This window comes from Antedon bifida, chromosome 4 (assembly GCF_963402885.1).
Source record: "Antedon bifida chromosome 4, ecAntBifi1.1, whole genome shotgun sequence".
Classification (NCBI taxonomy): Eukaryota; Metazoa; Echinodermata; class Crinoidea; order Comatulida; family Antedonidae; genus Antedon; species Antedon bifida.
The window spans coordinates 33,577,426-33,709,441 of NC_136229.1; the positions used below are offsets into that span (position 1 = coordinate 33,577,426).

At 33.6% G+C, this 132,016-nt stretch overlaps 8 protein-coding genes and 1 long non-coding RNA gene across 11 annotated transcripts; 7 read left to right on the plus strand and 2 right to left on the minus strand.

Moving 5' to 3' along the window:
* Nucleotides 1-3,595: 3,595 nt before the first annotated feature.
* LOC144840492 (uncharacterized) lies at nucleotides 3,596-41,195 on the minus strand. The gene is made up of 3 exons (XR_013611928.1): nucleotides 41,155-41,195; nucleotides 7,118-7,205; nucleotides 3,596-3,705 (listed from the first exon to the last, which is right to left on the minus strand). It is a non-coding gene; the product is annotated as an uncharacterized LOC144840492 (long non-coding RNA).
* Nucleotides 41,196-42,188: 993 nt separating this feature from the next.
* LOC144839375 (E3 ubiquitin-protein ligase rnf213-alpha-like) lies at nucleotides 42,189-68,753 on the plus strand. Its single transcript, XM_078694691.1, has 18 exons — nucleotides 42,189-42,503; nucleotides 42,801-42,970; nucleotides 47,871-48,093; nucleotides 48,186-48,356; nucleotides 48,516-48,688; nucleotides 48,857-48,985; nucleotides 55,836-55,998; nucleotides 61,606-61,718; nucleotides 61,867-61,999; nucleotides 63,678-63,871; nucleotides 64,391-64,549; nucleotides 64,850-64,958; nucleotides 65,158-65,358; nucleotides 66,731-66,867; nucleotides 66,966-67,216; nucleotides 67,420-67,587; nucleotides 67,791-68,192; nucleotides 68,602-68,753. Exons 1-18 carry the CDS (start codon nucleotides 42,189-42,191, stop codon nucleotides 68,751-68,753), a joined length of 3,363 nt encoding a protein of 1,120 aa, XP_078550817.1.
* A 691-nt stretch (nucleotides 68,754-69,444) lies between these two features.
* Nucleotides 69,445-71,637, plus strand: LOC144839376 (E3 ubiquitin-protein ligase RNF213-like). Its single transcript, XM_078694692.1, has 4 exons — nucleotides 69,445-69,537; nucleotides 70,592-70,798; nucleotides 71,070-71,248; nucleotides 71,481-71,637. The coding sequence occupies exons 1-4, from the start codon at nucleotides 69,445-69,447 to the stop codon at nucleotides 71,635-71,637; spliced, it is 636 nt and encodes a 211-aa protein (XP_078550818.1).
* Nucleotides 71,638-72,253: 616 nt separating this feature from the next.
* Nucleotides 72,254-94,829, plus strand: LOC144840487 (E3 ubiquitin-protein ligase rnf213-alpha-like). The gene is made up of 25 exons (XM_078696302.1): nucleotides 72,254-72,349; nucleotides 73,111-73,305; nucleotides 73,497-73,751; nucleotides 73,921-74,029; nucleotides 82,056-82,292; nucleotides 82,471-82,623; nucleotides 83,049-83,165; nucleotides 83,676-83,786; nucleotides 83,905-83,958; nucleotides 84,082-84,276; nucleotides 85,097-85,190; nucleotides 85,543-85,577; nucleotides 85,730-85,836; nucleotides 86,108-86,267; nucleotides 86,379-86,547; nucleotides 86,865-86,965; nucleotides 87,106-87,345; nucleotides 87,780-87,918; nucleotides 88,689-88,772; nucleotides 89,162-89,333; nucleotides 89,486-89,762; nucleotides 90,085-90,282; nucleotides 92,356-92,445; nucleotides 92,654-92,826; nucleotides 93,273-94,829. Exons 1-25 carry the CDS (start codon nucleotides 72,318-72,320, stop codon nucleotides 93,424-93,426), a joined length of 3,651 nt encoding a protein of 1,216 aa, XP_078552428.1. The 5' UTR covers nucleotides 72,254-72,317; the 3' UTR covers nucleotides 93,427-94,829.
* Nucleotides 94,830-98,017: 3,188 nt separating this feature from the next.
* On the plus strand, nucleotides 98,018-102,398 carry LOC144841501 (growth factor receptor-bound protein 2-A-like). Its single transcript, XM_078697857.1, has 5 exons — nucleotides 98,018-98,293; nucleotides 99,387-99,484; nucleotides 100,103-100,222; nucleotides 100,542-100,698; nucleotides 100,871-102,398. Exons 1-4 carry the CDS (start codon nucleotides 98,216-98,218, stop codon nucleotides 100,621-100,623), a joined length of 378 nt encoding a protein of 125 aa, XP_078553983.1. The 5' UTR covers nucleotides 98,018-98,215; the 3' UTR covers nucleotides 100,624-100,698; nucleotides 100,871-102,398.
* A 1,569-nt stretch (nucleotides 102,399-103,967) lies between these two features.
* LOC144841500 (growth factor receptor-bound protein 2-like) lies at nucleotides 103,968-106,805 on the plus strand. Its single transcript, XM_078697856.1, has 5 exons — nucleotides 103,968-104,245; nucleotides 105,047-105,144; nucleotides 105,439-105,561; nucleotides 105,905-106,070; nucleotides 106,224-106,805. Exons 1-5 carry the CDS (start codon nucleotides 104,168-104,170, stop codon nucleotides 106,395-106,397), a joined length of 639 nt encoding a protein of 212 aa, XP_078553982.1. The 5' UTR covers nucleotides 103,968-104,167; the 3' UTR covers nucleotides 106,398-106,805.
* A 93-nt stretch (nucleotides 106,806-106,898) lies between these two features.
* On the plus strand, nucleotides 106,899-115,092 carry LOC144840490 (growth factor receptor-bound protein 2-like). 2 transcript variants are annotated; one of them, XR_013611927.1, is made up of 6 exons: nucleotides 106,899-107,245; nucleotides 108,598-108,695; nucleotides 109,521-109,646; nucleotides 110,038-110,200; nucleotides 110,676-111,479; nucleotides 111,562-115,092. XR_013611927.1 is itself a non-coding variant. In XM_078696307.1 (5 exons), the coding sequence occupies exons 1-5, from the start codon at nucleotides 107,168-107,170 to the stop codon at nucleotides 110,850-110,852; spliced, it is 642 nt and encodes a 213-aa protein (XP_078552433.1). In that variant the 5' UTR covers nucleotides 106,899-107,167; the 3' UTR covers nucleotides 110,853-115,092. The 2 variants fall into 2 exon arrangements, 1 of the variants encoding a protein (XP_078552433.1); XM_078696307.1 differs by having other exon boundaries at nucleotides 110,676-115,092.
* A 1,084-nt stretch (nucleotides 115,093-116,176) lies between these two features.
* Nucleotides 116,177-118,479, plus strand: LOC144840491 (large ribosomal subunit protein eL38). Its single transcript, XM_078696308.1, has 5 exons — nucleotides 116,177-116,219; nucleotides 116,912-116,970; nucleotides 117,158-117,218; nucleotides 117,779-117,901; nucleotides 118,417-118,479. Exons 2-5 carry the CDS (start codon nucleotides 116,968-116,970, stop codon nucleotides 118,440-118,442), a joined length of 213 nt encoding a protein of 70 aa, XP_078552434.1. The 5' UTR covers nucleotides 116,177-116,219; nucleotides 116,912-116,967; the 3' UTR covers nucleotides 118,443-118,479.
* Nucleotides 118,480-118,772: 293 nt separating this feature from the next.
* On the minus strand, nucleotides 118,773-124,339 carry LOC144840489 (leukocyte receptor cluster member 9-like). 2 transcript variants are annotated; one of them, XM_078696305.1, is made up of 3 exons: nucleotides 124,249-124,339; nucleotides 123,732-123,914; nucleotides 118,773-120,614 (listed from the first exon to the last, which is right to left on the minus strand). In XM_078696305.1, the coding sequence occupies exons 2-3, from the start codon at nucleotides 123,910-123,912 to the stop codon at nucleotides 119,131-119,133; spliced, it is 1,665 nt and encodes a 554-aa protein (XP_078552431.1). In that variant the 5' UTR covers nucleotides 123,913-123,914; nucleotides 124,249-124,339; the 3' UTR covers nucleotides 118,773-119,130. The 2 variants fall into 2 exon arrangements, with proteins under 2 accessions (XP_078552431.1, XP_078552432.1); XM_078696306.1 differs by having other exon boundaries at nucleotides 124,245-124,317.
* Between the last annotated feature and the right edge of the window lie 7,677 nt (nucleotides 124,340-132,016).

Below are 132,016 nucleotides of genomic sequence, written 5' to 3' on the forward strand. Positions count from 1 at the left end.
CACGTAAAAGTGAGATGCGCTCTATTTAATGTGATGAGCAATAACGAAAGAGTAAAAAATCCTATATTTTACATTCTTGTGGCCATACGATGACGTCATAACATCCGAGGGGTAAAGATTCTGCATGAATTCATATCTACAACATATCTGCTTACATATTAAATTAAAAAAATGGGGGTCATGGATGATCCTGAGGAGCTATAATAGATTAAAAATAGGCATAATTTTGACAATATTTTGTCACTTTTGCAACTAAAACGCGCGCAAATGGTCTAAATGAACCTGTTATTTTTTATTTGAAATGATGTCAATCTTTTTCAAAATGAATAGGAAAGACTGTAAAATTATAATTCAAGAGAAAAACACATGATTTTCATGCTCCGCGCGCACCTTACGCGTAAATTTTTTCGCGCGCGTGGGAATTTTTGACATGCTTAAAATGTCATGATCAGCGTAAAAAGTTGATTAGAAATTAATTTTGCGCATTTTGAAATTTTAAATGCGCGTGCGCGCGTAACTTCTTGTGAAACATGCCATTTTTAATCCATAGAAAGTTTGCCCTTGATATGACTTAAATTTTCACTAAGGTTCATGAAAGAATATTTGTTGGTTCTACAGTTATGATCAGTTATATAAATTCACAAAATCGCGCGTAACTTACGCAACGCGGCTCTGACATCGTCGAAAAGCTTGGCTGCACATCTACACTTCAATGTCAATCTTTTTACCAAGTTATACAAAGTTAAGTTCACAAGCAATAGGGGATATGCTGTAGACAAAAATCCGGGAAAGAAAGAAGAATAACAAAGAAGATAATGAAGAAAAAGATATTTACAATCACAAGGGTTATCCTGCAACTAAGTTGCGGATAACCAAAAAAGATATTTACAATCACATGGGTTATCCTGCAACTAAGTTGCGGATAACCAAAAAAGATATTTACAATCACATGGGTTATCCTGCAACTAAGTTGCGGATAACCAAAAAAAAAAAGATATTTACAATCACAAGGGTTATCCGCAACTAAGTTGCGGATAACCAACTAGATTTGAACTCGTCACTTTGACGAGTTCGGGTTATCCGCGCAAACGCAACATGCACATACTTTAAACTATATGAACTTCGACAATTATTATGCCATCCTAAGACATGAATTAAGAATGTTTACAGTGCTGAATTGTACCTATTTTGTAGCATACAGCATATTACAGTGTTTACAGAATACACTGTATGTTATATACAGAGTAGCATAGACGGAATTACGAGACCAATCTTTTAAATCCAATTATTAACACGATGACGTCATCAAATTGGCATATAAAGATAACAATTTTAGCAGATAATTATCTAAATAATTACATTAAAACAAATTTGAAGAATTTTGGGCACGTAAAAGTGAGATGCGCTCTATTTAATGTGATGAGCAATAACGAAAGAGTAAAAAATCCTATATTTTACATTCTTGTGGCCATACGATGACGTCATAACATCCGAGGGGTAAAGATTCTGCATGAATTCATATCTACAACATATCTGCTTACATATTAAATTAAAAAAATGGGGGTCATGGATGATCCTGAGGAGCTATAATAGATTAAAAATAGGCATAATTTTGACAATATTTTGTCACTTTTGCAACTAAAACGCGCGCAAATGGTCTAAATGAACCTGTTATTTTTTATTTGAAATGATGTCAATCTTTTTCAAAATGAATAGGAAAGACTGTAAAATTATAATTCAAGAGAAAAACACATGATTTTCATGCTCCGTGCGCACCTTACGCGTAATTTTTTTCGCGCGCGTGGGAATTTTTGACATCCTCAAAATGTCATGATCAGCGTAGAAAGTTGATTAGAAATTAATTTTGCGCATTTTGAAATTTTAAATGCGTGTGCGCGCATAACTTCTTGTGAAACGTGCCATTTTTAATCCATAGAAAGTTTGCCCTCGATATGACTTAAATTTTCACTAAGTTTTATGAAAGAATATTTGTTGGTTCTGCAGTTATGATCCGTTATAGAAAATCGCGCGTAACTTACGCAACGCGGCTCTGACATCGTCTAAAAGCTTGGCTGCACATCTACACTTCAATGTCAATCTTTTTACCAAGTTATACAAAGTTATGTTCACAAGCAATAGAGATATGCTGGTCACAAAAATCCGGGAAAGAAAGAAGAATAACAAAGAAGATGAAAAAAGATATTTACAATCACAAGGGTTATCCTGCAACTAAGTTGCGGATAACCAAAATATTGATCTCATACAATAACAAGGAGTTATCCGCTCTACCAAGCGGATAACTAATAAATGAATATAGGCCTAGGGGCCTAGACTAATTATATGATGAGGATCAAGAAAAATAGGTATAGATGCAAACAACTTTAGTGTAGGCCTAAACCTGTATTGAGGCATATGAATACTAGGCTGGTTATTGGGCAAACCAACACAGGGGACTAGGCCTAGAATAGCTTCTCTACCTAGCCTAGGCCTAGGCCTAGCTACCTAAAGACTGGGGCTAAGCCTATATTTCTATTACAAAGAAATAAGCAGTAAAAAACAAAAAAAACAAACAAACAAATAAATTAATAGGCCTATATTAATTTGTATGGTCAGGAAAAGAAAAATACTGTAGGTCAGATGCTACTAACATTAACGAGTGTTGACAATGTGCGAGGCACCGAGGCATGCGCGGCACGCCAAATATTTGTGCGAGACATCATTTTATCATTTCCAAAAGTGCGAGGCATGTAGTTTACAATTTCAAAAAGGTGCGAGGCATATCTTAACATGCTATTATGCTATATTATAGGCATAATAATCAATTATTTATATTTGTATAATAGGCCTAGCGTAAAATTAAACTTTAGCTAATATGCTTAGCCCTAACCTAGAGGCCTGTGCAGAAAATAATTTAATCAATTTTTATATAATAATAATTGGTGTAATATTTTAATAATGATACACTATTCCTGTTTTAGTAGGCTAGGTATATTACGATTTGTATTTATTGTTGTCCATGTACGTACTAATAAACCTGGCGCTAGTTTCCTTCGGCTTGTATTTGTACTCCAAATTTGATAACTAGCTTTATCGTGTGAATACCACACATTAGAAGTATACCTCATGAGTACTGTTTAATGAAAGAATCACATAAAAAGTAACAAATAAATCCTTAAATTAATGATTTTACAGGCGTGTTCCTCGCACACTGTTCGCGAATATCACGCATGTTCAGTATTTTTGTTTCTACGATAATAGAGGACTAAAACTCAGTGGAATCCGTCAATTTCTCATGCATTTATTGGTGAAAAACATGTTTTATTTCAATATATTTGTTAATCTGTCAATAAAAATACTGTAATAATGTTACTGCTGATAGGCCTACTGTTCTGTTTTCAAAGAATAATAATCGATCCTAAATCAACATTACTACCTAACCTAGACCTAGGACATCCTACTAAGGATATTATGATGAATTGTTCTATTTTATTCTTTAAAAGGTTAACGAAACCGTGTACAGTATCAGTACTGACTGACAAAATCTTCACCAAATAATTCTACAGAGTTTTTAGCCCTCTAATTAATTTTGCTCTTTTGAAGTTTCATAGAAACCAAAATATTGAACATTGAGTGTGCGAAATTCGCGAACAGAAAAACGTCTGTAAAATCACCAATTTAACGGATTTATTCTTCATTAAAGTAGGCCTTAGTCAGGGTCCTCGTGTATTTCCGTAGGATTTTAATGCCCAAAGTGAGATTTTACTTGATTTTACTTTATTATGGTGCTGGGATACCAAAAATGCTAGGTAACAAATTTTCACGATCCCGTAACCATGGTAACAGCCCCAATTTCAAAATGGCGACCAAATGGCCATATCTCCATAACCCTTTGGTCTATTGACAAGATATTGGTATCAAAGTACTTGGAATATATATATTTATATTCGTTGTAATAGAACATTTTTACTAAATGCAACCGGAAATGCTATTTTTCTGTACTATTGACCCTTGACCTTGACTTGTACTGTATCTTAAAAACGGCTGGTCATATAAATTTTAAAATGGTCTCAAATTGCTCAGACCTTATATATTTATATTTATTGTAATTCAATATTTTGTTAAAAAATGTCCGGAAGCAAAGTTATTGACCTTTGACATAAAGAATAGCTTACAAGGATTTTTATTCAGTAGTCTCTGGTCATATCTCCAAAACCCTTTGGTCTATTGACAATATATTGGTATCAAAATACTCGGAATAAATATATTTTTATTCGTTGTAATAGAACATTTTTACTAAATATAACCGGAAATGCCATTTTTCTGCACTATTGACCCTTGACCTTGACTCGCACTGTATCTAAAAAACGGCTGATTATAGAAATTTAAAAATGGTCTCAAATTGCTCAGACCATACATATTTATATTTATTTTAATGCAACATTTTGTTGCACTGTAGTAATTGTCCTCCCATCCACTAAAAGTGCAGGAAGAATAAATTTGACTACGTCATTTTCACTAAAATGACGTAGTCAAATTCATTCTTCCTGCGCTTTTCCTGAAATGTTAATTGCTATACTTTTTACATTTTTCCTGATAAGAAACTGGAGCTCCAAAATTGGATTAAAACATCTTTAATTACATCAATACCATGCATTTATTGTGTCAGCAATCACTCAATGAGTGAGAGTAGTTGATCTTCAACTTTTGTACCTTTAATGCATTTTCATATATGGAGGTTTCTTATAGTATACATTGAACAGCTGCCGGCCATACATTATTACGTAGTTATAGACGTTCCTTGGTTTTCTTCCTAGATGTTTCGAGATATGAGAAGCAATCTTTCAATGCTAACATTGACTGCCATTTTGTGAGTCATATCGCCAAGCCAAGGAATCTATTTAAGGAGTGACATTGTTAGAAGTGACCAAGAGGTTTTTGATGTTTACAGCATTTTATGATTTTATCTCCCTCCTTTAAGCTACTAAATGTTTTCAGGGAGTCCACAACCAGACTTTACTCACAAATTTCAAAAAGCTTCAACTCCTATTTTTTTTATTATCTCTGTTTAAGATATATTTCTTGACTTCTTTTGAAATTAATACTAAGACAATGTTTAAAAAAGTGTTATTATTTGTTATGAATGTATTTTGATGAAATCTTGATGGATTTGAGTTCGATGGGATATCTAGTTCGATTTCCTCATCTTAGGTAGTGCCAACAAGACCACCAACCCATTTTAACTGTTTTCCTTCTGTTCTAGAGCCTGATCCGGGAGAAAGAGCACTATTTAAATACAATTTTTTTTTCTTTACATTCAAATGAATTACAATCTTTTATTCACTGTTATTGGGTCATCTACATCAAGCCAAGCTGTTTCATTTGTGTTAGATGGCAATGTATCAGAGACGAGCATATAAATGAAAACCAGTCATGGGCAAAACAAATCTGCAAGATACCTTCCTAATAATATAGGTTATAATTACCATCAAATCTCATTCTGACATTTACTACTTTTAGCCAAATCAGAAATCTTCAATTGATACGTTTATAGAGGTTCAAAGTGGCAATTGAAAACAATATTTGAAAATGCGAGTTTAGAAAAGAACTGAATAATAATAATAATTATCCTAAGTGAACGCCAGGCTAGTGACCTGGAGGTTGTTGGAGTCCCACATTACTTAAAGATGTATTGTCCCTTTGACTAATTCAAAAAAAATGAAAAATAAAAGATTTCCAAAAAAGGTGGGTCATTTTAAAGTATCATAATAGTTATTAACTATCACCAAATATTTGTCGAAAAAAAAATAATTTAACTGAAATACAGACGTTTTTATGTTAAAAAAATAACTTTGACTTCCAGTCAAAGTTTTCGATCAAAACTTATCCCATAATGAAACGTGCTTGTTTGGCTACTCTGTATGCATGATCATAAAACTTCCTCACGATCTGTGTGAAAATACCTTCTCAACTGTGACGAGTTGTAAACAATCCTAATTAGCATATGCATAATGCGTACTCGTGGTTTGAAATCTTTGTTTACTTTCGCTCGCGACGATTTTCCAGACGAAATGTAATCAAACTAATTTACCTGTTAATTACGTATACTTGTTGTTTTTGGCTCGAATTTTCGACTTAAAGTGAATAACTTTAATATTACTTTGATATGGCCAATTTAAATTTAGAATATTTTGACCTTCATTTTTTTGTGTTTCAAGGGACAATACATCTTTAAGTATTAATTATTATTCTTAGTAAAAGTGAAAATTACGTCAGAGTAGGGCAAAAAAATCTGACCAATATTTATCCATCCTTGTAATGTAAAAGCTATTCTCTATGTCAATGGTGAATAACTTTACTTCTGGTCATTTTCTTACAAAATATTGCATTACAATAAATATAAATATGTATGGTCTGAGCAATTTGAGACCATTTTTAAATTTCCATGACCATCCGTTTTTTAGATACAGTGCGAGTCAAGGTCAAAGGTCACTAGTAAAGAAAAATAGCATTTCCGGTTACATTTAGTCAAAATGGTCTATTAGAACAAATATAAATATATTTATTCCGAGTATTTTGATACCAATATATTGTCAATAGACCAAAGGGTTATGGAGATATGACCAGAGACTACTGAATAAAAATCCTTGTAAGCTATTCTCTATGTCAAAGGTCAATAACTTTGCTTCCGGACATTTTTTAACAAAATATTGCATTACAATAAATATAAATATATATGGTCTGAGCAATTTGAGACCATTTTTAAATTTTTATGACCAGCAGTTTTTAAGATACAGTACAAGTCAAGGGTCAATAGTACAGAAAAACAGCATTTCCAGTTGCATTTAGTAAAAATGTTCTATTACAACGAATATAAATATATATATTCCGAGTATTTTGATACCAATATCTTGTCAATAGACCAAGGGGTTATGGAGATATGGCCATTTGGTCACCATTTTGAAATTGGGGCTGTTACCATGGTTACGGGATCGTGAAAATTTGTTACCTAGCATTTTTGGTATCCTAGCACCATAATAAAGTGAAATCAAGTGAAATCTCACTTTGGGCATTAAAATCCTACGGAACCCCTATTTTCATACATGAGGAACCTGACTACCTACTAATTCTAAGGTGTGGTATTCATGATAAAGCATGGTTAACAAATTTCGAGTTAAAATACAAGGCAGGTGCAAAAGGGAACTAGCCTACTAGCGGGCCTAGGCCTAGGCTACTTCAATTTCGGTGATTTCCTGCCTCGCAATTTTGAGAAATGATAAAATGATGCCTCGAATTTTTTGATGATGGTAAAACGATGCCTCGCATAAATTTGTGACTTGCCTCGCTGCCTCGCACTTTGTTACTACCCAACATTAACAAACCAAACATATGAATCCTACGACCAGTCCTAGGCTGGTTACTGGGCAGACCAACAGGGGGCCTAGCATCTCTACCTAGCCTAGCCCAGGGCTATCTACAAGTAGGCATAGCACTCGCACATACAAAATCGTCAGCACAACCAAGGTACTGAACAGTTAAGGGATCTTTTAAGGGACCTCTGAGACCAAAATAGACCAAGTTAAGGGGAAAATAGACCAAGTTAAGGGGAAAATAGACCAAGTTAAGGGTTTACCTTAACCTTAAACCCTTTGTGAATACCACTTAAGTGAAACCCTTAATATTTTCTTGATTTAAGGGAAATTCTTAGGATTTAAGGGAAATATCTCACTTAAGTGTAATTGGTGAATACGGCCAGGTTTTTTCTCATATCTCCTCTTCCACATCATGTATGGAAATGATTTTGGTGGCAAAGTGTATGTTTTGAGGCTCAAGGAATTTAAATACAGCATTTTGAATTTCACCTAATGGCCGCCCTGGTCACCCTAAAATGGGTGTCTAGAAAACTCAGATCTAGAAAACTCAGATCTCAGATACATCTGAGTTTTCTAGATCTAGAAAACTCAGATATCTGACTTTTCTAGATCTAGAAAACTCAGATATCTGACTTTTTTAGATCTAGAAAACTCAGATATCAAGATCTAAGTTTTCTAGTTCCAGAATGGACCTAGAAAACCAAGATCATAAAATGGATCATTCCATTATTATCAGAGGGTAGCTTGTTTGAAATATTACAGTACAATATTATATTGTACTTGTAGTAGCGGCCAAAGACTTAAATCATAAAGAAATACAGTATACACATTTTAAAATGTAGGCTTAGCATTTAGGCCTAGCCTAGCTAAGCAAACTCAATTCAAGGCTCAACGTGTGGGCGCTATCACGATGTATCGCGAAGAGTAGGCCCTACTAGGCTAGAAGTGGTCAACTCGTACCAAAAATAACTTGTACTTATTCCCAACTTGGCTAATTCGTACCTCAACAAACTCGTACCCACACCAACTCGTACATACCTAATTTTTAAGCCTACATTTTTACGGTAACATGCACTGTATTTTCTTTATGATTTAAGCTGTAGGCCGCTTCTACATTTTTACAATATTAGTAAGAAAACGTACACAGTAATCAGTTTTAATAATACTTTAGTATTTCAAATGACCTACCTTCTGATTAATAATGGAATGATCCAAATGACCTACCAACCAATCATTTGGTGATCTGAGTTTTCTAGTTCCATTCAAGATCTAGAAAACTCAGATATATCTGAGATCTGACCTTTCTAGATCTGAGTTTTCTAGACACCCCCTTAAAATACAGATTTGTGCTCATCTCAGCTTCTACAGCATGCATAGACATTATTTTGGTGGCAAAATGTAGGTTTTGACAGTCAAGGAATCCAAATACAGCATTAATTTTAAGTTCACCCAATGGCCGCCATTTTGAAAATCAAAATGGCTTCCATAAAATTTAGATTTTCCTTGTATCTTATAGCTTCTACATCATATTAACCTGATTTTGGTGGAAAGGCATATTATGTTTAAAAGGTCAAGGAATCCAAATAAAGTATTTTAATGTTCACCTAATGGCCGCCATTTTTTTTTCAAAATGGCTGCCATAAAATGTACAGATTTGTCCTCATACCTCAGCTTCTACATCATGTGTAGAAGTGATTTTGGTGGCAATGTTTATGTTTTGAGGGTCAAGAAATCTAAATACAGCTTTTTGTTCACTCAATAGCCACCATTTTTATTGTCAAATGGCCACCATAATCTAGATGGATATACATTTAGCAATTAAATTGATTTCTGTATTTCAATAAAGCATTAACGTAGAACACAAAGTTTTAATTTTTATTTCAGGGGAGTTTACAGCTTCGAGTTCCACTTGAAACTAGTGAGAAAAGTGATGAGGAGAAGATTTACACGGTACAACAACTGAAAGACCTACAGAGTAAGTTGATGCTTGTCGCTGGCAAAGCCCACAAAACCACTGATGCCAAAGAACAAGTTGATCGCTTTGTAGAGGTAAGGATGTATAGATTTGGTAGGACTAGTCGTTGACAGTCATGAAAGATAAAGATAATTAAAACAGCTTTATTTACCAAAGGAAATTACTCTGGTTGTGTTAGACAAAAAATACAATTTTTAAAATGTGGAATTTTTTTTTTGTTACAAAAAATAGGTACAATATTCTATTTTATAACACACTCGATTGTATTCTTGCAATTTTATTGGTTAATTACAAATCATGTGTCATTCGTCATTAGCCCTACCTAACTGAAAAGTGATATCTAATAGTGATAATTAATATGCTCTAATGCATGTTAAGTTTTTTGTATAAGTTTTGAGATTTTTGCCTCGCAACATGGTTGTTTAAATTGATTACATAATTTGTACTGAAACTTACTTATATAACCACACTTCTATAAACTTTTTAAAATTATTTTTTCTTTGTAGGTATTTGATGGGGCTCAGGAACTGGAAACATACTATCACAAAATGTGTTCTTCAGGAAATGTACTCTTTACCAACCTTAAAATCATTCTAAATTGTGATGAGGAAAGCAGTTCCCCAGTTGAAGTCGACTTCTGTGTCACTGACCAGAAAGCTCTGTTTGGTAATAAGCAGAAGCTTACTGTCATTTTAAGAGAGCTGCTTCTTTTTATGAAAGAAAGTCTGAAGCATTGGTATGATTATATCGATGAAAAAAGAGAAAAGTTCTATCATCTGAATGTTTACACAACTAAACAACTTGTGATTCTGCAACGTGCTCTAGCAAAGTTTGGAAAACAAGATGTCAGTCCACAAATACATGCTCTATTAAGCCTTGTGAGACCAAATTGCACAGTTCAGGATTTGAGAAGAGCAGTTGTAGAGGTCTCTGAAGAAATTGAATCAAGTATTGATGAGGAAATTGTAAGTAAAGATGTCACACCAGAAGTAGATGAAAGCAAGGAAGAACTGATTAAGTTCTGGAATAAGGTGAAAGAAATGTATGAAGATGAACAGCAGACAATGGCATTTATAGAAGACAAAGGATTACTCAATGCTGATGAAGCAGTGGAGTATATTTTAAGTACACCTTATGAAAAAAAAATCTTAGAAGAATTTGTGACGAAATTTGTTGCTAGAGTTGGTTGTAACCTGTCCGATCTTCAATGTAATGATGACGAAGAATTAGAAAACAAAGTAGCTCAAGATGAAAAGATAGAAAAAGAGGTAGTAGGACAAGCCAGTCTTAAAAATCAAGGTTTGGGAACTCATAATGTCAGGAATAACTTATTAAAAGGAATGAAAACAAAGAATGCGTAAGTTCATGGTTGTTGGTTGTATGGTCCGAAGTGATCATTAGTGATTTAGAGTAGCTACATTTTCCAAAGTTTCTAATCATGATCCTTTTTCTCAGAACTCTTGTGAAAAAGCTGAATACTCTATGGAAAAACTATCTAAGTAAAACAAAAGCTGTAGACTTATCTGATTATGCTAGTCTTGAGACACTTGGAAAGCTTCTACAGTATCTGGCTTCATCTGATGGTAAGTTTACAATGGTAATGTTGAGCTGGTAAAAAAAGGTCATGAGGTCAGGTCAGAAAAAATATCTAAACTTGTTTTTTGTATCCAAGTTATAAACTGAAAAATGAAATTTTTATTTTCATGTATATGTATAATCTTTACTTTTTTTGTCTTTTTCATTTTTTAGAAACAACAAGAAGTTTCCCTCAAGAATTTATAAAAGGCCATCCTAATCTCATTGTTTGCCCTGCAAGTAAGTATCTATAATTGCTTTTGATGGAAAATGTAAGGGGTTTTTTTGTGGATAGAAGTGAACATTCTTGATTAATAATGAAATTATTGACTATATAACTTTATGTTAAGGTGCTTCTTCAGTATTTTACTTTCAAATATGTCTTAAATATTTATATAAAATTGTAGATTTTAATAAAAGTAAATTAAACATTTATCATGTCATTTGTAAAACCAAGTTGTGTTATTTACACAAAGTTTTTTTTTATTTCATAGAAAATGTTCTTAACACAGTTCTCTCTGTTTACATGGAAAACAATGGAAATCTACCAAGCTATGATGAAGTACTACTATGTAAATCTACAACCAGTCTAGAAGAGGTAGAGGAAGTAATTGTTACATTATTCCAGTAACAAATATGTATAATTATTTTTTTTCCAAAATAGATCAACATTCACATTCTAATGGTGTAGAATAGAAAGTAGCAACAGAAAGTACCTCACTATGTCAGCACATGACCAGTTTACTACTTATAATCTAAATTATCTGTATAATTGTATATTTAAATGCTTTCTTTTGTTTTTATTATTTTTCAATAATGGCCTTGCATAGCCTTGATGAAAAACACCCTTGGATGAATCAAGTGTATAAATAAAGTATATTATTATATTTATATATTAATTGTCTTTATGCATTATCATAATAATTAATATAATATTTTAAAAAGAAAATTATCCCAAACCTTTATTTACAGGTTGTGTTACTATGGCGACGGGCATTAAATGGCGATGATAAAAAGACATACTGCCTTGTGAATGCAGATGCCTTAAATTACGATGTCAGTGTTGAGGCTGTTAATAAGCTTACTCACTTAATGAAGGAAAAACATGGTAAGTAAACAAACAATGTAGTAGTAGTAGTCGTAGTAGTACCTTCCTGTACACCAAATGACAGTGGAGTCACAGGCAAATTTAGAATGTTTGTATGTAAATAGAATAAAATAGCACTCATAGTAATATCATTACAAATTTATAACATGCATCTGAGCCATGAGTGCTTAAGTTCAAATATAACTCTTTTCATGGAAATGTAGTGGAGTAGTATTATTGTACATAAAATAAAGTTAGGGCTTATGCCAAAATGGCTGTTTATAATGATGTTCTTTAAAATGGTGTTCTGGAAAAACTGTTCTTATTCAATAAATGATATGATTTGTAAGCTGTTGTGTATTAACAGAATTTTTGATTTTTACTATTCTTAAACATGAAAGTGTATTGTTTCATTGTGTTTTAGGTTTCAAACTTGTGATAATTTGTAATCAGGAAAGAGAAGACCAGTCTCACATGGTGGCAGCATTGAACTCTGACCGCATTTCATCAAACAAATTAACTTGCCGAAACCAAGAGGAAATCCAAGATTATCTTTGTAGACAGTTCATTCAACAAGTTAACTTAAACCAAGGATTGATGCCAGCAGCCGATTTAACTAATCAGAGGTTAGCTTGTTTATTGCAACAGTTTTTATATGATACTATACAAATAATGTTTATGAGTGTGGTACAAATAATTAAACGATGTGAAAGATGAAATTGTATTTTCATGAGGCAGAGCCGAGTGCAAATGGAATTTCACCTCATGAAATTATTTGTATCATTACCACGAATACAAAACATTCATTATTTGTTTTATAACACACCTACAATACCTATTATGTCAACAATCAAACATATTCCTAGGCCGAGAGTAAAGCGATATAAAAAACTGAAACTAATCTAGGCCCTAATTCTGTTTTTTTCCCCAACAATTCCACTTCTATAATTGTTCCTATTAATTAATCAAAACCATACAAACGATCTGAAGCAAATTTAAGTGCTTTTTTGTCTAAATAAGTAAATTCGCTCTACAAAAATGATAACTAATCGAGTGCCATTTCTGTAATGTTATTGTTTTTCTGCAATTCGATTTCACATGGAGGGATGTTCACAGTTGCTCTTTTTTTTTTTTTGTATGTGATACAATTTTTTTTTCATAAAACATTTAATCTATCTAGTCTATTAAATGCCATGTGACGTGATCTGTCAACTCTCCCAATACCAGCCAATATGTCTGGTTTTCCGGAAAGTCTGGTATTCAGAATGTGTTTTTAAAGGAATTTGGGACCTTTTGGGCCTCAATAAAAGTCTGGTATTGGGAGAGTTTCTGACTTTCAGAGACTCCGTTTATATAACATTTTAATGTCCAACTTTGTAGAACATGTGTACAGACTGTATCTTCTAAAAGACCTGGTGTTGGAAAATCGCTTCTGGTTCAACGATACAAAGAGAAACTTCAACAGGCTGGCAGGAAGCAAGATTGCTGCATCACTGTCCCATTACAGACACTGACTGTCCAGGAGCATGACATTGCGAAAATATTGATCAGAAATATTCAACAAAATCATTTAAGCTTTCCTCGGATTTTCCATCTCGATATTTCACCAAATGTGAGTATTATTTTATACTTTAATTCAAGTTTCACACATGTTACTGTATGTTTTAATCAGTTTATATGTTCCAAATATACTATTTACTATTGCTATATTATTTTATTTTAGGTGTGTGTAGGTTTGGACCACTTTCTCTTCAACCTTGTTGTTCTAAACACTGTTTGTTGCTCTGATGGCTTCGTCTGGCGAAGACAATTCTACGACCTTTATCTAGTAGAGGTCACTCTTGACCCAAAAGAAACTGAATCTAACGATGATGGGAAGGTTTGTTAACTGTATTTTGTTGTTTTGAAATTAACATCTGTAGATATCTACAGGTTAATGTGCCTAACAATGATATTATTAGTCTACTTCACCAAATTGTTTTTTATTTTATTACATGATTTAGAGTGATCAGAAATTCATCACACAATGTTTCTATGAGAGTCTCCCAACTGTTCTGTGTCGTCCACCAAGAGAGGTACACCAGTTAGAAGAAGACAAATCTCAAAAACTATTAAAAGGCAAGACATACATTAAACATTTATTATACAGACAACCAATTGACATCTAAAACGGTTCATATACCCCAATTTTAATGACCGACTTACTGAAGGCCTGCAACCAGATGGCATTACGTAGCTTTATCCACCACCGAAGACTAAGTCATGTCAATTCATTGTGTACGCATGCGGAGAAGTTGTTCTCAACACAATTTTGATGGCTTCTAGGTCCAGACGACACATCAATTTATGTAACCTCTTGTTCCTAGGTCGTTGGTCATCGCAAATGAAAAGCTCCCTATTATTTCTTTGCAATACATTATACACAAATATTTACTGGGCTGAGGGGCATGGTTAAAAATACTATATCCCAAGGTGATCTGGGGACTATACTATATCCTGAGACGAAGTCTCCAGATCATAGAGGTCTATATTTTCTTAACTGGCTGCTAAACACTACTAAATCCAGCTAAAGTCAGCTCCATCCACATCCAAGTTTAACATTGTAGGTTTAGGCTAGGGATACTACATGCAATCATCGCGTCGCATGTGTGGATCCGATTGTATTGAAGAAAGATAGAGGAAACATACATGCACAGTTTAGCATGTCAATAACTATAGACCAGTGGTGGTGTATAATTCGTCTTAAACAACAAGCTAGCTGAATTTAGATATAATGTCTTTGCAATTGCATCAATTAGGCAGCTATATATATCCCTTAATAATAAAACCATATCAAATTCCTGCAATATAGTAAAATCAAATTACCTGTTAGTAACATCTACCATTTATCTTTTTGCTTTGGATAACTTTAATTATCAGTAATTATACATGTTAATTTTATTTTGTAGAAGATTTTAAGGATCCCCTGATGGATGATCAGCTTTTTAGAAGTTCAAGCTTTCAGCGTCCATATCGTTATTTAAGAGAACTTGATGAGGGTGCTGAATTAGATGAATTTACATTTAAGGGAGATGTGTCTGGAACTCATGCAGAGTGTCTGGTAACACTACTAAGGTAAAAATGTATTAGGCAGTCAGATTTGAGAACACCTTTTTTGTGTTTTTATCTTTTCTTGCAATTTTTTTCTATATTTTCGTATTTTGACCAGACTAATGGTTTATGGTTATTAGATTTATTATATTAGAACAGCTTTTGCAACAAATACAGAAAGACTTGTATATGCTACATGTACTGTAACATCTCAAACATTAGATTTTAACAAGCTACCTAAACTTAAGATGATAGTGACTTAAAAACAATTATATCCAAAATCAAGTCAAATATTTTGTGACGGTTTTGTTTATTTTTATAGACACTGCGGCCTTCCTGATCCATCGTGGTCCGAGTTATGTCACTTTGCTTGTTTTCTTGACAAACAATTAGAAGCTTGTGAAAACTCTAGTTTTTGTGACCCTACCATGTTAGCTGACACAGGACTGGATGGCTTTAAAGCATTTGTTGTCAAGTTCATGTTACAGATGTCAAAGGTTACAATTTTTTTTCATTTCACGCTTGTTATTTCTCTTTTAATTAAAGTCTCTGGTCTTCAAGGCTAGATCAAATGTTTTTAGTAATTCTATAGATGTATTATTTATCTCCACCAATGGTGGTTTTTGGTATAAGAGGGAACTTAGTTGTTGTTTTATATTATCAGGATTTTGCTACTCCATCTCTTCAAATGAGTGATGAGAGTTATCGTGTAGATCTCGGTCAAGAAGCAGATGACAGCCTACAAGCTTTACAGCTTCGCAGACGATGGGAAAGCAGGTAATTATAAACTACCTTTCCCAACTAAAGCTAACCAAAATATAATGTATTTGTACATTTCACACACTAAACTGTACAATTAATCTTTTTTCTAGCCCACATCCATACATTTTCTTCAATCAAGACAATCAGACCATGACATTTATGGGGTTTAGTATTGATCACAATGGGACACTTTTGGATGTGAATAGACAGGTTCTTCAAACCAATGTGATGACAATGAATTTGATGCGAGCACTTCAAAATCAAAGAGTTAATCTTTCAGAAGATTTCAATTCGTTACCAAGGTGATTTTCATCATATTTTAAAACTGTTACCAATAATGTTTGCTTTGTCTTAGATTTTCAGAACTACACTTAAATAGCTTGCATGTTAATTTCTAATTCATATGGCCAGTAGTAACAAAAGAGGACAGTCTTAAAAGGGACTAGATTAGACACATTTTTAATACAAGACACTATTACAGTACAGTACAGTACTACTAATCAAATAAAAAATTCAATAATTTTTTTTCATTCAAAAGAGACGAGAAGTTGAAAAAATTGTGCATGGTAATGGGAATCAGGTTTGTTAGTAACCCTGACGATACATATGAGCTGACAACGGATAATGTTAAGAAGATCTTAGCGATACACATGAGATTCAGGTAAACACTTAAATTTAAATAAGCAAGTACTAAAAATAGTTTTATAGGGTTTATAACTTTTGTTTGGTTTTTTAAAAATAAATCGAGCTCAGGGCTATTTTAAGTTCAGGCATGCCATTTAAGAGTTATGGTTCTTATTTTTCTGTCTTTAAAAGCCTTTTACCTAAACAAACTTTGGAAATACAAAGAACATAGTGTACCATACAGTTATTTTATTATTGGTGTAGTAGCCTGTGATTTCTTTATAGCCTAAACATTTCATTTTAATATTAACCTGGTTGTCAAACATGAAAATAACAAATCATTCATCGTTTTCATATACTGTAGGTGTGGTATCCCTGTGATTGTGATGGGAGAAACAGGTTGTGGCAAGACACGTCTAGTCCGTTTCATGTGTCAATTGCAAGCTGGTGGCGTTGGAGTTGATAAAGAGGTCCAAAACATGATTCTTATAAAGGTAAGAATACATATTTATTATCTAATATTATTTTGTACTGTTGGGGTCCTCATGAGACAAGCTTACCCTTCTAGTGGGGGCCCCAGTTTTAACTGAATGAATGTGAAGCTTTTGTATATGTTTCCTCAACTTTGTTTAATTTTCACGTTTTTAAAAGAATGGCATCTATATATGTGTACTTTTTTTAGCGTAACAGTTCTAAACTTATTTACTGTATTTTACTATGAACAAACAATTAAAAATTAAATTTTATATTATTAAATTATATAGATACAACAAATTCACAATTACAATAATACATAAATAAGACAAACCCTATAATCTTTTTTCTATATTAAGATACATGGAGGCACTTCTTCTAAGTATATTGCTGATCATGTATTCAGAGCTCAAGAACTTGCTAAAGAAAACAAGTCTTGTTATCAAATTGATACGATTCTGTTTTTTGATGAAGCGAATACAACAGAAGTAATTGGAATCATAAAAGAGATCATGTGTGATGGTCGAATGAATGGTCAGAAAATTGACTTTGAAGGCAGTGGTCTTAAGATTATTGCTGCTTGCAATCCTTATAAAAGGTATTTAACAAGACTTCTTTTTTGTTGTTGGAAACTTAGAGCCATTCACAGAAGTTTTTTTGGCAAAACAAAAAAAGTTGAAATGTAATCACAGAACATTGTACAAGCACAGTCTATTTCGTGAGATCCCTACCTGTATAGACTCTACATATGCCATTATTCCCAATATGGACACCCCTCGAAAGGAAAATGGAATAGTCCAGGCGCCGTAGCGGGTCTCTCACGCATGACATCGTCCTCATATTCCTTTCACTTTCCATGGAAAGCGGACGTGTGACCTTGAAACCTTGAAGGAAAACTAATCAAAAGAACAATAACAAAGGACACCTGGCTAGCAATGCATACCTTTGTAGCAGCATTCTTCTGAAGGAAGCTTCTACCAATAGTATCCTTAGTGTTTGTAGCCATGTCTGCTCGTAAAGCCGCAGCCTGTTCAGTGTGTGGCGGGCCCCGCCCGTCCACGAAGCTGGACTGCCATTTGGCGTGCCCGCGCTGCCGCAAATGCAGCCAATCTGCGACCTGCGAGGTATGCATACGCTGGCCTGCGACGAAGTTCATTACCGCCGATGAGTGGACCTTGGCGCACTCTAGCCCCCCTGGTAGAGATAGGTCTGTTAGCTCCGGGGTCGTACTCCATGACCCGCCGCCTGTACCTCAGCTGCTAAGCCCGGATATGCTGAAATTAATATCAGAGCAAGTGAGTAAGACCCTAGAGGAGAGGGAGCGTATTAAAAAAAAACCAATTCTAAAGCATCTGGCAGTGTAAAGCGTCGTGACCGTCACACTTCTCGCTCGCAACGCTGGGCCACTAACCCTTACCAGGTGCCAAGCCAACCGAGGCCTCCACATTCCTCTTCTTCCATCCCACCTCTCATGGGCGGTACTTACTACCCTCGGCTCTTTCGGGTCAGTTCCCACCCGGCCCCACATGCCTCCCGTGGGGGAGGACGGCGTCGGGGTCGTGACATTCCTGGGGATGGGCTCGGTTCTTCTATAACCGAGCGGGTGGGGGGAAGATTAGGGATGTTCGCACAGGTCTGGGAGTCCATGGGAGTAGACTCATGGGTTGTATGTACCCAGTATGCGGGTTACAAGATAGAATTTACCTCACTTCCGCATATGGGTCCACAGAGGCCAACTCAAATTCCTTCCTGCCCAATCAGGGAGAAGGCCTTATTCGATGGGGTCAAAGAATTAATGCAGAAGGGAGCAATCTCACGAGTCCCTCTCATATCCCTTACAAAAGGCTACCTTTCTACACTATTTCTCGCAGCATCTCTGGACTTAAAAGACGCCTATTTCCACATTCCCATTTCCCCAGAAGACCGTCATTGGTTACGGTTTCTTCTGGACGGGGAACTATACCAGTTCAGAGCCCTTCCGTTTGGCCTGTCCACTGCCCCACGGGTCTTCACTCGGGTAGTCAAGGCACTGGGGGCAGTATTCCACTCGATGGGGGTAAGAATCTTCATGTACCTGGACGATTGGCTAATTCTCGCAAATTCCAAACAGGCCCTCTTAAACCATGTCGGCCTTGTATTGAAGATCACAGAAGCCGCAGGTTTCATTATCAATTATCAAAAATCAGTTCTCACCCGGTCTCAGTCCCCACTGTTTCTTGGGGCCCATCTAGATCTGATTCGGTCCCTGGCGTTCCCATCACAAGCTCGCATAGAGACCTGTCGGGCAGCGATAAAACTCCTGTTGTCCCGACCATCATCTCCAGCCCTGATGTGGCTGAAAGTTCTGGGGTACCTTGCGAGTTTCGTAGATTTAGTTCCGGACTGCCGACTTCACATGCGTCCGATGCAACTAAACCTCCTTTATCATTTTTCCCCTTCCTCCAGAAACATTCTGGCCCAGATCCCGCTAAATACATTTGTAGCTTCTCACGTTCAGTGGTGGCTTCAACCAGAAGGGTTGGACGGGGGAAAACCTTTCTCCGATCCTATTCCGTCGGTGCGAGTCACCGTCGACGCCTCCCTCTCTGGGTGGGGCGGTCATGCGCCCTCCGAGGTCAGGTAGCGGGAACCTGGACCATGTTGGAATCAGCCCTCCACATAAATGTCCTAGAACTTCTGGCAGTCTCAAATACTCTACACAGCCTGCTCCACTTATGTCACGGGGAGGCTGTTTTGGTATCTTACATCAACCGTCAGGGCGGGACGCACTTCCCAACCCTGTGTTGTTACACATGGCAGCTCCTAAACTGGTGCCACCAGCAGGGAATCCACCTAAAAGCAATTCACATTCCCGACAAACTCAACACGATTGCCGATGCCCTCTCCCGTCGCAAGAGCTCTGTCCTTACGACCGAGTGGATGTTATCGACAGCCGTCGTCCAACAGATCTTCAACACGTTTGGACGACCTCTCATCGACCTGTTTGCGACGAGCCAGAATGCTCAACTTCCGATTTTTTGCTCCCGGTACCCAGAAGACACGGCCTGGGCCACCGACGCCCTGTCGATTTCATGGAACGGGATGTGGGCGTATGCCTTTCCGCCTATTTCCCTCATCCCTCTGGTCATATCTCATATTCGCCGCCATCAATGCAAAATCCTCCTGGTAGCTCCATGGTGGTCTCGCCAAACTTGGTTTCCCATAATGCTGAGTCTGCTTTATTCGCAGTCCAGGACCCTGCCAATTCGGCCCGATCTCTTAGTTCAATCCCGGGCCCGGCTGGGCCTTCACAACCTGCAATCCCTGACGCTGACTGCCTGGCCCTTGTCAGGAATCACCTCAGAAGTGCAGGTATTCCAGACGGGCCTGTCATGTTGGCAGCCCAGTCTCGACGGGAGTCGACAAGAACACTATACAACAGCCGCCTTAAGCGTTTTTATCAATGGTGTGCCGGTTATGAAATCGATCCTCATTCCGCCTCTCTAGGCGAAGTCTCCCGGTTTCTCCATGACCTATTTGAGTCGGGACTCCAGGTCAGAACCATAGCGGGGTACAGGTCAGCTATTGCAGTAGTATTACCGAGGTTCCCCGACGGATCGTCAGTATTCTTCTCTTTAGAACTATCGATGCTGATAAGAGGAATATTTAATATTCGACCTCCCGTGCGGTCTTTGCTTCCCCGGTGGGACTTAAACTCAGTCCTTGAGGCCCTTACAAAACCACCATACGAACCCCTTGGTTCAGTATCTCTGCTCGATGTTTTTTATTAAGACTGCGTTTCTAGTAGCCGCAGCGTCATGTAAGCGTAAGGGTGAGATTCACGCACTTTCCTTAGACCCTGGCCATATTCGGTTTGAGAACAACAGTGTTCGTCTCACTTTCCGAGCAGGGTTCTTAGCAAAGACCCAAACCCTGAACCACTCTCCACCAACCATTTTTATTCCTCGCACTCCTCTGTGCGAGAAGACAGGCTTTGGTGCCCAGTGCATGAAATACAAATATATGTTAATTGCATGCAACATTTACGAAACGGAACAAAACCCCATGGCCCCGCCTCTAAGGATACGATAGCCCGTTGGGTCGTTTCCGCCATCAAGTCAGCGTATGCATCTTCACGCTTGCCGCCGCCAGCTCATATGCACGAGGTGCGCGGCTCAGTGGCTTCGTGGGCGTTATTTCGGTGTGTGCCCGATTCGGATATTTTAGCGGTGGATTTTTCATCGTGCTACCTTCAGGACGTTATCTCGTCCCAGGCGACCGTAGCGTCGGCAATTTGTCGGCCTTCTAAGTAGGGTAAGTTTGGTTTTAGTCATAAACATGCCCTCCTCCTGATGCCGGTGCTACTCTGGCATATGTAGCAGTGGCGGATCTAGGATCTGACGAGGGGGTGGCCACGAAAGCGGCAAACGAGGTGCGTAGCACCGTGCGGGCTGGGTTTGGAGGCGGTGTTAGAGCAACTGTTTCCATCACATTTAATAACAAATGTTACATAATGTAAATTTAAATAAATCCTTCCTAAATACTGTAGGGATCTTTTCCGACAAACTAATAATAAACTTTGATCGAAAAACACTTCAAACGAAATGAACATTTGGTAATGCGGTACTCCGAAAATGCCTCAATATAGTGCATGTGTTGTGTACTGCACCGCTGTGTTTTGGTGGTCTGTTAACTATGGCACGCCAGGACGGACATAACTATGTCAAGTTGACCTCGCTCGTGTTATGTAGACATCGCTCGTGTTGAGTTTACACATCGCTCGTGTTATGGAGACATCGCTCTAGTTGAGTTTACATATATGCCCTACAGCCGGGTGAATAACTCAATGTAATTTAGTATACAATGATTGTAGTAATCGCCGTGTCTATAACACAAATCAATAAAGCGGCAAATACGCCACACACTTTTTTTCGGCTGTGTACATACAAGGCATTTCATGTTTATTTTATGCCTATGAAATAATAAAAGAACACCATGTTTCTCGTTTATTTCTATCGTTTATACTGCATACCATTATTATTTAAAAAACCTTCATACGCGAGAAAAAAGTTCACGATATTACACTCCACACTGTACAGAGGTGTAAATACTGTATACCACGCTAACGCTTGCACACACGGACCAGGGTGGTAATTAACTGAAATGGAAAGTGGTGTATTTTTGGAGAGTGGTGACGTCAGCATTTGCACGAGGAGCGAGCTAGACAATGTGATACTGGTATGTGCGTGTGTTTTGAAAATAACTCAGTTGTGGGTATTTTCTGAAGATTTTAAATCGCCTTTTCTTTTTAAACTCTTGAATTCATAAATAGTAGTAATTAAACTCTAGCTCTTTCACTATGTAGGCCTATTTACACAACTATAATGCTAGCTCTGGCCTACTCTTCTTAAATAAAAAAAGTCAGGTGCGTCAAATCCACGTCTAGCGACGGTCGCGGGTGGTTGCATCTTTTTTTTTTTTTTTTGAGAAATTATGGGGGTGGCTAGCCACCCTATTCACACCCCCTAGATCCGCCACTGAAATAGACTACACAAACCAACAGTGGTGTTGGTAGTCTATGAGTGAGATACTGTACCTACCTGTATAGCAATCCCTCCCGCCTCCCCTCGACATGATCACGTGGATCTCGGAATATGAGGATGATGTCATGCGTGAGAGACGTTTGTACGGCCCGCTACGACGCCTGGACTATTCCATTTTCCTTTCGAGGGGTGTCCATATTGGGAATAATGGCATATGTAGAGTCTATACAGGTAGGTATCTCACTCATAGACTACCAACACCACTGTTGGTTTGTGTAACTTATCAACACACATTTAGTAATTAGGTGATCATTTAGAATAAAATGATCACCTATTGTTATTGTATAAAATCTTTATTTATTTTTTTTCTTTTTATTCTTTCTGTACACTTTTTGTGTAACAAATATCTCAAAAAGTTTAATGTCAATGATTACCAAAATTTCACAATGTCTTTTAAATACTTTAACTTAGCCATAATAAGCTTTTCAGCGTGATCACTCATCCGTGACGTCATTTATACGCCATTTTGCGAAATCACATTATCAATTATATCTCCATAATTCATCATCACATATTAATGAAATTCACTAAACGTAAACTTCAGGTCAAGGGTAAAAATATTAGCAAATAAATACACACGCGCACGTAGGGTCATGCGCGTGAAATCGCGCGTTAAAAATTTAAAACGCTCAAAATTAAGTTTTGATCAATTTAGAGCATGAATTAGGCCATTTGCGTGTTTCAAAAAATTACTGCGCAAAAACACGTTTTTGCGCGTGCGTACATAGGAAGCGTAAAAAACAAAATTGTTTTGTACAAATTGCATTCTACTCATCTTCCTTAGTACATTCACTAAATTTGAGTCCATTCCGACTTAAAATAACGCTAAACGAGCACGTTAAAAATGACAAAATGCGCACAATAATTGTACAAAAGTGCTAAAAATGGTAAAAAATAAGGCGTTTTTAAATGAATATAACTCTTCAGAATGGAAGATGACCCCCATTTTTTTTAACTTATTATAGAAGTTAATGAGTTGTAGATATAAATGTATATACCCATTAGACGTACAAAATGGTATGACGTCATCATTTGGCCACATGAATTTTTAAAATAGGGTTTTTTCCCATTTTGTCATAGACCACCATATTCAACAGAGCGTAACTCGCTTATCTGTGCTCGATTTTTTTAAAATTTTTAATATATTCTACCTCAACCAATTATGTTACTCATGAGTTGCCAATATTTTCATTTCGATGACATCATCACGTCTTAAAATTTGAATAACGGTGGTTACGTAATTTCACCTACAACGTATAGTTGAATACCTTACAGCTCTTCTGAATTAAAGTTGACCTTGATGTTTATAACTTATTATGAGAGCTGGTGAAATGTAGATATAAATGCATATAAAAATTAAGCCTATCGAATGTTATGAAGTTACCACATGGCCAGTTGAAGTTAAAAAGTAGTTTTATCATCTCTTTCGTCAAAGTTATACACATTTTGAAGAGGGCGCACCGCGCTTCTACGTGCCAAATTTTCTTCTAAGTGTTATATTTTATTGCTCAATTCATTATCTTTCGATATTGGTATCCACAAGTTTATTTTGATAATGTCATCAGTGCAAAAAACTTAGAACATGATGTGTGTCCGTAATTTCACCAATGCTACACTGTATATAGATATACAGTATACTGTACATAATGTGATATGACATATAATAGGCACAACTAAGCACTATAAGCGTATACTGTAATAGGATGGCATACATCAACATTTTCCGATCGTATGTTAACATACGTGCATGTTTAAAAAATATTAATGTCAATAAATTTATAAAAATGATCACCTATAATTCGTCAAAGTGACGAATTAAATTCTAGTTAGGTGATCATTTAGAATAAAATGATCACCTATTGTTATTGTACAAAATCTTTATTATTAGGTGATCATTTAGAATAAAATGATCACCTATTGTTATTGTATGAAATCTTTATTAGGTGATCATTTAGAATAAAATGATCACCTATTGTTATTGTATGAAATCTTAAATACTTAAAAAGCGTAAAAAATGCGAATTTTTTTTACAAATCGCATTCTACTCACCATCCTTAGTACATTCACCAAATTTGAGTGAGTTATGACTTAAAATAACGCTATACGAGCAGGATAAAAATGACAAAATGCGCAAATTAATTGCATCAAAGTGCTGAAAATGGTGAAAAATAATGCATTTTTAAAATGAAAATAATTCTTTAGAATGCAAGATGACCCCCAATTTTTTTAACTTATTCTGGAAGCCATTAAGTTGTAGATATGAATTCATGTACACATTTTACGTACAAAATGTTTTGACGTCATCAAATGGCCACTTGAATTTAAAAATTAGGATTTTTTATCTTTTTGTGTAGAATATCACATTCAACAAAGCGCATCTTGTTTATGTGTGCTCGAATTTCGCACAAATTTCAGTATGTGCTTGCTTAATTAATTATCTTTATCATGAGTTGACACTATTTTCTTTTTGATGACGTCATCATGCGTAAAAACTTGAATAACGTAGGCCGTGTAATTTCACCTTCGCAGTAAATTTGAATATCTTACAGCTCTTCAGAATTGAAGGTTACCTTGATGATTATAATTTGTTATGAAAGCTGATGAAATGTAGATATGAATTCATATAAAAATCAAGCTATATGGCCAGTTGAAGTGAAAAAGTAGTTTTTTCATATTTTTCGTCAAAGTAATACACATTTCAAAGAGCGCGCACAGCGCTTCTACGTGCCAAATTTTTTTCCAAATCTTATATTTTTTTGCTCAATTAATTATCTTTCGAAATTGTCATCTTAAAGTTTTGTTTGATAACGCCATCATTCAAACAAATTAGAACATGATGTGTGTCCCGTAATTTCACCTATGCTACACTGTAGTATATACAGTATATACTGTACATATTGTATATGGCATATAGGCACAACTCAGCACTATAAGCGTATAATAGGATGGCATACATCAACATTTTCCGATCGTATGTTAACGTACGTGCATGTTTAAAAAAAATTTATTTCAGTAAAATTATAAAAATGATCACCTATAATTCGTCAAAGTGACGAATTAAATTCTAGTTTATTAGGTGATCATTTAGAATAAAATGATCACCTATTGTTATTGTATGAAATCTTTATTTATTTTTTTTTTTATTTTTTTTTTTATTCTTTCTGTACACTTTTTGTGTAACAAATATCTCAAAAAGTTAAATGTCAATGATTACCAAAATTTCACAATGTCTTTCAAATACTGTAACTTAGTCATAATAAGCTTTTCAGCGTGATCACTCAACCGTGACGTCATTTATACGCCATTTTGTGAAATCACATTATGAATCATATCTCCATAATTCATTATCACATATTAATGAAATTTACTACACGTAAACTTCAGGTAAAGGTAAAAATATTAGCAAATAAAAACTTGCGCGTTTCAAGGTCATTCGCGTGAAATAGCGCGTTAACAATTTTAAAAGCTTAAAATTACGTTTTGATCAATTTAGAGCATGAATTAGGCCATTTGCGTGTTTTAAAAAATTACTGCGCAAAAACACGTTTTTGGGCGTGCGTACATAGAAAGCGTAAAAAATACCAATTTTTTGTACAAATTGCATTCTACTCATCTTCCTTAGTACATTCACTAAATTTGAGTCCATTCCGACTTAAAATAACGCTATACGAGCACGTTAAAAATGACAAAATATGCAAATTAATTGTACAAAAGTGCTAAAAATGGTAAAAAAATAAGGCCTTTTTAAAATGAATATAACTCTTCAGAATGGAAGATGACCCCCATTTTTTTAAACTTATTATGGAAGTTAATGAGTTGTAGATATAAATGTATATACCCATTAGACGTACAAAATGGTATGACGTCGTCATTTGGCCACATGAATTTTTAAAATAGGGTTTTTTCCCATTTTGTCATAGACCACCATATTCAACAGAGCGTAACTCGCTTATCTGTGCTCGATTTTTTTTTTTTTTTTTAATATATTCTACCTCAACCAATTATGTTACTCATAAGTTGCCAATATTTTCATTTCGATGACGTCATCACGTCTTAAAATTTGAATAACGGTGGTTACGTAATTTCACCTACAACGTATAGTTGAATACCTTACAGCTCTTCTGAATTAAAGTTGACCTTGATGTTTATAACTTATTATGAGAGCTGGTGAAATGTAGATATGAATGCATATACAAATTAAGCCTATCGAATGTTATGAAGTTATCATATGGCCAGTTGAAGTTAAAAAGTACTTTTTTCATCTCTTTCGTCAAAGTTATACACATTTTGAAGAGCGCGCACAGCGCTTCTACGTGCCAAATTTTCTTCCAATTGTTATATTTTATTGCTCAATTCATTATCTTTTGATATTGGTATCCACAAGTTTATTTTGATAATGTCATCAGTGCAAAAAACTTAGAACATGATGTGTGTCCGTAATTTCACCAATGTTACACTGTATATAGATATACAGTATACTGTACATAATGTGATATGACATATAATAGGCACAACTAAGCACTATAAGCGTATAATAGGTTGGCATACATCAACATTTTCCGATCGTATGTTAACATACGTGCATGTTTAAAAAATATTAATGTCAATAAATTTATAAAAATGATCACCTATAATTCGTCAAAGTGACGAATTAAATTCTAGTTTTTTTTTGTTTTTTTTTTCTTTCTGTACACTTTTTGTGTAACAAATATCTCAAAAAGTTGAATGGCAATGATCACAAAAATTACACAATGTCTTTCAAATACTTTAACTTAGACATAATAAGCTTTTCAGCGTGATCACTCATCCGTGACGTCACGTATACGCCATTTTGTGAAATCACATTGTCAATCATATCTCCATAATTCATTATCACATATAAATGAAATTCACTACACGTAAACTTCAGGTCAAGGTAAAAAATATTAGCAAATAAAAAATTACGCGTTTCAAGGTCATGTGCGTGAAATCGCGCGTTAAAATTTTAAAAAGCTCAAAATTAAGTTTTAATCAATTTAGAGCATGAATTAGGCCATTTGCGTGTTTTAAAAAATTACTGCGCAAAAACATGTTTTTGCGCGTGCGTACATAGATAGCGTTAAAAATACAATTTTTTTGTACAAACTGGATTCTACTCATCTTCCTTGGTACATCCACCAAATTTGAGTCCATTTCAACTTAAAATAGTGCTATACGAGCATGTTAAAAATGACAAAATGCGCACATTAATTGTACAAAAGTGCTAAAAATGGTAAAAAATAAGGCCTTTTTAAAATGAATATAACTCTTCAGAATGGCAGGTGACCCCCAATTTTTTTAACTTATTATGGAAGCCAATAAGTTGTAGATATAAATATATATACATATTAGACGTACAAAATGGTATGACGTCATCAAATGGCCACTTGAATTAAAAAATTAGTAATTTTTATCTTTTTGTGTGGATTATCACATTCAATAGAGCGCATCTCCGTTATTTGAGCCCGATTTTCGCACAAATTTTAGTATGTGCTTGCTCAATTAATTATCTTTCTCATGAGTTGTCAACATTTTTATTTTGATGACGTTATCACGCGTAAAAACTTGAATAAACTAGGTCGTGTAATTTCAGCTACACCATACATTTGAATATCTTACAGCTCTTCAGAATTAAAGGTAACCTTGAAGATTATAACTTATTATGAAAGCTGATGAAATGTAGATATGAATTCATATAAAAAATAAGCCTATCGGATGTTGCGAAGTTATCATATGGCCAGTTGAAGTTAAAAAGTAGTTTTTAAATTTCTTTAGTCAAAGTTATACAAATTTCAAAGAGCGCGCCTTGCGCTTCTACGTGCCAAATTCTCTTCCAATTCTTATATTTATTTGCTCAATTCATTATCTTTCGAAATTGTCAACTTCAAGTTTATTTTGATAATTCCATCATATCCAAAAATTTGAACATTGTGTGGTTCCCGTAATTTCACCTATGTTACACTGTATATATAAGATATACTGTACACTGTACTGTATAGAGTATATATTCTATGACACATAATAGGTACAACTCAGCACTATAAGCATATGCATCATGTCGTAGGATGGCGTACATCAACTTTTTACGATCGTATGTTAACGTACATGCATGTTTAAAAAATGTTAATTTCATTAAAATGATAAAAATGATCACCTATAATTCGTCAAAGTGACGAATTAAATTCTAGTTAGGTGATCATTTAGAATAAAATGATCACCTATTGTTATTGTATGAAATCTTTATTTATTTTTTTTTAGTTATCCGCATTCAGCGGATAACTCCTTGTAACTGTCCTGTTTCATCATCTTTTTTTAGTTATCCGCATTCAGCGGATAACTCCTTGTAACTGTCCTGTTTCATCATCTTTTTTTTTTTTTTTCTGTATTCTTCTTTCTTTCTGTCATTTTTGTGCAGAGCGTATCTCTAAAACGTGTTAACATAACATTTCATAACTTTGTCAACATATGAGCGTTCACGTGAAGTTGTGCACCTGCTATTGTAAATGACGTCAGAGTTGCATAACATGACTTACGCGCGTTTTTACGAATTTCGCGTATTTAACGTAGATCAAAAACCATATAACAATTTAAATTGAAACTTAACAAAAGTTTAAGTTATATCTTGCGCTAACTGACTGTGAAAAAAAAATGGCATGTTTCACACGAAGTTACGCGCGCACGCGGGTTTAAAATTTTATAATGCGAAAAATTAATTTCTAATCAACTTTCTACGCGTTTCATGTCATTTTGAGCATGTAAAAAATTCCCAGGTGCGCGCATTTTTTTACGCGCGTGGTGCGCACGTAGCGTTGAAAACAATTTTTTTCATGTGATTTATGTTTTTCCATCCTTTTCTAGTAATTTTACCAACTTTTGAACAATTTCGACTTAAAATTACGTCATACGGGCACTTCGAATTGGATAATTTACGTGCATTTTTGATGAAAAAGTTCAAAAAATCGTCAAAATTTGTCAAAATTATGCCCTTTTTTAAACATTCGTAGTTCCTAAACTAAACGGTGAAAGTTATTTTTATTACACATTCTGGAAGTTGATGAGTTGTAGATTTTGGATCATGCATTAATATGGCTAACCGGACATTGTGACGTCACCGTATTGCCACGCGAATATAAAATATAGGATTTTTGTATCTTTCATCATAGCGCATGACATTTAATAGAGCGCATCTCCAATTATCTGTTTTCCATTTTTACCCCGATTTTTATATTATCTAGGTCAATCAACTATCTTCCGCATGAGTTAAAAATATTTTCATTTTTATGACGTCATCATGCCTAAAAATTTTAATTACGTGGGTCATTAATTTTATCTTTACAGGAAATTTCAATCTGTTATAGCTCGTCAGAATAAAACGTGATAATCATGATCAAAACGTTTTCTGGAAGCTATTGGATTGTAGATACGAATTCATGTAAACATTTTGCCAATCGGACGTTGTGACGTCATCATATGGCCAGTTGAATAAAAAAAGACGTATTTTCATATTTTGCGTAATAGTTCATCACATTTAAAAGGGTGCGCATCTATATTTTACGTATTCAAATTTCTTCTACACGTTAATATGTTGTTCCTGAGATAATTTTCTTCTGAAATTGCTATCTAAGTGTTTCATTTTGATACCGTCGCCATGTTAAAAATTGGAATAAATGGCGGGTCCCGTAATTTCACCTATTCTACACTGTATGTAATATGTATACAGATTATACTGTTTGCATGTATATACTATATGACACAAAATTGACAGAATTCAGCACTAACAGCATATCATATTTTTCAGTTCTTGTCATAATGCCATAATCTTTATCTGTGTGCAATATTCCAACGTATTACGTGCACGTGGCGTTTGTCGTGGTGCGGATAACTAACTCGTCAAAGTGACGAGTTTCATGTCTAGTTTTTTTTTTTTTCTGTATTCTTCTTTCTTTCTGTCATTTTTGTGTCACGCGTAACTCAAAAACGTGTAAACATAACATTTTATAACTTTGTCAACATGTGGGCGTTCACGTGAAGTTGTGCACCCGCTATTGTGAATGACGTCATAGTTGCGCAACGTGACTTACGCGCGTTTTTATGAATTTCGCGTATTTAACATAGATCGAAAACCATATAACATTTTAATTTGAAACTTAGAAAAAGTTTAAGTTATATCTTGCGCTAACTGACTGTGAGAAAAAAATGGCATGTTTTACACGAAGTTACGCGCGCACGCGCGTTTAAAATTTCAAAATGCGAAAAATCAATTTCTAATCAACTTTCTACGCGTTTTATGTCATTTTGAGCATGTCAAAAATTCCCACGCGCGCGCATATTTTTATGCGCGCGGTGCGCACGTAGCGTTAAAAACAATTGTTTCCGCATGATTTATGTTTTTCCAGCCTTTTCAAGTAATTTTACCAACTTTTAAACAATTACGACTTAAAATTAACGTCATACCAGCACGTCGAATTGGATAATTTACGTACGTTTTTGATGAAAAAGTTCAAAAATTCCTTAAAATTTGTCAAAATTATACCTTTTTTAAAACAGTCGTAGTTTCTAAACTAAACGGTAAAAGTTATTTTTATTACGTATTCTGGAAGATGATGAGTTGTAGATATCGTATCATGCATCAATATTGCTAACAGGACATTGTGACGTCATCGTATGGCCATGCGAATATAAAATATAGGATTTTTGTATCTTTTGTCATAGAGCATCACATTTAATAGAGCGCATCTTCGCTTATCCGTTTTTCATTTTAACCCAGATTTTGATATTTTTTAGGTCAATCAACTACCTTTCGCATGGGTTAAAATATTTTAATTTTTTTGACGTCATCATGTCTAAAAATGTAAATAACGTGGGTCACTTATTTTCATCTTTACAGTAACTTTCAATCTGTTATAGCTCGTCAGAATAAAAAGCGGTAATCATGATTAAAACGTTTTCTGGAAGCTATTGTATTGTAAATACGAATTCATATCAACATTTTTCCAATCCGACGTTGTGACGTCATCATATGGCCAGTTGAACAAAAAAAATTGTATTTTCATCTTTTGCGTCATAGTTCATCACATTTAAAAGAGCGCGCATCTATATTTTACGTATTCAAATTTCTTCTACATGTTAATATGTTGTTACTGAGATAATATCCTTCCGAAATTGCTATCTTAGTGTTTCATTTTGATACCGTCGCCATGTTAAAAATAGGAATAAACGGGGAGGTCCCGTAGTTTCACCTATTCTACACTGTATGTAATATGTATACAGATTATACCGTTTATACTGTATATACTATATGACACAAAATTGACAGAATTCAAAACTAACAACATATCATATTGTTCAGTTCAGGTCATAATGCTATAATCTTTTTCCGTGTGCTATATTCCAACGTATGACGTGCACGTGGCGTTTGTCGTGCGGATAACTAACTCGTCAAAGTGACGAGTTTCATGTCTAGTTTTTTTTTTATTTTTTTTATTCTTTCTGTACACTTTTTGTGTAACAAATATCTCAAAAAGTTGAATGGCAATGATCACAAAAATTACACAATGTCTTTCAAATACTTTAACTTAGACATAATAAGCTTTTCAGCGTGATCACTCATCCGTGACGTCATTTATACGCCATTTTGTGAAATCACAATATCAATCATATCTTTACTATTCATTATCACATATTAATGAAATTCACTACAAGTAAACTTCAGGTCAAGGTAAAAATATTAGAAAATAAAAACTTGCGCGTTTCAAGGTCATGTGCGTGAAATCGCGCGTTAAAAATTTAAAAAGCCCAAAATTAAGTTTTGATCAATTTAGAGCATGAATCAGGCTATTTGCGTGTTTCAAAAAATTACTGCGCAAAAACACGTTTTTGCGCATGCGTACATAGAATGCGTAAAAAATACAATTTTTTTGTACAAATTGCATTCTACTCATCTTCCTTAGTACATTCACTAAATTTGAGTCCATTCAGACTTAAAATAACGCTATACGAGCACGTTAAAAATGACAAAATGCGCACATTAATTGTACAAAAGTTCTAAAAATGGTAAAAAATAAGGCCTTTTTAAAATGAATATAACTCTTCAGAATGGAAGATGACCCCCATTTTTTTTAACTTATTATGGAAGTTAATGAGTTGTAGATATAAATGTATATACCTATTAGACGTACAAAATGGTATGACGTCATCATTTGGCCACATGAATTTTTAAAATAGGGTTTTTTCCCATTTTGTCATAGACCACCATATTCAACAGAGCATAACTCGCTTATCTGTGCTCGATTTTTTTAAAATTTTTAATATATTCTACCTCAACCAATTATGTTACTCATGAGTTGCCAATATTTTCATTTCGATGACGTCATCACATCTTAAAATTTGAATAACGGGGGTTACGTAATTTCACCTACAACGTATAGTTGAATACCTTACAGCTCTTCTGAATTAAAGTTAACCTTGATGTTTATAACTTATTATGAGAGCTGGTGAAATGTAGATATGAATGCATATAAAAATTAAGCCTATCGAATGTTATGAAGTTAACATATGGCCAGTTGAAGTTAAAAAGTAGTTTTTTCATCTCTTTCGTCAAAGTTATACACATTTTGAAGAGCGCGCACCGCGCTTCTACGTGCCAAATTTTCTTCTAATTGTTATATTTTATTGCTCAATTCATTATCTTTCGATATTGGTATCCACAAGTTTATTTTGATAATGTCATCAGTGCAAAAAACTTAGAACATGATGTGTGTCCGTAATTTCACCAATGCTACACTGTATATAGATATACAGTATACTGTACATAATGTGATATGACATATAATAGGCACAACTAAGCACTATAAGCGTATAATAGGATGGCATACATCAACATTTTCCGATCCTATGTTAACATACGTGCATGTTTAAAAAATATTAATGTCAATAAATTTATAAAAATGATCACCTATAATTCGTCAAAGTGACGAATTAAATTCTAGTTGTTTTCCTTGTTGTTTTTATTCTTTCTGTACACTTTTTGTGTAACAATTATCTCAAAAAGTTGAATTGCAATGATCACAAAAATTACAGAATGTCTTTCAAATACTTTAACTTAGACATAATAAGCTTTTCAGCGTGATCACTCATCCGTGACGTCATTTATACGCCATTTTGTGAAATCACATTATCAATCATATCTCTATAATTCATTATCACATATTAATGAAAATCACTACACGTAAATTTCAGGTAAGGGTAAAAATATTAGCAAATAAAAACTCGTGCGTTTCAAGGTCATGCGCGTGAAATCGCGCGTTAAAATTTTAAAAAGCTCAAAATTAAGTTTTGATCAATTTAGAGCATGAATTAGGCCATTTGCATGTTTCAAAAAATTACTGCGCAAAAATGCTTTTTTGCGCACGCGATTCTTAGAAAGCGTAAAAAATAAAATTTGATGAACAAATCACATTCTACTCACAATCCTTAGTACATTTACCCATTTTGAGTCCATTCAGACTTAAAATGACGCTATACGAGCATGTTAAAAATGACAAAATGCGCACATTAATTTCACAAAAGTTCTGAAAATGGTGAAAAATAGGCCTTTTTTAAAATGAAAATAACTCTTCAGAATGCAAGATGACCCCCATTTTTTTTAACTTATTCAGGAAGCTATTGAGTTGTAGATATGAATTCATGTACACATTTGATGTACAAAATGTTGTGACGTCATCAAATGGCCACTTGAATTTAAAAATTAGGATTTTTTATCTTTTTGTGTAGATTATCACATTCAACAGAGCGTATCTCGGTTATTTGTGCTCGAATTTTGCACAAATTTCAATATGTGCTTGCTTAATTATTTATCTTTCCATGAGTGGTCAGCGTTTTCATTTTAATGACGCCATCGCGCGTAAAACCTTGAAAAACGTAGGTCGTGTAATTTCACCTACACCATACATTTGAATATCTTACAGCTCTTCAGAATTAAGTGTGACATTGAAGATTATAAATTATTATGAAAGCTGATGAAATGTAGATATGAATTCATATAAAAAATAAGCCTATCGGATGTTGCGAAGTTATCATATGGCCAGTTGAAGTTAAAAAGTAGTTTTTAAATTTCTTTAGTCAAAGTTATACAAATTTCAAAGAGCGCGCATTGCGCTTCTACGTGCCAAATTCTCTTCCAATTCTTATATTTATTTGCTCAATTCATTATCTTTCGAATTTGTCAACTTCAAGTTTATTTTGATAATTCCATCATATCAAAAAATTTGAACATTGTGTGGTTCCCGTAATTTCACCTATGTTACACTGTATATAGATATACTGTACACTGTACTGTATAGAGTATATATTCTATGACACATAATAGGTACAACTCAGCACTATAAGCATATGCATCATGTCGTAGGATGGCGTACATCAACTTTTTACGATCGTATGTTAACGTACGTGCATGTTTAAAAAATGTTAATTTCATTAAAATGATAAAAATGATCACCTATAATTCGTCAAAGTGACGAATTAAATTCTAGTTCGGTGATCATTTAGAATAAAATGATCACCTATTGTTATTGTATAAAATCTTTATTATTTTTTTAGGTGATCATTTAGAATAAAATGATCACCTATTGTTATTGTATAAAATCTTTATTATTATTTTTTTTTTCTTTTTATTGTTTCTGTACACTATTTTGTGTAACAATTATCTCAAAAAGTTTAATGTCAATGATTACAAAAATTTCAGAATATCTTTCAAATAATATAACTTAATCCTAATAAGCTTTCCAGCGTGATCACTCATCCGTGACGACATTTATACGCCATTTTGCGAAATCACATTATCAATCATATCTCCATAATTCATTATCACATATTAATGAAATTCACTACACGTAAACTTCAGATCAAGGGTAAAAATATTAGCAAATAAAAACGCACGCGCACGTAGGTTCATGCGCGTGATATCGCGCGTTAAAAATTTAAAACGCTCAAAATTAAGTTTTGATCAATTTAGAGCATGAATTAGGCCATTTGCGTGTTTCAAAAAATTACTGCGCAAAAATGCGTTTTTGCGCGCGCGATACTTAAAAAGCATAAAAAATATGAATTTTTTTTACAAATCTCATTCTACTCACCATCCTTAGTACATTCACCAAATTTGAGTCAGTTCCGACTTAAAATAACGCTATACGAGCACGTTAAAAATGACAAAATGCGCACATTAATTTTACAAAAGTTCTGAAAATGGTGAAAAATAGGTCTTTTTTAAAATGAAAATAATTCTTCAGAATGCAAGATGACCCCCGATTTTTTTAACTTATTCTGGAAGCCATTGAGTTGTAGATATGAATTCATGTACACATTTTACGTACAAAATGTTTTGACGTCATCAAATGGCCACTTGAATTTAAAAATTAGGATTTGTTATCTTTTTGTGTCGATTATCACATTCAACAGAGCGCATCTTGGTTATGTGTGCTCGAATTTCGCACAACTTTCAGTATGTGCTTGCTTAATTAATTATCTTTATCACGAGTTGACACTATCTTCATTTTAATGACGTCATCACGCGTAAAAACTTGAATAACGTAGGCCGTGTAATTTCACCTTCGCAGTAAATTTGAATATCTTACAGCTCTTCAGAATTAAAGGTTACCTTGATGATTACAATTTATTATGAAAGCTGATAAAATTTAGATATTAATTCATATAAAAATTAAGCCTATCGGATGTTGTGACGTTAACATATGGCCAGTTGAAGTGAAAAAGTAGTTTTTTCATATTTTTCGTCAAAGTTATACACAATTCAAAGAGCGCGCACAGCGCTTCTACGTGCCAATTTTTTTTCCAAATCTTATATTTTTTTGCTCAATTAATTATCTTTCGAAATTGTCATCTTAAAGTTTAGTTTGATAACGTCATCATGCCAAAAAATTAGAACATGTGTGTCCCGTAATTTCACCTATGCTACACTGTATATAGATATACAGTATATACTGTACATATTGTATATGGCATATAGGCACAACTCAGCACTATAAGCATATAATAGGATGGCATACATCAACATTTTCCGATCGTATGTTAACGTACGTGCATGTTTAAAAAAAAATTAATTTCAGTAAAATGATAAAAATGATCACCTATAATTCGTCAAAGTGACGAATTAAATTCTAGTTCTTTCTTTTTATTGTTTCTGTACACTATTTTGTGTAACAATTATCTCAAAAAGTTTAATGTCAATGATTACAAAAATTTCAGAATATCTTTCAAATAATATAACTTAATCCTAATAAGCTTTCCAGCGTGATCACTCATCCGTGACGACATTTATACGCCATTTTGCGAAATCACATTATCAATCATATCTCCATAATTCATTATCACATATTAATGAAATTCACTACACGTAAACTTCAGATCAAGGGTAAAAATATTAGCAAATAAAAACGCGCGCGCACGTAGGTTCATGCGCGTGAAATCGCGCGTTAAAAATTTAAAAAGCTCAAAATTAAGTTTTGATCAATTTAGAGCATGAATTAGGCCATTTGCGTGTTTAAAAAAATTACTGCGCAAAAATGCGTTTTTGCGCGCGCGATACTTACAAAGCGTAAAAAATGCAATTTTTTTATACAAATCGCATTCTACTCACCAGCCTTAGTACATTCACCAAATTTGAGTCAGTTCCAACTTAAAATAACGCTATACGAGCAGGTTAAAAATGACAAAATGCGCAAATTAATTGCATCAAAGTGCTGAAAATGGTGAAAAATAAGGCCTTTTTAAAATGAATATAAATCTTCAGAATGGCAGGTGACCCCTAATTTTTTTAACTTATTCGGGAAGCCATTGGGTTGTAGATACATATTCATGTACACATTAGACGTACAAAATGGAATGACGTCATCAAATGGCCACTTGAATTTAAAAATTAGTAATTTTTATCTTTTTGTGTGGGTTATCACATTCAATAGAGCGCATCTCCGTTATTTGAGCCCGATTTTCGCAAAAATTTTAGAATGTGCTTGCTCAATTGATTATCTTTCTCATGGGTTGTAAACATTTTTATTTTGATGACGTCATCACGCGTAAAAACTTGAATAACCTAGGTCGTGTAATTTTAGCTACACCATACATTTGAATTTCTAATAGCTCTTCAGAATTAAAGGTGACCTTGAAGATTATAACTTATTATGAAAGCTGTTGAAATGTAGATATGAATTCATATAAAAATTAAGTCTATCGGATGTTGTGATGTTATCATATGGCCAGTTGAAGTTAAAACGTAGTTTTTAGATTTCTTTAGTCAAAGTTATACAAATTTCAATGAGCGCGCATTGCGCTTCTACGTATCAAATTCTCTTCCAATCCTTATATTTATTTGCTCAATTCATTATCTTTCGAAATTGTCATCTTCGAGTTTATTTTGATAATTCCATCATACCAACAAATTTGAACATGATGTGGGTCCCGTAATTTTACCTATGCTATACTGTATATAGATATACAGTATATACTGTGTATATTGTATATGACACATAATAGGTACAACTCAGCACTATAAGTGTATATGCATCATGTCATAGGATGGCGTACATCAGCTGTTTACGATCGTATGTTAACGTACGTGCATGTTTAAAAAATGTTAATTTCATTAAAATGATAAAAATGATCACCTATAATTCGTCAAAGTGACGAATTAAATTCTAGTTATCTATTATTTTTGTTCTATGTTCCACTATTTCCATTATTTCAGGTATTCTGCAGAAATTTGAATATCATTTTGTAATCATAATCATCATGTGCCATCTTTGTACAATTTCAGTTGCTGTCTTCGCTTCTACATTGTTGAGCTCCATCTCTTGAGTCATAATTCATTGATTCTGTATTTGTATTTATTAAAATGAAAAATGTGTTTTTATTTACAAATGTTTAGGCACACAGATGAAATGATTGAAAGATTAGAAGCAGCTGGTCTTGGCTACCACATTAAAGCAAGTAAAACAACAGATAGACTAGGTAAGGAATTCAAATAGCCATTGTACTACACACAGAAAACACCAGATTTGACACTGAGCTAATTGCCATTCTTTTACTATGTATTCAGGTCGCATACCTTTACGTCAACTTGTTTACCGAGTTCAAGCTCTACCTCCGAGCATGCTACCATTGGTTTGGGACTTTGGACAGCTTAACCAGGATGTGGAAAAGATGTACATTAGGCAAATTGTTCAACGCTTTGTAAGTACAGTAGTAACTCTTACATTTCATTGACAATGCTTTTGCTAATCCAAAATAAAATTGGTAGATTGAAATGTATATTCTGTTTTTTAGTTCCTGACTTGTATCATTTCCTGTTTTACTGGATATGACATTTTCTATTATAACACACCTTAGTAGATTTGAGGATTGTGGGTCATATGATATTAAATAATGTTCTATTGCATCTTAATAACATCATCGAGAGTGGGATGCCGTTATATGCGAGTACTGCAGTTTCTTTTTGCGTCTACCTTTTGTAACAAAGTGGGCAAACACACACACAACAAAGACAGACTGATAATATTTAATCAACTGGTAGTGTGCGCCATCTACAATTGTTCTCTACTCGTCTATGGGTTGTACTGATTACCATAATTGTTGTTATGAAAATATAATGTCCCACAGTAATCAACCCACAAAGAAGTTTCAGAGAATGAGTGTTTAATGAGTTGAATGTGATCAGTTGCATTTAAAAAAATTAATAAATTAAATTGATGATTTATTATTCAGGTTATTGTCAAGCAACAGCAGGTAGACGTTGTTTCTGAGGTATTATCAGCTGCACAGGCATTTATGAGGGAACAGAAGGTAAATTGTAATCAGTTTAAGAGTCACATCATTTTTTTTTAGTGTCTAGAAAACTCAGATCTAGAAAAGTCAGATCTCAGATATATCTGAGTTTTCTAGATCTAGAAAAGTCAGATATCAATATCTGAGTTTTCTAGTTCCAGAATGGAACTAGAAAACTCAGATCATCAAATGATTGGTTGGTAGGTCATTTGGATCATTCCATTATTAATCAGAAGGTAGGTCATTTGAAATACTAAAGTATTATTAAAACTGATTACTGTGTACGTTATCTTACTAATATTGTAAAAATGTAGAAGCGGCCTAGGGATTGTTGACAAAGCGCGAGGCAAGCGAGGCAGGCCAAATATTTGTGCGAGGCATCATTTTATCATTTCCAAAAGTGCGAGGCATGCAAGGTATATAGTTTACAATTCCAAAAAGGTGCGAGGCATATCTTAACGTGCTATTATGCTATATTATAGGCCTAATAATCAATTATTTATATTTTTATAATAGGTGTAGCGTATCTAAATAGATTCGTGTATACACTCATCATGTTATGTAACGATTTTTTTTTCATTCAAGTCATATCGTGTCAAATTTTACTTTACAAAAGTGCCCAAACTGTTCAAAAGTTGTGCATCCGTATGCGCCATATTTTTTAAATCTGAACGATAGTCTTTAACTTTCGATAAACAATAATTGTTATAGCGACACTCATCAAATGTTTGTTGGCATTTCGAGCGTGTTCACTTTACAATTAATTTAACATGTCTCTCGAACATAGCAGAGTGAAAATAATATTTTGGCACACCCCGCGCATTGATCTGGTAGACCCGAGAGATGGAAAATCCCTCTTTACTATAGCACGTGGTTTCAGCAGAGACTTCTCTCTGAGCGGCGTGCCAAAGAAATTTTTGACATTCCATTCTCTAGGAAATCAACACGTGTACCGCAAATAAAGTGAACAGCGATGGCCAGGACAAGTTCAGTAACTGGCGGTGAATAAAAGGTAACTGATATGCCAATCAAATAACATGCCGCAAAGAAAAAAATTGCGAGAGAATTCTTTAATGAAGAAGAATCACATAAAAAGTAACAAATAAATCCTTATATTAATGATTATACAGGCGTGTTTCTCACACACTGTTCGCTAATTTCACTTATTCAATGTTTAATATTTTTGTTTCTATGGAGCGCCAAAAGAGCAACGATAATAGAGGACTAAACCTCAGTGGAATGCGTCAATTTCTCATGCATTTATTGGTGAAAAACACGTTTAATTTCAATATATTTGTTAATTTGTCAATAAAAAATGCTGTAATAAGTTATTTCTGATACTGTTCTGTTTTCAAAGAATAATAATCAATCCTAAATCAACATATACCTAGCCTAGACAGTATCAACAGTAACATTTTTCCTTTCTGACAAGTGACAGTGACAAAACCTATTGAAAATAATTGTATGTGATTTTCACCAAATAATGCGTTAAATATATGGATTCCACAGAGTTTTTAGCCCTCTAATTAATTTTGCTCTTTTGGCGTTCCATAGAAACGAAAATATTGAACATTGAGTGTGCGAAATTCGCGAACATTATGCGAGGAAAACGTCTGTAAAATCACCAATTTAACGGATTTATTGTTACTTTTATATGATTTTCTTCATTAAAGTAGGTCTACTAATTCTAAGGAGTGGTATTCAGGATAATTGGTTAACAAATTTCGAGTTAAAATACAAGACAGGTGCAAAAGGGAACTAGTGGGCCTAGGCTACTTCAATTTCGGTGATTTCCTGCCTCGCAATTTTGGGAAATGATAAAATGATGCCTTGCATTTTTGATGATGGTAAAACGATGCCTTGCATAAATTTCTGACTTGCCTCGCTTGCCTTCCCTGCCTCGCATGCCTCGCTGCCTCGCACTTTGTTACTACCCCGACCTAGGCCTACGGCTTAAATCATAAAGAAAATACAGTGCATGTTACCGTTAAAATGTAGGCTTAAAAATTGGTATGTACGAGTTGGTGTGGATACGAGTTGGTTGAGGTACGAGTTAGCCAAGTTGGGAATAGGTACAAGTTATTTTGGGTACGAGTTGACCACTTCTAGCCTAGTAGGGCTAGGCCTACTCTTTACGATACATCACGATAGTGCCCACACGTTGAGCCTTGAATTGAATTTGCTTAGCTAGGCTAGGCCTAAATGCTAAGCCTACATTTTAAAATGTGTATACTGTATTTCTTTATGATTTAAGTCTTAGGTCGCTACTACAAGTTACAATTATTTTTATTATTATTATTATTATTAATTAGTAAGAAAACGTATAATACTGTACTGTAATATTTCAAACAAGCTACCCTCTGATAATAATGGAACAATCCATTTTATGATCTGGGTTTTCTAGTTCCATTCTGGAACTAGAAAACTCAGATCTTGATATCTGAGTTTTCTAGATCTAGAAAACTCAGATATATCTGAGATCTGAGTTTTCTAGACACCTTTTTTTTTCTTTCTTCCTTCCTGTTAAAATTGAATGTCTTTATTCTCTCACTTGCACTGATGAAGAGTTAGTGTTGCCGAAAGCACTGCTAATTTTGGTCGTTCGGCTTTTTTGCTTTATTGTTTTGATTTAGTTTTTTGCTTTTTTTTTTTATCTCCAGATCCAGCCACTGATACCCAGAGCATTGTCATATTTTTTCAGTGATTTGCCTTTAGATTTCAAATTAATTAATTTATGTCTTATTTAGAATGAGTGCAGCTTTGTAAGCTTAAGGGATGTTGAGAGAACACTTAATGTGATGATGTGGTTCCTTGATAAGCAGTATTTGCTACGACCATTGATTGAGGAAAGAAGGAAGAAAGTTAACATTGAAGAGGAAGATATAGGAAGGGAAGAGGTAGAAGATTCTGAGGATGAAAATTCTCAATTAGAGATGGTTCATCCTAAGATCATAATAGAAGATGAATTGGATGTCAAATATGAGGAGGTAGAAGATTCTGAGGATGAAAATTCTCAATTAGAGAAGGTTCATCCTAAGATCATAATAGAAGATGAATTGGATGTCAAATATGAGGAGGTAGAAGATTCTGAGGATGAACATTCTCAATTAGATAAGGTTCGTCATATAATCATAATTCACACTTGTTTCTATTAAGAGTTGTGTGAGAGAGGATGGGGTACTTTTTAAAATTAAACATAGATATTTTTAGGGGTGTGTGGGTTTGGTGTGTTTCAAATCAAATGAATGGAATGTGGAATGAAAGGTAAGGAATTTAATATTATCTGCATTGTATTTGTTTTTTTCATATTGATGTACAATTCTATTTATCTGTTTTATTTTATCTGAAATATGCTTCAAGCAATAACCTATGGAACTCTTGTAATGTTCTCTTGTGTCTCATTGTTATTAAAGGATATTGACATTGATGATCTTACATGGGCATTGGTTCTTGCTCTTGGTGTCTGCTACCATGCATGCTTAGACAAAAAGCGAAAAGACTTCAGAAAAACTGTAGCCAAGAGTTTTAAGAATCCAATGAATTTACGTGGAGGTCATGCAACCATTTACAGAGAAATTAACAGGTTAGATATTGATGTATTATTTATTCTTCAAGATTTACTATTTCAAGCATAAAATAGACCATTTTAAAAATAAAAGTGAGTCATGAAAATTTACAGAAAATGTTCCTGTGCCAAAATTACTTTGATTCTAATGTTATTATTATTATTATTGTTGTTGCTGCTGCTACTGTTGCTGCTAGCAGTAACCCGTGCTCCGTAGGTCTTTTTCTGCCTTAATATGTGGTTATATACTTTGCATGGGCAAGTATAATAAAAGTGCACTCAGATAAAAGTACTTTGACAAATTATTAAAATAAAAACAAATTGTATCAAGAATAAAGTTCGGAACTACTGTATTTACGGCCATTGATTTTGTTATACACTATCCCTTCACTTTAAAATATATGTAGGCTAAAAAATGAAAGCAATAGTACAGTGGATATGGAATGTTAGACTTTACTTTTGACTGTTCAGACTTTACAAAAATAAAAGACACTAAAGAAAAAGTGTGCTGTGTGAATTAGATGTGTGCGCAAACACATAATGAAAGTATAAAATGCCTAATATTCTGGGTGTTTTTTCATGGTGTATTAATTATTTGATACATTAGACATAAAATTAAAAAGTGGACAAAAATCGAATAAAAAACACATTGCTGCGGAAACACGAATTGTTAAGTTTATTCATATTTTTGTGCTGTGTGAATATTAATATTAATTTTTTGTTCATTTACATTTTTTTATTTCATGTTTTTTTATATTTTGCAATTTTTTTTGTGTGAGGTTTCGTATCTTTTTTGCTAGTTTTGATTTTTAGCTTTAAGCGGTGATACTAAATAATTACACCTGTCACGGATTCAAACTCAAACATACTAAGCATTGATATCAATGGCCACGGCATTTTACACACTGAGCCAAACCAAGATTTACGAATATCAGTCTGTTCAAAGAATAGGTTTAGGCCCCTAATTAATTAAAACTTCAACGATGCGATCATTCGATAAAGGTTGACTAAAGACAGTTTTTTTTTGGCGGCCCGGCATGGTATTTGTAGATCCGGCCGTGGCGGTACACAACAGAGTAGGTTATATACTTTGCATATATAATAAATGCGCACTCTGATAAAAGTAGTAAATTATCAAAATAAAAACAAATTGTATCAAGAATCAAATTCATAAACTATTTTATGGCCATTGATTTTGTTATACACTATCCCTTCACTTTAAAATATATGTAGGCTAAAAAATGAAAGCAATACTGGATATGGAACTTTAGAATTTACTTTTTACTGTTCAGACTTTACGAAAATAAAAGACACTTAACAAAAATTGTGCTGTGTGAATAAGTTAGATGATGCGCGCAAACACTAACGAAAGTATAAAATACCAAAGTATATTATTTTGGGTGTTTTTCGTGGTGTATTCATTATTTGAAAAATAAAAAAGTGGACATAAATCAAATGAAAAACACATCATGTTCAACAATGTATCAAACCATTTGGAATCGTTTTGTTTGTGTGTGTGTTTTTTTTTTTTCATTGACATTTTTTTTATTTCAATGGTTTTAATATTTTGCAATTTTTTTTGTTTGGGAGATTTGTTACCTATTTGCTACTTTTGTAATAAGTGTGGTCTAGCAATAACCTGTGCTCTACACGGTCTTGTCTGCCTTAATAATAATTCGCATGGGATGATTAGGTATTATAAAAGTGCAATACTGGATATTGCACTTTGTGCTGTGTGAATATTAATCTAGGGTGCGCATCAGAAAGTGACGTCTGTTAATCAGTCGGCAGATTAAAACATTTAAATGATAAAATATAAATATGAATTATGTTTTAGAATTAAGAATATTGGAATAATAAAATAGACTTTACAATCAGCACTCACTACTCGAAATGAGATGATGCGCTCGTTGGACACAAACTTTTATATTATATTTTATATGATATTTTGTGGAAACACGAATTTCGAATCATTTTATTTATATTATGTGTGTGTGGTTTTTTTTTCATTTACATTTTTTTTTTATTTCAATGGTTTTTTTATATTTTGCAATTTTTTTGCGTGAGGTTTGGTATCTTTTTTTGCTACTTTTGTAATTACATTGTTGTTTAGATTTTTTGCTTTAAGCAGAGATACTTATTATTTACACAAACTCGAACCTACTATTACTAAGCATTAATTTCAATGGCCACGGCGTTTTACTCACTGAGCCAAACCGTACAATAAAAAAATACATTCTGTTCCAAGGATCGATGTAATTAATTAAAACTTCAACGACGTGATCATTCGATACGGTTGACTAAAGACAGTTTTTTAGCGGCCCGGCATGGTATTTGTAGATCAAGCCATGGCGGTACACAACAGAGGAGGTTGCGTAGTTTATACAGTGACATAACATAGTCGCTGAGACGTCAAATTACTGCTATTTTTGCATTTTTTTAGTGTTTATCCTTAAAATTCAGGAAAGGGACGTCCCATCAATAAACATCAGTGGTTTTGGAGGAGATACGTAAAATACGCGAAAAATTTAGTAGCATTAATGTTTAGATTATTATTATTGTTGCCCTGCATATAATGTTATATTATTAAAAACACAGCAAAGACTTGTTATTACTAATACATAAAACAATTTTGATGGAAAATGCTTACAGAAGTTCAGGTTCCTCAAATCAATGGGCAAATTGTTCCATATATTTGTTCTACGAACATAAAACTTGTGAGGTAAATCTCCTTTTTCGCATAAGGAACATTTGGTTTTATAACAGTGGACTGTCTTGTTTCACAAGTTTTTGAAAGTGGTGCAGCGGTGGCGCCAGGATCTTCCCGACGGGGGGGCTACATTCCCCGATTTTCAATTTACAAAATAAAAGTTCAAAATTGGCCTATGCCTATATTTATCGGGTAAATTGTAGCATAGAAAAATTAATATACGCGAACGTAAAACGTACCCACAGGCGAAGAGGTAGGTCCACAATATTTATCGCAGAGGCGTAGGCTGGTTGCTGTCTGAGGGTGCAAAAATTGTAAATGACGTGCCTTGGGCATGATCTGTCCCGGAGATTATTATACTTCAAAACATAAAACAAAATATAGGCCTATAAGTCCCTATCATGTTTGTGACTGAGCTAAGAAATTTTTGAAAACTAGAGCTGTTAGGGCCCGGAAAATGCACTTATTGTACTTCGAAATATGACCAGCTTCATGGTTGGGGCTGAGCTAAGAAAATGTTTAAAACTAGAGCTGCAGGTCTTCAAAAAATTGCATCTTATACTTTGGAAACATCAGGCCTAGAGGCTTAAAAAAAGTGAGGGTGCGTCCGCAAGCGTAGACCCTTTTCAGTCGGGGAAATAAGTTTATACCTCCTAAGTGTATGCGTGCGTACCATCTGGATTTCCGAGTGGTGAGAAGTTCATGACATACAGGACATTGAAAATTTAACTAATATAAAATAACTTAGCTATAATAGGATGTTGGCTAAGCGAAAATGTGGCATGTTTTTTTGTTTCGTAATGTATGAAATATTTATTTTAGGTGCCTCAAGGTACAGAAGGTTACCTTTAAATTTAAAAATTGGTGAACATACGAACAATTAACATAATTCGTGTTTGCTGTAGTGTGTAGCGTACGTCGACACACAGTACACGACGTAACCGTTGGTAAACTTCGCCTGAAAAATAACTACAGTACACATTTTGGTCCCTGGATGGAACATATCACGCGTCTGGACCCAACGTTGAACGATTCGTACAAAGGGATACCGCCAGACAAGTGCGTACCTAGCTATTGTTTAGTAGTTAGATCGCTGGCAATAATGAATGCATATTATACAGTGCATGATAGCCCTCTGACGTACTCTCACGGTCAATGGAACGTCGCGGTTTTCTAGGCGCTGAAACTACGAAGTGAACTTGAACGATTTTTACTGTATATTTTATTCCCCGACAAAAAGTACCCGTGTTCCTCGACGGGCGGGCTAGCCTCCCCGACGAGGGGGCTGGAGCCCCCGTAGTCCCCCCGCTGGCGCCACCACTGAAGTGGTGTGAAGAGATTTATCATGCCTATGGGTGTTAATTTGTTTGGAAACGAGGGTGGCCTTTTTCAGTTTAGTTTGGAAAAAAGTCGCAATTTAGAATTACTGAATACTGCAATACTAAATACTGAAATGCTTTATTTTTCCATTATCATCATAAAATAACAATAGAAATTCTAGCTGCTCTTTTCATACACTGTAAAGTTGACACAGAACTGAAAGTAACTCATCTGAACTACTGTATGTCAATATAAGCACTTCAAGCAACTGACCACAACTCAAAGTAATGCACAGTTGCGCAAAATATGTTCACATAAGCGCAGTTGAATTGAACGTGTTCCACTTTTCTAAAACTGAAAAGAAACTAAATGCAACTGAAAACTTTGAATCATGTCATTAGTGATCTAAATTCTGTTGATTTCAGTTCCAGAAATGTGGAACACTGCGCTTATGTGAACATATTTTGCGCTGTGCATTACTTTGAGTTGTGGTCAGTTGTTTGAAATGCTTCCAGTTTTTTAAAAAATGAATAAATAAATGAAAACAATAGTGTCCCTTTTTTTGGTTGAATATGACATTTTAATGTCACATAATAGTTATTCACTTTGACCAAAAACTGGATGGGAAAAACAATTATTTAACTAAAAATATTTAATTTAAAGCAAAAAATACTAAAATTGTCTGTCAGACAATAGTTTTTGGTTAAAATTAACCATTTCTTTTGTCTTTTTATAGTGAATAATTATTTTTGTTGATTTTTTTTCTACAGAAGTGAATAACTTTTTTATTAAAACTGCAAAATGGCGTATTCAAAGTCTGATTTTATTACTTTGTTTTTCATGTTTTTGGGGGACAATGCATCTTTAAGCATTTTTCTCTTTCGTCAGCTGTCAAGACATATTCTTAGATGAAATACAGTTAGGTCCAAACATTGCTCGCAACATGGCACTGAAGGAAAACATCTTCATGATGATTATCTGCATTGAGTTGAGGATCCCGTTATTTTTGGTCGGCAAACCTGGAAGTTCCAAATCCTTGGCCAAGACAATCGTGGCTGATGCCATGCAAGGAGACTCATCAGTATCTGAGCTTTTCAAAAAACTCAAACAGGTATTATTTTTGTTAATTCTGTCAAAAGAAAGCCATTTTATTTATATGTTTTCTTTACGATTCTGACTTTATTTTAATCTTTTTATCATCAGGTACACATGATATCGTATCAGTGCAGTCCATTGTCGACACCAGATGGAATTGTGGGAACTTTTCGTCAATGTAGCCGATTCCAGCAAAGTAAAGATCTCAACAAATTTGTGTCCGTTGTCGTTCTTGATGAAGTTGGACTTGCTGAAGACTCTCCAAGAATGCCTTTAAAGGTATATATTCTTTTTATTGACTTTTTATGAACATATTAGCTTTTAAAAAAATGGAAATGTTAATAAAATATTTATCTAAACTTTTTAAGATGGGATGCAAATATTAAGCTAGATAAACTGTTACATTTAATTAAATTTTTTCCGATACTTCTTTTTTAGACACTACATCCGTTGCTAGAGTATGGCTCTGAAGAAGAAGACAATCCACCAGACTATAAAAAAGTTGCATTCATAGGAATCTCAAACTGGGCCCTAGATCCTGCCAAGATGAATAGAGGCATATTGGTTTCTAGAGGAGTTCCAGACGAAGCTGAACTCATAGAAAGTGCCAAGTAAGTATGAATTTTCCACACCACTATAATAAGTTTAAATTAAATTGGTTTAAATTCAGAAGGTTTCTTGTTTATTCTACACATTATTGGATATTCATTCCTCCTATATATTTGTCTGTGTTCTTGGCCAATGGCACTTCTCTGCATTGTATTTTGATTATTTATTAGGGGCATATGTGTATTAGATAACAGAACTTTGGATAAGGTCAGTCAAATCCTAAAGCCACTTGCAGAAGGATACTTAAAGATCTATAAAGATCAAGGACATGATTTCTTTGGACTAAGAGACTTCTATAGGTAAGTAAATCTGTTTAGCATTTATTAACATTAGCATTATTTTATCAATTCTATTTTAACATAATATGTATGTATATATTAAACAATTGTAAACTTTTTTACAAACAATTAGTTTGGTTTGGTTCCCAATGAAATTAAACAATGTGCTACAATTTCAGACTTTAAAGCCCAATTCACCAAACATTTGATCTCAAAATATTAAGTTGTAATTGTTTATATTGTTTATTCAATGCAGCTTATTTTTAATTGGTGTATCTCATTATAACTTTGTTTTGTTTTTACTTAATTTGTGCTACTTAGTTTTGTTATTTTTGTATTTTATAAGTAATGATGGAGTAAGAGCAGTTTTCTGTTTGGGCTCATGCCTATTAGTTGCTCCTGGCAAGATGAATTGTGAAATGTACTTTTATGAACTTTTGCCGAATAAATATTATTATTATATTAACTTCATGTAAACATGGCGTCGTATGCCGTCTGCAGTTCGCTCACAATTGCTGTGCTTGTTTTGGTCTTTTGTGGATCCTCCAAGCCTGCTTTTCACAAACATGAGTTATATGCAAACAATGGGAAGTTTATCCTGTCTTTCTGTAATGGATCGGATATTTCAGACTGTTTATATGTTGGATGTACAGCCGCTTACTTACGCAGGCCTACCCAGCTCCATTTTCGGATTGAACAACGCTTGCCGCCCATGGTCGTGGGGAACTCTATGAGTTTAGGCCTAAGAAACAGAAACGAAGGTTTTTGCACGCCAACTTGAGGTACTACTCTAATAGCATGGCGACGTTTAACTTACTGATCATTCTAGCAGGTGATGTTCACTCAAACCCTGGCCCTATTATTTCTAGGCCTAGGAATTCAGTTCAAGACCATTCAAGGGCTGAGCAGCCTGGCACTAACGGCGATAACAACGGTCACCACCGCATAGCAAGTGAAGCAACGTTGATCGGTGGACCTACTTGTGGTTACTGCACAAATCCTATCCTGTTTAATGAGATAGGTCTTAATTGTTCTCTGTGCATCCAACAATTTCACCATGGATGTCAAGGTGTCTCTGATGCTTTTTTCGTTGATTTGCTGGTGACGCAACAAAGTTGGACTTGTCTGCATTGCGCTCTTCCTACAATTAACAAGTCATTCTTTACAGGAATTATATCAACTACTTCAAGCCATGGTAGTACTGGTAGTACTACATGTAGTAGTTCTGTTACTTCATCGCACAGTGATAGGCCCAAAATACACGGTCTGTTATTTAATGCTAGAAGTGTTGTAAATAAGCTTACTGAGCTGCATCTTATTCTCGATTATGAGCAACCCGATATTGTGGCCGTTACGGAAACATGGTTAGATAGTACGATTCATGATAATGAACTCGCACCCGACGGTTTTCTTATTTTTAGGAAAGACCGCAATAGACATGGTGGAGGTGTTATGATTATTGTCAACGAACAGTATAAACCATCACTGTGCTCTAAGCTTGTTCATAGTCAGATAGAGATAGTCTGGGTTGAGCTACTGACAAAACTGGGAAAGATCCTGCTTGGCTGTTTTTATCGTCCACCCAGTGCTACTATCTCTTACACTAATGATTTTACATCAGCTATGGAAGACGTACTGGACATCAGCCACAACTACCAAGCTATTATACTTTGTGGAGACTTTAATATGAAGAGTCAAAGACAATTGCTAACCAATAACTTTGAACGTTTAATTCTTGACTCTATGGACTCCTTGGACTGTACACAATTAGTTAATAATGACTCAACACATTGTGATAGTCATCCTCTTGATCTTGTTTTTACAAACAGACAAGAGTTAATGGATGTAGAGTCAACCCCTGGTTTGGCAAATAGTAACCATGTTGGAATTTCCTGTGTTATCTATGCCTCAAATAACAGTATCAAATCTAAAAATAATAGTAGAGATAAATACCTATTCTCTAGATTAAATCCCAGCACTTTACATGAAGAACTTGAAAGTGCTGATTGGGAATCTTGTTTTGTCGATAACGATATTAATCACACTTGGACAAATTTTAAACAAATTCTTACTGATATTTTTGATAAGGTTATTCCGAAAGGTAAAGGGCGATGTAAGAAAAGATCCCCTTGGATTACTCAAGAGATAGATAAATTAAGTAGAAAGAAACGTGCCTTCAAACAGGCTAAAAGACATCCTCTAAATACCTACTTTTGGGATAAATATAAAAAAGTTCGAAATGCTGTGAAATATGCTTGTAGAACAAGTTTTCATGAGTATGTTAAAAATTTAGCCCAGTCTAAAGATGAGAAACCGTTCTGGGCTTTTGTTAATTCTAAAAAATCAAGCAATATCCCATCTTCATTTATTATTGATAACGTCACTGTTGATGACCCATCCCATATTGCTAATAAATTCAACTCTGTTTTCCAAAGCAATTTCTCTCCTAATCTCGACCCGCCTTTTGTTCCTCCTGTTTCTGAGTTCTGTTGCCATCCTGGTGAAATGAGAATGAGGTGAAATCAGTAATTACTTCTCTGACTGTTTCTAAATCCCCTGGACCTGATGGCATTTCTGCTCGAATGCTTAAACTTTCTTCTTTTTCTGTTATTCCTGTTTTAACCAAAATTTTTAACATATCTTTGACTCTGGGTGAAGTTCCTTCTGATTGGAAACATGTACATATTATCCCTATCCATAAGTCTGGCCCGCTAACAGATATTCTCAACTAGACCCATATCCCTTACATCCGTTGTTGGTAAAGTGCTTGAGCGACTTATTGCGAAACATTTGCTAGCTCACACTGATAAACATGGTATCATACCACAATCCCAACACGGTTTCTCTCACAAGAAATCCTGCATTACCCAACTTGTCACTATTTTTCATAATTGGGCGGAATGCTTAGATAGACACAATCCACCCCGTATCGATGCAATTTTCCTTGACTGGTCAAAGGCATTTGACAGAGTTAGCCACCCTATCCTTATGGATAAATTGCACAAGTATGGCTTTTGTGGGAACTTACTGAATTGGTTGCATTCTTTCCTGTCGAATCGTGAACAAGCTGTTTCTTACAAAGGCACTCTTTCCTCTTCGGTTCACGTTACATCTGGAGTGCCTCAGTGCTTGGCCCTATTCTTTTTAATATGTATATTGCTGATCTTTCTACCTTGATCTCATCCCACATGCCACAATATGCTGACGACACTGTTCTCTAGAGTAATCAAATCCCCAGTTGATTGTGACTTTTTACAGGCTGACCTCAACTCTATCATTAAATGGGGTGAAACAAATCGTATGTCCCTCAATCCTGGTAAATGTAGAGTCATGGAAATAACCCGCTCAAAAAACCACAGCTCTTTCCAATATTTCATCCTTAATAATCAAATCGAAACAGTGTCCCACTATAAATACCTTGGAGTTACTTTAACGTCGGATTTAAAATGGAACCAGTATATATCCCAATCTGTTATTAAATGTAACAGACTTGTGGGTTTTATTATACATTGTGTAAGACCAATGACCACCTTGTTCTTTTAAAACTTTTCACAACAATAGTAAGGCCAATCGTTGAATATGCAGCTCTTGTGTGGTTACCACATCAACAATGCACCATCAACCAAATCGAATCTATCCAAAGACGTTTCACTAGATCATGTTTTCCAGGCTATTTCCAAACTGTATATTCCCTCTGTCCATCTTACGAAGCCCGAATTACCTTCCTCAAACTACAGTACCCCGGTTGTACCATAGACTTCAATTTCTTCAAGTTAAATTTGTTATTAAGTGTCTCTACGTAAATTTTCTGGTTGATGGTCATTGTTGCCCACACCAGTTTCTCGTAGAAATTATAAATTAGTTCTCGTACCAATGCATTTTACCACTCTGTTTTTATTTCCTTTCAGAGGTTGTGGGAAACCCTCCCTATTGAAGTGACTGATTTGTGCCTTTTTGGTTCCTCTAAGTTTTTCCCTGCCTTATTTAATGTATTTTGCTGTTAACTTGTTTTTGTCTGCACCAGAAGGAGAGTACTCGCATAGTGACTTGTCACCTTTCTACAATCCGCCAGACTGGTGTTAGTTTTCTTGTGTTTGTATTTTTTTTTTTTTTAGTTATCCGCATTCAGCGGATAACTCCTTGTAACTGTCCTGTTTCATCATCTTTTTAGTCCTCCTCCTCCTTGTGATTGTAGTGAAGTTGTGCACCTCCTATTTTGAATGACGTCAGAGTTGCGCAACGTGACTTACGCGCGATTTTATGATTTTTAATGATTGATCATAGCTTAAAAACGTAATTTTTTTTTTACCCTTTATGAAAATTTAAGTCATATCAAGGGCAAACTTTTAGTGCACTAAAAATGACATGTTTTACAAAAAGTTAAAAGTAAAAATTTAATATTTCGGAAAAACAACTTTCTACGCGTTTCATGTCATTTTAAGCATGTCAAAAATTCCCACGAGTGTGCAAATTTTTATGCGCGCGGTGCGCACGTAGAGTTAAAAGCATAATTTTTTCGAGTGATTTATGTTTTTCCAGCCTTTTCTAGTAATTTTACCAACTTTTAAACAATTTCGACTTAAAGTTACGTCATACGAGCACATCGAATTGGACAATTTGCGCGCGTTTTTAATAAAAAAGTTCCAAAATTTGTCAAAATTATGCCTTTTTTTAAACAGTCATAATTTCTAAACTACACGGTCAACTTTTTGTGGATGACATATTCTGGAAGTTGATGAGTTGTAGATATCGGATCATGTATTAATATGGCTAACCGGACATTCTGACGTCATCGTATGGCCAGTTATATAAAATAAGTCGTATTTTCATATTTTGCGTCATTGTTCATTACATTTAAAAGAGCGCGCATTAATATTTCACATATTAAAATTTCTTCTACATGTTAATATGTTGTTGCTGAGATAATTTCCTTCTGAAATTGCTACCTTAGCGTTTCATTTTGAAACCGTCAACATGTTAAAAATTTGAATAAAATAGCGGGTCCTGTAATTTCATCTATTCTACACTGTATGTGATATGTATACAGATTATACTGTGTATACTATATGACACAAAATAACAGAATTCAGCAATAATAACATAATCATATTCTTCAGTTCAGGTCATAATGCCATCATCTTTATCTGTGTGCAATATTCCAATGTATGACGTGCACGTGGCGTTTGTCGTGCGGATAACTAACTTGTCAAAGTGACGAGTTACATGTCTATTTTTTTTTTTCTGTATTCTTTAGTTATCCGCAACGAAGTTGCAGGATAACTCCTTGTGATTGTACGAAATCATCAACTTTTTTTTTTTTTATCTTCTATCTTTCTGTAATTTTTGTGTCACACGTATCTGTAAAACTTTCAAACATAACATTTCGTAACTTTCTCAACATATCTTCATTCATATGAAGTTGTGCAGCGAACCTTTTCAGGATGTTTACAATTGCGCAACGTGACTTACGCGCGATTTAACGATTTTCTCGTATTTAACATAGGTCAAAAACCAAATAACATTTTAAAATGAAACTTTGCAAAAGTTAAAATTATATCATGCGCTAACTTTCTGTTAAAAAATTGCGTGTTTTATAAAAAGTTACGCGCGCACGCGCATTTAAAATTTCGAAATGCGCAAAAATAATTTCTAATCATATTTCTACGCGTTTCATGACATTTTAAGCATGTCAAAAATTCCCACGCGTGCACAAATTTTTAAGTGTGCGGTGCGCACGTAGCATTAAAAACATATTTTTTTCGCGTGATTTATGTTTTTCCAGCCTTTTCTAGTAATTTTACCAACTTTTAAACACTTTCGACTTAAAGTTACGTCATACAAGCACGTCGAATTGGACAATTTGCACACGTTTTTGAACAGTCATAGATTCTAAACAACGAGGTGAACTTTTTTTTAATTACATATTCTGGAAGTTGATGAGTTGTAGATATCGGATCATGAATCAATATGGCTAACCGGACATTGTGACGTCATCGTATGGCCACACGAATGTAAAATATAGCATTTTTGTCTCTTTCGTTATTCCTCATCATATTCAATGGAGCGCATCACGCCTATCTGTATTCCTTTTTCTCCGAGATTTTAATATTGTCTAGGTCAATCAACTATCTTACGCATGAGTTAAAAATATTTTAATTTTTATGACGTCATCATGCCTAAAAATTATAATTAACAGGGTCATTAATTTCATCTTTACAGTACATTTTAATCTGTTATAGCTCGTAAGAATAAAAAGTGATAATTATGATTAAAACGTTTTCTGGAAGTTATTAGACTGTAGATACGAATTAATGTGAACATTTTGCCAATCGGATGTTGTGAAGTCATCATATGGCCAGTTGAATAAAAATAGTCGTATTTTCATATTTTGCGTCATAGTTCATTACATTTAAACGAGCACGCATCCATATTCTACGTATTAAAATTTCTTCTACACGTTAATATGTTGTTGGTGAGATGTCCTTCCGAAATTGCTATCTTAATTTTAATACCGTCGCCATGTTAAAAATTGGAATAAACGGTGGGTCCCATAATTTCACCTATTCTACACTGTATGTAATATGTATACAGATTATACTGTATATACTATATGACACAAAATAGACAGAATTCAGCACTAACAAGATATGATATTCTTCAGTTCAGGTCATAATGCCATAATCTTTTTCTGTGTGCAATATTCCAACGTATGACGTGCACGTGGTGTTTGTCGTGCGGATAACTAACTCGTCAAAGTGACGAGTTCCATGCCAATTTTTTTTTTTTATTGTATTATATGTTTTATATGTCTTCTGGAAAATAAATGAATTGAATTGAATTGAACTTCAGTTTAAAGTTTATTTTGTTATAGTTTGATTAAGATGGTGAACCAATTCTCCAAGAATTCAAAAACTAAACCCACTTGGGCTGAAATTGAGCACGCAATTAGGCGCAACTTCGGTGGAATGGATGGAACAGACGAGTATATCGAAATATTTGGAAAGAAACTTGAAGGATACATAAAAAAAGAGAAGGTTAGTGGTGGTTGCAATAGATTTGTACTTTTCTATTGAAACCAACTTTTTATTATTAGGTGATCATTTTATTCTATGATCACCTATTGTTATTGTATAAAATCTTTATTAGTTATCCGCTTGGTAGAGCGGATAACTCCTTGTTATTGTATTGGATCAATAGTTTTTTTGGTTATCCGCAACTTAGAAGGATTGCATGCGCTAACTTTTTGTGCACTAAAAATGGCATGTTTTACACGAAGTTACACGCGCACACGCATTTAAAATTCAAAATTCGCAAAATTAACTTCTAATCAACTTACTACGCTGATCATGACATTTTGAGCATGTCAAAAATTCCCACGCGCGCGAACAATTTTATGCGCGTGGTGCGCACGTAGCGCTAAAAATATTTTTTTTTGATTGAATTATGTTTTACCAGCCTTTTATAGTAATTTTACCAATTTTAAAACAATTTCGACTTAAAATTACGTCTTACGAGCACGTCGAATTGTACAATTTTCGTTTGTTTTTAATGAAAAAGTTCAAAAATTCGTCAAAATTATGCCCTTTTTTAAACAATCATAGATTCTAAACTACGAGGTAAACTTTTTTTTAATTACATATTCTGGAAGGTGAGTTGTAGATATCGGATCATTAATGAATATGACTAACCGGACATTGTGATGTCATCGTATGGCCACACGAATGTAAAATTTATGATTTTTGTCTCTTTCGTCATAGCTCATCACATTTAATAGGGCGTATCTCCACTTATCTGTTTTCCATTTTCACCCCAATTTTGATATTGTCTAGGTCAATCAACTATCTTACGCATGAGTTAAAAATATTTTAATTTTTATGACGTCATCATGCCTACAAATTTAAATTACGTGTGGCATTAATTACATCTTTACAGTAAATTTTAATCTGTTATAGCTCGTAAGAATAAAATGTGATAATCACGATTAAAACGTTTTCTGGAAGCTATTGGATTGTAGATACGAAATCATGTGAACATTTTGCCAATCGGATGTTGTGACGTCATCATATGGCCAGTTAAATAAAAAAAAGTCGTATTTTCATCTTTTGCGTCATAATTCATTACATTTAAGAGAGCGCGCATCAATATTTCACGTATTCAAATTTCTTCTACACGTTAATATGTTGTTGCTGAGATAATTTCCTTCCGAAATTGCTACCTTTGCGTTTCATTTTGAAACCGTCAACATGTTAAAAATTGGAATAAATAGCGGTTCCCGTAATTTCACCTATTCTACACTGTATGTGATATGGATACAGATTATATACTGTGTATACTATATGATACAAAAAAAAAGAATTCAGCAATAACAAACTATCATATTCTTCAGTTCTTGTCATAATGCCATAATCTTTTTCTGTGTGCAATATTCCAACATATGACGTGCACATGGCGTTTGTCAAGCGGATAACTAACTCGTCAAAGTGACGAGTTTCATGTCTAGTTCTTCTTCTTCTTTCTGTACACTTTTTGTGTAAAAATATCTCAAAAAGTTGAATAGCAATGATCACAAAAATTTCAGAATGTCTTTGAAATACTCTAACTTAGTCCTAATAAGCTTTTCAGCGTGATCACTCATCCGTGACGTCATTTATACGCCATTTTGTGAAATCACATTATCAATCATATCTCCATAATTCATTATATTATATTACATATTAATGAAATTCACTACACGTAAACTTCAGGTCAAGGTTAAAAATATAAAAAAATAAAAACGCGCGCGCACGTAGGGTCATGCGCGTGGAATTGCGCGTTAAAAATTTAAAAAGCTCAGTTTTGATCAATTTAGAGCATGAATTAGGCCATTTGCGTGTTTCAAAAAATTACTGTGCAAAAAAAATATTTTGCGCGCGCGATACTTAAAAAGCGTAAAAAATGCGATTTTTTTATACAAATCGCATTCTACTTACCATCCTTAGTACATTCACCAAATTTGAGTCAGTTCCGACTTAAAATAATGCTATACGAGCAGTTTAAAAATGACAAAATGCGCAAATTAATTGCATCAAAGTGCTGAAAATGGTGAAAAATAAGGCATTTTTAAAATGAAAATAATTCTTCAGAATGCAAGATGACCCCCAATTTTTTTAACTTAAAGCCATTGAGTTGTAGATATGAATTTCAGAATGTTTTGATTACTGTAGTAATGTTTGGTCAAATTGTAACTTAGAACTTGTTAATCGTCTTCAAGTACTTCAAAATAGAGTAGCTAGAATCATTCTTTATGCTGATATGTACACCCCTATAACAGAATTGATGTCCTCACTAAAATGGAAGAGTGTCCATGACAGATGGGAAAATGATTTATTAATTATGTTATTTAAATGCCTACAGGGTTTAGCACCATCTTATTTAGCAAATCTATTCAAATTTATGGACACTTTTCACACAAAAAATACAAGAAGTCAATCAACTAAAACTCTAAATGTTCCAGCATGGAACAATATTTATGGAAAGAGAATGTTTAATTATAGAGCATCAACCTTATGGAATAATCTTCCTGTACATATCCGTAAAAATTATGAGACACTTAGTCAAGTTGAATTTAAACATCTTGTATAACTTCTATTGTACATAGTTTTAATATAGCTTTTACTTTTTTTTTTTCTTGTATTTTTTTCCAAATCTGGACCTCTTGGGAGACCAGTACTTGTGTATTGAAAGAGCTATTCCAGAATAAAGAAAGATTTGTATTGTATTGTATTGTATTGTATAATTCATGTACACATTTTACGTACAAAATGTTTTGACGTCATCAAATGGCCACTTGAATTTAAAAATTAGAATTTTTTATCTTTTTGTGTAGATTATCACATTCAACAGAGTGCATCTTGGTTATGTGTGCTCGAATTTCGCACAAATTTCAGTATGTGCTTGCTTAATTAATTATCTTTATCATGAGTTGACACTATTTTCATTTTGATGACGTCATCACGCGTAATTTCACCTTCGCAGTAAATTTGAATATCTTACAGCTCTTCAGAATTGAAGGTTACCTTGATGATAATAATTTATTATGAAAGCTGATGAAATGTAGATATGAATTCATATAAAAATCAAGCCTATCGGATGTTGTGACGTTAACATATGGCCAGTTGAAGTGAAAAAGTAGTTTTTTCATATTTTTCGTCAAAGTTATACACATTTCAAAGAGCGCGCACAGCGCTTCTACGTGCCAAATTTTTTTCCAAATCTTATATTTTTTTGCTCAATTAATTATCTTTTGAAATTGTCATCTTAAAGTTTAGTTTGATAACGTCATCACGCCAAAAAATTTGAACATGATGTGTGTCCCATAATTTCACCTATGCTACACTGTATATAGATATACAGTATATACTGTACATATTGTATATGGCATATATAGGCACAACTCAGCACTATAAGCGTTGATTTCTGTTTTACAACTTTTCTTTAATAATATCATATTTGATTCACTTTTCAACTTTTATACGAGCACGTCAACAGTGCATCATTGGTTATCCGCAACGAAGTTGCAGGATAACCCTTGTGATTGTCAAAAATCATCATCATCATCTTTTTTTTTCTTTCTCCTTCCAAAAATGCTATCTACGTGTTTCATTTTGATGACGTCATCATTTTAAAATTTGGAATAAAAGGAAGGTCCCGTTATTTTCACCTATTCTGCACTGTATTTAGTATGTATACAGTAGTGTACTGTATATATATTTAGACACAAAATAGAGAGGGCACACTAACATTTTAATTTCTTCAGGTCACAAAGGAAATCTTCACATTCCTAAACCTACTCTTGAAATTTTCAAACTCTCTTTCAGTTACAAGGCCCCTCATTTCTACAATGATCTTCCTCTATCTATCCGCAATTCCTTATCCTTTTCCTCTTTCAAAACTAGACTTATGACTTTTCTCAAAACTATGTAATCCTTTTCCTGATTTTAATTGTAAAATAGCAGATCTAAATTTTTATTTATATATATATATTTTATATTTTGCTTAATTTAACATTTCAGTTATTTTCTATTTTTCAAATTTTCTTATTATTTTTAGTCTTATGTAATTAATTTTATTTTTTTCTTTTACTTTTCTGTTCTTGTTGTTTTTTGTATATTGTATCTGTTCTGAGGGTCCCAAATGATCAGCAAATGCTGGATGGATCACCCTCATTAAATATGGTTAAAAATAAAAAAAAATAAAAAATAAAAAAATAAACAATGGCATAATCGTTTTTCTATGCTCAATACTCTAACATATAACATGCACTTGGTGTTTGCGCGGCGGATAACCTAACTCATTCATAGTGACGAGTTCAAATCTAGTTTTTGTTTTAATTTTTAAAGATGTCATCATAGTAAAAATGTTACCTATCTATCTTTACTTGAAAAAAAAAACACACCAATGAGTACAATTTTAAAACACTTATTACCTACATACAGTATACAATTGTCTAAACCTGATCGAAAGTTACATTTAAAATCACATTATTATATTAAAACAAAGCGGGATTTAATTCATCCCTGAAAAATAGATTTGAAATTTTTTTGAATACTATATAGAGGCAGCACTCTTGATAGACAACACACTACAGATTGACCAGTGATGAGTCAACAACTGTTGTTGATTATTATTTCCGTCATGTTTGGTATAGGACATAATACTGCATTTCATAGTCATTTGGTAAATTGTCATGTGTTGTAAAAGCTTCCAAAGTATGTTAATATCATCTTCAACAGTGACTTAGTTGAATCTGGTTGAATATTCTTGCAGTCTTCTGTTGTTTCTGTTGTGGTGGTAAGAATGTTTGGTGGTTTGTCTTTAAGATGAACAACAATGTATGTTTTCTGGTGGTGTGGCCTGATTAGAAAGAAGTAACTATGACTGCAACTTTATCCTCCTTGTTTGTACCTCTTGTATTGTAGGCCTACATCCCTTGAAAATAAATTACATAAAATGAACAATTAAAAATAACAAAACATATTGTTAGCATAATGTACTTCACAATATTTCATATTATAAAAACCTACCGGGAGCTAATGAAATTAGAAACCTCTCTTTGTCAGACATTATATCAGCCTAAAAGTGGGCCGATTCGACCCGCATTCAGCTATTGCCTATAGCAGCTTAGGAAGAGTAATTAGTAAGAAACATAACCTAGCCTAGTGTTATCACTGCATTTGGTGTTGGTAAAAGGGTGCTCAATCTTATGTTTGGCAGGAGCGGTGTGCATGAGGTAGAAACAGCAAGAATACAGTTTTGTAGGCCTACTTACCGCCCGTTTTATTTGAAATGGCGCACGACAGCACTGCCGCTGTACTATAACTGTAGCTGTGTGCCGCTGATCACATGCGCTGTCTCAATATTGCTAATGAATTGACTGGTCTAATTGTGATGTAGGAAAATGGCCGAGAATTGCTGAAAGCGGCGTTCGGCAGAAAAAACATATTTTTCGTACAAATTGTCCGTTCTAATATAGACTAATAGATAGAGGGGAATTAAAACAGCGCTAGTATCGGACTTGCAGTTTTGGAGGAGATAGAGGAACACATTTTGGCTTAATGCTGTTATATTATAGATATATTAATATACAGATTAATATCTTCTAGCTTGACAGTGATCCAGATTGTACTCCATCAGGCCTTATCAAAGCAAGCTTAGATGCTCAGGGTCAGACACAGGCTGGAGGAATTAAAAAAGTTGGACATGGTACATCAGATGGGTAAGTTGACAAGACAAATAAAAATTACTGGTTTCAGAGTTTTCTATGAATATGATTATTTTTTACACATTCTCTTAAACATGAAATATCCTATTTGCTGTAGGAGGAAGACTTTGTTGTTAAATCCTGAATATTTTCTACATTATAGAGACAGCAGATACCTTCTTGTAATAACTGAAAAGTTTGCTGCCCTACCAATTTTACAACAACACTTGCATAATATGAAAGATGCAGTCATTATCTATGGAAGCAGTTTTCCATTTGATCAAGAATACACACAGGTATTTTTCTATTTTTTTTGTTATGCTTTTGTATTTACATTTCATTGGTAGGTTGTCAATGCCAGTGATGGGCTAAACAGTTGGTGAGTTACTCCTTTAATTTGATTGCTTTGCACTTATTACAGTCTATGCTCCGCATCAGCAAATCTAAAAGTATTATAGAGAAATTTATTTTGTTAAGTTAAACACTTAAATTAGTAACACATTCAGAAACAATTACAACTAGATTTAATTCGTCACTATGACGAATTATAGGTTATATGCATTGATTAAAATAAAGATAATTGATTTGTAAAAGATATATTGATTGATTGGTTTTCTCAGAATCTTTAATTATTTATAATATATGCTAGGATCTTGCTAACGCAAATACAATAGCCGGTACCACAATCCGATCAAAGATCCCTCTGCGTATAATGTCATAAACCACATTTGTTACATAATAATAAAGACATAAGTTTCTTTTTATCTAGATTTCATTATAAATCATGTGTATAATCTATACACTAAGAAATAAAATTGAACAAACAATACAAATAATAAAAAAAAATCTTATTTCGTTTCGTTACCCAAGGTGAGGCTCGATCTCGGTACCTTGAATGCCATAGACACGAGCATAGACCACCGAGCCATACACAACTTACTAAAACATGTAGAAAGATTCCTCCGTGTATTTACTATTCAGTAGCCACTTTGGTGCAGATAGATTATTACATACCGCAATGAATTATAATTTGTTACTATGATGACATCTTTAAAAATTTATAAAAATGATGCACTGTCAAACTATATACTTTTAAGTAAGTTAAGTTAATGTTAAGTTTGTTATTTCGGCCTAAGAAAATGTCAAAATTTGTTTGATTGTCGAAATTAATTTTTTTTAATTCAATATACAATTAATGATGACTTAATCAACTTTTGTTCTCTTAATTTGATAATAAATCATACATATGATACATACACTTCAAGAAAATGAAATAAAAAATAGGTGTTCCCCAGCATTCTGACGATATATATTAATTTTAAAATTTAGCATATTTTCACTATTTTGTTAACTTATACGTGCGTAGCCTGTCACTTTTGACGTGCTTGTATAACAATTTCGAGTTGAAAAGTGAATCAAATATGATGATATTATTAAAGAAAGGTTGTAAAACAGAAATCGGGCAAAAAGAGTGCGCATTAACGTTTAACGCGCAGTGCGCGTGCAAAAAGTGAATCAATTTTGACAATTTCAAAACTTTTAAGCGCACGTACGCATGCGTTATATGCGCTACGCACGTAATTATATTGCCATATGATGAAATATGACCTGAAATTTATGAGTACCAAATTTTGTTTAAAAGTGATTCATGCTTGTGAAGATATGATTACAAACGTGATTTCATTAAATCGCGCGTAGACCGCGTAAATTATGATTGCGCACCGTGAAAACATAACCACATCGATTCCTGGCCATAAGGAATATACTCTGAAAAATTGACTTAGCTAGATGAAACTGATGCTAAGATAATTCACGGACAAAATAGTGCTAAGGAAAGAATAAATAAATAAATAAATAAATAAATAAATAAAGATCCTGACAGAATCAAGAGGTTATATGCATATCATGCATATAACCTAATTACAGATTGTTCAGTAGATAATATTTTGTATAAATAATCATTAATTATAACAGGTGTGTAGAAACATCAACCGCATTAAACTGTATATGGAAGCAGGAAAGACAGTTGTCCTTTTGAATCTTGAGAACCTTTACGAGAGCTTGTATGATGCCCTTAACCAGTACTACGTTTACTTCGGCGGACAACGATATGTAGATCTAGGACTCGGCACACACCGTGTTAAATGCCGTGTTCATGATTCATTCAGGTAAAATTACTATTTAAATTATGCAAATTTAACAGTGCAGGAACTATCATGAAACCTTGATAGATTTCTATAGTATTGAAAGAAGTGGAGCTGTAACTTGGTGGTTTAGATGCTCGGCTACCAATCCCAAAGGCCTGGGTTTCATGACAGAACAACTTCACTCCCAAATACTTGTAATATTAAGACTTTGTTTGTGTAGAGCATCTTGTGTATATATTTGTCTTTTTGATTATTTAAGAGGGAGGCCGCTTTATTAGCCACTAACCTTAACGGCTATGTGGCTAACTGGCCTCTCCATGAGACTTGTCTCCAACATTTCATTAAAAAAGGAAAAAAGAAGATGGAAAAACAAAAGGGGTAAATATCTTAAGATCTATTGAGCATTGGGTATATTACAGTAATATTAGCATAAGGTTTTCTATTTGTTTGACTGTTCCTGAGCTTTGTGAACATGTGATCTTGATTCATTGGTCCCAAAAATTGAAATATCTTGATAATAAATAATAACACTTTTTATAGGTTGATAGTGGTAGCTGACAAAGAAGTTGTACGTACACGCTTTCCAATCCCTCTCATCAACCGTCTTGAGAAACACTTTTTGGCGATGACAACAATGTTGAGTGAAGAGCAGCTGCAAGTTGTCAGAAGACTTGAAGATTGGGTTGAGATTTTCATAAAGTAAGTTTAAAGTGTTCACCAAACATTTAGTCATTGAGCCCATGATATGATTAAGTGATGTAAACAACCACTAAACACCTAAAACTGTCATAAGAGTTTTAAAAATGTTTGCATGGTTATAACAAATAAATACATGTAATAACTAAATAAAAGATTTGTAGTCACTTCGCACAATAAAGGTAGGCTTATGTCAATCTGGAACTGATAGCAACTCACTTAACTGAAAGGAACCAGTTTGACAAGAGCTCTTTCAAGCAACTAGAAAATAATGTTAAAATACATATTTCATTTCTTCATTAGGTCATCAGAAGATGCTTTTAAAAAAAGTGATGCATTTGTTGGTTATCATGGTGATACAGTTGCTACACTTGTTTATCAAACATGGGCATCTTTTGGTACTGCTGAAAAGGTATCTAATGTTACACCCATCACCTTTCTTCTGTTATCATAATGTTTATGTTAGTTTTTGTTCAGTTTCTTTCTTTAACAATAACGTTACTATGTACGAAAGTGCATCTTATTCATCATATTTTTATCTAATTTTATGATTAGGACTTATTGTCATAATGTAAATGTTCAAATTATTATTAATTTAATTATTTCAAAAGGTATTTGAAGATGTTAAAAACCAGCTGTTGATGCGTGCAACCCCTGAATCTGTCACTAGATTATCAGATACAAGAGTTACAGAAGAAGAGAAAAAGGCATTACAGGATACATACTTTAACGTTCAGAAACATTCATGCCTAGCAGACTATCTTGAGGATCAGCTTAGAAACAATCCTGGTAATGAAGGCATTTTAGCTCAGGTAAGGTGTATAGTCCTAACCTACCATTTCTGATTAGAGGTGTTTAACTTCAACGTTTTATATCTATGGCAACCAAGATAAGGCCAAAAAAAATTTATTGTGTTGGCCACATTTTGTGTAAATCATTTTGGGTAGGTCGGTAGGAAAAGTTTTTTTTTTTTTTTTTTTTTTCAGACCAAAAATGTGTTGCCGGCAAAATAATAAACAATTTATACAAATGATACAAAAATACTTTTAAACACTTTTCATAGCACCCTAGGCTTTCAACAAAAGTTTAAAAAAGGTTTATTAAATAAACGTAGTCTTAGCTTTTTGAGGCAAAAAAGGCATAGGCTAGGCATAGCCCTACTACTAGGCTTTAGCTACAATTTTTAAAGCCAACAAAAACAATCGAGATTAAAATAAACTATTTCCGTGTTAATGCTACATTACGCAAGTTAACATATTATTCTAGATGAAAAATATTGAGTTTTATATTGTTTTATCCATACGTAATTACACTGGCATTAAAGATATAACATTAAAATGTAGGCCGTCATATTTCGCCGATTTAATTTATTTATTGTGGGGAAATTCCCCCCACCAGAGATATCGATCGATCGAGGAGTAGGCCTAGGCTAGAGGCGGCCTAGCGTGCATGCCGGAACAGATGGATTATCGCTATATAAATAACAAGTTTGAACAAAAGAGCTTACGACAATCTTAGGTAATTTTCTATTAAACGTATAATATAGGCCTACTTGCTTGGCGAATCCATGCCTTTTAAATCATTTAACAAGTTCGTAATCGGATCGTAGTACTGTACTGTACAGTAAAACCAAAAAACACCGCATCAACAACCTCGTGCGATGTACGATCTGTTGTTCTTTTTGGTAGAGTCCATTAATTATGAGGGTGTTTAAAAATGTGATAACTATTAAAAACCTGTCTCAACCACTGTGTAATCAAAGCGTTTTTTTTAATTAAAACTTGGATCCCCCCAAAATTGATAATCGCATATTCTGGTTATCACATGATCGATTCATGGTTGGTAGCACGCTTCTTTTTTACACGTCCGACGGAGGTGAAATATGTTCGCCAATTTGGTGAATAAGACACTATTTTTTCACCATTTGTTTTCACAATTGCCATTTGGTTCACAAAAAAAAAAAAGCCGACCTTCATTTTCGTCAGTTTAGGGTCGGTCGGGCGTGGCCAACACAATAAAAAAAATGTTTGGCCTAAGTATGAAGCATTTGTTTTTTAGTTTTTTTAGATTCTTGAAATGTGAAAAAGAAATCTGAAAACATATTTTTAAAAACTGGATTTTTATATTTTTTAGCATCCAAATTTAGGTATCAACATTTTTAAACAAATAATGTATTAAATTTAGGTTACCACATATTCACGTCTTCTGACTGAGGAAGATTACAAAACTCTTGCGGAATCTACACAGCTTGATATGTCTGACATTAGTTGGGTCTCCCTACAAGAGTTCCAGTATGAACAACAGTTTTCTGTTAGAGTCCAGTGAGTTAAAAACAGCATTTTTTTATTTTTTGGATACTTTTTCTGTACTATAGTCCTTTGCACAACATAAATAAAATAATACTTAATATGTTTCTTAGAAAATTCTTCGGTGCGATCACTGAAAATGACAGATTATTATTAGTGCAATGTGATGCAAGCAGTGACACCACAAATCTGATTTCCTGTGCTTCCTATCGAGTGCAAGATGAACGAGAGAATGCATTGTCTGCCGTGGAAGAAGAGACTGCAGGCAGAGCTCATTCCGTAGAAGAAGAGACTGCAGGCATAGCTCATGTAGTCTTTGTTATTCATCTTCCTCGGGTTAAGAGATGCTTTGATGGATTCCAAGGTACTGTAATTTAACAATATTTTTGTTTAAGTTTAGGTTCTATCAAACATAAACTGAATAAATTGATTTTTAGTTGCTAATGAAGTTGGAAGTCAAATAATATTGGCCTTTCGAGATTGAGTGCAGCAGGATAATTTTTAATTCAAGAAAGCATGAAAACAGCCGATAATATCTTTATAACTGTTTCTTTTATATCATAATAGGTGGACTATGGTCTTCTGCTCACATCGACGACCTTCAACCTCCAAAAGAAAACTGTCCAGATGTTTCCAAACTTTTAGGCCGACCAATAAGTAAGTTACTACTTCCAGCTCCAAAGGAACAGCAGAACATAGAAAGCATCAGCCAGAGTTGGGAACAAGAAGTTGAAGGTAATTGTGTTCTTATTTTATCATTAACTTTTTAGTCACTTTCAATGCTTTACTAGTGTAGACAAAGTATCAATATTTTGTACTATTTTTAGCCTTGTTTGTTGGTAATGGTTATTATAATTATATAATTTCTTTATTTTATCTTTGTTAATTTAATACAGTACACTATACAGTATAATTTCCTTATTGTTATTGCTATTTAGATGAAGAAGAAATGGAAGAAGATGATGATAATGAATCAGAAGATATGGAGTATAATTCCATTGATTCAATGTTTAACATCGACCAATCAGATGTGAACCAGGTCGTGGCATCTCTAGTTGATGCCACAGTAGAAGAGATGGTGGAAGGAATGGAAGAAGAGATGATGGAGCACAGGATTGATGAAGGAATGGAGGAAGAACCTGTAGTAGGAGATTGTGAAGATGTCACAAAGATGGGCTCTCCACATGATGAAGTTTCTCTTGTCAATTTCAAAGCCGTCCTTGTTGATTGTATTCATCCAGCTATGGCAAGAATTATTGATCCTTCTGATCAACGACATAGATCGACAGAGAGAGTCCATCTGTTAGTGCAACTTATAGAAGGAGACTGTGTGCATCATGGTATAAATTTATTAAGTCTTTCTTATTTTTTTATCATTTTCAGATTTTTAGGACCTATTCACTGAGTTATAACCTGTTTCAACCGGTGGTGGTAGTAAGGCCTACCCAAGACTGCTTACCATGCATGATTGACTTCTGTGGATGCACAAAACAATGCATGAGAAATTTAAGTTAATTGATCTGTATAAACACAATAACTGAATATAAACACACAGTTTAATGACTGATTGATTGATTCACATTTATTTATTTTTAATGGAAAATGGAAATTAATTCCTCATACAGACACAATAAAATAGTATGTTAAGAAAGATAAAACAACCTGACTAGCTATTGTTTGTGTTGTAAACCAACGGCTCGCTCATATGATGGTTTTTTTTGTTTTTTCTTATATTAATCTTTTGTTCAGAATTTATAAATTCAATGAAACATCTCATTGCCAGTCTCGTAAAAGAGAAAGAAGGCAAAGAGAAAGAAGGCAGAAGACTAAATCCTTCAGATTGGTTAAGCAGAAAAGGTTTGAATATCAAAGAGGTTCAGGAGAGCGGGACATTTAGGTGAATATTCATTTGACACATATACAGTTTTTTTGGACTTGAATTAAAAAATGCCATTAACTTGTTTGATAATTAATAATTGTTTCATATCTTATATAATAATCATTTTAAAAGTTTTAGCTTTGACATTGGCTTTTTAATGTTAATTGCTGTTTTCCTTGACGCAGACTAGCATGTTGGCAACGTTTAACATCAACTGTAGCCTCATTTCTGGCTGAAGTAATTGCTGCATGTGACATCAGTAACAACCTTTATCTCTTGATGACACACACACACCATCATTGGGCTCACCGTCTTTGGCTTAACATATTCTCTTCCAAAGACTTGATGAATATGACCTATGACATGTGCCTTTCTCCTGAGAAAAAAATCCAGAGGTCAGAAGTACCAGTCTTGGAGCAAGGATTTGGTGGTAAATCATTCACAGCCAAATTCCCATTCTCTTGGATTGTGAAGAGAAAATTGGATGACATTTGGAAATTTGCATCTGAAGCAAAAGGTAATTATCTTGTAAACAAGTGATACTGGCCAATATTAATTAAGGCCAAGTTATTAATATTTTGTAGCCAACAAGTTTAAAGATATTATTTACACAAAATAAATTATGTTTTATAGGTGGAGCACAACTATCATCAGAGAAGCAGTTCTTGCGGAACATACAAGAATCAGAGATTGGAAAAATTCTCCAGGTTGCTATGACTAGTGGTAGCAGTAAAGATGTTATTCAAAGCTACATCTCAGATTTTGTTAGCATGGCTTGCAAAATGACACAAGATAATAAATACATGGTATATATTTAACATTCTTGGAAATCTTATAGGTTATTACATACATAAACATCACAGGCAGAGAATAAATTATAAACCGCCCGGTGATATACTGAAATTTAATAAATTAATTTGAAACGATAAAGATGAGGAAATCTGTGAGAATGATAAAAAGTCGCCCCAAGATTCTAACACGAACCTTCTGCTTGATATGCAGATGTCCTAACCATTAGACCACTGGGGCTTTTATCAGGCCCATAGCCAGGGGGTACAGCGAACCCCCCTTAACCGACTGCGAACCCCCATCGCCGAGATGCCCAATACCCTCACCTCATCCCTGAAAATCCTCCAAATACATGCCCCAAAGTACAAAAGGTTATTTGTAAATTGAAAAATTTGTAAACTCGTTCATGAATAACTCATACATTCTTCCCAGTATGAGCGTACGTTGAGCGATACGTGTCTGTAAATTTCTATGGGAACACGGATGGGTGTGTGTTCAGTGACCAAAATACTTAGTGTCCGAACACTTGACAGATCCTGGCTACGGCCCTGCTTTTATGGTATTGTTCAAACTCGATTGGATAGCGACTCTTTAACACTCTCGCTGTGGTACGGCGAGAGTATATATTATATATATTATCTATATTAAAATTTGTTTAAGATACCATCTTCCGTTGAGTGAAGTGTGAATGTAGCTTAAATTTTGATGAATCTAACCTCATTTTTTCTTTTGTTGTTGCCACAATTTCGGTGGGTTTTTGTTTTTGTTTACGTGTTTGTGAAATGACATTTTTTTTTAAAAGCTTAAAGCTAGACATTCACATGGAATATGACGTCATTCGTTTTTCCATTATTTAATCAACTGTGGCATTTGAATGTAGCTTTTCCTCAGTATTGGACTGTTTGCTTCTATAAATCCAAAATTTAATTTTGATTTGTTTTATACCAATAATCAAGAAGTCAACCTGGTTGCAATCTATTCATAATGTACTGTCAGTTCTGTATTTTATGTGAATGGTGGAATGATATTAAAGTACTCAATGCCTAACCTTTCTTCGTTTTATATCAATAGCTTATCTGCCAACAGTTAAGTAACTCATCTTTGTCAGTTGTACACAAACTTCGTGGTCAAGTTGAAAGTGTTGACCTGGTTGCCGGTGTGCATTTGGCCTTTATCAAGTTACAAGCAAGATTTGAACACTTTGCACAGATCGTTGAACTATGCCCAGGTGTCTTGACAGCGCTAGAAGAAGAAGAGATTAAAAGTGAAGGAGAAATGGTATGAATCATTTTATAATAAAGTTGCCACAGTAATTCTGCTTTTTCTTATAGACTGTCAGTAACATGAAGTGTACATTTCTATTATAATCCAAGTACACTTTAATTTTTCTAAAGGGATATAGATCCACCTTTCTTATATTAAAAAAAAAACACCCTGCTACTCTGTTACTCAACAGTATGCTCATTGTGAAATAGCATTATATTGAAGGTGCAGTGTGGAATTATAGCACCAAACATACTGAATTTAAATGTATTTGTTTGTGTTGTAGACACTTGATATAATAAGTCTAAAATATGCGTTGGATAGTTTCAAGTATGAAGAAAATGTTTACACACAAGAAGGACAAAGGAAAAAAATGTTTCCATTGGTTCAGAGAGTGATGGGATTGTCCAAGAAAGACAACAGAATTTACAGTGCAAGAAACCAAATAATTCTAGATGAATGCAGGTACATTAACTAAAGTATGATTCTTCCTCATGTTGCAGGATCAGGGAGAACTTTTACAATTGTATTTATGTAAAACAATGTAATACACAATTCAAGGTCATTTTCCAAATTTGGTAAAGTATAGGTGGAAAAAGGAGGTGGGGTAGGGATGGAAAATATGCTACTATGAATAACCCTACTGTGTTAAAAGTTCAGGTCTTTTTGTAATAGCCATATTTCAACATTTTTTCAGATGTTTATGGTCGAGGATAACAGTGATGAAGCTTTTCTTTGAGCATGTCTCTTTGCCAAATAAAGAGTTTGCAGAATTGATCTCACCAAAATGCAAGGCAATGTGGCTGGTATGTACAGACTTTTCTGTTTACAGCTTAGTTCAAAGTAATAAGTAAAGTATAAGTAAAATATAAATAATAGTATAATAAAAATGACAATAAAAGAAATAACAGGGTGAATACAATGTTACATTTTACAAATGCTGCACATGCAACCTCAGAGATCATAACCATAAATAATTTACAAATAATAAATTGAAAGATTGACTATTAAATTTAATGATTTAAATAGAATAGTCAATCTTTCATCGAATGAAATATTCTCTTCATTCAACAAAAATACAAAACATTCATTATTTGTTTTATAACACACCTACTGTTCTGAAATAAGCTTTTTTCAATTTATCCAATCATAAATTATTGACAAACGCTAGGTCGGGAAGCTAGGCCATTTTAAAAAGGCAGTGCTCAAACTTTGGATGCGGAGTAGAACAGTTATAAGTGGTGCACAATACACATCAACAACTTTGCGTGGCAAACATTTTAAAATGTCTACAATTGGCTTAATATGCATTAGAACCCATTACTTATCACCATTATATATCACTTTTCTGTCACTAATATCGAACGACACATGATGCGTAATTAATCAAGCAAATGGTACAAGCAGGTGTATTATAATAATTAATATTTATATTTATCATTCAAAATTGTGAGTTTTATTACAGGGACTAGGAGAAAAAGCAAATTTAAAGACACATAATTCGATAACCATTTTGGTTAAAATCCTGAATGACATGAACATGAAAGCTGGTGAAGTTTGTTATGAGTAAGTTACAATTTTATTTACGGATTAATTTATTTTACATAATAGTAATAATTTGACTGTGATTGTGATTTCCTTATTTGCAATATTATTATTTATAACATGGGTTCAAGGATGTAGCAAATCAGACGCGCTGAAATGAGTCATGTGTGCGCTCTTTATTTTTTTCACTGGAGTGCAAAAAGTGCTGAGAATTCATCTTCATCTAAAGATTTAAACCTATTTTTGATATTTTCGAGGATGTTGACAGCTTCGAGAAGAGTTTTGACAAATTACAAACGGTCTTTCTAAGATCTTGGTGAAAATTATACTTTTAGAGGATGTTATGTAAGCATAGACATAAATAGGTTAGGTGATATATCATTGCAAGCTAATTTCTATGTGAGCTAGAGCTTCCGACTTCGAGACACAATATATTGCATGAAAAGTACTCAGTCATTATAAAAGTCCTTGACATTTAACTGGATTTTTGCACAAAAATTACTCAGCCTTTATAATAATATGTTAGGAATTATAACGTTTAGGATCCTTGACAAGTTATGTAATGTAATTTACTATTACCAACTTTAGAAGATATATTTTTACACCACAGTGTATTGATTTTGAACAAAAGTAGAGGAAAAAATCATAGATTCTATAGTACAGTGTGGTTGAAAATACAGAACAATTCAAATTGCATGAATTTAAACTTGTGATTGAACCATAACAAAATTAATATTTACTAGTTATACTTTCATTGTTTAAAACTGCTATTAATTTCTAAGGAGTGGAATCCATAAATGTGGAATATGTGAAGAGAGCATTGCAGACCCTGTCATGCTCCCATGTGAGCCAAAACAACATGTATTCTGTAAGAAGTGCATAAAAGAATACTTCAGAACAAAAAAGGCTAAAAGATGTCCAACATGCAGGACAGAATATCCTCAAGATTTTGTATGTAAAGTGAAATCTCGAGTAAGGTAAGGACATGTCATACAATTTTTATTTGTTTTGCCACCGACATATTATCTTATAAATCTGTGTTGAGCATACCAAATTATCAAAGTATTCAGTCAATCCATTCTATTGGAAATTTAAAAATTGTGTAAAATTGAAATATATTGTATATTGAAACAAACTTAGTATATAGATTTTTTCCTTTGAAATTTAGTGAGGTTATTGCAAAGCACAACACATTTAGACAATGTTGTAACTCGTTCTTCATGGAGGTCATCTCGCAGCTTTGCTTTGCGGATGGAACACCACCAAGTGAAGAGGTCATCAAAATGTTGCTAGGATATGTTACAATCGATTCAAAGAAACAGAAACAGCAAGCCACCAAGAACGTGTCACCATTTCCAGAGGATTGCATTGATCCAAATCCTGTTGTCAGGTCATTTCTACTTCAGCTCTTGCTTCAGTCAAAGTGAGTTTTATTTTGTAATACACTGTATGTATTCTCAAGTATTTTCAAGATGGCAAAAGTGTTTAGTGAGTGAGTTGTACTACTTTTGTACTTACATGAAATTGAAAGGTAGGCATAAAATAATGTTGTAAAATGTTTGTTATTGACAAACTTTTTTGATATTTCACAGCCTTGAACAAGTCAAAGAACATGTAGAAGGATATCTTGCGAATTGCAATTTCTTTATGAAAGGCTCTAATGCTGTCAGTATCTGTGCATTGTTTATTAACTGTTTAGAGGTATGTATATCTGTTTGTAATCAGCTAAATGAACTCCATTTTTTTACACATTAGTAGATATTCTTCCAGTCCCGAGTGCAATTTCTCTTACATGTGCAATATTCCACACCTCAATAAATTCCTGTCATTTGATTGGACGAATGTGGGTCACATGGCGTGTAATAGTACGCACTATTAAATGATCGTTTGATAGTACTTTTTTTGTGTACGAAAAAGGAAATCTTTTCGCGTTTGGAAAATATTTTGTTTTATACTTTTGCTTTTGAAATACAACAGCGCCACCTATTTTGTACTTTTTTTGAATGTTATGACTGGTTTTTCGCCATATAAGTACATTTTTGGAGAAATATTTGTACTAATTTAGATCAAAAAGGCATTTAAATTAGCTTTAAATCGTTTGTATGATTTTGATTAATTAATGGGAACATCTCTACAAGATGTGGAATCGTTGAAAACAAATCATAATTAGCCTAGACAGGGAGATGTTTTACATCTCCCTGGCCTAGATGAGTCCCAGTTTTCTGTCGAAGTTTTGCCTTTCAGCCTAGACCTAGCTAGTACTAGCCTAGGCCTGTTAGTATTAGGCTAGGCCGGATGCAGGTCAACCCGTACCCATGCCAACTCGTACCCACCAAGTTTTATAAAAGGGAAATCCCTGGTCAGCAAAAACATGTAGCTGTTATAGAGGAAACATCTGACAAAATGTTTATCGCCTAAACAAACTGTGTATCATTTTACTGAACTTATTTGATGAAAAAAATATATGGGTAACGATCATACGTCATTACTGCGTTGTCTATTTGATACCCTATATATAAATGCATGTTTTTTTTTATAAAAAGGAAATCCCGGTCAGCAAAAACATGTAGTAAAAATCTTCCAAAAATGTTTAATTTCCTAAAACAAACGTGTATATGATCATTTCACTGAATTATTAAATTAAAAAAACGATCATGCATCATGGGTATTGACAAACTGCAAGCCATGGATTCATTGGAGTCAGTGGAGTCAACGGCCCATGTGACCATGTTAATTGCAGTTCAAGCGAGTCAGTACGAAGTGTAACTGCACTATTGTACCAAAAGTGCGAGGCACCATAAAACATACTAGGCCTAGTCTAGCCCCTAATATAATATAGGGCTATTTTGTTGAAAAAAATACATTTCACAAGACTTAGATTTAAAATATCTGTAATCTACTGTATTCGTCCATTGACAGCTTTGATAAAGAAGCTACTGCTAGGCCTAGACTGTACTAGGCATACAGCGAATAGCCGTCTCTACTCCGGCAGAGGGTGGGGGGTGGGCGGCTACAGTATACTATAGGGCCTAGGCTAGCTAGGCTTCTTAGACGGTGACCAGGCACCACCTAAAACTAACTGTAAACATCGAAGTCGCATCTGGATATTCGAAATTGTTAACACTAAATGATACGCTCGCTTCGCTCGCGTACCATCTAGGTTGTTCCCACAGATGGTTCTCGAATACACAGTAATTTCAGCGTAACAAAACTGGCGATTTCAAATGTACGTACCGCAGGACTATCATACATTTTCGTTTACAGAAACGAATAAATAGACACGATGATTTATGTAGTCAACTAAAATTAGCACCCTTGGAATTACTTCCGAAGGAGAAACTTATCACAAAATGAGTCCAAATATTTGATTTGGACTCATTTAAAGAAACCCAATTTGTGTTTTGTATGTAACATTAGGGTTGAGGGATGGGAAAGTGGATAGGTACAAAGAGGAACAATTTTTAAATATATTCTTTATCCACTCAGTAACGAAATATTTTTTTCATGTTTTATAGGCCTATAAATAATATACCTCCAAATACAGTAAAACATTTGCGATTTAATACTTTGTTAAAACTTTCACTGTCATAATCGATTGAAATATTAAAGTACATGTCACGATACACCACTACGACGTTTATATTTTTGGTAATTATTAATTAATACAAACGTTGAGAAGGAACTGTCAGTATAAAGTTTATTTGTATATAATAATGTGTTTATATATCTAACAGTAGAGCCTATCCACAATCTCAGTAATAAAGTTTATTTGTATATATGTTTATATTACATCTAACATTACAAACATTCACAGTAAGAAATGTTCGATTCAAATGAGGACCAACAATAGTTAATAGGTATTTACAGTATTGTCAAAGTACTGTATTGCAAGTTTATTCTCAAAGGGCCCATATATTTACCTAGCGTATGTGTTGAACCAAGGGCTCATAAATTTACCTACTTGTGTTAAACCAAACTCTGGCAGGCTGAGAGATTGGGATGTTCCATTCATCGCAAATCAATACATTTGTATAATCGTATATTAAATCTATCAAAATAGTATTTTTTTAAGAAAATCGGCCTGTCTTCAACATTATGATGCTGTACTCTACCTGTTCAACCGGTTTTCAGTTATTAAAAACAATTATCGTAGGAGGAGATAGGAAAATGCGAAGCCTCCTCGCATTTTTGTGGCGGGTATTTTTCAAGATGGACATCCATTAGACAGTGTATACCACGATCGGGAAAACACCCCTATTTGGGGCAAATCGTTGAACCTAAATTCGTTTTAATCATCAATAACTAATTATCTAACTTAATTTAATTAGTAAACAGCGTTACATCAAATGGTTAAAATCAGTACCGAAAGTACGAACCAACTTTATATACCATCGAGTACAAATTCTAAAAGTAAGGCGCGATATACCGAATTTTGCCCTTACGTAAATTTATATATAGATAATTACATTAACGGTAGGTGATTCATAAATGTTTATGAATTGTACACAAATATTAACGAAGACTTATTATTCGAAGGCTCGCACTTGTTGGTATTTTTTCCGTTGAATTACCATCGTGGATTGCATGTATTGCGTGCATTGCGTGCCTCGTTGACTCGCACTTTGGCAACACTCATGCGTCATTACTGCGTCGTCTATTTGAAACCCTTTTGAATGTGTGTTTTTTTTTTATATATAAAAGGGGAATCCCTGTCAGAAAAAACACATAGCAGGAAATCTACGAGTGGGTGAAGCTACGGGGAGGAGGGGGGGTGGGTGAAGCTACGGGGAGCAGTGGCGTAACAGGCGGGGGGAAGGGGGGGGCGGAATACCCCCCTGGCGGATTTTACCGGGTTGAGAAGCATTCGATCGGGCTGGGTAACAAGTAAAAAAAATAAAATAAAATACAAAGAAAGGATAGAAGAAAGAAAAGAAAGAAAATATAAGATAAGAATAAAATATACGATATATGATATGGCTTCAAATGAGTCACAGTACAGTATGATATTCAAGTAAGATGATATGAAATACACAAAATCCTGACTGACAACTCGTGGGAAGACGCACTATCAGTACATTAACATGTGGTCAGTTGACTGTGGTTTTTGGCGTCTTTTATCTAAGCCGCCATGCATTTGCCGAATTGCCTACCTGTAAGGGCATTACAGCATTTCATTCACTCCCGGACAGGCATTCACTCTCTTTTTGCATAGAATAAAATTATTAAATTCATTCTGCGATGTTTTCAAAAGAACGAACAATGTGTTTTTATTGTAAAAAAACATTAAGAAGAGATAGGCTGCGAAGCCACATTTTGACTGTCCACGGTGCAAAGTTTAGGTACAGAGAGTCTCGTTATCAACACATTTAGTCGCATAACAGTTACAGGAAGATGAAATGTTCAACTTTGAATGCTTATAAAATTCAAATCATCACAGACAAAGTGGACAATTACTAGTACATAACACTTAATGTTTATAGATAGATAGATAGAAATCTTTCTTTATTCTGGATATTCATTCAATATTTGTACATTGTTCTTCCTTGAAGTCCAGTTAACACTTACAAATTACAAATATAAACAATAAAAATGGAAAATTATGAAAACGTTTTTAAAGACTACAATATCACAAGAAGCAAGAGAAAAATACAGTTAGATCAAATTTTTAAACGATTGCAAAGTTAATGAATTTATAGAGCTGCGAATATCTGGTGAAAGATTATTCCAGAGTTTGACTGAGCGGTATTGAAATGTTCTTTTACCAGAATCATTATGCCATTTTGGTAAGACTAAAGTGTTTTTCGATTTGCTTCTTGTATTTAAATTGTGATAATTATCAATAAAATCATAAAAATCAATTAGGTAATCGGGAACAGTACCTGTTAAACATTTAAAGGTCATTATAAGAATATTATGGTCCCATCGTTGATTTATATGTTTCCAATTGAGTGATGTCATGAGATCATCAACAGGTGTTCTAATATCAGCATATAGGATAATTCTGGCAAGTCTATTTAACAATATTTGGAGTGAGTTAAGGTGCGCTGATGAACAGTTGGACCAAACGGGACTACAATAATCAAAAAATGGTAAAACTAAGGCATTTGCTAAGAGCTTAAGAGAAAAGTTTGGAATGAAACTTCTTAATCTACGTATAACACCAATACGTTGGGAAATCTTTGAACAAAAATTCTCAATATGTTTTCCCCACGTAAAAAATGTATCAAACGTGATTCCTAAATACTTAAAACTATCGACCCTATCTACAATGTTATCATTAATTAAACAAGAAATATTACAAAAGTTTGGAAAATTATGTTTGGAACTAAATAGCATGAATTTGGTTTTCTTAACGTTAATTGTTAGTTTGTTTGTTTTAAACCATTTTGATATATTAGCAACATATTTATAGACTACTGTATAGTTTATTATTTAGTTCAAACACACAAGTATATGGCTAATCTTAATATACATTGCGTTATTATGTCGTATTTGTTTGTGTTTTTTTTATATACGTTGAAGAGACAGGTTTACCAAGCGCGGTTCCGATCCATAGAACCAAAATCTGGTCCTGTAGACTTATAATTTCGTTTCATTTATCAATAGGGGCCTATATAAGTGCAATTTCTAGGTACCTAGCAGTTCTATTTTTCACAATTTTCTTAGCAGCCAGCTCAACCCTAATGGTAGGGCTGGTCCTGTAGACTTTGTTTCTTTTTTTCAAAATACTATAATCCAATTTCCGGGGACCTAACAACTCTATTTTTTTTTAAATGTTCTTAGCTCCATCTCAACCTCGGTGGGCTGGTTCTCTGGTAGACTTGTAATTTCTTTTCATATATCAATGTATAATTGCAATTTCCGGGGATCTAGCAGCTCTATTTTTCAAAATGTTCTTAAGTCTCGTGCATTTACAATTTTCGTACCCCTAGACAGCAACCTGCCTACGCCTCTGCGATTATAACGTTCATATTTCATATTTTTTCATATATTTTCTATGATAGGCATATTGAACTTTAAAAACTTCATTTTTATAATTGAAAGAATGGATTTACACAGTCATCGCATCAGATATCGTGCAATGTGTTTTTCACACAGTATTTTATTTATGTACAATACAAAATGGAAAAAGTTGGCTACCCTAAATCTGATTAAAACAGCCTCAAATTACGCTATAATGCGTTGCTTCGGGGGGCCCTTGGCGGCCCCCTGGCACGACCCCTCTCCAATTTAAGACTACTCCTAATTAGACCACGGTTTGGGAGGACTGAACTGAACATTTTTCTCAATTTTTCTCTCAACTAAAGATCACTTTAAAATAAACTTTTAAAATTAATGCATTTTTAAGGGTAGAACAGCCTCTGAAAATGAAAAGAAAGTCAAACAATATACAATATATACACAAATGAAAAAAAGATCAACAAATAAAACCAACCTGATTACATTTTACCCTCACACTTTAGGGAGCAAGATAACCATTCACAATTTAATTGACCACTTCTAGTGCCGATCTTTAGTTGAAGGAATCAAATTTAGAGACAAAAGCTACTAAAGATCACTAAAATCTGGTTTCCAAAAGTGGTCGTTAATTGGAAGGAAACCTGTATATACTAAATATTATACAATTGAATGTAAAACGAAAAAAAGTTTATAAGTCTTTACAAAATAATAATAATTTTTTTCTTACTCCTCTTATTTGCTTATTTTCGAGCTTCAATCTTATTGAATTATTATATTTACATTAGGCCTATGCAATTATCACATAAAATTATTGTCCACTTTGATGAAAAACTGTAGTTAAAGAAGAAACGAAAGCCTGTTGTCTGTCAGACAACAAGTTTTTTGTTAAACTTAATTGCTTATTTTGTCTTTTTATAAGTAAAATTATTTTTTGGGGTTTTTTTTGCGGAAATGAGTGAATTTAATCATCTTCATAAATTTGAACCTCAACATTGTCTAGTTCTGGAGTCATGTCCTTGTATCACATTCATGTATTTACAAAAAATAAGAAATATACAATAAATTGTTCATAAAAACATTTACTAAAATATGTTATTTCTATTTGTTTTTTCTGCTAAGCATAGTAAACTTTTAGCACCGAAAGCTGCATTTATGTAGAGACCCTGAGTGGATTTTAAGCATACATTACAAAAATTAAGAAATATTTATTATATGAGTGACATTTACTGCAAAATATGCATTTTACGAACGATTTGGAACTATTTTTAAAGCTGTATGGGTAGTCGTAAATTAAGATACAATAATACAATGTCAAGGGTCAAAATTACCAATTTATCATGATTTGTTGTCAAAATACTTAATTACAGCAAATAGAAAAACATCCCTTATGAACAATTTAAGATCAATTTTAAAGTTGTATGACCAGTGCTCATTAAAAAGATTCATTCGATTGGTATTCCAAATAAAATATAATAGTTAATTATATCTCAACCGTAATAGTAATAGTAAATAACGATTATTTTTTATTTACCTAACGTTTCACCAACTATCAGTTGGCTTTCTCAAAGTGTAGTGATAGTATGTCACCGTTGACCTCTAGATGATGGGGTCAACACATTGGTCGACACTTGAATGAGTTTGTAACCACCCTCATCTCTATTAAAATTGGGGGTCTTCCTGATCCAGATGGACTGGTTGCAACAGATCGTATATCGGTGAGACAGGACGAAAATTGGGCACTCGACTAAAAGAACATCAAAAGGACGTTGATTTGGTCTCGGAACGAGCGTACACACGATCACAACGCAAACAATCGCCAACAGAAATCAACAAGTCAGCAATCACTGACCATGCTGCGCCATTGATTGGGAGAATTTGAAAGTAGTTGACAGGGAATCGGTCAGATTAAGACGCTGTGTTAAGGAATCCATCTGGATCAGGAAGACCCCCAATTTTAATAAAGATGAGGGCGGTCACAAACTCAGTCAAGTGTGGACCAATGTGTTGACCCCGTCATCTAGAGGTCAACGGTGACATACGTGTCACTACACTTTGAGAAAGCCAACTGATAGTTGGCGAAACGTCAGGTAAATTAAATAATCGTTATTTACTACTACTATTACGGTTGAGATATAATTAACTATTATATTTTATTTTGTATGACCAGTAGTTATTGAGATATAACATTAAGAGGTCAAAGGTCAAAAACCCAGAAATGACCTTTCCTGCCATTTTTTGACAAACTTTTTTATTAGAGCAAATATAAACATATATATTGGGAGTAATTTGAAACTAAAATGAAATGTATACAGTTAGTGGTTGCCAAGATATAAGGGGGATCACAACATATGTGGTCATTTTTCAAAGTGCCCCCAAAGGGTGAAAAATACGTTAAAAATTTGGACACAAAGTTGAAAAATGTTCGAAAGCAAAAATTCAAACTTTGTCAAAAATATGAAGTAGAGGGAAAAAAGTGACAAATGCTGCCTGTTATGTAATGATTTTTAACTGATATAGATCTGTTAACACCAAAACATAATTGTACACTAGTTAAGCTGCAACAAAGATGATTGAATTAAAAAAAATAGAAAAAAAAGATATTCTTTATTGTCATTTTAAGATTTGTTTAGTCTTAAGATTACGACATGTTAATTGAATAACTGCATTTGGCACAACTCCCCCCACCCCTCCAGTTAACCCACTGTACGCTTACATGAGTCACTGTCACAATGTCTATTCGTTTAAAATGTTAGCCCATTATTTTTAGGACACATACTATTCAGGTGTATCTCAAGACTCTGCTGATAATCAAACCTGTGAGCTGATACAAGATGCTCATAGGAAACTTCAAAGTGCTCAAGTCGTCTTTACAAGACAAAATATTAATGATAGTGGTTCATTAAGTGTTCAATTACTTGAAGCCATAGCACAGATACGGTTTGCTTTTACAATTCTCATTGATGTCATACAGCAACATCACGATTCAATAAACATCAAACGTTTTGTAAGTTTTCATTCAGTGTCTGCTTTTACATCTTATTGTTTTATATGATACACAGAAGAAAACATCTCCTTTTACTTTGCTTAATAAAAGTATGAAATAAACAACCAATATATGGTGTTTATGAAAATAATAAAAATAACAGAAAGATATTCAATATTTATGAAACATTACTTTTTAGCTTAAGGAAGCATGTGAGTTTTGCAAGAACAACAAGCAAGCTCAACTGTACTTAGTAAGATACATGTACAAGACCTATGGTAGGGATGCTATAAACCAACTGAGAGATGATGACCAGTTAGACTGGATCTTGCCAGATGAGCTGAAAGTTCAGGTTTGTTTCACACATGTTATTTACTGTATATAACTTGATGTAAAGTTTGCGGTACACCATGTATATATTATTCTGAAAACAACTGTTGCGTTTCTCAACGTTTCGATCAATATACTTTGATTGTCCTCAGGAGAGTTTGTGGACAAAGTTTATATCAACATATTGATTTCGCCATGCAAACCTTCAAACAATGTATACAAGTTCTTTCTTAAACTTTAAGCTATATCCCTTTAATACTAATTCCTCTTTGCTTAAGCACTTCCATGTGAAAGATGGCACATGGTTTTGTTTTAGATTGATGAAAATAAAAAAAGCATGTTACTTACACTTACTCTTATATTATGACTATTATAATGTGAAAAAAAAATGTATTAAGAAGATTCTTAATGATAGACTTATTTATATATATTTGGTTGTTACCACAGGAACAGAGTATTCCAGATTATTTTGTGATTGTTGGCGATACCTACAAAAGCATTCGGGAAGCTGTTGGTGAATGTGTGGTGGACAAAGACTTTGAGAAAATGTCTAAAGTGATTATTGTACGTAAACAGAAAATATTTTTGTTCTTGTTCATCAGTAGTGCTAACATACATGTATATACATATATATTTATATGTTAAACATGTTGGTTCCATGGCTTATTCTATAAACAAACCATTTTATCTGTACAGTATATAATATATTATATGTATATATTTTTATATTCAATTTTAATGATTGTTCAATTTGATTCTACGCAATTTTTCAATTTTTTATATCTTTGTATTTCAATTGTTTCACTTTATGTTTAAGTGCAGTATATAGAGAGCCAACGAGATAGTGCTTTGCACTCATGGCAATCCTCAGGGTACTGCACCGCTGTTTTGTTTTATATGTTTTTGTGCCTGAAAATTGAATAAAATAAAATTAAAATAAACACACCATGTGTTTCTTAGTGAATCCTAGTTTAATCATGACTAATGACACCCTATTAAAATAAAAATGTTCTTTCTGTTTTAATTAATAGTTGTTGTTTAATTTGACTAATTTGTCTGTTTTTATTCATGTAGAATGTAAAAGGAAGAGAAAAACAAAAAGAGGTCTGCTTGCTTCTTTCCTTGTTTAGAGAGATAACAATGAACGCAACAACTCGAGTAGAAGCTAAAGTGATGAGTCAAGAAGTAGGTTAATTATATTACTTACAGCATTTTATATCAGATATATCAATTGAATTCAATATAGATTATTTGAATTAAAAATGGCAGTTCAATTAAAAATGTTTCTCTGATTTTTATTTAGGTTAAAACAAAGTTTGGAGAAGTCCTTCAGAATTTTCCATTCCTCAAAATCATGGTACTGTACTGTAGTCTAGTTTATATATATAACTTTGTTGAGTTTCAATCAGTACAAGGTGTTCAGGTTTTCATTTGCAACAAAAATACATAACTAAAGGTAAAATTACTTTATTCTTTAAAGGGCATAGCAGACACACTGTTAATGAACAGACTACAGAATAGGCAGCATGTTCTTAGAGTTGTGCCAGATTTGAGCCATCAAGACTACTGTATTCAGGGGGCTGTGACTCACCTTCAAATTGTTCTTAGTGTAGTTGATCGGAAATCACTAACACAGTGCCTTGCTACATTGATGAGAGATCCATCTCAAATGCAGGTTAGATGCCCGTATTCTTAAACTGGACTTTAGTCGTAGTTCGAGCTAAAACTTTAAAAAGGACGTCATTTTAATTCATAAACCGAACTTCAACTGATGCATAAAAAGTTTTTAAGAAAATGGAAAGTGATATCAATGTGCAAAATTTCGTCTGCTCCTCAAATACTCTCTTGTTATTGGCCAATTTATTATTATTTATCGACTAAAACCTCGACTTCATTAAGTCGAACTGCAAACTTTGACTACTTATTTTATGAATCGAATTTGAAGTAATAGCTCGAACTAGGACTTTTTCAAATTCGAACTTCGAACTACGACTAAAGTTCGGTTTAAGAATACTGGCGAGAGACTTGAAACATATATAATAATTGTTTTGCCCCTTGGCAGTTTGCAATTTTAAGCCAAGACTGAAACAACAAAGGATATAATGATCAGACTGTCTGAGCACCATACTTAAACTCAATAGGCCACTTTAACTGAGATGAAGAGAAAGTTAATAACATATTTCATTTATGCTGATTTATCAACTGGGAAATAAAGTATCATCTGAGACATAGCGCACTTAACAACACCTCTCCAATTTGAGCAATTATTGCCCGAAGTGTGCATAGACTTATTTATTTTTCTTTTCGTATCATTCTATAAAGTTATAGTAAGTTTATCCGTATAGTTTTGGGTTGTCCTCTTTAGCTCTTTGCTACGGGATATATATATCAATTAATTTAATTTAAGCAGTTTATAATATCATAAACTGCTTAAATTTCAGCCAATCTGTGTATTTCCATGAAGCATACTCAATTTCTATACTTTTCCATTTTAGAATTCATTTTTACCAGCAATGCCACAAGATGATATAATGGAAGCTGTGCAAGCACTCCGTCAATCAAATATTGAGCCTGAGTCGACATGGAATAGTAAGTCGATAAAAGACCACACTAAATGATGATAATGTTTTTGTAATCAGCCCTATTCAATTTAATGCCTAATTTTGTTTATATTTTACATCTTTATAGGATTTAAGGGATTAAAAATAGTAGGTGGTACAGGGGATATTTGTGAAACAGTTCACCCCCTACTAGTCTTTAAATTATGTACACTGGACCTATGGTTTACAGTCCTTATCCAAGAAGACCAGGAGCGAATTGGCCTCAAACCCATGCCGATATGGTTGACTCTTTATGTTTAAACGGCACCCCTTCCTTAACCGCATGGCCACTCACTCGCAATAGCATGAATTACAATGTTCTTATGTTGGTTTTTTTTTAGAATGCCCAAATGGTCACCCTTACGTTATCGGAGATGTAAGTATTATTACCTTATATGCTTATGAATAAAAAGAAAATTTAATTCATATTCAATTAATAATATCTTGTGTGAACTTTAATTTCAAATTTTTTTTTCTTAAGAGCTGTACTTTTATTATAGTTTTTGTTGTGAATATTTTATTTTTCAGTGTGGCAGAGCCTATTATACTGGTAGATGCATGGAGTGTGGCGCACAAATAGGAGGGGAGAAACATATGTTACACTCGGACAACAGAATAATTGACATGACCCAAATGTAAAGTTTTTTGTTTCCCAGTTACAGTATATGTTTTTGTGGCATATACATTATTTTATCAGTTTTCAAAATGCCAACTTATTTTCGTTATTTACAGTTGTTGAGTAAATCTTACCTTTATTGCCAGAAAGCTATACAAATAGCTTTTATGTTTTATACTCAAAATGAATAGTTGGACATTAAAACATTCAGTAACAATGATCTATTTTCAACATCACATAAACATGACAAATTGTATAGTAGGAATATAAGATATATTTTTTTCTTATAGGGTTGATACAACATCGAAGGGTCATGTGCTTGGTGACGCACAGCCACTTGGCAACCAGATAGTTTGTGAAAGAGCTATGAACTGTGTAACAACTGCTATTGTGCGATTCCTGTTGCATAGCAGTATGTTACTGGGTACAGAATGCCAACATGGACCTCAGGTTGGTTGTAAATGATGATGTTAAAAAGTAACATAAAGTGACTGTGTAGTATTATGTCAACTATATTAAATACTGTGTATTTTTAATCACAAGTTTTTTGGTTTTTTTTAGCCAATCATTACCATTATTAGACCACCACCACCTAATGTCCTTGAGTTTCTATGGAGACATCTGCATAATGATATACGGCTGTTGTCAGTAGCAACAGGCAAAAGCAGGGATGACTGTATCTTTATTCTGCATAAAGTCATTGACAACATTTTTCAAACAAAAGTGGCAGGTAATGTTGGTCCAGGTCTGGTATAAAGTTTGTGTACTAGGTGTGGCCTAGTGTGTATTAAACCAACAAAGCAATGATTTTGTTTACACTGCTAATGTTCAAAACCATACAGTGATGCAAGTGTGATCATTACATACTGGATAGCCTTAACATTTTATCATTAAGTCACTACTAAAGTGGAAAGAAAAAGTCTGCCTTTATTCTCATTCAAGTTTCCAATACTTTGAGCACAAAATCTATTTTTAAGCTAGAGGCAAAATATCTAGGTGTAGTGTATACTTTTTCTGATTAACTAAACCGATAATATCCTTTTATAGACAATCTACAATCTGGTTTCCAGCAACTGCTAACATCAAAGAATTGTAGAAAAACTTGGGAAGAAAACTTTACAGCAGCTTACATAAAACCTGTGCTCCAGGTAGGGAAACCCACTACGATTTACATTGATTTAATTGGTTGAGATGGAAGGAGCTCATCCAAACTTTTACTGTAAAAACCCAAGGTTTTAACTCTTTTAATTGTAATTATAGCATTTAACACAATTTCACTTTCTATCAGGGTCTTGACGAAATGATCAACAAATCAAACAAGACATTAAGTGAGGACAAACGTCTTAGCAACGACCCCTTAATGTGTTTGTTGAATGCACCAATTGAGCCAGAAGACCATGGTAAACTGGCAGACACATCTCACGTGTGGCAGCATCGTAGTCGCATCACAATACACAGCATCCATCAAGCTTTGGAAAATGAACAAGATGATGATAACTTGCTTGTACTTAAACACTTCATGGGAAAGGTTTGTAAAGCTCTGTCTACACTATCAAACTAGTTTTAGTGACAACAAAAGTGTAATGTGCTCAAATATGGTAGTGATATGACATCATGGACAACAATAAGTAATACTACTGCTAATGGTGCTGTAATTATTTTAAGATCGAAAGCTACTAAAAAGGTTTTTCCACGGCATGTAGTCTTTTGATGCATGGAGTTATTGCAGCAACTTGTACAATTACTGCAGAAACTAGCATATGGCACATTCTTTCACTACAAAACATTGTTAATAATATAATAATAACAAACTAATTAGTTAAAAAAAATAACTTTCTGACCTTTGTTATTTGACTACAGTGAATAGTATATGTGTATACAGTATATAAAGTTAGTTCAGTATATACTCCAAGATACTTTAGATGTATGATTTGTACTAAACATCCTTTTTTTTGTTGGCAGGAAAAGCATTTAAGATTTGTGCGATATCTACCAGACATTGTACAACTACAACGTCTTCTAATCAACAAGTTCAACCGTCATATAGATGCATCTGAAGCAATCAACTTAAGTATTTCAAAATTTTTGGACCAACTCCCTGGTAATTATTTTTAATCATTTTTGTTTTTTTATTTAATCTGTTATTATCTATCTATGGTATACAACATTTTTAAGCAACTGTTTTATTACTCATATCCTAAAACTGCATCTACACTATTAAACTTTATGTGACAAAAAAGTGTGATGTGCCCAAATATGGGAATAGTATGCCCAAATATGGGAATAATATGCCAAAATATGGTAGTGGTATGACATCATCATGTCCATATATGGATTGAAACTGGTGCTCATAGACCACAGTAATTAGTTAAGTGTATTTTGGTGATTTAGGATCTTACCAATCACTTTGTTAATCTTATCAGATTCCAGGATTATATCAATTTTAATTGAAAGGACATATTAGGGATGTACATATGATGCACCTGTGACGTCATAGCAATTTACAATGCAATGGCTGTACGACAAGCGTGTGCGGCGATATCCGTAATCTCGCGATTGTTCTGAAATCATATGTACATCCCTAATACGTTGTAAAAATATGGTCCTCGGTCAAGTTGTCCTTTAATGCATATATTATTATTTGTATAGCGCACATTTATACAACATTTAATTATAATCAGCGGCGCTTCACATCAATTAGTATCGTAACATTGTTTGAAATATAGTGCTTTTAAATGTTTTTTAAACTGATTATAGTTGTCTAAGTGTTTAATGTTGTTGCTGTGAGTGTGTCATCAGCCAGATGTTTGGTACAGATAATTAAGTGTAAGTTAATCTACAGATTAAAACAATATCAATCCTTCATTTTAGTGTCAGAGCATTCAGAGTTTAAACATTTGATTGACACATTCATTCATGCATGGAATTCTCTAAGACGAGATGTTGCAGCAATAGGTAAAATAATTTTATAATTGTAATAGTATTTATTAAAATAGTAGTCTTTGTTTTTTTTATGAGGACAATGCTTTAGTGCAGTGTGTTGAATTTTGGACTGAGATTGTGGTTCGAATCCAACTCTCGCCGCATTGCTTGTATCCTTAGGCAAGATACTTTACTTACGTTTGCCTCTCACCACCCAGGTGTATAAATAGGTACCCAGTTAGATCAAGACCCAAATTTGCGCTGATTACTAGCTGCATTATGGGAGTATGTTTCCTTACATGTTTGATGCAAAAAATGACCGGGTAATAATGTTCAGCACTTAGAGGTTTCACAATTATTATTAGTATCTCTCTCTAAACCAAAGAGAAGAGATTAATTGTGATTTTGATTACAAATTTCAGTAAAAATTCAAGAATGCTTTTTGGAAACTGTGACATACAAAAGTAACATGGCGATACTGTTGCCCACAAGACAGGAATCTGGACTCTGTTGCACTGGTCTTGTAGAGTTTCTTAGAGATACACAAAATGAATTTCTTGGGAGATATCAGAACATACGAGAGGAGACACTAAGGTTAGTCTGTGATGTGATTACCTATATTTTATGAATACTTTTTATTGATGGCCAACCTGTGATTTCAATAAATAAATTATATATTGAGTATTGAACCATATTTGTCCTGATTCTAACTTAAAACAGTAATTTTGTCATTTTTATTCTTTCAGCAAAGTTGAAAAGAAATCCGACTTACTACAGTCCCATTTAATCGCCTATGACCCAGACCGTGATTTGCTTCCATTAATTTTGTCGCAATGTCAGTATATAGTAAGACCAATGGTAGGAAACCGAGTTGAATATAACCTGACTGGTCTGGAGCTCCAAGTAATTGAAAGATTCGTCAGGGGGCGAGCATTTGTAAATTGCAAATTTGACCAACTTTTATTCCGTCAAGATGTTCGAAATGCAGCTATCTTTGAGAATTTGCGAAATAATATTCCTCAGGTAAAATGAAGATTTTTTGTAGTGACTTTTTTTACGGTTGCAAATACAGTCAACTCTCGCCATACCGGACACCTTTGGGCTGGCCAAAAATGTGTGGTTTTCCAGAATATCTGGTATTCTGAATGTGTTTTTAATGGTAAAAACGTCTGGTATTGGGAGAGTTTCTGGTTTTCAGAGAGTCTGGTATTGGGAGAGTTGACTGTACTATATATTATTATCCTACTGTACTTATAACAACAAATTATGTATAAGTATATAAATTGATTTCACCCTGCTAAAATACATTGTTTACTCTTAAAAAAACATTATTTTCTACTTGCAGGAAGAATTTTCAAAGGCTCTACAATGTAGTATCCTAGCTGAACTGAAGTCATACCAAGACCTATGTGGATGCTTAGCTTCATTGGACATTGCTATTGGTTTCCTTGCCAACTACAAGCCAGAGGGCGACATGTTGATCAATTACTACTTGCAAAATAAACTTGCTATGAAACAAAACAAAGGACTAAAAAGTGCTACAGTAAGAAATATACTTTTCTATAATTAATTACTAATCAATTGTTTGATTTTATTTTATTTAAAATACAAAAACAAGAAAGTAAAATAAACAAAAATTCACAGTATGTATTTTAAGGATTATCACAAGTGAATCGAATCACGGTTGAAGACATTGGTGAAGATTGGTTTCCATGCAATGCAAGCACACACACAACGCAGTAATTTGAAACAAGTGACAATTCAGTTGACCGTTAATTTGAAACAAGTGACAGTTCAGTTGACAGTTAATTTGAAACAAGTGACAGTCTGGAACTCAATACATCTACTGTAAATGTTTCTTCTTTGAGTACTGAAGTGTTAGTAGTAACAACTTCATAATCCGGATCATAGGTTACTATTTCGCCAATACCATTACAACTCATAATGTCATTTAGTTGTTTAAATGGAATAAAAGTAGGCACATCAGATTCATTATTGAAGTTTATTACTTGGTCTCTGATATCAGAAAGACTCTCCAGATGCTTCAAACCTTCTGGCTTACTTAATTTCTTGATTGAAGAGTAAGTAAGTAAGTAATATTTATTGCTTTCCAAATACAGTACAAATATAAAAAACAGTATAATGTAAATGAAATAAAAAGAGAAACATTAAATATAAAAATACAAGACTAGACAAGAAAATAAGCATGGAAAGCAGGGGATGGCCCTTTAAGCCTAGAGGCTTGTTTCCAAAGGGGTCCCCAACATAATAAAACAATATTACATCATCAAATTTTGTTTTTATTAATTGAAGTGATTTTACATTAACCGAACGACACATTTCCCTTTCTTTTTTCAATTTTTCAAGATCAGATAGCAACTTTGCGCTTTTTTTCAGCTTCGTTTATGATAAACTCTTTCTGAAATTCAATCTCTTTTTTGCATAAGTTCATGTGACGTTCAAAATTTGCGTTACTCAAAACCGATTCAAATTTTGCTTCTAATTTCACTCTAATGTCATTGGTTAATTTTCTAACTTTATCTAGCTCTTTGCTGAAACTGTTTACTGCTGTATTCATTGTAATCACATCATGCTTTTTTTGATAGCAGGCAGCAACATCACAATCCTTACAAAATAACTGTTGGCAACAGGTACAGAGTACATCAAACTCATTATTACAGTGAATTGAACAAGTATCCATCTATATCATCGATTCAACAAAACACTCAATCACCCTATTTTTTTACACTTTTGTTGGAAGGTTGATGAAACTTCTCCTTCTTCGTCTTCCTGGATATGGCTACTAATATGCTCTTTGCTTGTTTTCACAAATGGTGATTTTATAACCTATTTTAAGACCAGTCTATTAGTATTATGATATGTTTTACAGCAAAATCTTCTTGAGCTAGCTTGGTTACTAACTTCTACTTCTGGTTATATCCAGTACTAATAAGACATACCTATATCATATGAATAATCTGTACATTGATTTTACCAATATATTTGAGTTACTAAATATAGTAAAACATACCTTTATGATTTCAAATATATGATATATGAGCAACACTGAGTAGTTAACCTGTCCACAGAAAGTTTTAGAAGCACAAGCACTAGTCGTTGGCCGTGTATTATATAAGGAAATAGATTTATGAGACCCAGTTCAAACTGAATTGTTTACATTGTAATAAAGGCGTTGTAATGTCACAATAGATTTCTGGAAGAGTTACTCTTCTAGAACTTTACAGCTAAAAGAAAAGATCTAAAATGTGGGTATACAATATGTGGGCGGTATTCACATTCTATCAGCTTTATGTATTGGTGATCTTAAACATATTAATCATCATTTATAATTTTTCTTTTCAGAGCTACGATTTATATAATGTTGTTTATAACCCCATTCATGCCACAAATAGTAATGTTTTTAAAGTATATTATCAAAAACTCTACACTACACTTTTTTCTTTTATTCTTTAATTGAATAAAGTTATTTTTTCTAAACATCAATATAATTCATTTCAATGTAAATGTTTTTTATCTATTTACAAATGACAATAACTTTACTTACTTAATTCCTAACAAAACATTAGCTTTTATCACATTACCATTATCTTTATAGGCATCCCAACAATGCAGCCTGAAGCATGTAATGGCTCTTTGGCAGCTACTTGCAATGGAAAAAGCTGTGAGACTTATCAATAACTCTCAGGTAAACATAGATAGGAATTAGCAATGAAAAGGAAAATGAAAAGGGCCAGTTTGAATCCTGTGATGTCATTCAGGCAACCTAGTAGCTTTCTTTAGCATAATATATATGCCAGTTTGAATCCTGTGCTGTCATGCAGGCCAAATAGTATTCTTTCTTTAGCATACCATATATATGCCAGTTTAGAACAAGATATTTTTGCAACTTTCAGGATCCTTTTGATGGGGTTGGTGAAGATTATCGACAAAAACTAAACGATGAAGACAAAAATAATCTGATAGCTAAGCTAAGGTTTACTAAATTGCATCAGCTTTGTGGGGAACTTTATGAGTATATTGCATTGAACCTAAGTCACCAATCAGAAGAAGACAGGACCAAATGGACGTAAGTTTAAATTGTACCCCAAGGATTCCTCGAATTTGGTCATATCCTATATAAGGGTCATTTAATACTCATACTCACAAACTTACTTAAACTCACTCTTAAAAATACTCACACACTTACTCATAATTGCACACTTACTCATACTCACACACTTCCTTAAACTCACTCTAAAACTTACTCGCACACTTACTCATACTCACACACTTACTCATACACAAACTTACTCATACTCACACACTTACTCATATTCACACACTTACTCATACTCACATTTACTAATACTCACAAACTTACTCATACTCACACACTTACTCATACTCACACACTTACTCATACTCATACACTTACACATACTCACACTTACTCATACTTACTCTTACTCACACACTTACTCATACTCACTCACAAACACATAGTTTATTCTCTAACAAAATGTATATTTTCAGAATTTCTGAGACCTTGGAACCATACTATGATGGTAAAAATGCGGATGCTAAAATTACTGGACTAGACAGTTTACCAGAGAGCATAACCCTAAGCCATGCCGTGGATGCATGGAAGACCATTGCTCAACTTTACTCTACAGGAGTAAGAAAATAGAAATTATGACCAAAACAAACAATTTCTCTTAATTAGTATTTGAAGAGAATTTTATTAAATTGAAGGAAAAAAGTGAAAATTGAAGCTATATAAATTTAGAGAATAACATTTACATTAATTCATCAAGACATTTTAAGTTGTACACACTGACAATAGATATTGTACTGTGTAATGTTTTCTTAATTCCGTTTTCTAGTAAACCTGGACTAGTATTATTTTTTTCTGTTTTATTGACAATAGATTGTGTAATAATATATTTTTTAGTAATCCTGGACAATTATGTTTTCAATAGTAAAACATTTTTATGATTTCAAGCTGCCTTTCAGACTTAAATTATAGTTTTAAAAATAAATAATACATAAGATGAAAAAAAAAATAAATAAAAAAATAAATTATACATAACATTAGCATAAAAAGCATAAAATAAAAATGCAGGTTCACATATGTTTCATACATTGTGACATAGATAGAATTGACAATCTGTTTTGCTCTCTATTTGTATTCATATTTAATTATGTGAGAAAAGCCAATCTGTAGAATACGAATGTTGGTTATTCATATATTGTGTTAATTAGCTAAATCATGACTATAGTAAAATTATCAATGACTAAAATATTTCATTTTATTTCACTTTACTAATAACTTAAATAAAGTGGAGGAACCTAAAGGAAAGCTTGTACTGAATAGGCCCCTCAAAACAAAACAAAACAAAAATATAAATAGTATTACAAAATTAGGAACTCCAAAAACAACAACAGACTTCATATAATAAAGAAGATTTTTTTTTATCAACTATTATATTTTCTGTAACACTTGATCATGTGGACAGATGCTTAGTTAAAAATGAGAAACTAAATAAATAAAATTGTAGTAATTGTATGTAAACAGACACTTGAGAGAGAAGCTTAGTAATTAAGTAGCATTAAGTTAAGTAAGTAGTTTTTATTTCAGATGTTTGAATAAAATACATTTTGAAATCAACTAATGAATGACAAAAGAGAATATACAGATGAAAATGCAGTATAACATATGCATTACTTAAGACATTGTCTTTCATTCCTCATGTTAAACCGTTATGTTGTGTTGTTGTTTGTATAATATTTCTATTGTGAGATCATACGTTTTACTTTTTGTTTAAATCACGAAAACACTGTGTTTGGTTACATATGTACCTCTACTACTCTAACACAACTAATTCCATACTTATTGTTTATTTCTGTTTTAGTTCTAGGTTCCTATTGTATATCATATTCGATTATTAGTTACCTTTTCTCTGTCTTTGTTATATTCATTAATAATAAGTACTTTGTAAGTAATGTGTTGACACGAAAGTTTAATCATGGACGTACGTTTTATCTCATTTAAAGCAATGTAATTATATAAATCATTCTATTTTATTACAATACTTATTAGTTTTATCATCTTTGACATCTATTTGATATTTTAATTTACATAAAACATCTAATTTCTACTTGAAATAAATAATTAAGAGTTATAAATTATCTATAGTTTTAGTAGTTATTTTTTTATCCAAAGTTTAGTTTTTTCAAAAGTTTAGATTATGTTTATAAATGTTATCGATTTAGAGTTCCGCGCGTTTCTTCGATCTGCGGCGTTTCTTCGATCAGAAGCGTTCCTTCGATCTGCGGCGTTTGTCGTTTGTTTAAATGTATTTAAATGAATTCCAGATTCTCTAAATGTCAACTTTTAATTATATTTGACCTTTAAAAATACAATAATTAACAAACCTATTAATTGTTAACATAACACACACAATTAACAAAATATGTTATTGAATAAATTTACATTTATGTAACGAATATACATAGGGCGGCGTATATGACAACTTCTATTCTTGTCCTACCTGCTATTGATATTGAACGTCATCTCTCACAAGAAACACTAAAAGGAGGTAGGTGTTATGTTGTCTGGGTGTTTATGAAACAGGGCGGTATGTGAATGCGAACGCAAAAATCACCCCTTCAATGTTTACGTGGACGTTCACGCGCGCCATTGACGTCATTACACTGTTTCGTAAACTCATTCACCTTTACGTTTCCTTTTGCCGTTTCTATTGTCACGGAGGAATTGACCCTAAATAATTCCTCCATCATAACTATATATATTTTAATACTAACTATTGATGTATATGGTTATTATTATTATTATTATTATTATTATTATTATTATTAACGTGTAATTATCACCTCTTTATCAATGTTTGCGCGCGCGTCACGTGTCAACTGTTTTATTTAACTGACCTGCCGTTCACAGCTAAAAATTAACCGATGATTATCCGATAATTCCACCGTCAAGAAAACATTATCCGATAAGGTTCTGTGGGAACGGGGTTTAAGCAATTCCACCGTCAAGAAAACATCCGATAAAGGTTCTGTGGGAACGGGGTTTAAGCAATTCCACCGTCAAGAAAACATCCGATAAAGGTTCTGTGGGAACGGGGTTTAAGCAATTCCACCGTCAAGAAAACATTATCCGATAAAGGTTCTGTGGGAACGGGGTTTAAGCAATTCCACCGTCAAGAAAACATCCGATAAAGGTTCTGTGGGAACGAGGTTTAAGCAATTCCACCGTCAAGAAAACATTATCCGATAAAGGTTCTGTGGGAACCGGGTTTAAGCAATTACACCGTCAAGAAAACATTATTCGATAAAGGTTCTGTGGGAACGGGGTTTAAGCAATTCCACCGTCAAGAAAACATTATCCGATAAAGGTTCTGTGGGAACGGGGTTTAAGCAATTCCACCTTCAAGAAAACCATATCCGATAAAGGTTCTGTGGGAACGGGGTTTAAGCAATTACACCGTCAAGAAAACATTATCCGATAATGATCTATCTAACCGATAATTTGTGTTATGGTTTGCGGAAACACGGTCATAAAGCTAAGTTGAAGAATTTTGGGTGGTTTAAGGATAACATTCGAGTTGGAAGATTCTCTTGGTAGGTTTTACTAAAAAACTTTTTGTTTTTACCCAGTGACAAGTTCTGCAGGATGAATCGAGCTTTCCTTGTAATCGCATTTCTTGTCTTGTATACAGCGGTCGTAATGTCAGGTACGTGAGTGATATCTTTAAAGTATAATTGTAAAAAAAAGTTTTCCTCATTTAGGCGCGCTTATTTTACACAAACTTGTTTGAAGTTTTGCTTTTAACAGTATAATAGTAAATACAGTATTTCACTTTTCAATACTCTTTTATAAATAAAGCCTAAAGTTCCCCTACTCAAATCTCAGATGTTGGTGTTTGGTTGGAATTAACTCATTTCTTGAAAGGAGAACTTCTAAGGAAATACCTCAGGATGTGATTTCAATTTGGTGCAAATTTTTATTTACAATAACTTTAAAGATTATCATAGAGGGATTAGGATGCAAAATAAAATAATCTCGTCTTTGGTCGTATCAGAGCTTTATTTTCATTTCATTTCATTGCATTTATTTTGTCTCCATAAAAATACAATATAAAAAAACGTGGACAAAGAACAAGAAAACATCTCACAAAACCAGACAGACAGGATTCCTAAAAAGCGAACTTATCACTTTAGAATAAAATTTGTATAAACATAAAAAATGCATATAATACTATATCAAAATAAATTAAAATATATTGCAATATCGTTAAAAATCAGTCGTATTAGAGCTTTATTTTCATTTCATTTATTTTGTCTCCATAAAAATACAATATAAAAAACGTGGACAAAGAACAAGAAAACATCACACAAAACCAGGCAGAAAAAATGCATATAATTACTATATCAAAATAAATTAAAATATATTGCAATATCATTAAAAATCGTCAATACATTTTAAGACGACGGTATTATTTTTTTCTTTAATGAAATGTGAATTACCATTCGATAATTGCTGCGAAAATTAAAAGTTGTGTTTATTCGATGGGTGACGTATGTCAGCGTTGAACATTCCAGATGTTCGTAACTACATGCATATTAATGTAATGACCTTTATAAACAGAATATTGAACGTTTGTTAAACGTAACATAATAAACAACCTTCAATGTTTTTTTTAATAGCCCCTTACTTTCATCAAATATGTTATTGAATAAATTTGCATTTATGTAATATAAATAGTGCGTCGGCGTGTATGCAACTACTGAAATTTTACTAAATTAATTTGGTACTGTAGTAATAGGCTATACTTTGTCACTAAATTAGAATTTATTTATATTTGGATCGTTAATGTGTATTTTATTTATCTTTATGTACTGGATGGATAAGCAAGCCTGTGAGCTACATCGATTGTAATTGCTTTTGCTTATCCTTGCCTCCTTAGATTTCCACCTATCTTGTTTTTGTTACCTCTGTTTTAAATGTATTTCGATTTTAAAGGCTAAATAAAGAATGAATGAATGAATGAATGAACTTTTATTCCTATTTTCGATTAATAAACATGCAAGGTATTGCTGTATTTGTTGAGCCTCTGATTTGTCTTCAAACTTCCAATTGGACGCAACACAATGACGTAGGCACAACTTGGGTCGAATTGTGATTGGTCAAATTACTTGCGGCGCGTTACGTCATCCTTGCATTGCGTCCAATCGGAGAGTGGATAACCTGCTATCAAAGCACCTGTTAATTGCGGTTTTTTTTTATTCTTCTTCGAAATTTTGAGATTTTAACAACTATCTGGATTTAGCCAACCAAATTGATTATAACAGTAGGCTACTTTTAACGGGCGTAAAGGTCGATTAACAAAGCCAAAGTTGGGTCGATTTGCCGGATCTTGCGGATGTTGATGCTATAGTTAAGTCGTTGCATTATGGAAGGCATAGCAAAACACGCATTTTCAGCCACAGCAGAAGACGAACTGTCCTTCATAAAAGGATCAATAGTGAAGGTGTAGCAGCTTCGTTAGCTTATAAAAACTATTTACTGATTTTGTTTATTACGTGCAATGTATTTCAATATTTTAAAAGAAGATGAAATAAAAGTAGGACGAATCAATAGAAGAAACTATGTAATTGTTGACAACATTATGAGCATTACAGTATAGGCTAGACACCATTACCATCACAAAAACACTAAATCAACCATCGATCGCCGACCGCTCGTCGTAGAGTATCATTTAGGACCGTTGAGGGTGATTTGTAGATGTCCCTTTTAGATTAGTTGATAACCTTCAGCAGCAGATCAGAGTTATTTTAACCATAGTCACCATTTATCAAAATGTAGGCTATACAACTTAAAGATCTATTGTCCCTTTGACTAATTCCAAAAAAAAAAATTTTTTTTAGTATTTTTTAAAAAAGTGGGTCATTTTGAAGTATCATAATAGTTATTAACTTTCACCAAAAACTAGTCAAAAAAAAATTCATTTTACTGAAATACAGACGTTTTTTTGTTCAAAAAATAACTTTGACTTCCAGTCAAAGTTTTCGATCAAAACATATCTCATAATGCAACGCGCTTGTTTGGCTACTCTGTATGCATAATCAAAAAAAAATTCCTCGAGATTTGTGTGAAAACACCTTCTCAACTGTGACGAGTTGTAAACAGTCCTAATTAGCATCATGCATAATGCATACTCGTGGTTTGAAATCTTTGTTTACTTTCGCTCGCGACGATTTTCCAGAAGATGTAATACCTGTTAATTATGTAAATTTTGTTGTTTTTGGCTCGAATTTTTGACTTAAAGTGAATAACTTTATTACTTTGATATGGCCAATTTAAATTTAGAATATTTTGACATTCATTTTTGTTTTGTTTCAAGGGACAATACATCTTTAAACTGCAGTGAAGTACCGTACAAGTCGAGTTCTTCTTATAAAATGGCATACCAAATCGATTAAGAGTTTGTAACAGCAGACCTCTCAACCACTCTGTTTTAATGTTATCGTTTCAAATGTTATCGTTTCGAAAATGAACTTAGAACTTACTTAGCTGGATACTTTTAAAGTCTAAAATATACATTTTTCCCTTCCGAACCAAAGGTGTTAAATGTATATGAAGATGGAGAATGGTTTAAAGCGGAACAAGATGGAAGATATGGAGAAATTCCAAAAGCTTATATCGAACTGAAAGCACACGAGTAAGTTGAAATTAAACTGACTGCCTTGTTTAAGAAGTACGGACGGTTATCTATGCTTAACTTTAGTGCAGGCCGCGCCTCCTAGTGTTTTTTTTTACTCATTCGTATGCCTAATTTACTTCTATACCTGATCGTGGGTTGTGGTGCTGAAAAGGAACTGTTTGGTTCTGTTTCGTCGTTTATATTTTATCAAAACTGTTTTATAAAAAGGTCTGCGGTGCTCATGATTGTGTCAATAGATCTTCATGACCCACAGATAGCCGAAGGCTAGATCGTCAACTCCAATGTTATCGCAATCTATATATAAACTCTTCGATTTAAATTGTCCCCCTAAAAAAATGAAAAATGAAGATTAATAAAATCAGAATTTGAAAAAACGAAAAAAAAAAATGTTTTAACTTATAAAATAAACGGTTACATTCAATCAAAAATCCATTGGCTGGCAGTCAATTTGACTATTTTTTGCTTTAAATTTGTTTTTTTTTTAAATAAATAATTTTGTTGGTCCAATTTGTGGTCATTGTCAATAACTATTTTGGGACATTAAAAGGAATATTCAACAAAAAAACAATACATCTTTAATCTAAATCATTTATACATTTTCTTCGTTTTCATTAGATGGTATAAAGGAGAGATAACTCAACAGGCAGCTGAAGATACATTAATGCCCCAACAATTTGATGGCGCTTTCCTTATTTGGAAAGAGAGAACAGCCGGAGATTTTTCTCTTTCTGTTAAGTAAGTATATTTTTAAATGATTTTATATTTATTTCGATTATTAAAAGTGTTGGTATGTCGCCCTCTATCTTCTTCCAGCTTTCCGATCTTTTACTGTAGTTCTTGCACAAATATCTACCTATTGTATCATTATTATCTTAATTTCACGTACTTTTTATCGTAATAAACCTATAACGTAATTTTAATTTTTCATTTAAAAAAATTTAAAGCAAAATATGTATATTAATAGTATAGTGGTATAGATGTATTAATTATTATCAACGTTTGTACGCTACTACGCGCGCGCGTCACGCGGCTGACAAATGATGATCTTTTTTAGATTTGGTACTGGAGTTCAGCATTTTAAGGTTTTACAAGACGGAGTTGGAAAATACTACTTGTGGATTGTTATGTTCAACTGACTGAACGAGTTAGTGGATTATCATCGTACTTCTTCCGTTAGCCAAACACAAACCATATATCTGAAAGACAAGCAGGTACGACGACGATACAATTTTGTGAATTTATATTTTGCGACTAAACTAACACAAAGGCTTACATGCATTTATTTCTGCCCAAATACCGTGAAACTGCAATGGTATAGTAATAAATAAATTTGTTTATGGTATACTTATAGTATTTTTACTATCACCTCTCTCATATTAATAGATGATTGTAGAAGCGTTATTTGATTTCGTGGCACAGGAGGAAGTGGAACTAAGTTTCTTAAAGGGTCAACACATCGAGGTCATCGATAGAAGCGATCAGAATTGGTGGAAAGGGCGTCTTAATGGTAAAGAAGGCATGTTCCCTGCCTCATACGTCAAATCTATAAATCAATAATTACAGGAGCGGACGGACAGTTATTAGTTATAGTTATTGCCTATAAATGTTAAAATCAATTCCTATTAAAATTGTCTAAAAGTTCACCTAAATTTTACAGAAAGTAGTTTTAATATTAAAATCACGAAATTAATTTCTTTAAAAATTATTGGTTTTGGTTATCCGCACTTGTTATTGTCTAGATCTTTGTTGCACGTATGTATTTCTAATTTGTTTAATGTATTATGGAAGTTATTATGAGTTGTAGATATCAATTGATGTAAAATGTGTACCTACCGGATGTTCTGACGTCACCATGTGGCCACTTGAATTTAAAAAATAGAATTTGTTTCGCTTTAGTACTAGTTAATCCCATTTAATAGAGCGCATTGCGCTTATGCTTATCCCATTTCGCCCTAGATTTTAATATGTTCTTTCTCAATCAATTCTCTTTCACATGCGTTAAAAAAAAATTAGAATTTTTCTTACGTCATCATATTAAAAAATTAGAATAACGTGACCTACCGGTACTTAATTTCGTCTTTACAGTATACTTTAATCTGTTTATAGCTCATCGGAATGAAAAGTGACCCGCATGATTAAAACTTATTATGGTAGCTGTTGAATTGTAGATATGAATTCCTATAAAAAGTTTCTGATCTGATGAATCTGATGTCATGACGTCATCATATGGCCAGTTGAATCCATCCATCTCTTTCGTAAAAATTCACCACATTTAAAATAGCGCGCATCTCGCTTTTTCGTGTCTAAAATTCTTCAAATTTTCATTAATGTAATTATTTAGATAATTATTTTCTAAAATTGGGTCTCGTAATTTCATCTTTGCTACACTGTATAGGCCTAACGTATCCGTAACTGTTATGCTTTATTACACAAAATATGTACAATTCAACACTCTGTAAACATATTTAATTCATTTCATAGGATGGCTAATAATTGTCGGCGTTCACAATGTATGTGGTGCATTATGTTGCCTTTGCGTGGATAACCCGGCGAACTCGTCGAATTGACGAGTTCAAATCTAGTTAGTATTGTAATTGAACTGCAAGAACTTTTAGGTCAATTGATTGCGTAATAATAAGCCTTCACAATTCAATATTGTCTACTTCAATGTTAGTTGTCATTTTATAGTTTCAAGTTACGTAATTATATATTTTAACTTCTCATAAAAGTCACAGACGTTGCCACGACTGGATTGGTGAGATAAAATATCTCATGGAATAACTATGTATAGCAATAATGAATGACGTCGCATTGTTATAATAGTAAAATGGCAAATAAATATTTGGTGACTAAAAATAAACAATGTGTTTTTTGTGGCGATTAAAAACAAACTGTCCCAAAAAAGAATAATACAACTAACTGTCGTGTGTACCAGGAAGTTCCACTGATGTGTGAAGATCATCACACCCAGAATCCCTTGCGGTATAGTAGAGTAGGAAGGAGGGCTTTCCGTGCACCCCCATGATGTATTTTTTTAATGTACATATTTGCAATCCTGAATATATATAATTAACATTTTTTGATGTTCCCAAGACGAAATATTGTCTCATGGGGGCCATTTTGGTGGCCATCTTGGATTTATGAGAATCCTAAATATAGACGGTACTTGACAAAGAGTGATCATAGAGGTCTGATCTTGGTCGTCTTAAATTGTTCAGAATATGCACATTTCTATGTACTATAATGAAAAGTTTTCGTTCAAAATGGCCGGAAATGCCACTTTTGACCTTTGACCTCGGTCATATCTCGGTAACCCCTGGTCATAAAGATTTTTTTTTTTTCATAAATTGTTCAGAATATCCATATTTATATTAGCCTTAATTTTCAGTTATTCGATGTGTGGCGTATGTCAGCATGCTGAAAATTCCAGATGTTCTTACTAAATTTCAATTGTAACTACATAGGCCTACATATTATTAATGTGATGAATATTTTTAAACGTATAATGTCACAACCTTCAATGTTTTTCTTTAATAGCCCTTTACTTTCATAAAATATGTTATTGAATAAATTTGCATTTATGTAATGCAGCTTTTATTCCTATTTTTGATTAATAAACATGGAAAGGTATTGCTGTATTTGTTGAGCCTCTGATTTGTCTTTAAACTTCCAATTAGACGCAACACAATGACGTAGGCACAACTTGGGTCGAATTGTGATTGGTCAAATTACTTGCGGCGCGCTTACGTCATCCTTGCATTGCGTCCAACCAAAGTAAGAAAAACCAAGCTTAAAGCTTGGTTCCCACTAGAACGTAACGCAGGGACGTAAACGCAACGCAAGCGTTTTAACCAATGACAAGCGAAGTTATAGACAGTTAGCAATCACAAGCGAATAAGCCATCGCTTGTGATTGGTCAATTCACTTGCGTTGCGTTACGTCCTTGCGTTGCGTCGCTAGTGGGAACCACGCTTTATTAACCATTTGCGCGCCGTGCGTCAACAGCTGTCCTTCCAAAATTAACCAATAATAGGTATCCGATAAATTTCCGTCGAAACGGAATTTAATCGATTGCGCTCGAGACAAATTTTCAAACAATCACTTCTGCGCCATCCAACGATTTCGTTTCTTCGTTTCGGATACTATTGGAGTATAGGAGGAAGATTCTCGTGGTAGGTTATTCTATATTTGGTTGTTTTTTACTGTTTTCTCTCCAGCCTGCAGGATGAGTCGAGCCTACCTTATAATTGCATTTCATGTCGTGAATGCAGAAAGTCGTATTCACCATATACAGGTAAATTCTTGAAAACGTACTACCATAGTTAAACGCCGCCTTGGCTAAATAATTTAAACAATACGTGAGGCTTAATCCTTTTGTCCCAATTATGTTTGCCTACATGTTACGTAATCCATTGTTTTCGCGTCAACCAATCAGAGAGTGGATAACCTTGCTATCAAAGCACCTGTTAATTGCGTTTTTTGTTATTCTTCTTCGAAATTTCGAGATTTTAACAACTATCTGGGTTGAGCCAACTAAATGGATTATAACAGTAGGCTACTTTAGTGGTTTTAACGGGCGTAAAGGTCGATAAACAGGCCAGAGTTGTGTCGATTTGCCGGACCTTGCGGATTTTTGCTTTATCTTGTAATGTTGATGCTATAGTTAAATGTCGTTGCATTATGGAAGCCATAGTATTATACGATTTTTCAGCCACAGAAGATGATGAACTGTCCATCAAAAAAGGATCAATAGTGAAGGTATAGCAGCTTCGTTAGCTTATAAAAACTATCTTATCTATATACCTTTAATGATGCTTATACCTTTAGTGACATTAAATAGGCAGTGACTTAAAACTCGTAAGGGTTGCCTCTTCTCTTAGTCAGTTTTTGTTATGTCTGTCAAATTTGTTTTTGAATGCGTTTACTGATGCAATGCAATGCAATGTATTTGAATAGTTTGAAAGATGATGAAATAAAAGTGAAAGAAACTATGTAATTGAGCAGTACATGGTCTAACCACCCGCTGAAGTTTTCACCCTATATAGAATATGATTTTATTGCTAAGAGGGGCTTTTAAGCACTGAGTGCTTCGCCTCGATCCCGTAGACGAAAGTGTACGGGAAACAAGTAAAGTAAAGTACAGTAGGCAATCCGGGATCCAATCCGTACAATAGGCTACACCATTGTTGTCTAACAATCATCAATAACATTTGATATCATTAAACTCTAAATCAACCATCGATCGCTCGTCGTAGAGTATGAATACATTTAGGACCGTTGAGGGTGATTTGTAGATGTCCCTTTTAGATTAGTTGATAACCTTCAGCAGCAGATCGGAGTTATTTTAACCATAGTCACCATTTATCAAAATGTAGGCTATACATCTTTAAACTGCAGTGAAGTACCGTACAAGTCGAGTTCTTCTTATAAAATGGCATTATACCAAATCGATTAAGAGTTTGTAACAGCAGACCTCTCAACCACTCTGTTTTAATGTTATCGTTTCGTAACTTAGGGTATTTAATCTAAAATATACATGTTTCCCTCCCGAACTTAAAGGTGTTAAATACAGATGAAGATAGACATTGGTTTAAAGCGGAACAAGATGGAAGAGATGGATTAATTCCAAAAAATTATATTCAAATGAAAGCACACGAGTAAGTTGAAATTAAAATCACTGTGTTTGTTAAAATCTATGCTTACTTTAGCGCAGGCCGCGCCTCCTATACAGTAGTGTTTTTTTATCATTCGTATGCCTGATCGTGGAGTTGGAGTTGTGGTGCTGAAAAGAAACTGTTTGATTCTGTTTTATATTTTATTTATCAAACAATGTTTTATAAAAAGGTAAATATGACACAATCTGCAGCGGTTGCTCATGACTGTCAATAGATCAAATAATTATTTAATCTAAATTAGTCTAAACCATTATACATTTTCTTCACTTTCAATAGATGGTATAAAGGAAAGATAACTCGACGCAATGCTGAGGATACATTAATAAGCCAGCAATTTGATGGCGCTTTCCTTATTCGGGAAAGCGAGAGTACACCTGGAGATTTTTCTCTTTCTGTTAAGTAAGTCTTTTAAATGATTTTATATTTATTTCGATTATTAAAAGTGTTGGTATGTCGCCCTCTATCTTCTTCCAGCTTTCCGATCTTTTACTGTAGTTCTTGCACAAATATCTACCTATTGTATCATTATTATCTTAATTTCACGTACTTTTTATCGTAATAAACCTATAACATAATTTTAATTTTTCATTTAAAAAAAGTTAAAGCAAAATATGTATATTAATAGTATAGTGGTATGATGTATTAATTATTATCAACGTTTGTACGCTACTATGCGCGCGTGTCCACTTTTGGTATTTTCGTAAATTGTCACGCGGCTGACAAATGCTGATCTTTTTTACAGATTTGGTACTGGAGTTCAACATTTTAAGGTTTTACGAGACGGAGCTGGAAAATACTTCTTGTGGGTTGTTAAGTTCAACTCTCTGAACCAGTTAGTGGATTATCATCGCACTGCTTCCGTTAGCCGAACACAAACCATATATCTGAAAGACATGCAGGAAAATGAGGTACGACGATACAATTTTGCGATTAAAATAACACAAAATATAGGCTTACATGCATTTATTTCTGCCCAAATACCGTGAAACTGCATTGGTATAGTAACAGTTATAATTAATTTGTTTACGGTACTTTTACTATCACCTCTCTCATATTAATAGATGATTGTAGAAGCGTTATTTGATTTCGTGGCACAAGAGGAAGGGGAACTAAGTTTATTAAAGGGTCAACACATCGAGGTCATCGATAAAAGCGATCAGAATTGGTGGAGAGGGCGTCTTAATGGTAAAGAAGGCATGTTCCCTGCCCCATACGTCAAATCTATAAATCAATAATTACAGGAGCGGACGGACACTAGTTATCAGTTAGGCCTACAGTTTTGCCTATACATGTTAAAATCAATTCCTTTTAAAATTGTCTAATTCATCTAAATTTTACAGAAAGTAGGCCTAACATAAGTCGTAAAATCACGAAATAAATGAATTTCTTTAACATGGTTATTGTACTTGAACTTCAATTGATTGCGTATAATAAGCCTACTTCAATGTTAGTAGTCATTATAGTTTAACGTTACATAATATATATTTTAACTTCCCATAAAAGTCATAGACGTTGCCACGACTGGATTGGTGAGATAAAATATCTCATGGAATTATAACTATGTATAGCAATAATGAATGACGTTGCATTTTTATATAGTAAAATGGCAAATAAATATTTGGTGACTAAAAGTAAACAAACAATGTGTTTTTTGTGGCGATTAAAAACAAACTGTCCCAAAAAAGAATAATACAACTAACTGTCGTGTACCAGGAAGTTCCACTGATGTGTGAAGATCATCACACCCAGAATCCCTTGCGGTAATTGTAATAGGAAATACGGAAGACTACGAAATAGCGTGTTTTTTTCGTCTTAAAAGGACATTATTTCTTATTTTTATAGCAGACGTGTACTATTAAAACCATCATCTGCTATAGATCTACCAAAACTAATAATTCGTGCGTTGATTTACGTAAAACACAGAGATATTTGGGTATTTATAACTCATAAATTGTCGATTGTTCTGAACACTTGCGAAAGCAGATAGGATCGTCAGTCAATAAAAATGGAAGCAATTGCCATGTTTGATTTCAAAGCAACGGCAGACGATGAATTATCTTTTAATAAAGGCCATGTTTTAAAGGTAAATGACATATATGAAATGTGTGTACATGCTATGTGTACAAATAACGTCAGATGTGTATTTTAATTAACTATTTGATGAGCCAATATACATAATAGATTAGGATATTTCCAACTGTAGGCCGCCTCTCCTGTACGTCGTCGTAGTACCAGACGACAGAAACTATAATCATAATCCGGGAGCTGTCGATCCGGTTGATAATTTCTTTGATGTCAAACTTTACTAGCCTAGCTAGAAGGCTAGTACCCGAGGCCTAGACTGCAATAAGAGCTAGGCCTATACTTATTAGACTAGATAGTTAATTTAGAACAGTCTGTCTGTGTTTTGTTTCAAGGATGTTTCAAGTTTCCTGTACTTTTGCGTCATTAATCTTTTGGGAATTCTAATAATTTTTTTTTGATTTTATACATTTTAAGTAGGCCTAGGGCCTAGCCTAGGCTAAGCCTATATAGGCCTAGGCCAGGATGCGTGTCTTGTTTTCAGTGTAAATAATTATAAGTAGGCCTAGGCTAGGTCCGCTAGAAAAACAATTAAGAAGAAAAGTATTTATACTTCTTTCTAGCCTAGGCCTAGGCCTAGATCAAAAATTATTTCTGTGAGGTGTTACAAATTTATTTGTATATTCACAAAGAAAAGATATAAAATGTAATTTGAAATGTAGGCCTACAGTAGACAAAATATGCATTGAAAAGATGAGGATAAAAGAATTAACAGTGGAATATAAAACATAATTATAGGCAAAATTCATCTTATTGCCAATAATATTGGATTTTTCTGAATAAATTATTAAATGTTTTACATTAGTGGCTATATTGTTACAGTGTAATGAACCACTGAAGAAAGACCAAGATATTTGCATTGGTGTATTAAACTATAATATACAATAAATGAATAATATGAAATATTGCTGGTTATGGACTTAAACCACCAGTGAGTTAATTACAACTCCCTATTTATTTTGATTAAATCAAACAGCACCAGTATTCAAAAGTGTTAATGTATTGTCCCCTGAACATTTTTTTTTTACTTTTTGTGTTAAATATGCCATTTTAATGTCGCATAATAGTTTTGAACAAAAATTGAATCAAAACAAAATTGATTTACCTGACAAAAACTGTAATTTAAAGAAAAAAATAGTCAAATTGGCTGACAGCCATTGGGGTTTTTGGTTGAATTTTACCATTTATTTGTCATTTTATATGAAAAAAATATTATTTTGTTGTTTTTTTTTTGGAAGGGATTAACTTTATTAAAGCTTCAAAATAACATATTCAAAGTCTGATTTAATTAATCTTAATTTTTTATGATTTCTTTCTTTAATAAAATATTGAATCACATTTGGTTTTTAATAGATTTTAAACAAAGAACACGATAGAAATTGGTTTAAAGCTGAGTATGAAGGAAGAGAAGGACTTGTACCTAAAAATTACATACAGATGAAATGTCATGAGTAAGTGGACTTAAATTGTTAAATAGAGCGTATCCACCCATACCTGCCACACCCATACCACACCCAGACTTGTCACTCTATCTTGTTAACCTGTGTATTTGGGCAGTACAGCCATTGTGCACTGTACTGTCATAGCTAAGTAAGTAAGTAATATTTATTGCTTTCCACGGACAGGACAATTTATGAAACAACATAAAATATGAAGAAAAATAAAGACATAGAATAATACAAAGACTTGAGAAAAATAAAAAGCAGTGGATAACCCTTTAAGCCCAAGTGCTTGTTTCCAAAGGGGTCCCCAACAATAAAGCCTTAAGTATGGTGAGTGACAAGATGCAATTGTAGGCTTAACTATTTTTCTTGCTTGGGAAAAAAAATTTGCAACCACTTAATGGAATTGAAGCTAAATGAAAAGAAAAACCCTGTTTCTTCCCCAATTGTCCAACTGTAAACATGGAATTCCCCAGCAAGGGTCATCATTTTAAGCACACTTATCATTTATTATTGTTAATTATTAATTTTAGTTTATAGTCAATGCAAGGATATTTGATCTTTGAATGTTTGCCTTTGATTTAAATATTAACTTTTTCTTTATAAATAGAACTACTGTACTTTTGCCAATCACTAGACCACTTGATGTAACAAACCTGTAGGCCTGGACCTGCACAGTAGCAAATATACAAGCCTGTAGACCTGTGGCAAATGTCAAAACGAGTTGGCTATTTCTTGTTTTTGACTGAACAATGAAACAGAGAGACAATGAAATTAGAGCTAACTAAATTTGTGTACATGATCTTTTAATTGTTTTCATTTTCTACTCAACAGATGGTTTTATGGCAAAATACAACGTGTCAAAGCAGAAGAGCTTCTCAACGCACATCATATCAATGATGGCGCCTTCCTTATTCGAGAAAGTGAAAGTAGTCCAGGAGAGTTCTCACTTTCAGTAAAGTAAGTTATGAGACTAAATATTAAGAATAGACTAAATATTAAGAGTAGACTAAATATTAAGAGTAGACTAAATATTAAGAGTAGACTAAATATTAAGAGTAGACTAAATATTAAGAGTAGACTAAATATTAAGAGTAGACTAAATATTAAGTAGACTAAATATTAGAGTAGACTAAATATTAGAATTAGACTAAATATTAAGAATAGACTAAATATTAAGAGTAGACTAAATATTAAGAGTAGACTAAATATTAGAATAGACTAAATATTAGCACTCAACTATGTGAGTGAGCAGCCATTTATTAATTTATATTATTAGATATTAAATTTGGAATGAAATAAAGAGAGTTTCCGTAATTTAATAATAACTATATTTTTGTAATGCTTATAGATATGCGGAAAAAGTTCAACATTTTAAGGTTCTACGAGACGGAGCTGGCAAGTACTTCCTGTGGGTCGTGAAATTCAACTCCCTCAACGAACTGGTTCATTACCACCGTACTTCATCAGTCAGCAGAACTCAAGCAATACTTTTAAAAGACATGAGGAACACAGTAAGAAAACAAGTTTGAATAAATACTGATTTGTTATTGTTTACAAGTGGCGAGTAAACGATATTATAGTCAGAACGTCGTCGTCGTCATGTGTTTTTAAAACTCGAGTAGAGTTGTGGCTTGGTGGTTATGATGCTTGGCTACCACTCCAAGAGTCCTGGGTTCAAGTCCTGTCACATGTCAGGATTTTTTCTAAGGACAAAACTCCACTCCCAAAGACTTGTAATAAGACTTTGTTTATGTAGAGCATCTTGTGTATATGTCTTGTGAACCTCTGAGGGTCCCTAATGATCAGCAATTGCTGGATGGATCACCCTCATTAAATATGGTTTTTAAAAAAAATAATGTAAAGTAAAGTAATGTAAGACTCAATGCTCTTACTTCTGGAGATGGTTGGGTTAGGCAGTCTTTATTCTTGTTTCTTACAGTATTACTACTTGCTGTTATTATTACAATACTCCTTTTATTTCTTTAGTTATGCAGAGTTAAAGCGAACTTTGACTTCATCCCGCAAGAAGATGGCGAGCTTAGTTTCAGCATGGGTGACATTATCGAAGTTTTAGATGACTCTGACAGCAATTGGTGGAAAGGTAAACTAGGGGGTCGAGAGGGGATGTTTCCAACACCTTACGTTTCAAAGTACACCAATTAAATATACATTTTAAATACAATTTCTATATAAGGTTCTTCATTGTAAGAGGAGGAGTATACAATTGTCAATGTTGAGCACTAAACAATATTAGATATCTGTTGGGGCCAGAAATTTGTACCATATATTCTTACATATAGGGTAAAGAGGTAGATTTGGTCAACAACGAAAAACTAAGAATTTGACCAATTATCGGTTAATATGAGTTTTATTAACTCCTGTAGGCATCACAAACCTTTTGTCATTATATGTGAGAGTATACAGTATTAAATTAAAATACAATCGCTTTATAAAATGACCTTTGACATGATGAAATGTGTCCTTTTTTTTGCAACAATTATGGGTATTTGCTATCACATGTTGCACTCAAATAGTGGTTTCTTAATTTAGTTGGTCCCTTTGAGTTTTCACTGTAATTGTACATATTGTGTCAAAAACAACTACATTAACCAATTAAAGCTGGATAGGCTGTGAGTTTGTGACGCATACTTTTCGTAATAACTTTTATAGAATGCGATGGGAAATTATCTAGAGTAAATTTATCCAAATTAGCAGGTGCAAAGAACTTTTAAGCTCTGTCTACACTATCAAACTTTATGTTGACAACAAAATGTGATGTGCCCAAATATGGTAATACTTTATATGATGTCATCATGTCCATATATGGGCACATCACATTTTGTTGTCAACATAAAGTTTGATAGTGTGGCAGAGCTGTATGTTACAAAAACTTTTTTTCTATACACAAAGTCAGCCATTTGATATACTCCAATTCAAACCAAAGCTCATTTTATTTTAATAAACAAATATTTAAGTTTAAACATTTTTTTATATTAAGATCACATGACCAACAATTATTGTATAATCAAATAGTAACAATCATGATTTAAATAAAGATTTGTAGCAGCGGTGACAGCACCACAATCATCACGCGTGATCAGGTCTGTCTAGATTTGAAGGTTTGTGTGTAAAGTATAAGAGTACCTATGTAAAAGAACACAGTAGTCAATTGCAGGTTACTTGACTAAACATACAGCAACAGGCCTCTATTGATCTGTTACCTACTGTAGTAAAAAGATGATGATGATGATGATGGTAGCTAGTTTAAAATAAAATCATGAATGGTCATCCAGCTTTTATTATAGAATTCTTAGAATGACCACAAAAAACATTAATTAAATCTGCAGTTATTGGCAGTTGTTTTCCTTCTTTGTACTTCAGTCTTTATTTCTAGTTATAAACATTGATTACAAGCAACTCAATGCGGTTAGTGTGTGTGTGTATTACTAAATCAAGCACTTGCCTCTGATTGGCTTTGTGAAACCATGTGATAGTTGGATGGTTTAATGACATCTAATGACCCAAGCTTTCTTCCTCTAGTGATGACAATTTCTGAACTTTTGCAATTTGTAAATATGTTGTTTTTTTGTTAAATACGAAGTACAGTAGTTAATGTATCCAAGATGGCCGTGATGGAATGTTGGGATAATCGGGGGAGGAAAGGCAATCAGTTTTAATTATTCGTAATTAAGAGAAGACATGTAAGTGGTGTGAAGAAATGCATTTGCGCAATTTGACAGTAATGTACATGACAAATGTATTGTTCAAACCGTGTGAAAGTATAGTATATAAACAGACAAGAATTTAAATGATGGCTATATGTAAGTGTGTACTCTGTATTAAGACCATCAAATTGTGACACTGTACATTCAGTGACGTAATAATCGTATATAAATTGGGTACAGTAGAGTGATTCTATCTCAAGCTTGCATTATTGGTATATAACTTCCCTTTGGTGTCAAAGGTCATGAGCTATGTTACTCATATCAAACACAGCTTAAAAGCTGGTTACATTTTCACTTTGACAGGTGCCCTCTATAGTTGATTCAATGTGCGGATATAGGGCACGTGTACATTCTTATGCATGTCTATAAGGAATGAATGTATCGCTGCTAGTCGTGTTAAATCTGTGTACATTTTAAAATGTTTCACTGTAGCTAAGTTATTTTTAATGATTTTGTTTTTCTCTATGAAACACTGGAAGAAATGTCATTGTACTATTTGCCAGTATGATATTTTAAAACTCATCGTATTTTAGAAATATTGGTTTTATATAATTTTATTTTTTGTACTCATAATGACAAATCTAATGTAAAACATTTTAAAGTTCAACTGCGCTATTCAATTTTAATTCTTTATTATCATAGTGTTCCATCAACCCACCAAAAAAAAAAATGTCTTTTGTATTCAGCAAATGTTAACTTGTCAACCATCAGCAACAATATTAATAAAATATTTTTATCAACAATTTTAATAATTATAATATTTGTATTAGTTTCAGTCCGACTGACTTGGGTAACCATGTTTAGGTGACATGTTTCGTTTTGGGACCAAATTAAATCAACTGATGAGATCATTTGGAGGGGTGGCTGACCCCTGACCTATACTATGTAGTATTGTTTATTTTATAGAATTTTGTTAATGACTATAGAATTATATAATGTTTGTATACTCAAATGATATCAATATGTCTATATAAAACTTTTTTTTGTGTGGTGATACAGTAGGGTAGGGAATCATGTCAAAAGTATTCTACTGCAGTTTACTGCAGTAACAAATGAATTTAAAGTTTATAAACATGATATTTTGATACAATTTATGATGCTAAATATTTGCATAAAAACATAGTAGTTGCTGCAGTAACTGCAGTAGAATAATGTTGACATGGTTTGTTATGAGCCTACCATAAAGGTACTGCAGTAAGTCATGTAGATACTGGGTTTGTTATGAGCCTACCATAAAGGTACTGCAGTAAGTCATGTAGATACTGGGTTTGTTATGAGCCTACCATAAAGGTACTGCAGTAAGTCATGTAGATACTGTACTTATGCATTGTGGGTAATACTATAAATATTGACATAATCCCATGATTTAATGAAAAATTGATCTTAAGTAATTTAATTACTGAAATAAAATTATTGACTTAATTTCTGATAATTGATAGCTAAGCGGAAAAAAAGAAAACAACTTCCTGTTTATAAATTCTGTGTACTTCTATTTATGTGTCATTTATCATTTTTATTTTCTAGATAGTGCTATATTACAATCATGACAAAAACTCCTTATGTCCTTATCATGCTTATAAATTGGTTTGCTGTAGTACAATTAAATCATAAAGGAAATTCTAGTATAATTGTAAATGTTGGACAGGTTTTGAAATACTTTTAACAAAATTGTTTTGCGATGGTTTATTAGAATCTTGTAAATAGACGATTTCTTCATAATTATTATATATATATTTTCAAGTCCTGTAGTGTTCTTCTTAACATACGTAGTTTGATTTGCCTACCATAGAGGTAGCAACTATTTAATTACATTATTATAATCAGATATATATTTTTTGTTAAGAATGTGTGTAAAGAATTTGAATCACTAATTATTTATTTTTAACTTTTTTTTTGTGCATGATACAAATCACAAATTGTTTTACTGTAGGAGCCTCCTATCGTGCTTGTTTATAAAGAAAAAGTAAATTAGTCTTCATATTAATAAATCATTTTAAAACGGTTGGCACTTCCATCACTCGCATGTAACCAAAGAACACATCCTTCAAGTATACTCCATTTTTGTCAGTGACTCCACTCCACTCCACTCCACATCATGAAAAAACCAAAAACAGTAATTCATTTATATACACACAAAAAGGTTGGTGTACAAACACTCAACATACGTCACACTCATTTCTGTATAGTTGCATATAGAGTGTGTGTTTTGCTAGGTGATGTCAAAGGTCAAAGGTTACATAGCAACAACAAAACTAATGTATTATTATGAAACTAGTATTTATTAGCACAGACAATTTGCTTTTCCATAAATTGTTTTATTTTGTAATTAGATAATTGAGAATGCAAATTAAGCTTTGGTAATTAGCTTACTATACATGATAAGGGTAATACTTGAATGTTGTTATCAATATTATATTTCATAGTATTGCTATATAGTAATGTTTATAAGGAATTTACACTACAGGTGTGACTGTATTTTGAAATGTGCCAAATATTACAGTGTTGGCAGCAGACAATGGTTATAAACCCACCACCCATTATTGTTATACCATATAGATTATGATTTTTTTTAGTACGGTATATATTTTCATTATTTTGTTTGAGAACTTTATTTGATTTATGTATGCATAATATTGTACTCTTTAATTTACTTGAACAAAGCTGGAAGCTAGACATGACATTTGTTGTCGTTATTTCTTTCGTTGTTGTTTTGCGTCATTTTTAATGTAAATAATCGAGTTTGGAGTAATTTTAACTGATATATGGACATGATGATGTCATATTTGGGCATATCACTACCATATTTGGGCACATATCACACTTTTTTTTATCAGTGTAGACAGAGCTTAAACCAGTTACGGTCATCTAATAAGACTCCCACAAATACACCCGCAAAATTAGCTCTAGAGGAAAGGTAACAAGAAAGTTACAAAACCAGTTGGAAAATATGGATAAAACTGATACAGGATGACTTGAAAACAGCAATAAATTACGCTGGCCCACTTGAGACAAACCCAGCCCACAAAATATGGCACAAAAATAGTACTAGTAGAACGTGCTATGTTTACCGATGATGAAGCATATTGATATGTTTATTTGGTTCATCATAAAAGTAAAAAATGACTGAAATTCGTATGCATTCGTTTCCCGCGAAATTTGGTGAAAATAAACAGGCTATTAATATAAATATCAATAATAAAGATGTATTGTCCCTTGAAACATAAAAAATGAAATGAATTAAAATAAATATATCAAAGTAATTAATATTAAAGTTATTCACTTTAAGTCGAAAATTCGAGCCAAAAACAACAAGTTTACGTAATTACCAGGTAAATTAATTTGATTACATTTTGTCTGGAAAATAGTCGCTAGCGAAAGTAAACAAAGATTTGAAACCACGAGTATGCATTATGCATGGTGCTAATTAGGATTGTTTACAACTCGTCACGGTTGAGAAAGTGTTTTCACACAGATTGCGAGAAGTTTTATGATTATTGCATTATGAGATATGTTTTGATCGAAACCTTTGACTGGAAGTCAAAGTTATTTTTTTAACAAAAAAACGTCTGTATTTCAGTTAAATGATTTTTGGTGAAAGTTAATAACTATTATGATACTTCAAAATGATCCACTTTTTGTCAAAATTGTTTTTTTATATTTTTTTGGAATTAGTCAAAGGGACAATACATCTTTATAATATGGAAAAACTTAAACACCTTTGGAAAATCTACTGTTGGTGGCGTCCTTCATGTTTATCTGACGCGCCCTCTATGGTTTTTTTCTTTTTTACTCGAAGCAGATTTCTGTGAGTTATTTCCACCATGTATCGATAATAAAATCCATTTAAATCCTTGTTGGTATACAATTAATTAACCAAAGCTATACATTTTGGCGATATCTAGTAGTTTATACAAACGTTATAAAGTATTTGTAGGTGTTTTGCAACCCAACAACAAAGATATATATCATTTAAAAACTAGGCCTAGACTAAACCTGCCGCAAAGATGTATAGGCCTAGTAAACAATACAGACCCCCTAATGTGCCTAGCCTTGCTAGCCTATATACAGTTTGTATGGCTAGTTGGGTAGAAACTAGAAGCTTAGCAGTAGTAATACTGTATATAAATGTATAGGCCTATATTAAAGTAGATGATTTCTTGTAATATAAGTGTACTGGTTTTATTTGTCTGTGTGACCAAATATTAATATTACTACTAAAAGGGAAGGCTAGCTAGAATAGTAAGTTAATCTAGACTGTAGGAATAATACTATATAGGCTAGCTATAGTAATATGCCTAGAGAGGCTTATTAAGTTTTTACAACCTACTGCATACAAAATAAAGTCTGCAAGTTTAGGCCTCCCTTTATATTGGTAGTAAGTAGGGTTACTCGGCCTGGATCGATCCAGATGTCCAATATGAACTGAAAATAGATCAAATTAAATACAATTGATTTCACATTTATAAACTTAACAATTCATTTAATTTTGTTTTACAGAACAATTTAGAATCTGAAGAGGTTTAGGACAGCCTTTCTGTCAAATACTTAACATCATGGTAAGAATCATTAATAATGGTCATTTTGTTGAAGTCTGATTCGTTCACTGTATTTGTCCAGCATTTAATGCATTATGATAGGGAGGTCTGAAAGTTATTGTGTAATCCATGCTTAATTTATGGAGCCGATATTTAGTAAACTATTTTATTTTTACTTATATAATATTAATCATTTTTGTTGTTTTAGCCGAAAGAAATACAAGAAATTAAGGATTTTCTTCTTACAGCAAGAAGAAAAGATGCAAAATGTAAGTAAATACTAACTTAGCATATAAACTTAAAATGTAAATACTTTGTGGGGTTTACATAAACTTAATACAGTCAACTCTCCCAATACCTTTGGGCTGATCAAATATGTCTGGTTTTCCGGAAAGTCTGGAATTTGGAATGTGTTTTAATTTGGGACTGTTTAAACTTCAAGAAAAGTCTGGTATTGGAAGAGGTTTCTGGTTTTCAGAGAGTCTGGTATTGGGAGAGTTTCTGGTTTTCAGAGAGTCTGGTATTGGGAGTCAACTGTAATTAAAAATACTATTGGATATTCAATGATTGTACAGTGTTCTATCATTGCCATGGATGAAGAGAACTGACAATTCTTGCCCCACTGGTGTTGTCGCCATCTAGGCTGGTCCTTACTTGACCTGTCCAGCAGCTATTAAGACACTACATGTACACAAATGAATTAAACTCCACTTTTTTGTGTATTAACACACTGTCTATTGTACTATGCAAAAGATAAATAATTGTTAAATGAATATAGAAATCTATAAGTTATAAAATGTTGTTTTATTGCTTTTTCATTTGAAATTAGCTGTGAAGATCAAGAAAAACAGAGATAATGTAAAGTTTAAGGTACGCTGTAGTAGATACCTTTATACTCTTGTCGTCAAGGAAACAGAAAAAGCTGAGAAGCTTAAGCAGTCTCTACCACCTGGTATGTAGAAATATTTTGATTTTATCGATTTTGTATAATTACTGTGTAACCAAGTACTAATAAGTAATCCAAAGCTCCGGAAAAGTGAGGCAAGCCATTATGGTTCAATATTCCAAACAAAATGCTTGGTCTTCATGATTGAAATCTATTTTTGCCGCATCCATATTTTTATATATCTGTAATTTTTATAACTTTTTGATGCATTGTTTGTCTAGTTCAGTTATTGTAATGTATTTTTATGTAAAGCGCCTTTCGGCATGTTTATTCATGAAAAAGGCGCTATATAAACGTGGTATATTATAATTATAATGACTTGTTCTGTAAGACAAATAAACATCGAATCATAGTGGCTGACTTTTTTCTTTAAAATACGACTGAAAACCCACTTAACTTTGTCAAGCACCTTTTAACATTTATGGATACCAGCGCTATATAAGTTTGATTGATTGAGATAAATATGCATGACTGAATGTGCCTGTATATCACAATGTTTCTATTTGCATTGCTTCTTGCAGGTTTACAAGTGAAGGAACTCAAGTGAGGAGGCGGCAGTAATTTCATTATGGCATGTAAATAAAGATGCAGAAGATAAATAAAAACTACTTCTAGGATACAATTCTTGTTTTCTTTTCTTTAAAGCTGTGTTCACACTGAGCTCGGATTTGGCCAGAGAAAACAAGCGCTATGTTACGTTTTTCATGGATATTTTACAGAATTTAAAATGCGTTAGTGTGAATCTTTCACACTTTTTGTCTGGCTGCTGAACCATAATCCTGGCTCAGTGATAGTACAGCTTAAATGTGGTTAAATTTACTGCAATCTGGGTAGCGTGGGTTGGGTGTCTAGAAAACTTAAACACAGACTCTTTGAATACACTTATTCAGTATATTTATTCAAATTACATATGGCTGAAAATTAGTATTTCATTTCACAATTCATTATATTATTACAATATTAAAAAGTTACATGTCATAGAAAGGCCACCAGCGGTAAATTAAAATAAACTAGCAATACATCCTTACCAATATAAGGAGTCGATCTAAGCTAGGAAGATTATAAACCTTTCTGTACGACTAAAAGGAATTTAAAATTGAGGCTTATAATTGAAATTTTAATAGAGCTTCTAAAAACCTTGATGCTAAAATAATGTACAATAAAAAACTTTACAAGATAAAATGGTCTCCAATTTAAAAAGAAAAGTATATTACTGGGAGAGACAATTCATATATTTAGCATTCTTCATATAGGTTGACACTTGCTAAGCAATCATAAAAACCATCGTATCGTTTGGCATTGTCCATTGAACACAAGTGGATTGTACTAACGGACTGTACACCAAAATATGTGTGTAAAAATTCACTATAGCAACTATCGTCTAAGTATTCCATGCCCAGTGCGTCCAAATGTGATCGCCGCAACTTCACTAGGGTCAGGTGAGGAGTTGTCTGTTTACGCGTTCCAGCAAGATTAATCCCAGCCTCTCTGAATTTGTCCTGCAATCTGTTGATGAATGTATAGAGGGCAGGCTCTTTGTTTGGAGGGCTGAAGAGTACTCTCGCGTAAAAATTACCAAGACCTTGGAAACTAAGTAAGAGGCTTGGTGGTAGAAGACGAGCTGCTTCTTGCTGTATTTCTTTTAAAACCTTCAATGCTGCCATCTTTTCGTCATGGCTGTCAAGCCTCATTGTACACAGTGTGATATGCAGGCTGTCCAATGTTGCACAAGCAGCTTCCAAACCCTTATTGCTCTCTGTCACTGAATCCTGAACCATCTTCACATTCTTCAATATATCTTCGTCATCAATTCGAATTGCAATGAAGTAATTTGGTTCATTTTTGTTAATTTTCTTTACAATTTTAATTTGCGGTTCTGTCTTAGAATTCTGTTCCACTTTTTCTGCTCTTATATCTTTATCATCTTTATCTGCTTTTATATCTTTATTATCGTTATCTGCTTTTATATCTTTATCTGCTTCTTTTTCATCTTCTGCCAAACATTCCTTCTGAAATTTCTTTGCAACGTCCGCTACAGTCAGTTGACTTCCTGTAGACCCAAACATATTGTCTAGACGAACACGTTTATCCCAAACGATTTCGTCGTGGTATTTGAAGTACTGAATGCGATGTCTTGGGATCGCTAGCGTGTTGAGGTCGACGGTTGCGATATCAACCCAACTGAAATCATCAAACGGTTGCTCAAGTACACCTAGAAAACGATCTAAGTAACCAACAATGAAATGACTTGACTTCAATTCAGGGTCCCACTGAATACGTGAGATAACATCGCACGCAGTTTTCATTGGTGGTTTCTTCCCTCCAACTTTTTCTTCTTTCTGACCTTCCACACCTTTCTTTTTCTTTTCCTCTCCATTTAACTCCCTCTCCTCATCTATTACTTCATTCATTTTTTTCTGTCCTGGGTGTAAATTTTTACACTTGATACCAAACCGACATTTTCCTTGCTGGAAAAATGGACAAACTATTTGACAATCTTTCACGTCATCTGATTTCTGTTCTAAAACTCTATGATAGTTGATCTCCATCTCATCTAGTGTGTCCTTAGCTGATTCTATCAACGTCAACATCATTGCTGTACCTTTCATATCTTTTGCAGCTGTGTACATATTTTGTAAAAGAATCCCTGTTTGGTTTTCAGTTAAGCTGAATGTTGCTGGTATTATGTCAATCAATGGTGGGACATCTGGATATGCCTCTGCAAAATAAATGTTGTATACATTTTATATTCTACATAATTTGACTCCAAATAACGAGAGGCAACATGATTCAACGTTTTGAAACAAGCTTCCCAGCTAAAGGGTTATCCTCTGCTATACCATAACGTTTTGAAACAAGCTTCCCAGCTTAAAGGGTTATCCTCTGCTATACCATAACGTTTTGAAACAAGCTTCCCAGCTTAAAGGGTTATCCTCTGCTATACCATAACGTTTTGAAACAAGCTTCCCAGCTTAAAGGGTTATCCTCTGCTATACCATAACGTTTTGAAACAAGCTTCCCAGCTAAAGGGTTATCCTCTGCTATACCATAACGTTTTGAAACAAGCTTCCCAGCTTAAAGGGTTATCCTCTGCTATACCATAACGTTTTGAAACAAGCTTCCCAGCTAAAGGGTTATCCTCTGCTATACCATAAAAGTTTAATTATTTAGTTTCTGTATGATTTTGTTCATTTCTAATCATAATGTATTGTATTGTGGATAATATGGATTGCAATAAATATTCAAAAAATATTTATTTGATCATCAGGAATTATATTCAACATATTTTGCTTAAAATAATTCACCAGATATTGTAATCATAATCCAAAGCTAATATGTTTCAACATGGTCAGTACAGTATGTCATTACTATTTTGATTGATGCTGATTCAAATGGGAATACTGTAATCTGACGTCATTAGTAAGTACCTTTCAAATCATGGATACCACTGTTATTATTATGTTGTGTCAAAAAAATTGCAGTAATTACAGTAATTATAATGCTGATTTATATTCATTGGTTATCCGCAACTTAGTTGCGGATAACCCTTGTGATTGTAAATATCTTTTTTTTCATCTTCATCTTCTTTGTTATTCTTCTTTCTTTCCCGGAATTTTGTTCGCAGCGTATCTCTAATTATGGTCAACATAAGATTGCATAACTTTGTCATAAGATTGACCTGTAGCTGTAGATGTGCAAGAAATTTCGTTATATGACGTTAGAGTCGCGCAGCGTAAGTTACGTGCGATTTTATGAATTTTAATGATTGATCATAGATTATAAACCAAAAGTCATTTTGTATTGACACTTGGTGAAAATTTAAGTCATGTCAATGGCAAACTTTCTATGGATTAAAAATGGCATGTTTCACAAGAAGTTTCGCGCGCATGCGCATTTAAAATTTTAAAATGCGCAAAAATAATTTCTAATCAACTTTCTACGCTGATCATGACATTTTGAGCATGTCAAAAATTCCCACGCGCGCGAAAAAATTTACGCGTAAGGTGCGCACGGAGCATGAAAATCATGTGCTTTTTTCTTGAATTATGATTTTACAGCCTTTCTTAGTCATTTTAAAAAAGATTTACATCATTTCAAATTAAAATGACGTCATACGAACACGTTGATTTAGACCATTTGCGCGCGTTTTAGTTGCAAAAGTGACAACATATTGTCAAAATTATGTCTATTTTGAATCTATTATAGCTCCTCAGGATCATCCACGACCCCCAATTATTTTAATTTAATATGTAAGCAGATATGTTGTAGATATGAATTCATGCAGAACCTTTACCACTCGGATGTTATGACGTCATCGTATGGCCACACGAATGTAAAATATAGGATTTTTTACTCTTTCGTTATTGCTCATCACATTCAACAAAGCGCATCTCGCTTATACGTATTCCATTTCCCCCGAAATTTTAATATTGTCTATGTCAATCAACTATCTTTCGCATGAATTAAAAATATTTAAATTTTTATAACGTCATCATGTCTAAAAACGTAAATAACGTGGGTCACTTATTTTCATCTTTACAGTAAATTTCAATCTGTTATAGCTCGTCAGAATAAAAAGTGATAATCATGATTAAAATGTTTTCTGGAAGCTATTGGATTGTAGATACGAATTGATGTGAATATTTTGCCAATCAGATGTTGTGACGTCATCATATGGCCAGTTGAATTCAAAAAGTCATATTTTCATCTCTTGCATAAAAGTTCATTGCGTTTAAACGAGAGCGCATCCCACTTTTACGTGCCCAAAATTCTTCAAATTTGTTTTAATGTAATTATTTAGATAATTATCTTCTAAAATTGTTATCTTTATTTGTCAATTTGATGATGTCATCGTGTTAATAATTGGATTTAAAAGATGGGTCTCGTAATTTTGTCTATGCTCAGGGGTCCCAAGTCTACCGCTACTCGCGGTAGTCTACCGCTTTTAGTACCCAACCCATCTACCGCGCTACCGCTATCTCGACGTTTTCTACCGCATTTTGATTTTTCCACCGCATTTTCAAATTTCCTCATATTTTTGGCCAAATTGATTATGCACCACCTAAGCCCAGGCTCAGCCCAGGTCAATAATAGTCAATAACCAGACAAAAGTGAGGCAGGATGTTGAAACAATGTCTATTCATTAAGGCTTCGTGGTCTATTATTGTATTTTTATTTGTTTAAACCGTAACAATAATACTGTAAACACATTTTGGCGAATTGAATGTGGTTCACGACAAAATCTTCTGCGAATGGACTTTCCCAAGTTGGGACCTCTGTATGCTACACTGTATATAACATATACAGTTTATTCTGTAAAATACTGTAATATGGTGTATGCTAGTGCTACATAATAGGTACAATTCAGCACTGTAAACATATTTAATTCATGTCATAGAATGGCATAATAATTGTAGAGGTTCATATAGTTAAGTATGTGCATGTTGCGTTTGCGCGGATAACCCGAACTCGTCAAAGTGACGAGTTCAAATCTAGTTATAAATTCATTTTATGAAGACATCAACTCAATTTTAGGGGAAACGTTCATTTATAAGGGCGGCAGCTACCCACCATATGTAAACAGCTTTTAAAAACTTACCCTTTCAACAAATATGTTCAACCTCGATAAACAATATTCAATTCAGTTGAGATCCATATGGCCTGTTACTCTCATTTTTAAATGCTCTTTTTATTTTATTTATTTCATGGATTACTTTTATTTTATGTGAAGCGCATAGAGGCTTTATGCATTATGCACATAAAAGTCAAAATTTATTATTATTTTGGGATCAGTCATCCTCTTCCAAATTGAGAAATGATTTTTTTTTTAAACTACCTGTTATTGAGAAAGAAAAAGTCACTCCGAGATTGTTTGGTTTTATGCTGATCTCTTTACAGTACTCACTCCCTCTGTTTGATAATACATGGATTTCATCTGCAAATATAGACTGTAATGCTTTTATCTCATTTTCCTGATCCTCCATCTGAGAAGTAGATCTTGCAGTAGATCCTGCCATTGCTAAAGTTTAGAAATTATAAGCATTTCAAATTTTAAATATCAGATTTAAAAAATAAGATTGCTTATGCTACCAAAAACCAAATTTAGGGGGAAAAACAGCCCTAGGTCCCATACAGTATAGGTAGTAGCCTACCTACTTTTACAAGAAATTACTTACAGTACCACTAGTACTACTTACTGCTAATTTAAACCAGGCAGTTGTAATACAGTATAAACTATTCTAGCTAGCTATAGGCTATCTATTAACTCTACCCAAACCTAGCTAGTACTAGGCCTACTTATTTCCTACTTCTAGCTAGCACTATACAAAATAATAATAATAATTTATACTTGCGTGTTGCAGTTATGTAGACAGATGGTAAATATGTATTTTTATTAGGTTAGCCTGATATTTTGAGACTCATCATTTCAGGTTGTTGTGTAAGGTCTGTGAGTTAAGAGTAATGTTTACTTATGACGTCATACTCTCAAAGTTCATTCAAGCGAATCAATATTGAGAGAGGGCGGACATCCAAAATCTAAAACCGACTGAATCACTGAATTTTAATATTTTATTTATTTATTTTTATTTTAACCATATTTAATGAGGGTGATCCATCCAGCATTTGCTGATCATTTGGGACCCTCAGAACAGATACAATATACAAAAAACAACAAGAACAGAAAAGTAAAAGAAAAAAATAAAATTAATTACAAAAGACTAAAAATAATAAGAAAATTTGAAAAATAGAAAATAACTGAAATGTTAAATTAAGCAAAATATAAAATATATATATATAAATAAAAATTTAGATCTGCTATTTTACAATAAAAATCAGGAAAAGGATTACATAGTTTTGAGAAAAGTCATAAGTCTAGTTTTGAAAGAGGAAAAGGATAAGGAATTGCGGATAGATAGAGGAAGATCATTGTAGAAATGAGGGGCCTTGTAACTGAAAGAGAGTTTGAAAATTTCAAGAGTAGGTTTAGGAATGTGAAGATTTCCTTTTGAGATTTGACGAGTGGTCATTCTCCCATTGGCCGTAATTTTAGTGAGGAGATGGCATAAGCCTTGAGGAGCAAGAAGATTTAGGGTTTTTCGTATTAAGCATATTTGAATACCTACCGGTATGGTACCATACATGTTCGACAATACAGTGTCACATATCTCTATTGAAAAAAAAACAATATTAAAAAAAAAAAAATATCCGTCGAGGTTCGAACCCCAGCCGATAGCACTCAAAACTGAGCATTACCCATTACGCCACCAAGTACATGACTGAAAAGCTGATAATAGTCTATTTATACGTGTATTACGTAATTGATCATTACGTAATAAATATCCTATTAAGCTTGCTAAAACCAAAATGATCAGTTAGCTCAGTCGTCTGAGCGTCGTGTTAACAACACGTATGTCGTGGGTTCGATTCCCACGCTGGTCGGTGGAATAGAGTTAAAGGCATGCGGCCACTGTGTTTGGGGTTCACAGATCATACGTCCCCCTTTCCACCACACACCATGAGGCGACAACATCAATGCATCTGGTGATGTGGTGGGAACGACCCCAAAAGGCTGTGGCAGGGCCTTAGTGCTGAGGCAGGGAGAGCACATTTACCATCTTTTTTTTTTGGTTCTCGCTAACTGCTTTGATGTTTTAAATTTTATGTTTAGCGCCCTCAATTTAATTTATTTGTTTAAAAAAGGAATTAATTCTCTTCGTTACGTGTTTAGAAGAGAATTCATTTTATCTCATCGTAGTTTGGTATGCCGTGCGTTTGTTATGCAAATGAGTGTGCACATGTGCTGTGGGAAAGATGGTATTGTTAGTCATTCGCGATCAACACACAACACTTTTATTTTGTTAATCTTTTACATTAGAATTGTAATTCTACCGTTACACATTATAGTGTACTTTTAAATATCCGTTTCATGCAAGATATTGTATTGTAGGCCTACTAATATGTTGTGAATAAAAGTTTATGGTAGAATAAATAAATAAATATGTTTTAAGCAGATCTTCGAAATTGAAGCATAATTATGAAGTCGAGTTTTTTAAAACCCAACCTAAAATTCACATCTGGATATTTGAAATTTAACATTAAAATTATCAAAGGTGATATGATAATTCTAATTGTTTTATAAATTATAGAAATATTAAAATTAGTAAGTAGGCTTTTGTGTGCTAGCTCTGTTTGTATTTCATAATTTTGTTTTGTTGAATTACCGTCACGGCCGCGTGCATTGCATGTCTCACACTTGGGAAACAATCACCATTGTATGGCTGGTCCTGAAGACTTTTATATTTCGTTTCATAATTTCCGAGGACTAAGCTTTCATTCTTAGCTCTGCCCCAACCGTGAGCTTAACTGGAGACTTAATATTTTAATTTCATATTTCAATAAATATTTTTTTCAAAATTGTCTTTGCTCAGCCCCAATCATGGTGGGGTAGTGAAGACTCTTATATATCATGTTTCAAAATACTACTTGTAGCTATTTTAAACAGTTTGGTAAGCCCTGCGTTGTTATGCAAATGAGTTTTTGAATGTTTACTCTTTTTTTTTGGCTTTCGCTACATGTATTTGATCTCGTAAATTTTATGTTTAGCGGCCTCAATTTTAATGTAAAAAAGGAATTAATTATCTTCGTTACGCGTTACGTGTTGAGAAGAGAATGTATCTCTCATCATAGTTTGGTATGCCGTTCGTTGTTATACAAATGAGTTTGTCCAGGTGTAGTAGGAAAGATGGTATTGTTAGTCATTCGCGGTCAACGCGTCCCACCGTTAAATTTTGATTTTGTTAATCAGTGTTGCAACATTGGTAGCGAAATGTCATATTCTTCATAGTAGTTGGTGTGTATGGCCGCGCCGTCCCAGAATAAACATGTTTTAAACAGATAGTCTCCGATGGTTTTTGTATTAGGTTAATGGAGAGTGAAATAAGATCAAATATAGAACATTTGCAAAGATGCCGATTTCCAGACCAATTTCGAAGCTTACACTAATTCCGCCGCCCGGGCTAGGCCATAGGCATATACGAAGTCGAGTTTTTAAAGTAGAAAACCCCACCTAAAATGTTGAAGTCGCATCTGGATATTGAAATTTTAACATTATCATAATTGTCATAGGTGACTATGTATAGTAATAATTAGTATAAGTAAGTGCATTTCTGGGCTCTATTTTCATTGCTCTTCCTCAACTATGGATGGGCTAGTACTGGAGACTTAAGACTCCTTTTTTTCAAAATTGTCTTTGCTCAACCCCAAGCATGGTGGGGTACTGAAGATGCTTATGCATGTTGTTTGAAAACATAATAGATGTCATTTTCGGGTATTTTAAACAGTTTGGTATGTGCGTGCGTTGTTATGCAAATGAGTCTGTGCAGGTGTATTATGGTAAAGATGGTATGTTAGTCATTCGCGGTCAACACGCCACACTGTTAAATTTTGATGCTGCTAATTATTTACATTAAAAGATGTTTCAAATCATGTAAATAAAATATTTTCCGGGGGGGGAAGCTAGCAGTTCCCCTCGTTTAGTTTGCAAAAGTAATCTCGAAAAGAACTCCATGTGGAAAAGAAGCGCAGCCCACCCAAGAGTACTAAGAATGAAGGAGAACATGGGCTTCTTTTCGAGGTTTTATGGCAGTCTGGAAAATGGAAAATAATGCCATGCAACTTTGTTTCTGATTTAAAAAAAGTTCCACTTTACAATCCTCAAAATATTCTCTTTCAAAATAAAAGAAAAACTGTTATTCATTATTTTCTATTTAAAAAAAAATCCACAGGTGCCAAATTGGGTCCACTTGAGCACAGTGTATTAACATACGAAAAGATTGAAACTTGAGTGACTTTATTTCTATTTTATATCACTGCTCCCCTGGTACCAAATTGTGTCCACTTGAGCACAGTGTTTTATACGAAAAGATATTAAAATTTAGTGACTTTATTTCTATTTTATATCACTGTGCTCCACTGGGGACAAATTGGGTCCACTTGAGCACATTGTATTAACATACGAAAAGATATTAAAATTTAGTGACTTTATTTCTATTTAATTTTTTTATTAAAAAACGCTAAACAGCATATGCAGACAGTCAAAAACATATATGAAAAAACGGATGAACTATGTTCAAAAAATATAAAAATATATAATATATATGTACTTAAATACAAAAATATAGCCTACAATACTATACAAAACGTTGAGTTTTTTCTTTTGGGATTACATTTTTTTTTTAGAGCAGACTTAAAAAGTATTTATTGTTACCGCATTTCTTAGTTTGGTGGGTAGCAAATTCAGGTATGTTGGTACTCTATAGATGAAGCTGTTCTTAAAAGTTTCAGTTTTAGGGAAAGTGGCGACAAATTTCCTCTCACTGACACTTCGGGTACATCGATGATTTGGAATTCTGGCAAGACGCAGGGCAAGGTATTCCGGAGCAAGACCATTTGCAGACCTGTAGGCAAGGCAGCCCAGTTGTAGATGCATGCGATCTTGGACTGTATGAAGATTTAAGGTGTTGTAAATGTTAGTTCGTGGTGTGAGATGATGAGCTTTAAGATAATGCGAAGTGCTCTATTTTGAATGGTCTGTATTCGGTCAATATTCGATCTGATTCCCCAAACACTACATCAATAGTCAATGTGTGGGAGGATTATAGTGTTATAGAGGAGTATGGATGTGTGTTTATTAATGAAATGACCGAGCACGCGATAAGATTGAGATGGACAAGCCCAGTTTGGGATGGAGTTTATTTACATGAAAAGAAAAAGATAAATTTGAATCAATGTGAATGCCAAGATGTTTCTGTTTGTCAGTTTGTGATATGGCTATATACGAAACGATATTAAAAGTAGTGACTTTTATTTCTATTTTATATCACTGTGCTACCCTGGTGCTAAATTGGGTCCACTTGAGCAGCAATAGGCTACTATTTCTATTATTGAAGTTAATAAAGGCATAAATGGCGCTCCGTAGAGAAATAGAGAATGCTCCAGTCGTCAGAATGACGCTCTGAATATACCTCCAGTACGGTAGTAGTACTGTATACAATTTATCCAGAGCGGATAAAACCTTTTAAAAATGTAAAGTTTTTATATATATACTTATAACATTATAAGCTAAATGTTGAACCTTATGGTTACAGAAAATGTAACCCAAACTGTATAGCTGCTTTGGTAGTAATTAATTTTTAAATGAAAATTGCCCAACTCTCAGTGGCTCTCTATATGAAAGGGAAAGTGAAGTCTTGTTTTCCCGAATTAAATTCATTATTGAACATTTTCGCAGTCACATCCACTCATAGTTTTGAAGGAAAAAGGGAGGATGGGAGAATATAGTCTATGATATTACGATATAAATGTTTTGAATATTTTATTATTTAAATATATATTTTATTTATGAAATTTAAAGTAAAAACCCCGGCACTAGTGTTGTTTAGTCTGCCTCACCATCAAATAAAGAAAGAAAACGCACATGATGTTACAATAAATGTTTTGCATATTTTATCATTTAAATATTTATTTAGTTTGTTTATGAAAAAAACCCGACATTGTTTAGTTTAGTCGGTAGGTCCACCACAATCAAAGAAGGAAAACGTATACTATATTCATAATCATAATAATGTCACAATAATGTTTTTATGCGGATTTTAATTTATTTGTGGTAGAAAAAAATTAATGCAGTATAGGCTCAGATTAAATTTACTATTATTATTTATAGACTATATATAATATATTTTTTAAATAAATTACCGGACTTTCTAAGTACAGACTTAGTCTACTTAGTACGACGTGTGACCGACTATAATAGCGACCTCTATATCTAAAAAATCGCTGTTACAAAAATACAGTGCACACACCGTGTCAGTTGAGCAGAGTACGATGCTTGTGTTGTGTACTTACACGTAGGAGCCTAAACATACTTTTCATCTTGTGTCATTAGTTAGGGAATTTTAGGTCAAAAAAATGCCAATCTGTGAAATAATTATTAACAAAGGTTTTTCAGTGGATTCATGTTCTAATGCATCCCAAGTCATCCCAAAAAATTCCTCCATGAATTTTGACCTGGGGAAAGGGGTCATTTTGAGGTCAAAGGTCATTTGGTATCAAATTAGAGATACGCCTGTTATTGTTTTAATAACGTTGTGAATTTTGAATGTACCTCATTTTATTTAGTATCAAATGATAGCTTACTAAATTATCTTTATTTTGATATATAGTTATGCAGGTATATATTGGGTTATATTATGAATTTTGGTCAATTAATACTAATTTATAAGCATTTTTTCCAAAAAAACAAAAAAATTATATTTTTTACACCAGAAAAAAAAAATTAAGGTAGCACTCAATGGTAACGAAACTTCTCTAAAAATATCTCTCCAATATAATGATCATGTGTAAAAAAATTTGAATCATTTGATAGTTGATTGTGGACATGGGTGTAGATTGAAGTTATTGAAACTAAAACTGAGAAATATCATGTTTTTCATGTACTCTGTACTGTTTATCATGTAAACAAAATGGCCACTATTTTCATACAACATGCTATATTGTATTGAGTTAATTTTGGTGTCAAATTGTTCACAATGTATATGTTAATATTAGTTCTAATAGAAAATTTTTTGTAAAATTGACCGGAAACCCCATTTCCAGCAATTTTGACCTTTGACCTCTTTTCGCCATATCTAAGTAACGGCAGGTCGGAGAGAATTAAAACTAGGAGCAAATTGTTCCCAATATGTATATTTATATTCAGTTTAACAGAAGATCTTGCTTCAAAATGACCGGAAGTGTGGTTATTGACCTTTGACATAAATTTATAGTTTATTTATTCTAGTATTACTTCTATCACCCATTTTTTTATGAAATTTTAACCTTTGACTTGTTTTTCTCATCTAAATAATGACATGGCATAGAGAGTTGGAACTAAGCGCAAATTGTTTATAATAGATATATATTTATATTTAATCTAATGGATTATATTGTTTGAAAATAACTATACAAGAAGTACATAGGAGCCTCTCGGGATGGATTTTAATTCAAAGAGGTGTTGGGCGGGGGGTGTGTGGTGGTTGTTTGGTAACATATAATATTATATCCTAATTTAAGAAATATTTACAGAATGGTCAGAAGTTATTGGACAACATAATACAGTGTTAATATGTCTCAACCAAAGTTAAAATTTGAGCTGCAGACCACCTTAAAGATTTATTGAGTACCTTTTCCCACATAGACCGATGCAAGGGACCTACAGTTCGATCTACATGTTTCCGATTCAAGGCCAATTTATAGGCCATAGAGTACACAAAAGGTTCATTTGGGCAAATCGATAGGAGTTCCTTAAGAATCGTATGTAATAGCTTTTTCCCATATGGTCGAATCCATAATATAAGACAAACAGTTTCATCCAGATATCCATGTATCTCCAATAAAGGACATGTATGGCCATAGAGAATCCAGAGGTTACCCCTGGTTCATTTTGGCAAATCCATATGGGTTCCTTAAGGATCAGGGTTGCACAGATAAGCTGGAATCCACAGTTTTACCCGATATATTTCTCATACAGGGCCTTATGTAGCCAAATGCATTGATCTGATACAAGGGCCAAATGTAGAACTGAACATAATCATAATAATAATATCCTGGATTTATATAGCTCCTAGTATTGTGAAATCTCTAAGCGATGTACACAAACTAATACGATTAAAGGGATTCCAACCATGCCAAAAATAAAACCCAAACCGAAGTAAGGGGATACGCTCTCGTCACTAACCAGAGATCAGTCTAACTGAACCTCGGACAGCAATAGTTGTGTCTCGGTCATCCCGGACTTGGGCGCCTCCTGCCCTACTTAAACTAGATCTAAAAAAATCTAGGTGGCATGGAAAAGGAGAAAAAAGGGGAGTAATATGCTTTATTAAACAATATATGTTAACAAATATGTCTTTTAAGAAGCCTCTTAAAAAGAGCCATTGACTGTGCATCTTTAATGCAGTTTGGAAGAGGATTCCAAAGCATAGGAGCTGCATAAGATAATGCACGGTGACCATAAGATGGTCTTCACTTTAGCAGGAACAAGATGATTCTGAGAATTGGAACGAAGACTGTGACAACAGGATT

Coding starts and splice junctions, on each gene's coding strand:
- LOC144839375 (XM_078694691.1), top strand. CDS start 42,189: ATGTGGTTCCTTGATAAGCAGTATTTGCTACGACCATTGATTGAGGAA. Junction 48,986..55,835: donor GGACTAAGAGACTTCTATAG/GTAAGTAAATCT, acceptor ATTTTGTTATAG/TTTGATTAAGATGGTGAACC. Junction 66,868..66,965: donor CAGTTTTCTGTTAGAGTCCA/GTGAGTTAAAAA, acceptor TATGTTTCTTAG/AAAATTCTTCGGTGCGATCA.
- LOC144839376 (XM_078694692.1), top strand. CDS start 69,445: ATGACTAGTGGTAGCAGTAAAGATGTTATTCAAAGCTACATCTCAGAT. Junction 70,799..71,069: donor TTAAAAGTGAAGGAGAAATG/GTATGAATCATT, acceptor TTTGTGTTGTAG/ACACTTGATATAATAAGTCT. Junction 71,249..71,480: donor ATAATTCTAGATGAATGCAG/GTACATTAACTA, acceptor ACATTTTTTCAG/ATGTTTATGGTCGAGGATAA.
- LOC144840487 (XM_078696302.1), top strand. CDS start 72,318: ATGAACATGAAAGCTGGTGAAGTTTGTTATGA. Junction 82,624..83,048: donor CAGATGAGCTGAAAGTTCAG/GTTTGTTTCACA, acceptor TTGTTACCACAG/GAACAGAGTATTCCAGATTA. Junction 89,334..89,485: donor ATACGAGAGGAGACACTAAG/GTTAGTCTGTGA, acceptor TTATTCTTTCAG/CAAAGTTGAAAAGAAATCCG.
- LOC144841501 (XM_078697857.1), top strand. CDS start 98,216: ATGGAAGGCATAGCAAAACACGCATTTTCAGCCACAGCAGAAGACGAA. Junction 98,294..99,386: donor TAAAAGGATCAATAGTGAAG/GTGTAGCAGCTT, acceptor TCCGAACCAAAG/GTGTTAAATGTATATGAAGA. Junction 99,485..100,102: donor ATCGAACTGAAAGCACACGA/GTAAGTTGAAAT, acceptor CGTTTTCATTAG/ATGGTATAAAGGAGAGATAA.
- LOC144841500 (XM_078697856.1), top strand. CDS start 104,168: ATGGAAGCCATAGTATTATACGATTTTTCAGCCACAGAAGATGATGAA. Junction 104,246..105,046: donor AAAAAGGATCAATAGTGAAG/GTATAGCAGCTT, acceptor CCGAACTTAAAG/GTGTTAAATACAGATGAAGA. Junction 105,145..105,438: donor ATTCAAATGAAAGCACACGA/GTAAGTTGAAAT, acceptor CACTTTCAATAG/ATGGTATAAAGGAAAGATAA.
- LOC144840490 (XM_078696307.1), top strand. CDS start 107,168: ATGGAAGCAATTGCCATGTTTGATTTCAAAGCAACGGCAGACGATGAA. Junction 109,647..110,037: donor GAGTTCTCACTTTCAGTAAA/GTAAGTTATGAG, acceptor TAATGCTTATAG/ATATGCGGAAAAAGTTCAAC. Junction 110,201..110,675: donor TAAAAGACATGAGGAACACA/GTAAGAAAACAA, acceptor TTATTTCTTTAG/TTATGCAGAGTTAAAGCGAA.
- LOC144840491 (XM_078696308.1), top strand. Junction 117,219..117,778: donor AAGAAGAAAAGATGCAAAAT/GTAAGTAAATAC, acceptor ATTTGAAATTAG/CTGTGAAGATCAAGAAAAAC. Junction 117,902..118,416: donor TAAGCAGTCTCTACCACCTG/GTATGTAGAAAT, acceptor TGCTTCTTGCAG/GTTTACAAGTGAAGGAACTC.
- LOC144840489 (XM_078696305.1), bottom strand. CDS start 123,912: ATGGCAGGATCTACTGCAAGATCTACTTCTCAGATGGAGGATCAGGAA. Junction 120,615..123,731: donor TTTTTCTTTCTCAATAACAG/GTAGTTTAAAAA, acceptor TTTATTTTGCAG/AGGCATATCCAGATGTCCCA.